Source organism: Pseudorca crassidens, chromosome 9 (genome assembly GCF_039906515.1).
Source record: "Pseudorca crassidens isolate mPseCra1 chromosome 9, mPseCra1.hap1, whole genome shotgun sequence".
NCBI lineage: Eukaryota > Metazoa > Chordata > Mammalia > Artiodactyla > Delphinidae > Pseudorca > Pseudorca crassidens.
Window position 1 is genome coordinate 1,276,149 of NC_090304.1, and position 136,027 is coordinate 1,412,175.

Sequence of the window (136,027 nt, forward strand, 5' to 3'; positions counted from 1 at the left end):
CTCGGCCACCCAGGACTTGGTGGCAGATCCGAGCCAGGGCAGGGCACCCAGCGGCTCAAATGGCGTGGGACCCTCACGTGCAGGGTTCGGGGCTCCCTGCTCCCGGCCCTCACATCTCTTCTCCCACCACCTCTGTGGCACTGGCTTAGGCAGCACGTGTTTTCCGCAAGGAACAGGGGCCCTCCAGGTCTGGCTCCACTGCAGACGCCTCTCCCGAGCCCTCGAGGCGTCGAGCCCTCGAGGCGTCGGTGCCGGTGCACCCTCGGCCCAACCGAGGAAGAAGGTGGGCTGGCACAAAGGCCTGCTGTGTGGCCTGGGTTGAGTTCCTGACCCCGCTGTGCTGGTCACAGTGGTGTACCCGGGAAAACAGAGCGGAGGAGGGCAGCAACCCGGGCACGGCCTTGGGACGCACAAGGTCACGTCTGGGCCAAGAGCCACGCAGCGCCGCCGCCCCCGGGATGGGGGTGGGGAGGGGCTCGTAACTCCTTTCCACCCCGGTGGTCGCGGCCAAGAGGGACGGCGCCGGGAGCCGGGGCAGCTGACTGCCCACCCCCACAGCCCGCCGCCTGCACCATCCCGGGAGACACTTTAAGAGAGGGCCGCCGCAGCTCGGCATCCGGGCGGGGTCGGGGGACTAAGGGCGGTGGGTGGCGGGCGAGGGGCTCGAGACGCCCAGGCCCCAACCCAGCCCGGGCCTCGCCCGGACCCCACCCCGGCCTCGCCTCCCGGAGACCAGCTCCCAGGAGCGCTCTCCGCGGCGGGGCGGAGCGAGGCGGGGAGCGGGGCCTGCAGAAGGCGCCGCTGATTGGCCAGTGTCGCTGATTGGCAGGCGCGAGAGCCACTCGCTGCCGCCGCTGCATCCGGCTGCGCTCGTACGGGTTCGGCTCGGCAGCTCGGCCGGGCTCGGCGGATCAGCTCGGCTCGGCTCGGCTCGGCTCGGCTCGGCAGCTCGGCTCAGCTCGGCGGCTCGGCTCAGCTCGGCTGCGCGACCGCTGACGGACTGACGGGCGTGCGCGGGGGGCGCGAGGCGCGGGGCGCGGGGCGCGGGGCGCGGGCCTCGGCGGCGGCGGCGGCGGCGGCGGCGACGGTGGCGGCGGAAGCCTTGTGTCCCCGCCCGCCCGGTCGTCTCGGAGAGGCGGAGGCAGCGCGGGCCGGCCGCAGCAGAGCGGGCGCAGGCGCGGGGGGCGGCGGCGCGGGGGAGGCGCGTGGGGCGCTGAGCGAGCGCGGCCCGCCGGGCGCCGCCGACCCGGCCCAGCGGACTGACGGACGCGCACGGACGCGGCCCCTCCCTGCCGCCGCCCGCCCGGGGCGCCCACCTCGCCGGCGCCGGGCCCGGGAGCGATGACATCGACGGGGAAGGACGGCAGCGGGGCGCAGCACGCGCAGTATGTGGGGCCCTACCGGCTGGAGAAGACGCTGGGCAAGGGGCAGACAGGTGCGTGCGGGCCGGCGGGGGCCGGGGCCGGGGAGACAGTGCACACGGAAGGCCCAGAGGGCCGGGAACACCGATGCGGGCCGGGGGCGCCGGGGGACCGGGAGGGCCGGGGGCGCACAGGCCCGCCGCCGGGGAGGCTGGCGCCGGCGCGCCGAGTGGGGGCCCGGGAAGGAGGCCGCCCGGAGCGGGGTGCTGCAGGCCCGGCCCACGTCTCCGGCCCGCGGCCGCGAACAATGGGAGGCCGGGCGCCCGGTCTCGCCGCGGAGCCCCGCAGGCCGCGCGGCTGCGGTCGGCCGGGCGCGGCCCAAGGACACTCGGCGCGGACGGCGGCGCACTGGCCCGGCCAGCGCCCCTCGGCCCGGCTGCAGGCTGCAGGTGCGCGGCCCCCGCCGCATTGTGCGCCCGAGCGACCGGGCCCATTGTGCCGCGGGAGGAGGGGGCCGAGCGGGCGCCCATCTGCCGTCTGCCGCGGCCGCGCTAATAGGCGTGCTGCCCGAGCAGCTGCGCCCCGGGCCGCGCGACCCCGGCCGCGACCCCCAACTCCCGCGGCCGGCGAGCAGCGAGGCCGCCATGCGCGTCCTGCAGGGACCGGGCCACTTTGGCCAGGCCGGGACCTCCCTCCACGGTGGGAGTGGGAGAGTGCCCGGGCCACTCAGAGGGCTGGACAGCGCCTTTCTTCTCCCAACCTGTCAGGATGTCTGCGACACTGCACTCCTCCAGGGGCGGGAGAGGGAGACCGGTACTGGGCCCGACCGCGGATCCTGGGCCACGGATCCCACACCGGCGGTGGAACAGACCCCAGCCTATGGGAGGAGGGGGCTGGTGCTGGGCAGCCGTCTTCTGGCGATTGGGTTAGATCGCAGCCCCAAGGCCAGTGCCCTCATCTGGCTGGCCGGGCGTTCGCAGAGTCGCTTTGTGGGACACTGGGCTCAGCCATTTTCTTTCTTCTCCCTGGATGGGCCTCTCCTGGCGGCCCAGAGGTCCGATTGGCACTGCCTCCTTCTCCCTGCCTCTCTGGGACGTTCCTTAGACCTAGGGCAGGCAGGCAAGCGGAGCAAGGGAGGAGGAGGGTGCGGCAGGGCTGGGCCCACCCCACTGGTGCAGGGCTGGGGCCCAGGAGGGAGCGCTCTAGCCAGGCTTGCTGCAGGCCCTCCCTGAGCCCCCCAGGGTGGCCCAGAGGCGGAGCCTGGAGGTGGAAGGAAAGTGGGCCAAGCCCCGGGCTGGGGTGGGGGGCAGGGGCTGTGATGTAACTAAGGCAGAACGCGTGAAGGCGTCTGGGCTAGAGGCAGTGGGAGCCCCCCCGCCCCCTGCTGGGCGGGCAGCCCTTGCACCGTGGGGCCCGGGGCAGTAGTGCAGTGCTGTTGGAAGTCGGGGTGGCAGGCCAGGTTCGAAGAGGAGGTGGCAGACAGCCCGTGATCAGCTGAGTTCAAAATGTGCATGTTTCCTGGGAGGAACAACTGTAGTTGGTGAAATTCTCAGTGGGGGAGGGGCTTGGGGCAGCAGAATGCAGGAGGCAGTGAAATAATCTAATTATCTTACCACTAGAATGTTATTATAAGGAAACATTGGCGCGCGAGCGATGACAGCCGTGAATTATACGCAGGTCTCCCAGGGTAGGGGCTGGTCTCCGTACTCTTCATTGAGCTATTCTGTCGTACAGTTAATTACAGGAGGGTTCCACTGTAATTAACAGTAACGAACACAAAAGGATGTACAGTGTGTGAACAGGCTGTGTGATGTTTAGAAGCAGCTCTGAGTGGCCCCTGCATCCAGCGGCCTCTCTCCTCAGGCCCTTCTCTCGTGAGTGGGATCAGGTCTCTAGCTGAGGCCCCCTCTCTGGGGGTCTGTCCGTCCTCTGTTCCTTCTAGCCTCCCTGAGTGCTTGGAGCTGCCACTCGGGGTCCTGACGGTTGGAGCACCTGCTTCCCAGGAAGGCTGGGGAGGAGGCTGTCCTGTTGGCGCCTGTCTCTCCGTCCTCTCTGGGGCAGGGTCGTCTGGAGTCTGGTGGACGTAGGGCCTCGCGGTGTGTGTGCCGGGCCCGGCTGCTCCGCTTGCTGGCTGCTCTTTGGCACCAAAAGCCAGGAAAGCTTGATTTCCCAGGCCTGTCCTTTCGCTCCCGAGATAAACCTGACCTTCTCTGGGGGCCAGGCTTCTTGCCAGGACAGCTCGGTGGAAGTGTGCCGCCTCCCTCGCCAGCCATCGGTGCTGCTGGGAGCTGCTTCCCGGAGCCGTGCAGCCCCCAGGCCCAGGGTGCGGTGGGGCCTGTGCTTTGTCCCTCGACTCCAGCCCAGCCCTTCTCGTCTCACGGACACCTCCGTTCTCCCTGCTCTTTGCCCGCCCTCTGCCCAAGTCCTGTAAAGGGGGAGCTGAGGAGGGTAGACGTCGGCGGCTGTGGGCCGCGTGGGGCAGCTGGGCCTCTCAACCCAGCTGATCCGGGCACTCTGGCTGCGTGTCCCGAGTGGGGGCCTGTTGGGAGGCGGGCCCGCTGCTCTCCCCCAAAACGCCTCCTCTGGGGAGTCAGATGCGGGATGGGGGTGCCGCCAGGTGCAGAGTGCAGGTGTGGGCAGAGCCGCCTCTTCCGCCCGGCTGGGGCTGGCAGGGTCCAGCTCACACTTTGTTGCACCTTTTTAGCCCCTGGTTGGTTCCGTCTTGCTTGTTTGGCGTTGGGCTCAGGGAGCGGGTCCGTCACTCCTGCTGGGTTGGGCCTCCCTGTCAGGGCTGGCGAGGCCGTGGTTGAGAAGTCATCTGCTCTGCCCAGCTCTCCTTGACGGCCTGGCGCCACCTCTGCAAGCAGCCCGGGAAGGGTGCCTCCGCCTCGGCCGCGACGTGGTTTCTGGTCGAGCGACGGGGCCTTCCGGGCCTGCTGGGGTGGGTGTCGCTGTGCCCTGTGGCGTTCACTGCGGAGGCTCCGCCTGGCCCCTCCCTCATCCAGGAGAGGCTTCTTCAGCTGCGGGGTGGGGAGGACACCCCCAGAGGGTCCAGCGGGGACCAAGTAGGCCCAGGAGGTGAGTGGTGTGGGCTGTGCCGTCTTCACCCCTCCAGCCCCATCAGGCTCCCCATCAGGAGCCCTGCCCAAGCCAGGGCTCAGCAAGCCCAAGTGGGGCTCGGCGCCCATAGGCCGGGAGGACCCCGGGCTCGATGGGGAGGACGGTGGGCTCTGGGAGCCTTTCCTGGAGCCAGGGTCCACGGTAAGATGTGGAGCCCGCCCTCGGAAACCCTTCTCCAGTGGGCAGGAGATGGGGGCGGGGGAAGGCACTGAGACAGGGCTTTCAGGCAAGGGGTTGGTCCAGCTAAAGAGAGAAAGGGGCGGTGAGGGGTCCCTGCTGTTCATCTGGCTGAGCTCGCAGGTTGGTGGGTGGGCAGGGGGAGAGCCCCCTCCAGGCTCTCGAGGGACCCTCAGGAGAATTAATGTGGGTGCTGGTGGCAGGCAGGCTGGAGAGGACTCCTTGGGTGGGATGGGGCAGGTGAGCGAGGGAGACACAGGTGAGCTGGGAGGAGAGACAGGTGAGCTGGAGGGAGACAGGTGAGCTGGGAGGAGAGACAGGTGTGAGCAGGAGAGACGGGTGAGCTGGGAGGAGAGACAGGTGTGAGAGGGAGACAGGTGAGCTGGCGGGAGAGTCTGGCAGACCCTGCGGTGACCCATGGCCCAGAGATGGAGGGAGCCCAGCTCGGAGCCGGAGGCCGAGGCGGGCGGGGCGGCACCTGGGGCGCGGGGGCCGCATCAGCTTTACAAGGTGGAGCATAAAGAGGCAGCTTTTTTTTTTTTTTTAATTTTTAAAAATATTTATTTATTTTTGGCCGCATTGGGTCCTCGTTGCTGCACGCGGGCTTTTCTCTAGTTGTGGCGAGCGGGGGCTACTCTTTGTTGCGGTGTGTGGGCTTCTCATTGTGGTGGCTTCTCTTGTGGTGGACTGTGGGCTCTAGGTACGTGGGCTTCAGTAGTTGTGGCACGCAGGCTCAGTAGTTGTGGCTCGTGGGCTCTAGAGCAAAGGCTTAGTAGTTGTGGCGCGCAGGCTTAGTTGCTCCGCGGCATGTGGGATCTTCCCGGACCAGGGCTCGAACCCGTGTCCCCTGCATTGGCAGGCGGATTCTTAACCACTGCACCACCAGGGAAGTCCGGAGGCAGCTTTGAGCCTGCAAGAGGCTGCAGTGCGTCGGCTCTGGGGATGGGGCAGGCAGGGGCTGGCCCAGGATCCGGCCTGGGGTGCCATGGAGGGCTGAGGCTTGGAGAAGGAGTGGGCCTCCCCATGTGGCTGGAGGCACTGGACTTGGGGTGCACAGTGAACGTGGGCAGAGCAGAGTGAGGGGGTGGCCTCCAGTGGTCGCGTGTGGACCGCCTTTTGTGCCTCATGGTCCGAATGGTCGCAGGCCACATTGCCCTTTGCTGAGTCCAGAGCCCCCCCGCTCTGTGCCTCAGGCTGGTCTCAGTCCATCTAACCTGTTTTATAAGTGAGGGAACGGGCTCAGAACCTGAACTGGGTCCAGGGCAGTGGCTCCCGGGGGACGGCAGGAAAGCCCACAGATGCTCACTGCACGAGCCTGGTTAAACGTTACGACCATATTCTCAAATAGTTGTGGGCAGACCTTGGGGGGCAGTGGGGATCCCCCACCTGTCTCCCTGCCCCACTGGAGTGGTTAGAAAGACTCAGCAGCCCATCAGTGACTTTGGTGGGACAGAGGCTGCTCAGCCATCCTCCCGAGGCACAGACCCGCCCCCAGGGAAACCCCTTCCCCAAGCCGAGAGCTGGCCCTGGGTGGGCTGTCCTTGTTGATGGAGGGCAGCTCTGCACCGGGCTTCCTGGGGCGATGGGGGTCTCGCCTCAAAGGATAGGCATTTTCCTGAAGGTAGGGATGGGAGGGTCCTGGGGTGGACAGAGCCCTAGGACCCTGGTCCCAGAGTGTCCCCTACCCACCGTGGTCCCCTGTGGCTCTGAGCACCTCTGAGTTTTCACGTGTCCCGCCTGCCTCACCACTGGCTGTGGCTCTGCAGGGATGGGGGGAGGGGTGTTTGTACCAGGAAGGGCGTGCGGGGCAGAGGGCACGGCCCGGGCGAGGGGGCAGAGGTGAGACATGCTCTTTGCAGAGCCGGCTGCTGCCCAGTGCAGCTCTGGCCGTGGGTTCCTCCGTGCTGGGGGTTTTCCACAGGGGGCATCAAGGCCTGCAGTCCCCTGCCCGCAGGGCCCCCAGCATGATGCAGAAAGAGTGCGTCACCTGTGGCCACAGCCTCTGTCCGCCACGTGCTGGCTGTTGTCCCCAGAGCCGTCTGTCCGGAGCGGGTTTGGGGGGCAAGGCCAGGCCTGGCTCTTTCTGGAAGAAGCCAGGCCGGTGCTGGCCACGGCTCCGAGGTCCAAGCAGAGCCTGTCTCCAGCAGGTCCTCATGCGGGACTCACGGGGGGACCCTGCTGGATATACAGCCATCTGCGCCGTGCTCAGGGCAGAGGAGCAGAGGGGTCTCAGACTCCGGGGTCTGCTGGAGGGTGGCCAGGGGTACCCGAGCCTTGCTGGTGACCGGCAGGCTTGGCTGTGCATGCTGGGGGCGCGTGTGGACTGGGGCCTCCAGGGCTTGCTCCCCCTGCCTCCTGGCCCGTCCCAACCAGCCTCGAGGGCGGTGTGGGGCCGCCGAGGGCTCTGCCACAGGAGGCAGGGTCCCCTGCTGCCCACGGCAGCGGCTGACCGGCACTGCCCTGGGCCTGCGCCTGGACGGGGGCCCAAGCGAGCGTGCGCTTCCTCTGCCCACACGCGCCTTTTTCTGGCTACTTCCTCCCCTGGTGTTCATCACTGGGGCTTATCTGTGGGGCAACCACTGGGCCTGAAAACGTCAGGGGAGGGAGAGGAGGCCGGCATCTGAGAGGCAGGTGGGCTTGGCAGCAGCACTGACTGCATCCTCTCTGCCTGCGCATGAGCCCTGCTCGGTGCCTGGCACCTTCCGTGTGCCCGGAGCAGACAGGTCCTGCCAGGTCAGAGGCCCGCGCTGAGGATGGCCCGCGTCAGCCGGGCTCCCGAGTCAGTGGTGCAGTGGGAGGGTGCGTGGCTGGTGCTACGAGGAGCGTTAGGGCGACTTCCTGGGCACCTAGCGCTCTGGTTTGGGGAGCACCTGTGCCTTTGAGGCCAGTGGACACAGAACCGGTGTCTGTGGGGGCCTGGCTGGGTGGCGGTGCCCACAGAGGAGGCTGTGTCCTCCGTCTGCCCGCGCCCACAGGCTATGCCTGGAGCTCCCCGGGCCCGGGGCGCTTCCTGCCTGTGTCCCCCCGCACAGTCTGGGCTCCTTGGAGCGGGGCACGCTGGTGCTCCCCAGGGCCTGCTGCCACGCAGAGAGGGAGCACGGTGGCGGCCGCACGCGTGGCAGGGCGTTTGAGGTGGTTGAGAGGCCTTGCCGCCTGCCTGTGGCCCTGTGTGCTGCCCACGTGGCCTGGCTTCCCCAGCGGTACAGCCAGGGCCCCCAGGCCCCCGAGGCCACCTTGGACCCTCATGGGGTGGTTCTGTGCCTCTGGTCCCGGAGGTACAGCCAGGAACGGCCCCCGAGGCTCTGGTGCTCCGTAGCTGAGGGGCTTTGAGCCTCAGGCCCCCCGACGGCAGGGGTGCTTCTGTGAGGCCATGATGGACGGGAGCAACGTCGGGGGCACGTCTGCTGTGCTTGGTGTCCAGCAGGAGGCCAGCATCTGTCAGGGCCCAGCTAGGGTCTCAGGGGAGGGGAAGGACCCCCTTCCCTGTGGGTGGTACCTTGCGTTGCCCTGGATTCTGCAGGAAGTCCTCTCAGACATGGGGCAAGCTGGTGCCTTCAGACAACTGCTCCAACGGAGCTCTCCCCGGTGCCAGGCCCGGCCAGCCCCACTGTCTCCTGTGGGCTGGCTGACGTGTCCACCACACACCACTGGGTGGTGGGCCCCGGGTGGGCCTCCATGAACCTGCCCAGAGCCCTGGGTCCTGGCCAGGGATGGCCGAGCTGCCCGCCCGCCTGCCCGAGGTTTCACCCCAGACAGGGGTGCCGGCTGCCAAGCGGGGCTGCCCCGAGCTAGCTGCCTCAGACTCCGGATGGGATGGAGGCTGGGTTGGGGCAGAGGCCGCAGGGACAAAGCAGGGATTGTGCGGGCTGGGCCCTGAGAGGCGGCCCAGGCCTTGTTCTGCAGCCTCTGAGGGCCCAGTGTTCTGGAGCTGGGCAGCTGGGAGCACCGCCCCCCAACCCCAGGATGAGAAAACGGCCCTTCTCTTCTGGTGGTTTTCTTCCTGTTCGTTCTGCTTTCGTCCCTCAGGGCCCAGGGAGGCTGCTGCTGGGCCTTGGTTTCTTCCCTGTGCCCTGGGGTGACAGCGCCTCCGGGTGGATTTCAGGGGTCACCGAGGTCGATGCCTGTTGAGCGCTGCCACGGCATCCCGGGAACACACACCCTGGCTGGGGGCGCTGACCTGTGAGGACAGAGGCACTTCTGCAGGCGCTGTCACATCCTTGTCCACACAGGGCCCCAGGGCTGGCCGCCCCGACTTGGGCCTCCCGCAGACCGTGCCCACAGGCCTGGCCGGGGGTGGATGGAAGATTCTGGGCCTTGTGGTTCTGGGCTGGGGGGTGGGGGAGCACCGCGGGGCATTTCGCCATTGCTGCCCACTCTGGGCTCAGGCTGGGTCCCAGGGCTGGCCTTCCTGGCCCCAGGGCGGAGGTGGGAGGGCAGCCTGCGTGGCCGCCTGCATGGCCCAAGTGGTGTAGCTGAGGCTGGGGGCGTGGCTGGGGACGTGGCGGGCTCCTGCTCCGTCTCAGGGCCGTGGGTGCTTTTCGGGGGCGGCAGGAGGCTGTCATGCCAGGAATGTGGCATCTGTGGGGGGCCTTGGCTGTGGTGCCCCGGGCGACTCTAGAGTTGCTGGTAGCCGCTGGCCTGGGTGGAGGAGCAGGGTAAGTGGGGGGCCTACGTGTTGGGGGATGGCCGCCTGGGAACCTGACGGGTCCCTACCCGTGGCCGACTTCGGCCTGGATCACAGGCCACGAGGCCAGAGCAGCCCCAGGGAAGGGCAGGGCGGGGGCCCTGAGGCCGGGTGCTTCCTGAGTCGGGTCCAGCGTGTATGAGGCGCGCGGGTCCAGCTTCCTCAGGTGTTGACGCTGGGCCCGAGCTGGAGTCCGGGGCTCGGGCCGGCAGGGCGGTGGGGAGCCCGGGGCTGCAGAGGCTCGGTCGTCTGGCAGGGGCCTGCAGTGGAGCCCAGGCAGCCTCGTGGGCCGGTTTCTTCTCTGAAGGGTGAGGGGCAGGTGCTCGGCGGGCAGCTGCGGGGACGCGGGGATCCCTGATGCCTGTGGAGAGGGGTGCGCCTGGAGTGTGTGTGAGGGGCTCAGGGTCCTCCGAGACCATTCAGAGAAAGTCCCTTGGCTGGCCCATGGAGCCAGGAAGGAGCTGGATGGGCCGCTCCGTCCCGGGCTCACTCTGGCCGCCCCCAGGAGTCAGCCAGGAGGCGCAGAGCATTTGGGGTCATCCAGGGTCTCGGGGGTCAGCCTGCGTGCAGAGCCCCCGGGGCAGGGCCTCCAGCCCAGACTGGGTGGGAAAGTCAGCGTCTGCAGGCCTCCGTGTCCCTGTTGTGACTCAGGTGTGAGGGTGAGCGACACAGCGAGGGAATGTGTTTGCTTGGGACCAGGCAGGGGGCTGGCAGCCTGTGTCACCCTCGGGCCGTGGGCCTGAGAGTGGGCTCAGCCTTCACGTCCGGCCCAGGCCCAGGGGCCGAGGAGGAAACAGGACGAGGGAGGACAGATGGGCATCGTGTTTGCTTATCCCCGCGGATGTGGTATCTTCGTGCATCGCTTGTTCACGGGGCAGTGAGTGGGGAGAGTGGATGCGGACTGTGGCAGAGCTGGGCCGCCAGCTCTGCGCGGCTGAGGGACCCGGGGGTGGGGGCACAGTCTGGGCTGGGGAGGGGCTTGCCTCGTCCCTTCCCTCTGCCACATGGTGCCCTGCGACGCGGCCTGCCCTGCCTGTGGCCCCCCCGCTGACCTCTTGCGCCCGACCTGCGGTGTTCTGGCTGGAAGATGCCTCTGTTCTGGGGGCCCACCTGGGGTGGAGGCCCCATGTTCCTGGGCCGCCGTGGGAGCCGGCTTCTCGTTTCCCTCTGCAAACGGGCATTTCCAGGGGCAGAGGTAGAGAAAAGAGCACCCTGGACCCCGCGAGCCCACCCCAGCCCAGCGACACAGACACGGGGTCAGTTTGCTTCACCCCCCACCCCCAGACTTCCCTGAAACGTAAAGATTTCGGGCTGGGTCTAAAAGACAGAGACTCTTTAAAAGAAGCACCATTAGTACCTTGAGAAGTTAACCCTGATTTCCCAGCCTGGCAGAAATACAGTCAGACGCTGCATTTTTAGCGGGTAAGGGCTGTTTCCTGGAACCCGAGTCCCCGTGGCCCCCCGCGTGCGGCGTCTGGAGGCCTTGGGGCCTCGGCGCCGGGGCTGCTCCCAGGGGTCCTCAACCTCAGGATCTGCGCGTTTCTGACTTCCCAGGGGTGCTGATGCTGGCGGGGTCCCACTTGGACAGGAAACCGTGTGTGCTTGTGGCCTGTCCCGCCCTCACTCCCGCCCCGACCCTGATGTGATGGTCATTGGTGCCGGCGTGCAGTGAGCAGCGAAATCCAGGCCTGGCCTTGCCTGGGAGCGGTGGGTCCACTGAGCCCAGAAGCTTCACTGCCGTCACGCACACAGAGGTTCAGGCCCAGTGGGGGTCACGGCATGTGAGGAGTGCCCCGTTTGGGTTCTGTCCTGCGGGGGTGGACGTAAGGCAGGTGAGGACGGACGGCCGGTCACTCTCTGGTCCCTCGGTCCCGAGCCGCTGCAGCCCTGGGCGGGGCGTGTAGGTGAGGGAACAGGCTCGGTGGGGGAGGCCCTCCTGGGGAGCTTGGACCAGCTTCCGCCAGGCGCCTGGTCTCCTTACATCCCGCTGGGCCCCTCTCCGTGTGCAGCCTCACCCTCTTGGCTGCAGTGGCCCTGTCACGGAGGCCCACTTGGAGCACCCACTGCCTAGGGTGGACAGTCAGCCTGCCCACGCCCGGCCCACGCCTCCAGCTTTTGCCCCAGGCCCTCTGCCACCACGCCTGGCCTGTGGCTCCACGTGACCTCACACAGGAGCCGCTGAGCTCGAACCCCTTGTGCTCTCTGGGGTTTGGGGTTTTCCGCTTGGTGTCAAGGCTGCTTGAGGCTGGGGCACACGCTCCTGCAGCGGGGCTCACGCTGGGGGCACCGCGCCTTCCCCAAACGCGCCTGCTTCTGTGCGAAGCCGTGGGCCCTGGTGACCTGGGAGAATTGCTCTTCTAGGCCAGCGTGTTCGTACACGGCGTGGGCTGCCAGGAGACCCTGCGTCCAGGGGCCAGCTACCCGTGAGCAGTGTGCAGGCAGCCTAGGACCCCTGCACTGTGCAGGGTGGCCCCTGCCCTCCCCTCCATAAGTCTCCAAGGAGAGCAGCGGCAAGCCCTCAGGTGGTGCCTCATCTCTGCTGCGCTCTGCCAGGGCGGCTTGTGGGGACGAGGCTGGGGCCACTCACTGGCTGCCCCCTGTTCCTGAGGGGGCGCCGAGGGGCCTGGGTTGGCCCTGCAGCCTGGGGCCAGGCCCTCTCCCTGGGCCGGCCTGTGGGAGCTGTCCAGCGCGGCAGTGCTGAAGTCTGCAGCTTCCGCGGCCCAGGAGGGAGGCTGCGGTTAGCAGTTTGTCCTCAACCCTCCTTTGCAGCTGGGCAGACCTGTGGGAGGGTCTGTAAGTCTTTGGTGAGCTCCTGCACCTGTCTCCCCGGTGTGGGACTTGGGCTCTGTGCTGAGGAGGTGGGAAGGGGGAAGCTGCCTGGTGTGCTCCCAGGGGAGACCCCGGCCTCCACTCCCCTCCTCAGTCAGGAGGAACTGGTGGCCAGTTCTCCTGGGGCTGCTGCTGACCTGCCAGGGCAGGGGGCAGGCCAGGACCCCACAGAGTGTGAACATGAGTACTGCTTGCCCTCCAAGGCTGCCGGCACCTTCTCTGGCCCTGGGGTTGATTCAAGGTGACTCTGCAGGGCAGTCCCTGGCGTCCCTGATGTCCGCTTGGTGTCTCCGAGGTGGCAGGAGCTGCTGCAGTGAACCCTCCCATCCAGAAGCCCTTGGAGACCCCCGTCGCCCGGATGTGGGTGCCGTTGGGGGCACAGAGCAGCCAGGGAGGCCTTGGCCACCCGGCCCCGTGCTCTGTAGGCTGTGGGTGCCCCGCGTCGCCTGGGCTCCCCAGGGAGGGGCAGGCACTCCGTGAGAGGCTCTGGTGCACACCAGCCAGTTGTATCTCTTGGCTCCCTCCTGCGTCCCCTTATTTCAAGGGTCTTGTGGCCCAACGGTGGATGAAACGCAGGAGTTTCTGCAGCACGCTGGGACATCAGTGGTGGCCTTGGGGTATCCGAGAGGGGAGACCTGCTGGGGCCCGGGCTGTGCACCGACCCTCTGAGTCAGGGGTCTGCCCACCTGAGCCCCTACCCATGGGGACAGAGGTGTGGTGGGTGTGAAGGCACGGGTGTTGCCCTCCCGCTGGTTCTGCCATGCGCTGATCTGTGGAGCTCCCCGTGCACACAAGGAGGGTCCTCTGACCTCAAAGTCCATGCCTGCAGCCCCCTCCCCAGGCCTGGGCACTGGGGGGAATTGAGCCTGGACTCAGGAAGGCAGGCCCCCAGCTCCAACCCCCACTAACCCCCCGCATCCAGACCAGCCTCCTGGGCTGGCTCGGCGGGGAGACCGGAGACAGGAGACGTTTGGGAAGGCCTGAGGCCTTGGAGGTGGAGGGACTGTTTCCTGTGGGGGGGGGGGTGGGGCTGGACTGGGCAGATGGGAAGGGTTAGATGCTGGCTTAGCTCTAGGGGCAAGAGCTCGTCTCTGATTGGAGGTTTGCTGACTCTAAACCCCAAATCCCAAGGGATTTATAACTAATCATAAAGTGGCACAGATAGGACACCCTCCAGCAGATGCTGCGGGGCGACTGAGGGCATCTGTGGGCGGTCGTGGGCTGCGTCGGCCTGGGCATCAGGGCAGCCGTGTCGGGGGCTTGGTGGGGGCTACAGGGGCCCCTCTGGGTGATGCCCAGTGGCCCAGGGTCTACGGGCCGGGTTCCCAGATTCACTTCCAGCTTCGCTGCCGGCCCTGGCAGGGCACACGGTGTCCTCGGCCTCCTCAGAGAGCTGGCTGCTGCCCTCAGTGCCACCCACGTCCGTACCTCCCCCTCCTGGGTCCCTCTGCCTGAGGGGTGCTCAGACCCCTGTCCCACAGCCCGTCTTTGGCGTCAGCTGGCCGTAGGGCCTCTGACCTCGGGGGCCCTGCTTCCCGCCACCCTGTGTGCAGTGCACACCCTCCTGTGGGCATCTGTGCGCGGCCCTGGTGTCTACAGAAGGGGACATGGGAACCGGCTCTCTGTCGGTGGTGCTGGTGATGCCCCCGTCGGGATCCAGGCTCGTGGGGCAGGAGAGTTGGATCTGAGGGGGCCAGGCTGGGCTGGTCAGTGCTGTGGGCCTCCAGAGGTGCTCAGGGCCTGGCAGGGGCTGGGGGGCCAGCCAGGGCCTCTGACCTCACAGGCTTACTCTGCCCCTTCTGTCCAGGGGGCTGTGGCATCCCGAGTCACCCTGGGTGGGTGGCCTCTGGGTGCCAGTCCCACCATGCCAGGTGGTGTGCGTGGGGTCCCGCGCTGACCAGAGCCTGGTTGGCAGCCCTCTTGGTGCTGCTGGGGAGGTGCTGGTCTCTGGCCAGTGGACACCTGGGGGCACCTCTGGGAAGCTGGCCGGGCTCTGTGCTGGGGACAGTCCTGTCCTGGGCAGAGCGACTGGGCAGCCAGGGTTCGGGGGAGGCCGGCTCCTGGGCCTGTCCATGCCAGTCCATGCTGGGTCTGGGGCCCAGGCTGCCTCCCCCCGCCTGCTGCAGTGGGCCTTGGGGAGAAAAGATGGCCCCTGGGGAGCCTCTCTGGCCCTGCGCAGGACCTCGGGCATGGTGGCCGTGGGCACGTGCCCCAGGCAGCGTCTTGGGGGCTCTGCGGTCCCTTGCTGGGCCTCAGGAGCTCACCACTTGGGTGAGTCCTGCCGAGCCTGGGGGGCTGCAGGCCAGCACCCATCCCCATGGGGGTGCCTCTTCTCTTGGACACCAAGTGGCCTGTACCCTGGGGGAGCGGCCCCCAGAAACAGCGTGGGCGTGCGGGGGGCCGTCAGCTCCGGGAGGCTCACAGTGGGTGTTGATGGAGTGGTTGGCGGGGGGCGCCCGTGCTCCTCCGCTTCCCGTTGCTCAAGGAGCTGGGGCAGGTGGGGACAGGTCAGTCAGCAGGGTCAGCAGAGTGAGAGCCTGGGGATCCCGTGCTGGCAGGACCATGTGGGGTTCTCTGGTGTGTGCAGCTCAGGACAGGCGGTCTCCTGGAGGTGTTGGGTTGGGGACTTCATAAACCACGCCTGCGCTCCGTGGCCAGCGCCGAGGCCAACCTCAAGTTTGCAGGTGCAAAGATGTACACGTAATGGAGCGCCTTGCCTGCCCGTCCCTGGGGGGATGTGCCGGGGGGAGGTGTGCGGGACAGTCTCTGCTGCCTGGGTCGGGGGGTCAGGGCAGAGGCCCAGGGGACCCTGAGCAGGGGCCTGTGGGTGGCGCACCAGGGCAGGGCTGCTCTGCACCCCCTCTGGGCTGGGCTCCTCTCCTGAGACCTCGTGCCCATTTGCGCCTTTGAGTGGCAGGTCCCACTGCCCGGCCCTTCCGGCCGCTCCGCAGGGGCCAGCCCCGGGGGCGGGGAGGAGGTGGCAGAGGTGGGCGTCCTGCCGGGGCTCCGTGACCGTGGACAGCTCCGGGCAGGTGGGCCTCCTGGAAACAGTCAGAGGCGCTCAGGGACCGGGCTGATGTTTGGGAGGACGAGGGGGCAGCTGCGGGCAGGCGGGTCTCTGCCTCTCTCCTCCTCTCTGTCCTTCGGAGAAGCTGCCCGCTGACCGCCAAGCAGCTTCTATTATTACCCGCGCTGGAGGTTACATCTGCCGGCGCCCTTCTGGGGATGGGCAGACTCTCCTGGCACCTGATCCCGCTGGGCGGGGGCGGAGCTCGGGCCACAGGCGTGTTTCCCACTTCCTGCTGGTACCGCAGGCAGGGTGTGCGTCTGTCTGACCATCCTTCCGTCCATCCGTCCGTCCGTCCCAGGGACCTGGGCAGGGAACTTGTCTGGCTCAGGTGGGAGCAGTCTGCACACGGCCTGCCTGGCCCAGCGCCTTGGTGTCCATCTGGTGCCCAGCACTGGCCGGGCCCCTGGGCAGCCAGCAGCTGCCTCAGCCCCCGGCTCCCCCAGGTCAGGCACCCGCCATGAGCGGTCTTGAAGCTCCACGGTCGGGGCAGGTGCCGCGGTGCCAGCGCCTTCCCCTCCCGCCCGGGTGCCCTGACCCAGGGGCATCGGACGGCTGGCTTCTGAGACGAGTCTAGGGTGGGGCCTGCAGCTCCCCGACCCGCGAGCAGGGTGGGGGACACAGGCTTCTTGGCCCGGGGGAGGGTGGGACACCAGACCTACCTCGTGGCTGGGGAAACCAACTAACTCAGCAGATAGTTTGTAAAACGTGGATTGGGGTTTTTTTTTTTAATGATAAATGCAGACTTGACACTGCAGAGTGGTCCTCTGGCCCCCAGCCCCTCCCAGGTGGGGACACGGGATCTCAGCCACAGACCGGAGAGGGCTTGTCTGCCCCGCCACCGGCCCCCGCCCCACCCTCCTGTTCCTTCTTCCCCTGCCCGCTGCACCGCGGGTGCCCGTGTGGCTTCCGAGGCCAACCCTGGCAGCCCTCCCAGGTGTGCCAGGCCAGGGGGCTGCCGGGGGTGCCTGGTGGCCACAGGCCGGCCCGCAGATGAGGGGCACCTTCCCTGCACAGGGCTTCGCTGGGGCCTGTGTCGGGGCCTGGAGGCGCGGCCAGGGGGCCGGTGGGAGCTGGGAAGCGGGCAGGGGCGGAGCGCGGCCAGCCTCTGGCGTCTGGTCACCTGCAGCTCCTGCCCCTCGGGGTGGGGGCTGAGGGGAGGCCCAGGGGCTTCTGGGAGGTATTTCCACACCTGGCTTAGCTGTGAGCGGCTCTGGGCCTGGCTCCACCCCGAGGGCCCCCCACGCCTGGCAGGTGTGAGTGGGGTTGTGTGGCGTTGCATCTGCTGCCAGAGAGGCTGTTGGTGTGTGTGCCTGGGCCTCCCGGGGCAGGCATCCCAGCCTCGTCACCAAGGCAACCCCATCACCATCCCTGGGGCCTGGAGGGGGTGGAGCAGGAAGGAGGGAAGGCCTGGTGCGGGGGTGGGGGGGGGCGGGGGCGGTCCGTGTCTGCTGCTGAAGCCCCCTGGGGCCTGGCCTGTAGGCAGCCTTCCTGTCCTGGCGACCCCTTCTCTTCCCCCCCACCAGGCGCTGGGTCACTGACCTTGAAGCACTCCTGCCGGTCACCGTGGCTCTGTCCCTCCACTGCCCCCCCATGTCCCTGGAGGGCTGGACAGCTGCTGGTGGTGCATGCTCACGTCGCAGCATGGCGTCCACGCTGCACGTGTGACCTTGGTCCCCTGGAGTCCAGCCCCCTCGTACAGCTGGCTGCTCGCGTGCGGGACCCGGCACCCTTGTCTTCACAGCAGCTGCGCCCCCTGCCACCTGCTCCCCACAAGCCTCCGACCCCTCCCCTTCCTGGGTCCCTTGGGCCAGTCACCCTCCTTCCTGCAGGCCCTTGGCAGGCGACCCCAGCATCAGTCCCCAGTCCTAAGGCTTCTGAAACTAGGGCACCAGCTTAAAACAACGACAACAATTTACCAGATTGAATGACTGAATAGTTACTGAATTCAATCAAAATGTTTCATTGGGCTAATTTTACAGCGTTGAACTGATAAAGCAGTTAACAAAAAGCTCACGTGGTCATCTGCCACCATGGGAAGCGGAGATGCGGGGCCCGCTCGCTGGCCTCTGGGAAGCCCTGCTCCTCCCAGAGGCTCTCAGAGCGAGAGCAGGCAGAAGTATGGGCAGGCAGGGCAGGAAGGGGGCCCGGCCGGCTGCTGGCTGGAGCTTCCCCCAGCGCACCCCAGAACTGATGGTTTCCCAGCACTCGTGCCCCCCAGACAAGGCCGCCGGGTCCCCCTGGCCATCCCGCCCCGAGGCTGCAGTCAGAGGGCCGAGGGGCCCAGGTGCTGGCCTCTCCCTCCACCTCTCCCCGCAGAGGGGGCTCGGGGCGCACAGGTCAGGCCTCCGAGTATCTGGGGCTCTCAGGACGTGCTGCTGAGTACACAGTAGGTGGACGCCCCTTGGGGACACTGGCTGCGTGGGTGGACTTTCCGTGGTGTGGCTGAGGGATGTCCTGGGGGGCCCTGCTGCATCTGGGGGAGACCCGGCCTGGAGGTAGGGGCGATGATTTCCATGCTCTGGGTGTTGGCCAGGGTACCTCGGCTGAAGGAGAAGCGTCCACCGTTGTGCCCCGGCTTCTGCGGGTGGGACTGTGGAGGGGGTCCTGGCGGGGGTGGGGAGTTGGCACTGGGGTTGGAGGGGGGGGAGGGGAGCCCTGTTGTGGTCACCATGGCAACCACCGGGCTGCTGAGGTTGGGGCAGTGACTCTGCGGAGAGGGTGCCCTGCTGGCTGGGCCCTTGGTCCAGGAAGGAAGCCATGGCCCCCCTGCCCTCTCCCACCAGCCCGGGGGTGTGGGGACCTGGGGTGGCCCTCAGCGCACGGCCGGGGCCTCCCTGGTTCTGTCCCTGCAGCCCTGTGTGCGGCCCACACCCCGCCCTCCTTGACCGCGTTCCTTCCACAGCCCCAAGCAAGTCCCCGCTGTGGTGGGAAGGAGCCCCGTCCTGGCCACACCACGGTGGGCGGGTGCCAGGGCAGCTGCCCTTGGAAGGAGCCGGGGTGTGCGTGGTATCACGGGGCAGGGGGGCTTCACACTGCAGCCTTGGGCTGTCCCCGCTCCCTCCCGCCCCCGCCTCCCAGGCCCACGGGGGCCGCTGGGCAGAAAGAGCCGGACGGACTGGGGAGGGCCGGGGCCCTCCTGCTCCTGTGGCCCCTGTGACTCTGCCTCGAGCCCGGCCTGGCTGCCCCGTTGCCGGGGCCTGTGCCTGAGCCTGGGGGGCTGTGACTGCACTGGGAGTGTCTCAGCCCGCCCCGCGCCTGTTCAAGGGTGCGTCCGGCTCAGGCCTGGCCAGCCTGGCTGAAGCCCCTGTTCTGGTGTGTTGGACGTTTGTGTTTCTCTTGGGAATCACCGGTCTCATCCTTGGCTCCTTTGAAGCAGCTGCGTTGGCGGGTTTCTGAAGGAGCTCTTCACATCCGAGGGCCGGGTTCACTGGGCCTTTCCCTCCGTCTGGGGGTGGGATGCTCTGAGTTACTTCTGGCTGTGGCCCTACCAGTGGTTCCGTTGACACGAAATCCCAGGGAAGGTGGGCTGTGGACAGTGACCAGGCTGCTGCGGAGGGCGGGGTGACGGGGCACTGGGACGCCCTTTCGCAGGGCCCAGGGAGAAACACTCCGGCACTTTAAGTGTGCCCGTCGCTGACACCTCCATGGAGCTGCTGAGAAGGGGAGACTGCTGGGGAAGCAGGTTTTAAGGAGCAAACCAGGGCTCAACAAACACAAGGAAAAGGAAAACCCTGAACTCCGCCTGGTCTCGGGCTGGGTGCTTCCGGGAAAGTCACTGAACCTCTCTGAGCCTGGGGCCCTTGTGAGAGGGGCAGTCATGGTGTCCGCCTGGCAGAGGTGTGGTGTGACATGGCTGCAGCCGTGTGCCTTCTTGTCACCGCGATGGCCGTGCCCTGGCCGCAGAACGAGTGCGGTGCTTTCCTTCTCGGTGGTCTCCTTGGTCTACCTGGAGTTTATCTGGGCAGCATGTGTAGGCGGGGCTGCCTGCTGTATTTCCCTGGCTTGGTCATCTGCTGGGCACCGCCCGCTGGGCAGCCAGGACTCCCGGAGCTCACGCCTGTCTCATGATGGGGTAGGGGGAAGGCTGGCCTCCTGGGGATGCTCCTTGGGTTGAGCCTGCAGCAGGCCAGGGCCCTGCTGGTGGGGGCACAGCATGGGAGATGGGTCAGGGACCAGACAGGGCACCAGCCATTCCCTAGTGCGAGACAGGTCCTGCCCTGGGCAGGGCTGGCACCATGGCGGGGCAGGGAGCGGGGGTGGGGGTGGGGGGAGCTGGAGTGGGGGCCCTTCGCCTGGCCTTTTGTGCAGGAGGCGGCTGAGGCCATGCCCGGTAGCTGGGGGCAAGGGTCTCTGAGGCCGGTGAGGGCTGCAGCCAGTGGCTTGCTCTGAGTCCAGGGCCCAGCTGAAGGGAGCAGGAAGGAAGGGGGTGGGGGAGAGCGCTCGGTGCCCCTGCCTTTCCTGCTCCCGTTGTCATGGCAACAGATGGTGGTTTGGCAGGAGAGAGGAGGGGGAGGGCTTTGTATGAGGAGGGCGCAGGATTTGGAGACCAGCTGGGATCCTTCAGGGACAGGGCGGGGCTCTGGCGACGCGGCTGAGCAAGCTCCTCCCCTGGGCCCCCAGCGCAGCCCCCGTTCACAGGGCAGGTTTTAGACAGAAACCCAAGTCTGAGCTTCCTTTCTCTGGAGTGCCGGCCCCGCCCCGGCTCCCAGTGGCCGCCTGGCCCCCCTTGCTCACCCCTCCCTCTCTCTCTCCCCTGGCTCCTGGACCAGGGCTGCAAATCAGAAAGAGACCAGTGCCCCCACCTGGACACCCCGCGAGCCTGGGGATGGGGAGAAGACCCGGCGGGAGCACAGGAGCCTCAACCCTGTACTGCCACCGGCTGCAGGGGCGACCGCCACGGGGCGCCATCCCAGGATGACCGAGTCCCAGCCAGCCCTGCGCTGCGACCCCTCCGCTTGGCCAGCCTCCCTCTGCCTGTGGAGAGGGGGGAGGGAAGGGGCCCAGGCTTTCCGGTGTGATCACCTGAGCAGGGCCCTTACCGCCACCCCTGCACCTGCCTCCCTCCCTCCCACTGCACCTGCCGCTTCTCCCCAAGGCCAGGCAGGCGCTTCCTGCAGACAGCCTCCCTGCAGACAGCCTCCCGACCTGCAGGCCCAGTCCGGGCTCGGCCCTGATTGTTCCCCAGGAGCGTGAGCGTGAGCCCGTGTGTGAGCGTGAGAGGGGGGAAGGGCCCTGTGCACGTCCATCAGGCCCAGCTGAGCCCCAGCTGTGGGTTCCCAGGGCAGAGTGCACGCCTGAGCTGAGTCTTTGGCCTGGTGCCGCCCACCCCGTGGGTGAGGAAGCTGCCGGTCACCTGCTGAGGTTTGGAGACCCCTGCCTGGGCCACTGCAGGGCGGGCTCCCCAACCCAGTCTGGCATCGGAGGCCCTGCATCGGCCCTGAGCCCCAGCACAGCACAGCTCGGGTGGAATGGGGGGCGGGGACAGGGCCCCTCCTCCTACCCCGCCCACCGGGCTCCGGCTGCTTTTGCAGGCTTGTGGCCCCGCCCAGGACCAGCCGCCGCACACAGCCTCCTCGCGAAGATTGGCCGGAGGGCTCTGGGGCCCCTTTCTCTGAGACCTCTCGTGGCTCCCGGGGCTCAGGCCTAGGCCAGGGTCTCCGGCCGAGCAGGTCGGCACGCCAGGTGTGCCCCAGCGCCCTGCGAGCACCCGTGGGGCCCCGACCCATCACCAGCATCCGGCCACGTCCCCCTGCAGTCTCAGCTCAGTGCCTCCACAGAGCTTGCCCTGGCTCTGCCCTGACCCCACCACCCACTCTCAACAGGCCGGGGGACCCCACCTCTGGAGCCCCAGGCCCCAGCGCTGATCCCCGGAGACCCTCCAGGGACCCTTTCTCAGGACTTGTCAAGGGCCTGGGTTGGCACTCGGGTGAGACTGACCACCACCACCCCCCACCCCGCCCCCCCCCCCCGCCTTGGGAGGCCTGGGGCTCCTTCAGGGCCTGGACAGCAGGAGGCCTGGGGCCTGGGTCGAGGTCCCCTCACTGCAGAGGGTCAGGGGGCCCAGGCTGCAGGCTGGCTCCTGACCTTTCTGGGGGAATGAGGTGTGTGGTGATGGGTGGGGATGTCAAAGCCACACGTGTGTGTGTGTGTCTTTCCATGACGGTGGGCTCTCGGGCAGCTCCCGACTCCTGCCTGGCACTAGCCAGAAGGGGGAGGGGTGGAGGGTGGGCTGGGCAGGGGGGGAGGGGCAGTGTAGCCCAGGCAGCTTCCAGGGCAGACACAGTGGCCTGTCCCCAGGGTGGGGAGTGGCTCAGAGAGCCGGCTGGTGGGGGCCCCTCTTCTCTCTGCCCTGTGCCCGCCCCCGCCCCCCGCCCCGGGGAGACTGTGCTGGAGTCCCAGGGCAGCAAGGCCTGGGGTGAGAGTGGTCGTGCTGCCCCTCTGTGCGGGGTAAGCTTGGCCCCTGGCACTGCCTCCTGCAGGCCCCTGGGGGGGAGGGGGGGAAGGACCCCTGGGCCAGCCCAGGCCCCGGTGTGGGCGCAGCTCACCAGCCCTTTCCCCGGGGCTGTTTCCAGAGTCAGGGCAGCACCCGCAACGCCCCCACCCTTGGGGAAGTGCCTGGAGACCAAGGGCAGCTGCCTGCCAGCAGGGAGGCCAGAGGCTTTTGTGGCTGGCTTGGAGAAATGCCCACCTTTTCGGGGGCTTAACTGGGCTGTTTCCAGTTTAAGGAAACTGTTCCTGGGAGGTGGGGGAGGGGCCGGCCAGAGCCAGCCCAAGGTTGGGGCGAGGCCGCTGAGTGACGCGACGTGGGGCAGCCAGGCTGGGCGGGGTGCCCAGGCAGATGCCGGGGGGCTGCGGTGCAGCTGCAGGAGGCGTGAGACACGGGGCCCTGTGGCCGTCCTGCCCCGCCAGCGGCGCCCTCAGCCCCGTCCCTCACTTCCAGGTGTGCTGCTGTCTGCCCCCGGCCCAGCCCCCAGCTCCCCGACAGAGCCCCCCGTCAGGAAGGGAGTGGGCGCAGGGCGTCTGGGGCCTGCGGTGCAGAAGCTGAGCCCTGTCTTGGGGGATCCCCACACTGTTCCCCTGTCTGCCACGAGTCCAGGTGGTGCCTTCCTGGGTGGAGCTGGTGGGAGCCAGGAGGAGGGGTCCCGACCTGAGCCCCGGGGTGAGCGGAACCTGCCTTACCCCTTCCTCCACCTCACGCTGTCTTTGGGGTGCTCGAGGGGCAGGGCAGCTGTGACTCCCGGGCAGGTGCCCTGGCCACTGGTCCCAGCTTTGGCTGCAGGCAGAGAGAAGGAGGTGACCCCCTGGGGTGGGCTTAGGGACACCAAGGCCAAGGGCAGCCCTAGCCAGTGGCCAGCACTGCAGGGCAGGGGACTAGGGCCGCCCTCGGGGGCCACAGGCTCATCCACGGGGCCTGGATGTGAGTGGGGCTGCCCGTGCCCGTGGCACCTCCTGGTGACCTGTGGGGACACGTGGCAGCCTGCCCCAGCCCTGCCGGACCCCCGTGGAGAGCGGCCCCTCCCTGGGGGCTCGGTGCCCCCTCGCATCCTGACATCCAGAACAGGCCGTAGCTGAACGGTTCTTAGGACAAGTGTGTTTGGTGATAATCGGTGACAGTCGGTGATAACCGCTTTCCTGATTCGTTCTTTGGATCTAAAACTACCCTCATTAACTAATTTGATTCATTTAAAAAGAAGACTTTACTTTCAGACTCAAAGATACTAAAGTATTTCGTGTATGAACCAAGGTTTGCACCTTCCAAAGACATCACAGCCCGAGGTTCACCCTGTGTCATTGCTTTGAGCTGTGAGCGCAGGGGAGGCTCTGGGGCGGGTGGGAGCCTCCGAGTGGCAGCCAGAACTTTCTTCCTGCAGAAGGTGGCGTGTGTCGGGATTCGAGGACGCCCTCCATGTAGATGCAGCATCTGTCGCCGCCTCCACACACGGGACAGAGACCCACCTGTGGGCAGCGACTGCCTGGAACTGGGAGGGTGACGGACTGCGTTTGGGGGAGATGGGTGTTTATTTTATCTCTGACGTTTGGCATCGGTGTGTGGTGGCAAAAAGTAGACCCGTGTCTTTCTTTTTTAAAAAGTTGAGATGAAATTCACGTGACATAAAAGGGACCATTTTAAAACGTACAGCTCTGCAGCGCTCAGCGTGTTCAGTGTGGTGCGGTCACCGCCTCCGCTTCCAGGACAGTCTCATCGCGCAGAGGAACCCGGAGCCCGTAAGGAGAGGCTCCTGATGCCCCTTCCCCAGCCCTGGCAGCCGCTAATCCGCTTCCTGTTTCTGTGGGTTTATGTATTATTGTAGATGTTTCACAGAAATGGAATCACGCATATGTGGCCTTTTGTGTCTCCCTGCTTTTCCGTAGCAGAAAATCCTCAAGGTTCGTCCAGGTTGTAGCTGTGTCAACCTGTGTCCCCCTTTAAGGCTGAACGATATTCCTTTGTGCGGATGGACCACATGGGCCAGGCCGCGCAGCTCGCGGGATCTTAGTTCCCTCACCAGGGATTGGACTCGGGCCCCGGCGGTGGAAGCGCCGAACCCTCACCCCCGGAGCACATTGTTTTATCCGTTCATCTGTCGATGGGCACTTGGGTTGTTTGCCCCTTTGGCTGCTGCGGGTGTTTGAGTCCCTGCTTTCGGTTCTTTTGGGGACACACCTGGGAATGGTGACCCTTAGGTTTAATTGTTTGAAGAACGGCCACGCTGCTTTCTGATGGACCCAATTTTAGTCAGTTTATTTTTGCCGTTAACGTCTCCACAGACAGGGCCCCCCCCATTGCCTACCCCCACCCGTTGGGTGGCCCCCACTGCCCACCCTACCACCGTCCGCTCTTCCTTTGCAGAATGTATTGGCTCAGAGGGAGGGTGTGACTCGCCGACATCTGTGTGATGCTCGCAGGTGGTCCTGGTCCTGGTGGGGGCTCCCTGGGCTGCTGCCTGCCTGTTGTCCTGGGCTCCGTGGTGGCCACGGCTCCCCTCGGCCACTGTCGCTTGGGAAGGCAGCTGTGGGAGCCCTGGGCTCCCAGCCTGGGGCTCTCAGCGCTTCTGTGTCTCAGTTTTTATAGATTTGGACAAGTCGAGAGTTTGAAGTCTGTTGCCAGCGGGGACCCAGAACAACACGGTGGACAGAGTTTACCACTGGTTCCCGTGGTAGCCCTGGGCTTCGTCCAGTGCATGGGGCACCTCCCAGTAGACAGGGCAGTGTGGCCTCCGAGGGGCTGGGGAGGGGCCGCGGCTGGGAAGCCAGGCTGCAGGGGAGGGAGAGAGGCCACACTGTCGAGGGCTGTGTTCTGGCTGGGGTGGGGCCCAGCGGTGCCTCGACGTGTCCGTGGGAGTGAAATGCAATAAAACAAAGTGAGGAAAAAACCCCAAACCTTGTGCAGCACAAGCCCGTATAATTTACCATTTACTAGGTTCACCAGACGTAAGATCATTTGGTCCAGTTGCTGCGACGTTGTGGCGGGAACGAGAGTGCACCCTGGTCCACTGGCCGCTCGGAGGGGCCGGGCGCAGATGGCTTGCTGAGCGCTGCCCCCAAGGCTACCTCTTTGAACCGTTTCCAGTTGCACTGCTTTGGGGGTGAACTCACACCTCAGGGTCTTGACGGGCCAAGTTAGGCAATCCCCAGTGACCCCTGCATCTCCCCCCAACCCCCCGAGGTGGATACCTGTGGCTCTTCCCAGGGCATCCTTGGGTTTCTCTGTACTTGCAGATACCGCAGTAAACGCCTGTCTTGTCCATTAGCTGCAGCAGATGAGCGTACTGCCGTCCTCACCTCTCTTTCCCTCCCATCCTCCTTTCTAGCAGCTACTTTTACCTGTTTTTTTAAGAACAGTATCTCTGTCCTTCAGCCCCACCCATGCCTTGTGGGATTGACTGTTGGTTGACTCTCAAAAGGGAAAAATCATAAAGAGGGTTTTCCTAGATGTCACTCGGGAATTGTTGGTCAGTGCTGGGCTAGGTAGTGTGCTGGGATCACCCGTCCTGGTCACGTGACCCGCTTGAAGGAAGCTGTGCCTGTGCGCCAGCCTGGTCTTTAAGGAGTTGGGAGAATCAGGGGTTTGGAGTCCATCAGCGGAATCTCTTTTCTGAGACCCCATGAATGTTTATGTTCTTGACACATTCCATTTGCATCACCATGACTTTCTTGAAGAGTCCTTTGATTTTCCTGGAGTTCCCAGTTGCCTTTCTTTTTCATTGCACTATTTGTTTTTTTTTTTTTTTGCGGTACTCGGGCCTCTCACTGTTGTGGCCTCTACCGTTGTGGAGCACAGACTCCGGACGTGCAGGTTCAGGGGCCATGGCTCACGGGCCCAGCTGCTCCGCGGCATGTGGGATCTTCCCGGACCGGGGCACGCACCCGTGTCCCCTGCTTCGGCAGGTGGACTCCCAACAACTGCGCCAACCAGGGAAGCCGCTTCATTGCACTATTATTATAAAACTCATTACACGTATTTATGGGCAGGCCATCCGATCTGTCAAGTTCCCTTTTTCTCGTGGTAACCTCTTTCCCGGAGCCTTCCGTCCTGCTCTAGTCTGCCATGTTTCTCTAAGAGGCCTCCTTTGGGGAGTTCCCAGGACTCCTCTCTGGATGGGATCTTAACTTCCTTCTGGTCTACCACCTCCTTTTGTCAGGTGACTTCCCAGGAAAAGCGACACGGGAGGCACCTTCTCTGCAGACTCATGCTCCTCCCATTAGCTCCCGACCTCAAGTGCTGATGGGAGATTAGATGCCAGTCTGACCCACCTGCCTTTTTCTTTGCCCCCATTTACATCAGAGCTCCTCGAAAGTGTTATTCCCGTTGAACCCACATCTTTTCCCTCTACCTCTTGACCCGGCCACCCTGCTGCATGCATGACCCTTACAGTGCCAAGTCAGTGGTCACTTGGCAGTCCCTGCCCCGTCAGCAGCATCAGACGCAGTTGGACATCCTCCTTCACTTAACTTATGAAGCCCCACGTTGGCCCTTTTCTTCCCCCTCCTCCCCACTCCGCTTCTCTGGATCGTCCTCATCTTGCCAGCTTGCGAGCTGGGGTGCCCCCGGTCAGCTTAGCCTTCCTCTGCTGATGGTCACCCGGGTGACCTTGTCCATTCCTGCATCTTAGGGTTTGCATGGCCCATTTTTATCATCCTCTTACTTTCAACCTGTGTGTGTCCTTACAGTTGAAGTGTCACTTGTAAACCACACGTACTTGGGTTTGAGTTTCCTTTTTCCCCTGTTTGAGTCTCTTTTAGTTGGAGTGTTTAGATCAATTACATTTTGTGTAATTACTGACACGCTTTGGTTTAAGCCTGCTGTCTTTCTATTTGTTTTCTATTTGTCCGTCTGTTCTTTGTACATTTTCCTCCCTTTCCTGGCTTTTTTGGTGTCAACCAGGTATTGTTTTAGTCATTCCACTTTCTTTCCTCTTTTAGTGTTTTCGCTGCACCTCTTTTATTATTTCTTTAGCGGTTACTGTAGAGTAGTTGTTCGCAAAGTCTTAGACCAGGGACCCCTTGGGGAGATCCTTGTGGGGGGTGGTCCATGAGGCCCAAACCGTTTTCATACGTTATAGGATATCATTATACGATGGTATTCGCCTCAACACAGGGAAATTTCCGGAGGTTCCCCACGTGTCTTCTTTGAAGCCAGATGTTAAAGAGATCTGCCAAGATGTTAGAACAGTGCCGCTCTTCCCACTAGCTCTTTAGAGCTTTGAAAAAAATGGCTATTTTTGATAAAAATTATTTATGTTTGTGTATACTGGATTTATTATATATACATATTAAAAATATTTATTTGTTTGTTTATGTATTTGCCCCGGGTCTTAGTTGCGACAGGCGGGCTCCTTACTTGTGGCATGCGAACTCTCAGTTGCAGCATGCGTGTGAGATCTAGTTCCCTGCGCAGGGATCGAACCCAGGCCCCCTGCACTGGGAGTGTGGAGTTGTAACCACTGCACCACCAGGGAAATCCTGGGTTTATTATATTTAACGAGTTAATAAATATTTGTAAAATTTCTCAGTTTTCATTTCTAATCCAATAAATATCAGTAGATATAACCACATACATAAAAGCTCTTTGGTGTCCTCGGTAACTTTTATGAGTATAAGGGGACCACGAGGCCACAGAGGCTGAGACCTTCTGACTTAGGGGCTGCAGCGTGCCTGCCTGCCACAGTCCCACAGTCCTCATGGAGTTGGCGCTGCCCCACGTTGCAGAGGGGAGGGGCCTCCTGACGCAGCCCTTCATTTCTGGGCCCCTGTTGTGTCTGGCTTCTGCCTGGTGGTAACCCCACAGTACTTTGCTGCTGCATCTGCAGAGTCGATTCTTTAAAGAGATGCTCTTTCCGGGGAGTGTGTTCCCGTTTCGTCCTGTGTCCCCTTCTTGGGGCGCCCTTTCCTGCCTGTGGGTTGGGGCTCCCTCAACCTGAAGAGTTTCCTTTAGTGCTGTTACAGTGCTCACAACACATCCTCTCAGCTTTTGCCTAGCTACAGATGTCTTTATTTTGCCTTATTTTTGAAGGATATTTTTGCTGGTTATAGAACTTTAGGTTTTCTTTCAGCACCAAGGATGTGTTAAGCCATTGCCTCCTGGTCACACTGTTTCTGGTGAGAAGTCAGGCACCACTGGTGCTCCCGTGATGTGATGTGCGTTTTTTGTCTTGGCTGCTTTTACGGTTTTCTCTTCCTCTCAGTTTTATCGGTTTGGCAGTGATACGCCTTGGTGTGGTTTTCTGTGTTTCTGTCATACTTTTGGTTCAGTGGCCTCATGGACCTGTGGGCTGAAATAGCTAATAATTTGGGGAAATGTGTGGCTGTTCTCTCTTAAGATATGTCCTCCACCCTGTCCCCCGACCCCCCTTCTCTCTTTCTGGGACTCCAATTACAGGTACGTTGGACTGTCGGGTGCTGCCCCCAGGTCTCTCGTGCTGTTTGGTTTTCTGTTTGCTCTTTTCCTCCATACTTCAGCTTGGATGCTGTATATTGGCCTGTCTTAGAGTTCACTAGTCCTTTCTTCTGTTGTGTCCAGTCTGCTGTTAAGTCCATTCATTGAATTCTTCTTGTGCATCTTTTCGTCTAATTAAAAAATACATAGATAGATAGATATATATACATATCACTGTGAAATCCTTTCCGGAAACTTCTGCTTTTTGGGTCAGCTGCAGCCTGCTCCTGCTGTGGCTCCTTTTCCTCTTGAGGGTAGGTCACTTTTCCTGCTTCTTTGCATATGTCGTCATCTTTATTGTGTGCCAGGCGTTCTTTATTGAAAAGAGCAGCGCAGTGGGTAAGGCTTCCCCAGAAAGGGCTTGCCTTTCCCTCTGCCAGGCCTGTAGGGTGGTAGGACTTTCTCTGGGTCAGGACTAAGTGGATACTTCAGCGAGTTTCTGTTCAGCTCTAGCCAGGTGTCTCGAGGGCGTAAGCGCCACAGTGTGGACCCGCTTTTTGTTGCTGTTGTTTTGAATGCCTGTCCCTGGAGAAGCCCAGTGAATACGTGTCAGCGAATGAAGGAATGAGGCAGGCTCCCGGGATCTCACCTTCGAGAGGCCGTGCCTGGGCGTGGGCCAGCTTGCAGCCAGGGCGTGGGCCGACCAAGGGCCTCTTGCTCTGGCACGCCCATCTGCTCCAGGGCATTGTTTCTGTTCACTCTTAGCTACTCCCTTTGGACAAACATCGGGCATCCTGGACTGATCATCTCTTATTGTTTCACCTTTTCTTTTTGCTCTTTGCTCCGCCTCATTGGGCATTTTCTCATGCTTTTAGCCCTTATCTCAGCAGTTCCTTTCTCTAGCCATTACTATTATATCTTAGAGCTCTTTCTTGCTTTCTCATCCTTTCTATAGATTTCTTGTTTTATAGGTGTAGCAGCTGATTAAATCCTGGCAAGTCAATGCAATAAACAGTAACATAATTTTAAAATGTCTGTTTCTACCGAGTCAGCGCTGTTTCTCTCTCGGGCTCCCTCTAGTGGCGTGGTTGGCTGTTTGCCTTCTGTGTGAGAAGCAGAAATATTTTCTTGCCTGGGTCTCTCCTCAGGGGGTCTCCGGCCTGGAGTTCAGAGCGTGGGGTGTCTGGTGGGGGCACGCTGATGGCAGGGGCTGAGCACTCAGCGTGTGACAACAGGGACGAGCAGGGCAGCCTCCTGGCCCCTGTGGTCCTGGGCTTTGTCCCTGGTTGTGTCTGAGTCTTGGCCTGGAGGGAGGGGATGCTGACCCGGGCTGTCCCCACATCTGTGCCCTTGATACGTGCCCATCTGTTTTTGCAGCCCCGTCCCAGGCCTGCCCTCTGCTCCTGGCTGACGCTGGCACCTGGAGTCTCTCTAGGGCACCCTGGAGGCCGGCAGGCCCGGCCCCTGCCCTGTCCCCCATCACCAGCCCCCTGTCTTCCTTCTTCAAGAGGTTTCTGGAATGTTTTGAGATCTCCTTTCCACCACCAGGCTCCCTCTTTTTTAATCCAGAGGGTGGGGTCAGAAGGAGGCAACTGCAAGGGACCTGGGTCTGTCTGGCCAGCAGGGCCCTGGCAGCTTCTCCAGGTACTGGCTCCCAGCCCAGACTCCTCCTAGGGTCTCCCCGCAAGCATCTCTCCTGGCCCCTCCTCCCCAGAACTCCACCCAACTCTGCCGTCTCCTCCATCACCTGGGCCAGCAGAGTCCTCTGGGCTCAGCCCTCCTCCATCCAGCTCCGTCTTCTGACTCCCAGTCTGTCTCCACTGGAGATGCTTCTGAGCACACGCCTCTGTGTGGCCTGCTTAGGAAGCGCCTCTGGGCACCTCCGGGCCACAGGGCATGTTCCCGTTCCTAGCTGCTTCCAGAGCCCCTTTACTGGGCCTAGAGGCCTCTATGTTTGGCATCCCCTTCACGACCAGCAGGTGCCCAGCATCTCGCCCCTTCTCAGCTTTGACCTTGGGAGCCTGGCCTGAGTGTCTCTTCGGGAAGGAGGGGCTGTGTCCCCAGGATCACTGCGGCACCCACCCGCAACCCTCCAACTGTGTCCTGGCCAATGAAGTTCTTCATCCCAGGGCTTCCATTGGTGGTTCCTATCAGCAGTTTCCCACCGGGCACAGAGCTGAGAGGGAGCTGCTTGTTGGTGGTGTTGGGGGGAGGGGGGTGTGGGCAGGCTTGGGTGATCATCTTTTTTCAGCGGTTCTGGGCCTGAAAGCATTCCAAGGCTCTGAGGGCTGCGTTGGGCTGTGGGGCGAGGGTGGCTGGCCCCACCCTGGAGACCCCCTGGCTGTGCTGAGGGTTAGAACCCTCAGCTGTACGTTTTCGTGGGTGCAATCCCAGATGCCTCTGGGAGGGGGAGGGAGGAAGTGTAGGATGCTTAGGACTGAGATGTGTGTGTGTGTGTGTGAGAGAGGGGGATGGGGTGTTTTCTCATTTAATCTTTACTGGCATCAGGAGAGGGTGTTAGTACACCCCTGTGGCTGGAGGGGCCACCCAAGTCCCCACCCCAGGCAGAGATGGGGAACCAGGCTTCAAAGCCTCGGCCCTGACCACGGCCATTGTGCCCACCGCTGTCCAAATATGGCTGGCTCAGCGGGGGAAGGGCCTTCAGGTACCAGAATAGCGCCCCGAGGCTTCGTCAGGGGCGCAGAATGGCCGTGCAGGTGGGAAGGGCTCTTGGGGATGGGTGGGGAGCGGCCCCCATGTCCCTTTCCTCCCGTGGGTCAAGGGCTGCCCTGGGGCTTCCGGCCTGTCCCACGGAGGGGGCAGCAGTCCCCTCGTGTTTGGGTGCTGTGGGCGGGGCAGGCAGGGAGCCCAGCGGAGGCGGCTGAGTGGCTTCGGTGCGTGTGAAATATGTCAGGGCTTAATTAATTTAATTTGAGAGGTTCCTTTTCGGAGCGTGAACAGTTGTCTCCCAAGAGACGCCACCACCGCCTCCCCCTCCCTCCTGCCTGGCGCTGGTGGGCGAAGGAAATAGCGGAATCTATATTGAGAGCGCGCCCCCCCGTCCCCCCGGGAGCGCGGTGAGGGCTGTCGGGGTGTCACCGGGAGCCCGGAAGCGTGGGCGCACCGGGGGCGGATGCAGCGCAAAGCTGGGGCGCACGATCGGGGCATCCCCGCCAACCGGAAGGGGGGAGGAGGAGGTTGGGGAGCTCCGACCCCAGGAGGAGAGCCTGAGAGAACCGGGGCGCCTTATCAGCCCACCGAGAGCTAGGGCTGAGTGCGCGCGGGCGGGCGGAGAAAGGAGGGAGGCGCGGGGTGGAGGGGCGCGGGATGAACCAGGCGGGACCACTAATGAGGGAACGCGCGCGCTTTGATGTCGGGCGGCAACTTCAAAGAGGCCGCCCCCTCCCGCGCGGGTCTGAGTCCGCGGAGGCCCGCGGCGCGCAGGCAGCGCGTGTTTGAAGTGGACCCCCTGGGCGTGGGCGCCCCCTGGGCAGGGACCCGGGGGACCGGGGCAGGTCGTGGTGCTGTGCTCCCTCCCCGCGCTGCGCCTGGAGGAGCAGACGTGAGGGAGGAAGAGGGGGCGGCTGCGGAGAGCGCCCCCAGACGTCCTCCAAGGCCCGCTCTCCCGTCCAGTAGGAGGGATTACTGGGGCGCGGCCGCGGACGCAGGTGGAGCCCCGCCGCGCTGCTGGCCTCTCTGTGGCCATTCTTCGTTTATTCATCAGGCCTACTGTAGGCCGAGCCTGCAGTCCCCGAACTTCCCCAGCCCAGCCATGGGGCCCCTGGTGGTCGGGTGTGAACGGAAGTCAGGCAGGATGGAGAGGGCGCTGGCAGCTGGGTGCCCGGGCCGCTGGGGGGGCGGGGGAGCTGCAGGTGTGGGGGGGCTTCGCCTCAGCGCGATCCCCCCACCTCCCACCCTCGCTGGCCCAGAGTAACGTGAACCCTCTCCCAGCACGGTCTCCCCCTCGGGCCTTGGAGGTGGCGAAGGCAGTCCCCCCAGCCCCTGCTGGGGGGGAGCGCTTTGGACCTCCCTGAGCACCGGCTTCAGAGACTTGGAGGGGGCGAGGGTCCCTCCCCGGGTGGAGCCGCCTGGGCCCTGCCTCCGACTCTCCCAGGGCTCCACCTGGGTCCTGGGCCACCAAGCTCCATCCTCTGCCCGGCCCAACTCCGGGCCCTGCCTTGGTGCACTCCCTCCGAGGGGTGGGAGCTCCTGTAGCACCTCCCACCCCACGGTTGGAGGGGGGTGTTCTCCTGCACTCCGAGGGCCCTTCTGTGGGCCCGAGCCGTGGGAGACCCTGTGGGGGGCCTGGGTGGGGCTGCGCGTCCAGGCGCTGGAACCTGGGGGGGCCGGCGGCATCTCCTGAGGTGGGGGCTGATGCACGAGGGGCCGTGCAGAAGGGTGTGCGTGCCCCTGGTGTCCTGAGTTTACAGGCCAGAACAGTGCCACGTCCCCAGGGTGTGGCGCAGGCAGGCCTCCTGCTCCGCACAGGGAAGAGCCAGGGCTGTGGCCGGGGGAGGTGCCCCAGGATCGCCAACTGTCTTCCAAGGGCATCCTGGCTCTGGCGTCCACCAGCTGCAGTGTGGTCCGGAGTAAGTCGCCTGCTGTCCCTGGGCCGCGCCGGCTCCTGTCCGTGGTGCTGAAAGGGACTTCACGTGCCACCGCCCACCGCCTGCCCCTCCTGCAGCCCCGGGCAGCTGCAGGCATTCTTTCCAGCATCTGTTTTTCCTCCACCTCTTTGCCCAGCACACCTTCGACTCCCCAAGCCTGTAATGAGGGGGTGATGGGGATGGAACTTGTGTCTACACCAGCTGGGGAAGCCCCGGCTCCGGGACTGTTTCACCTTGACTCCCTGGGCAGTGGCAGTGAATGGACCTTGGGGTCCTGCAGGCCTCACCCGGCCTTGTGTCCCCTTCGGAGAAAGGGAGGAGCCATTGCAAGGATCAGGGTTCAAGTGGAACATAGCCGGGAACCTTCGTCCTGACCAGACAGTGGCGTGGCTGGAGCAGGGGCCACATCCAGGCCTGACCACTGCCCAGAGCCCGCCCGCCCGAGGGTCTCAGCCATGGCGCCAGGCTGACCAGGTCTGCGGCCCCCAGGGCCTGTGCCCCAGATGTTGCCGGTGCAGGCAGGGCGAGGCGGGTGCCAGCCAGGCTTGCCGTGAGAGCTGCTCAGCGCTCACAGAGGCAGCGGAAGCCGACAGCCCACCCCCAGTCCCGTCCTTAACCTCTCCAGGGCCCCTGGGTGCTCCAGCACTGTAGGCAGCCGCCCGTTGCGGCGGGCACAGAGGCCTTTGCCGCGTGTATGTGGGCCTGGGGAGGGGCTCCCGTTACACTGAGTGACGTGAAGGTCTGTGCTTACATAGAGGCCTCTGGAGTGAACGGAAACCCTTCTGAAACGTACCGGGAGGTTTGGGGTGAGAGGAGACTCAGCTAAATACCATGTGAGCTGAAGGGACCCTGCACAGTTCCCTGGGGCCCCACACGACTGCCACAACCCTGGTCCCTAGAACAACAGAATCTTACCCTCAACTCCAGGAGCCGGAAGTCTGCGGTGGTTCTCCTGAGGCTCTGAGGGAGGCTGGTTCCAGGCCCCTCCCCCGGCTTCCGGTGGCTTGCTGGCTCTTCTAGAAGCGTCCCCACGGCTTCTTCCTCCGTCTTCACGTGCGCCTGTGTCTAATCTCCCTCTGTCTTTCTCTTACAAGAACTTTGTCATTGGACTTAGGGCCCACCCGCCCTCCATGCAGGGTGATCTCCTCTTGAGATCTGTAACGTAAGTACCTCTGGAAAAGCCCTTTTCCCAGACAGGCTCACGCTCACGGGTTCTGGGCGTTAGGACGTGGACACATCTTCCTGGGGCCACCATTCAGCCCCTGCACACTGGGCTTGGGGCCCCAAGCGGATCCCCGTTTTGCACTGTCGCTCTTGCCCGTGGGCTCAAGAGCTGCTCCGCTGCGGCTGGGAGCCCTTGGCCGTCGCCTGGCTGTCACCTAGCCGTCCCTGGTCCTGCAGGATGAGGGAGGGGGTGCTCTTCCTGGAAGCCTGGACCCGGGTGCCACCAGGGCTCCTCCCCCACAGCTGGGTACCCCGAGTGGGGGGTGATGGCAGGAGAGCCAGGTGGGGTTAACCGTCACCCTAGTGGGGTGGCCTCCTGCCCCCCGTCAGGATCCCCCACCCACGCAGGCAGACAGTGGAGGGGGCTGTGCTGGGGAAGAGACGGGGTCAGTGTAGGAGACAGAGGATGGGCTGAGGAGTCCCCTTTTCTCAGCGGCCTCCCGGTGGCAGAAGTTTCCCCAAGGTTTAAAAGACAAGGATACAGCCCCCTCCACCCACCCCCCCGGGAGTGGGGAGGGCCGTGCGTCATCCTCAACCCACCACCAGCATCCGTGCGCCTTGCTGTCCGTAGGGCTCCCAACCTGGCCGGGCCTGGGAGGGTTTAGTCCCGGGAGCCGGGCAGGCCCTTGCTCTCCCCCAGCGATGGCGGGAGCCGGCCAGCTGGCTGGGGGTCGAGACAGACCAGGGTTGAGGCTCTGGCCCTGGGACGCCCTCTGGGTGGGCTGCCTAGGGGGAGAGGCCGCCCCTCTTCCGGTCCCAGGGTTTCACAGGCACCTCCTGCCGTCCTATGGGGCTGGGCCGGGCCGGCCAGGGGCCTGTTGGGGGATTAGTTTTCCTGCTTCCTCAGGTGAGGAAACTCAGGCCTGGGGCGGTTCGGGGTCTCATCTGAGAGCACTGGCTGGGACCACCAGGCTCGACTGCCGCTGAGGCCACGTGTCCTGTCTGTGAGGCTGTCCCCCACGTGTGTTCAGCTCACACTGGACACCGTCCCAGGCGTTCCTCTGAGGCCTGGCGGTTGTAGGGCTGAGTGTATTTCTTTGATCTCTGTTGCTGTGTAACAAGCTGCCCCCAAAACCTAGCGTCTTGAGACAGCAAACGTTCTCTCACCACCCCTGAGGGGCAGGCGTCCAGGGCAACCGAGCTGGGTGCGTGGGGCTCAGGGGTCTCACGAGGTTCCAGCTGTGGGCTGGACTGGAGGCTCCCCCTGCCCCTGCTGTCACCTGGAGGCCATGTGGCCGTCTCCAAGGGGCACTGCCTAGAGACAAGGCAGCCGTCTCCACCCGAGCAAGACCCCAGGGACCCCAAAGGAAGCTGTGCTCTTGTTAGCACCTGACCTTGGAGACAGGAAGCCATCTGTTCTGCCACGTTCCATTGGCCACACAGACGAGCTCTGGTGCAGCGTGGGGGCGACCACACTGCCCGGGGGCCGGTTTCCAGGAGGCACGAGTCACCGGGGGTCCTCGTGGGGCTGCAGTCCACCGAGGCGGGCGGAGCAGCCAGTGCCTAGGTGGCAGGAAGGACCTGCACCGGGAGGCCAGGCGCCACTGCACTGATGCCAGAAGACGCGTCCCCTCCCAGGCTGGGGACTCAGCCCCATTCCTTCTCTTGCCCCGTCTCAGTGAGGGCAGCCGAGCCCGTCTCGCCCCGATCGCTCTCTAAGGCTCCCCTGGTGCCAGCCGCGGGCAGCAGGGCCGGGCAGCAGGGCTGGGCAGCAGGCCGGGCAGCAGGGTGACCAGGTTTGCTGACTCTTCCCAAGAGCCGGTGTGGAGCCGCCTCCCCCATCGTCCAACGAAAGCCTGGGCGGGAGGGTGACAGGGCTGCTCCATCCTCTCCACCCCAGGAAAACAGCATCCCCCGACGCCCCTACAGTGGGCGGGAAGTGGGTCGCCGTTAGCTGTGCTTGTGGCCCTGGCACCACGTTAGCTGGCCACGTGGTCCAGAGGCACAGTGGGGAGTGATGCGCGAGGAGGGCCGGTCACCGCCCCGGGCGTTAGTGGTGCTCGGTGGTCCTGTGCTAGCGGCTGGATGCTGCTGCCTCCCGGGGTGCTCAGAGGGGCTCTGGGGGGCCCAGGCAGGCTGCCCTGCCCTCCTCCGGGCTCAGCAGAAGCCTGACGGGGGACTGGAGCTGCCAGGTGACCCGAGCTGGGCTGTGGCGCATCCTGCCCTCCACCCCGTCTGGTCACCCGTGCCCGCGTCCCCAGCGCGAGGAGGCCGGTGTGGGCACACGGACGGGGGCTTCGCAGGAGCGAGTGTGTCCCGTCCCTTCCCCCCAGGGTCTGTTTCCTGTCCCCCGAAGGCCTGGGCTCGTCGGAGGCCGCGGCCCGGCTCTGTCAGCACCACGGACAGCAGCTGGCGCTGCGCTGCGGCAGAGCGGGCTCTGGTGTCCAGGCCGCCTCCCGCTGGCTCCCGCGGAAGTAACAGAGAAACGTGCCGACTCCCCTCCCCCTCCGCCAGAGCCTCGGGGCCCGCTTCCGGGGAGACAGGCTGACCCCCACCCTTTATCTGAACCTTCGCCCTCTTCTGGGGGGCGCGAGGCAGAAGCCACAGGAGGGGGTCTCGGGGTTGGCCCCTGAGGCAGGGGACTCCCCCGTGGGGTCGGGCGGGCAGGAGGGACCCCGGAACCCGTGAAGCTGCGGCTCGGTGTGTCAGGCAGTATGGAGACGGCGGGGCGGCGGGGAGAAGGGCCTTTTAGGCAAAAACTCCAGGGCCCTGCAGAGCTGACGCCACCGAGGGAGGGGCCCACGCAGGGGACAGCCCGGCCCGGGGGTGGAGGGGCCTTCTCTCTTCCTTCAGCTGGGTCCATGCCCCAGGGATGGTGCTCACGGTGGCAGCATGGTCTAGATCCGGTGATTTAAACGAGAAATGGCAAAACCAGCCTTTACTCTCTTTGCCTTCCCATCTGTGTGGGCACCGCATGCGCCCTGCACGTGTCACTTTGCAGGACTCTGCCAGCAGGGCCCGGGGCAGACCCGGCCGCTGTGCAGAGCCCGTGGGATTTGTGTCGCCGAGGTCACACGGCCAGTCGGCGGTGTGGAGGCGCGGGTGGGGGCAGCCACGCACGGGACCCACGTACGTGTGTGTGCGCTAGCTTGCGCGCACCCCTCTCGTGCCCTGGTTCCTGTGTGCAGAGGACTCCCAGGCTGGCACGTGGTGGATGTGCAGAGGACACGGCCGGTGAGCGCTGGCTGGCAGCGTGGAGCTCAAGCCAGGGTAGGCTCGAGGTCACACTCCTGTGTTGTCACGCGGTGTGTGAGACACAGGTCATCCGCGGGGGAGAAGGTCACGAAGCTCTCCTGCCACAGACCACGGCTGAGCGTGGCCCCCAGGCCCTGAGAACCTCCCTCCCGGCCTGTTAAAGAGGGTGCTGGGAAGGCCCTGGGTGATGGGAACCCACAGGCCATCTTCAGGGGCCATAAGTGTAGGAAAGGCACCCCAATCCTGGGAGGGAGGCTCCCACCCATGGGACGCCGCCCCTCCGGAAGGGTGGTCACAGTGCCGTGTGGTGGGGGCTGACAGACTGAGCCACGGTGCCCCCGTCGCCATCGGGCGTTCAGATGAGGTGGGCAGCGCGTGGGCTGGGTGGGTGGGGGGATGGTAATCAGAGGTGGAACCTGACAGAGGAATGTTGCTGACAGAAGTGGGACCTCCCTCTGGTCCTGACCCCCCTGCAGCTGCCACTTGGGGGTGGCCAGGAAAGCCATGGGTGCAGGACGCTCACTGGGCCCCCAAGGGGTGGGGTGGGGCCAGCTGGGGTCTCAGGACCTGGTGGCCACAGGCAGAGGAGCGAGGGGCCCTGGGGCGGGGAGAAGGGCCCTCCAGGAGGTGCTCCAAGCATGCCCTGAGGGAGGCCGTGCAGTGGCCTGGCACCTGGAGAGGAGACGGACAGGGACAGCCGAGGGCCTGGGGCGGCTCTGAGCTCAGGACGAAGGGCGGAGGGGCAGGCTCCTGGGAGCCGCACTGTCTGCCCACAGGGACTGCAGGGCTGGGGGCTGCAGGGCTGGGGCAGCAGGGCTGGGGCCTGCGGGGCTGGGGCAGTGGGGCTGGGGGCTGTCGGGCTGGGGCTGCAGGGCTGGGGGCTGCGGGGCTGGGGGCTGCGGGGCTGGGGGCAGTGGGGCTGCAGGGCTGGAGCTGCAGGGCTGGGGCCTGCAGGGCTGCGGGGCTGGGGGCTGCGGGCAGTGGGGCTGGGGCTGCGGGGCTGGGGGCTGCAGGGCTGGGGCTGCAGGGCTGGGGGCTGCAGGGTTGGGGCTGCTGGGCTGGGGGCTGCAGGGCTGGGGCTGCAGGGCTGGGGCTGCTGGGATGGGGGCTGCAGGGATGGGGCAGCAGGCCTTGGCCGGACCACCCTGAGAGGTCGAGAGGGGAGCCTGATGCCGCCCGCACCAGACCAGGGCCTTCCCCTCCCAGGTGGGCCTGGGCACCCACAGAGGCTCATCACTTGGGGGTGGAAACAGCGCTGGAGGCTGGCGTGCAGTTAGAGGGAGTGACCCCCCTGTGTCTGTAGGGAGGGGAGTCCTCCGGCGGCCCCCCTGACACCCCCAGTGTTGACTGCCCTGTTGGGCTACAGGGCTGAGCCTGGGGTGCAGAGGGTCCTCTTCCCTGCCACCCCACCCCCCACAGCTGCAGCAGTGTCACCTGGCCTGGACCCCTGTCCAGCCCCAATGGCAGTCTCTGGGCAGTGGAGTCTGGGCCCCCCTCTGGGGGCTCCCCACTGGGCGGTGGTCCCTCGTGCTCTGTTCACTCCTACGAGCTGGCAGCCCCCTGGGTGCAGGGCTCTCCGGCAGGGTTCTTCCCTGAAGGTACCTGACCAAGAAGAAAAGGGAGGCCAAGGATGACCAGAGAGCCGTAGGGTGAGGCGTCTGCTCAGGACCACCCCTGCCTGACCTCTGACCCCACAGGCTTGTCCAGCCACCTCCCATGCTGGACCCGTGCAGGTCTGAGAACCCCGCGGGCTGCACCTTCTGCTCCCCACCACTCCTGGGCCGCCCGGGGCCCTGGCCTCCTTCCTCCGACCAGACTGGTGCCCTGGGTTTGACGGCTAACCAGGGGCCAGCGGGGGCTGCAGAGGGCGCTGAGCCAGGCCTGGAGAGCTCCCTGCCCCCAGCACTGTGGCCGCCTCTTGGCCCTCGAGCCATAGTAGGTGAGTGGAGGGGCCGGGGTGCTCGAGAGGGCTGTCCTGCTGCCCCGTGCCCTTGGCCCAGGTGCGGGGAGGTCCCGCACACTTGGGTGCCCTGGGGCGGGGTCTGCTCTCAGTTGGCGGTTCCTGGATCCCCTTGACTCTCCCAGCCGTGCTCAGGAGCCCCGGGAGGTGGGGGCCCGTGTTCGTGCACACGCGTCCTTGTGCCTGAGCCTGGGGTGTGGTGGGGAGCTCGTGGGTGGGCCTGGGGTCCTCAGGACGCCCTTGAGGAGCCCCTTCCTGCAGACAGCGCAGCACCCTCAAGCACCCGCCGGGCGGGATTGCCTCTGTTCCTCCCGCAATTATCTGTGACGCCCTGTCCTTGCCTTCACTTGACATGCGCGGTATTTGCTGCAAAAGGCAATAATTAGAGGTGAAATCACAATTGGAAAATGAGCCAGAGCTGTTGGAGGGTGGGGTAATTAGGGCGGTCTTGGGCTTCCCTAGCACGCCCTCCCGAGGGTGCACTCTGCTTCCCGCCTCCAGGGAAGTGGCAGGACTGCTTGGAACCCACACATCCCACCCCAGAGGACCCCGGGGCTGCAGGAGACCAGCACAGCCAGGGCGGCCTGGAAGCTTCACCCAGGAGGGGCACCTCCATGCTGGGCTTTGAGGGGTGTGTAGGAGTCTGTGGGCAGAGGACTCTCGGGGAAAGAGGCAGCAAGCGGAGGAAGGTGAAGGCAGGGAGATAGCCACCAGAGTTCTAGGACGCGGCCCAGGGCAGCCCCCTGCCCCCCAGCCACGCGTCCTGGCCGGGGGCCCAGCCCACAGGCCCGCTAGCGGCTGTGAGGGGTTGGCAGGCTCGCGCCCTGGCATGGGGCTCGTCCAGGGCACCTTGTCCACTGGGTCCTTTGTCCTCCTGGCCTTTCTGTGCACCAGCTGGTGATGGAGTTTCTCATCTGTGAAGTGAGGTCCCCGATGTCACATGGCCCCAGCACTCTGTCAGCAGGCTGGCTGCTGTGGTGGTCAGTGATGGGGGTGGTGTTAGAGGCCACTTAGTTTTCCACTTCCGGAGGGTCGCCTGCGTCCCTGTCCAGCTCCCTTTTGAGTTGAAGCTGACTTCCCTTTATTCCCCACGTGCCCCTGACCCCTGAGGACACGCGTGTAGGGGTGTGTGTGCACGGGTGTGAGGCTCATCTGAGGGGCGTTTCTGGGCCATCTGTCCTGGGCATTAGGGACTTGTGCCCCCGGGGAGCGGCCTGGCCGCCGTTGCTGCAGCTCCTCGAGGCCTGTGCACCTTGTCTGGGGGCCTTGCCAGGCAGAAGCCTGCTTCTCACTCAGGCCGGCTCCCCCTCCGTTTCTGCGTCTGGGCCCAGACCTGCCTGGAGTCGGGGTGGAGGGGTCAGTGCCAGGCCCGGTTCCCATCCTGGAGGCTGTGGAGAGCAGTCCTGGGCCACGGCTCTGAATTACAGATGCCGGTGGCGCTCTTCCTGCTGCCCGGGGCCCGTTCTCTGTGCTCGGCTCCTGACCTGCAATCCCAGGGCTCGGGCTCTGGATCAAAGGCAGCTGGGGAGAGCCCCCAGGAGCCCGCAGCCCTTCCCGGGTGGGAGCCGGGGCTCAGCGGGCCCCCCTGCGGGACCTCTGTCCTTCCCTGAGCCGAGGAGCTCTGGGCCCCCAGGCTCAGGGCTCAGGGGTTCCACCGGGCCTGGTCCCCCGCCCCTCGTCCAGCCCTGCCTGCTGCTGCTCCCGTGTCTGGGGGGCACAGGTCATCTCCCGGCCGCCAACGGGCTCACTGCCCACGGGGAGCAGGAAGGAGGAGGACGCGACACTGCTGGGAGGGTGTGACTGCTCGTGGCCCCGAAGGCTTGATAAAGAGATGTGTCCCTCAGGGGAACGTGTTTTCGATGCACATGGCAAAGAATTCATTTCCCGTACAAAACAAAGGGCTTTGCAAATTGTTAGAGCCGCCCTTCAGCAGCGTAAAAAGGGGCAAGTGCAAACCCGAGTGGTTGGAACCGTGAGACTGTGTCAAGGTCGTAACTAAAGCAGCAGCAGCAGAGTCGGCAAAGTGTGAATGAAACCGAGGGGCGTCCAGCGCTCCACATCCCTCAAAACGCAGGCTGCAGTGCCGTGGGGAGCAGGTCGTCCTACGCTGCATCCAGGCGCCCGAATGCCAGGGGTGGCCCGAACTGTGGTGGTCACCTCCGTGCCCATCGGGGAACACAGGCCACCTGGGGGAACGTCCAGGTCGGGCCCGGGCTTGGGAGGGGAGAATGCAGGGCATCTCGGTCTGAGGCCACAGAAGGTCCAGCGGAGGCCAGGAGGCCAGGGGGCAGTGACCAGGACCGCGGCTCCCTGCAGCGTGGTGACGACAGCAGAGGTGAATCGGCAGTGTCCTGTCCAACGGGAGATGCAGGGAGGCGGGCTGCGGGGCCGCAGCTGCCGGGGGAGGGGCCTTGGGCCTGTGCTGGTGTCCTGGGGAGAGCAGGGAGCTGCTCGGGGGCACCTTGTCCAGGGGTCCGAAGGTCAAGAGGAGGGTGACAGGTGGGGGAGGGGCCTGTGGGACCTGAGGGCACCCTGGCTCCCCTGCCGAGGGGCTGAGCTCCGGCTAAGGTCCGGGGGAGGGACTCCAGGTGTCGCTGGAGGGGCAGACGGCCCGTATGTGGCGTGGGTCAGAGTGACCACACTGGGGACAGCCTCTGGCCAGCGACCAGGGAGCGCGGGAGGGCAGATGTTGGCCTGGGGTTGGCCCAAGACAGGCTGGGGGGCAGGGGCACAGGATCCCGGCGCTGAGTGAGGGGCCGGGCTTGGGTGCGGGAGGGGCCCTGCTGGTCGGGCCTGGGCGGTGGCCAGACGGGGTCTGAGGGCTCCCCTCGCCCCCAGGCCTCGTGAAGCTGGGGATTCACTGTGTCACGTGCCAGAAGGTGGCTGTCAAGATCGTCAACCGCGAGAAGCTCAGCGAGTCTGTACTGATGAAGGTGAGCTTGGGGGCGGCCAGGGGAGGTGGGGAGGCCCAGTGGGCGGGGTGGAGCCAGGCTGCAGGCGAGCTGCCTGGGAAGGGGGTTCCTGCTGGGTCCTGCTGCCCCATCTGTTGAGAGGGCTGGCTGGCCTCAGTTTCCCCCGTTAGAATCAGGAGGAGACCCCTGTCTCTGAGGGAGAAGAGGAAGTGTGGGGTCCCAGGAGGCCTCACAGCCCCTCCTCCTCCCCGCTCCCCCCACCTCAGCATCCCCTCAGCCCTGGTGGAGTCCGGTCCCCTTAGGGACTGAAGCAGACCTCACGTGACTGGAGGACTCCTGGGTGGGACCAGACACTCAGCGGGGAGGGGCTGCCCAGGCTCTGTTCCCCGTCTGTCTGCTCATCTGTCCGAACGGCTGTCCTCTCAGCGGGCAGGGGTGAGGGGCAGAGGGGGGGCAGGAAAGCAGGTGGGCCGTGGTGGGCGCCGGCCAGTGACACAGTGAGGACCCCTCTGGCCGGTGGGGGCGGGGGGGACCGGGTGGGCCCAGCTGGGGAAGCCTGGGGGATGCGCCACGGGCTGGTTTTAAGGGGAGGTGGCGGTCGTTTGGATGGGGTATGGGCGGTGCTGGTGGTGGCTTGACCGATTCCCATCCTGCCTTGGCCAGCGCCCGGCTTGGGGGCGGGTCTTACGTGTCAGTTTGGGGCGCTAAGGTCAAGATGCCACAAGATATCTGAGTGGGGAGACAGGAGCTATCTCAGTGGAAGTGGACCCGGGGGTGTAACCGGGCCCCCCCCGGAGGCCTGGCAGGGACCGAGCGCAGCTGGGGGAGGGCAGGGAGGCGGCCCACGGGGTAGAGATGCCAGTGCGAGGCTGGACCTGCCCCAGGAGCCCAGCATCCCGGGGGCTCTGTGACCCCACAGCCTGGACGGGTGGGTGGGCGGCGCACGGGTTGGGGGATGAGCCCGGCCTGCCGTGACGGCGCCCCCTTCCCCGCAGGTGGAGCGGGAGATTGCCATCCTGAAGCTGATCGAGCACCCCCATGTCCTCAAGCTGCACGACGTCTATGAAAACAAAAAATATTTGTAGGTATTGCTGGGTCCGGAGAGCTGGGGGGCAGAGGGGGGCCATCCCGGGAGGGGGTCTGCAGGACAGGCCATGGCGGTCACTGCTCCTTGACCAGGTCCAGGGCTGGCCAGCGGGGACTTGCAGAGCCACTGGCTTGAGGATGGGGCCTTGTGGGGAGCAGACTCGGGGGAGGGGGGCGTTGAGGGGCAGGAGCACCTCAGGCCCTTTCTCCCGGCCCCAGCGAGCCTCAGGACCCCGCCGCTCTGCTGGGGGCTCCCATGGACCCCGTGCCAAGCCCCTTGGAGCCCCCGTGTGCTCCCTCACGTGGGTGGGGACCCCAGGCCGGCGGACCGCACTGTCGCCACCCAGGCCCCTCCCCCAGCCTGCTGTTGGGATGCTGAGCGTGGCTGGCCTGTCACCAGCGAGGCCACTGAGGCTGGCAGACGTTTCCCCGCATGGGCTTCCCTGGGGATGTGGGTGGCCGCTCACAGGGTCCCCTCGGGGGAGTCAGCTTTGCCGCTGCCCCGTGTGTGGCCGTAGGAAAGGCCTGCCTGCTGGGCCGCGTCCCTCGGGGAGGGGACGGGCAGCTGGGCGGGGGGGTGCGGGCAGGGGGCTGGCCTGGCACGGTCCCCGCAGGCCCCCTGCCCCAGGGGCCCTCAAGGCCTCGAGCCCAGCCCTGACTGGGCCCCTGATGCAGGCTGGCCTTAGCCGCTGCAGCGCTGTCTCGGGCAGGGGAGGTGGGGGCAGGAAGTGGCCCTGGGGGAGCAGGGGGCCCGGGTTCAGCCCCAGCCCCTCCGACAAGCAGCGCCTGCTCTCGGGCCTCCCTCTCTTCCTGTGCCAGCCGGGGACCCAGCGCTGCATGAGTGCCCAACTCTGAGTGTTTAACTGCAGATGGGGTGACAAGAGCCACCCCCCATGGGGGCCCTGGGATGAGCAGGGCCCCGGTTACCACGGGATTGGGGGTGGGAAGCAGGTGGTGGTCCTGGGCCCCCGACACTGCTGAGCTGAAGCCGCCATCGGGACCCCGTGAGGGCCACAGGCCCACGTGGGGACCCACCTGGCAGTGTCTTGATGACATCCATGAGTTTGGGGTATGGGTGGGTGCTGGGCAGGCCTTGCCCACCTCTGCACACAGGAGACCGGTCACACTGCCTCCTTCTGTTCAGACACTTGTGGGGGTGCCAGGCAGGGGGAGAGGCCCCCAGGAGGGGCAGGAAGCAGGGAGGGGCCCAGACAGCAGGCCAGGCGGGGGCGCAGCTGAGCAGAGGCGGGGTGACAGGATGCCGGGAGCATGGTGGACAGCGGCCGGCCTTGGTGCTGGTGGGCCCAGCCCTCCCGGGGGTCCCAAGGCGGCCCAGGGAGCCTGGAGGCAGGGGAGCGGGCAGGGGACCTCTGGGGCACCTGAGGTTGGGGCACCGCTGGGCCTGTGCTGTGGCTTCCCGCTCAGGAGCAGGGCAGGTCCCCTGGGACTGGCCCCGCCTCTGCTCGAACCCCACCCAGTGTCCCCATCCTGTGTCTCCAGCCGTTTCCTCCCCCCAACCCCTCCTCTCTGCAGACAGGCTGCCCCCCCGCCCGCTCCAGCCCCTCCATTCCTGCAAGACCAGCTCCTGATACAGCCCCCCGAGGCCCACACCCTCATCCTCACCAGCCCTGGTCCCGCACGTCCCCTGTCACCCACCTCCCCTCCCCAAGCCACCGCAGCCCACCAGAACCACCCCTCCCTGGCTCCCACCAGGGGCTCCTCGGGGCCTGTGCTCAGCCCTCCAGGCCCAGCTCCCCTGAGGCCCGCAGGCATCCATGTCCACGTGTCTTGGACCACCCCCCCGCCCACCCCTAGAAACCAGCCCCTCAGATTCCACTCCAGGGAGGCTCAGCTTGGACACAGCCCACTGCTCACCGCAGAGGGGCGTGGGGTCCCCATGGAACCTGGGGCGCCATGGGAAGCCCACGCCTCCGGCAGCTCACCCCTACCCTCCGGCATCACCCCAGCCGTGAGCCAAGCTGGGGGCGTTCACCACCTGCCTCCCGGCCACACCCACCCAGTCCCTCGTCCCACACCCGCCCCCTATCTTCCGAGACCAGCTGTGCCCTGTCCCCCACCCATGCCTTTTTGTGGTCTGCCCTGCTGGCCAGGGCTCCCTGAGGGCCTGAGTGTCTGTGTGTCCCCCCGCTCCTCTGGGAGCCCAGCCCGGGGTGGCCAGGGAGGGCCTGGAAGGGCCAAGCCTCAGGCTCGCAAGAAGGTCAGCAACTGCAGTGCCCCTCTCGCCTTGGGGCCCAGTGTGGCCCTGCTCCTCTGGACCTGCTTCCCTGGAGGCGGGCGGGGACCCCACCCGCTGAGGGTGCCCAGTGCCGGGACGTGGTGGAGGATGGCGCCGGGATGGGGTGGTGGCCCACCGCCTCTGGGCCGCGGTGCCCTGGCTGGGTGCGCCCACCCGACGCCCACCCGTCCCCCGCAGATACCTGGTGCTAGAACACGTGTCTGGTGGGGAGCTCTTCGACTACCTTGTCAAGAAGGGGAGGCTGACCCCCAAAGAGGCTAGAAAGTTCTTCCGGCAGATCATCTCTGCGCTAGACTTCTGCCACAGTCACTCCATATGGTGCGTCCCCCGCCCCTCCAGGTGCCCTGTCCCCCACCAGCTAGCCCCCGTCCCTGCAGGTGTGCCTCCCCCCACTCTTGCACTCCCCCCGTTCCCCCTGGATCAGGCAGTGTATCCTCTACTGGCCCCCCAGCCCAGGGGCATCAGAAAGCTTTCTGCCAGGTGCCCACCCAAGTCTCCTTGGTTTTTTCAGGGGTCCTGGGGTCAGGGCACCCTCGGTCTGGGGGCTCCAGGTTGGCCTCGGCCCAGAGTAGGTGTGGTGGTGGGAGCAGCGAAGGGGAACGCGACCTCAGGGAGCAAAGCAGAACTTGCCCCTTGCTGGCAGAGTCCCTGTCCTTCTATCCTGCCACCTTGAAGCCGTCTGCCCCGTAGGAGACTTCCGATTGGCTGCTGGTGACATCACCAGGCAGCGCTGCCATTGGCCTCATGTTGTGAGGGCGGGGTTTCGGGAGGGGCGGCAGCTCCCACCCCTGTCAGCCTCAATCCCGCCTTCCTTCCCAGCCACAGGGATCTGAAACCAGAAAACCTTCTGCTGGACGAGAAGAATAACATCCGGATCGCGGACTTCGGGATGGCGTCGCTGCAGGTTGGCGACAGCCTGCTGGAGACGAGCTGCGGGTGAGCTGAGCCCCGGACCGGCTGCCGCTTCTCCATAGGCCAGGGGCTGCTGCCCCGCCCACAGCCTGGCCCCGCGGCTGCCCAGCCAGGTGGCCCCGCAGCCCCAGGGCCCCCCAGCACCCCACAGCCTGGGCTGGAGGCAGGGCCCCGGCTCTGCTCCTGGCACCGTCTCCCCGGTGCAGTGAGGGGCTGCAGGCGACCCGCCTGGCCCATTACATCCCTCGGCTCTGTGGCCAGGCTCGGAAAGGCCGGTCTTGCCCTGGGAGCTCCCTGCCGTGCTTGGGAGTGAGGCTGGCGTGCCAGCTTCCTGGCTGCAAGCACTCTCATGGGGGTGCCTCACGGTCCAGCCTCTGGTGACCGTCTCCTTGGGCAGGGCAGGTAGGCCCCTGGGTCCCAGGCCTGGGCCTCCCCCAGGAGCAGGCAGGGAGATTAGGTTGTGAGGGAATCAGCACCGAAGCCCTGGGGCCTCCTGGTGGGCCTGAGGGTCCCACAGTGGGGCATCCGTCCCAGGCAGAGTTTGCGGTGGGGGCGGAGCGGGGAGGGCCCCTCCCTCCGTCTCCACCTGCTGCGGTCCTGGGGCCGGTCCAGAAGCGCAGGGGGCGGGACGGCTGGGTGCGCGGTGGGTACTGAGTCTCCTGCCCTGACTGCTGCCTTTGCCTCCAGGTCCCCCCACTATGCCTGCCCGGAGGTGATCCGGGTAAGTAGCCAACCCACCACGCGCCCCCATCCTGGTCCCTGTCCCGCCTAGGGGGCCTCCCTGCCCCGGAGATCGTGGACCCCCAGGCCGGGGCCTGGCCTCCTGTCCTTGGCGCCGCCCACGGGGCCAGCTCCTCCCAGATGCTCCCCTTGGGCCTCTCGATCCCCGGAAAGACCCCGGCCCTGCGCCCGCACCAACCCCAGTGCCGTCCACAGGGGGAGAAGTACGATGGCCGCAAGGCAGACGTGTGGAGCTGCGGCGTGATTCTGTTCGCCCTGCTTGTGGTGAGGCTCTCCCCGCCCTCGCCCCCGCCCCCGCCCCGCCCCCATCCCGGCCCGCCGTCGGTCCGCCCCCGCGGTGACCCGGTCCCGCCGGCAGGGGGCGCTGCCCTTCGACGACGACAACCTGCGGCAGCTGCTGGAGAAGGTGAAGCGGGGCGTGTTCCACATGCCGCACTTCATCCCGCCCGACTGCCAGAGCCTGCTGCGCGGCATGATCGAGGTGGACGCCACGCGGCGCCTCACGGTGCGTCCCTCCTCCCCCAGAGCTCGCACCTGGGCGCACGGGCGCGGGGCGGGGGCCGCGGGCGTGCGCCCGGCGTGAACGTGCGCAGGGCCGTCCGCGCGCGAGCGCGGTCCAGGAGCGCGGAGCCACTCCGGCCGTCCGGGGCCTGCCCTGTACGCGCGAATAGTTCCTCATGACCGACGCCAGTGGCCAGGGGGTGGCCGGGGTCTGAGGGAAGCCCCAGCCAGCCGTCTCTGGCCTCCTCTGGGCTCGGTTCGTGCCAGGATGTCAGGTCCCTCGGGGAAGGGGCAGCAGGACTGCGCAAGAGGCCGCCCTCCCCAAGCAAGCCCCCCTAGTCAGGGTGGAGGGCGGGGTAGCCCCAGCCTCCTGCTGACACCTGCACCCAGCGCCTCCCGCACGGGTGGGCTGAGCCCTGGCTGCTTCCCCCTGCTGTCCTCCCTCAGGCCTCCCGCCCTGAGCCCCGGGGGCTCCTGCTTCCCACCCGCCACCCACTCCCTCCGCCGTGCCTGCAGCCTCCACTCTCCCCAGCTCTCTGCTTTCTCTAGGGTGGCGTTTTCTCTTCCACTTGACATAGGCAGGGTCAGGGGTGCTGGCCTGGAGCCCCGTGCTCCCCCCCCTCTCCATGGTCCCCCCACCCCTCCCCCGCCTCCAGGCTCTCCCTACCCCCGGGTCCTCCTCCGTCCCTCCTCCCCTCCCCCATGCTCCGGCGCTCCCCACTCTCAGGCCCCCACCTCCTTGCTCCTTCACGGCCTGCTAACGTGGCCTCTGCGCCGTCCTCGTACTGACTCCCTGTTTCTCTTTCCTTGTAGCTAGAGCACATTCAGAAACACATTTGGTATATGTAAGTAGCTTTTCCTCCCCTCCTCGCCTGCTTTGCCTGCGCTGTGGCCTAGAGGGCCTGCTAGGGAAGGCGGGGGGCGGAGGGGGCGGGGGGCCCGGCGCAGGCTTGCCTCCAGCCTCGGGCCACCCGGCCTGCGCTGGGCACGTGCAGGATGCAGGAGTGTGCAGGGGCTGGGCACAGGGAAGGCAGCAGGATTCGGGGCCCCAGGAAGGGGGGGGGGCGGAGGAGCCTCGGGCTGGGCCAGAGGTGAGTGACTGGTGGTGGCGGTGCCCTGTCACCCACAGAGGAGGCAAGAACGAGCCCGAGCCGGAGCAGCCCATCCCCCGCAAGGTGCAGATCCGCTCGCTGCCCAGCCTGGAGGACATCGACCCCGACGTGCTAGACAGCATGCACTCGCTGGGCTGCTTCCGGGACCGGAACAAGCTGCTGCAGGACCTGCTGTCCGAGGAGTGCGTCTGGGAGCCGCGCCGGGGCGGGGCCTGGTGGAGTCTGTGGGTGGGAACACCGCCCCCCAGGAACCCCCATCCACCCTTCCTGGCGCCTCTCGCCCGCTGCAGGGAGAACCAGGAGAAGATGATTTACTTCCTCCTCCTGGACCGGAAAGAAAGGTATCCGAGCCACGAGGACGAGGACCTGCCGCCCAGGAACGAGATAGGTATGAGGTCCCCGGGTGGCCCGGCCCACGCTGCCCCCTCCAGGCTGCCCGGCCCTGACCCCCATCTGCACGCAGACCCTCCCCGGAAGCGCGTGGACTCCCCAATGCTGAACCGGCACGGCAAGCGGCGGCCTGAGCGCAAGTCCATGGAGGTGCTGAGCGTGACGGATGGCGGCTCCCCGGTGCCTGCGCGGCGGGCCATCGAGATGGCCCAGCACGGCCAGAGGTGCGTGCCTTCTGGGAGGGCCCAGCGCTCTGCCTCCTGGTGCCCCGGCCCAGTCAGCGACGGGGCCCCTCACGGGCTGTGCTGGGCCTGGCCTGGCTCTTCTCTGCGCCCCCGGCCCCGGGGCTGGGCTGCATGGGCTGCACTGGCTGCACTGAGCTGAGCTGGGCTAGACTGCCCTGGGCAGGGCAGATCTGGGCTGGGCCGGACTGAGCTGAAGTAGGTTGATCTGGGCTGAACTCTGGGCTGGGCTGGGCTGGACTGAGCTGGGCTGGACTGGCTGAGCTGAGCTGGACTGGAGTACACTGGGCTGGGCTGGGCTGAGCTGGGCAGGGCTTTGCTTTGTTGGCCTGGGTTAAACTGGGCTGGGTCAGGCCATCCTGGACCGGACCGGGCTGGGCTGGGCTGGAGTGGATTAAACTGAGATCTAAGCTGAGCTTAGCGGAGCTGGACTTCAGGGGGCTGAGCCGGCTGCTCAGAGATGAAGCTGTGCTCAGAGCTGCAGCCCAGCAGGCATATCCCCGATGGACGCTGAGCCCACGTCTGGGTCACCTGTGGCAGTGCAGGGCCCAGGGACGTGGAATTCGGGGGCAGGGCGGTGGGTGAGGAGCAGGTCTGGGCTGTGCAAACAGAGTGCCCCCTGGAGGAAGGAAGGGCACCCAGGTCCTGCAGAGCCTCTGCCGACTCGGGGCTGGCTGGGCGAGACCAAGCTTTCCTGCCCAGGCAGGGGCTTCAGCCATCTGGGGACGGCCCCTTGGGCCAGGCCTCCGAGGACCCGCAGGGCTACTGGGCCCCACCGTCAGGATTCAACTGGCTGCCCAGCTCACAGGCCACAGCCCCGTGGTGGTGCCAGGCCCTCCCCGGGGAAGCAGGCTGGCTCGGCCTCTGACCTGGGCTCCTGGCCTCCGGGGCTTCCTTCCAGGCCTCCAGGCCGCGTGGCCCACCCGCCGCGGGCTCGTGCACTGGGTGGGGGGACGAGCAGCGGGAAGGTCTCTGCTGGCCGTGGTCCTGCCCTGATCGTGCCTTGTGTCCCGCTCGCTGGGGGTGCACCTCTCCCTCCAGCGGCCCGGGCGAGAGGTCACCTCTCCCCAGCCCACCTTTCCCGAGCCTTGTCCTGGCTTCCGGTCCAACACCTGCAGGGCAGCTTGAAGGCTCGCCAGCGCTCCCGGCACCAGCCACCCACGCCCCGCACACCGCAGCCGCCTGGGCAGGCGCAGGCACAGGGGCAGGGGCTGGGCGTGGGAGGCCCCCCGTCGCGGCTTCTGCTTTGCCTTCCCGGCCTGGGCGCCTCGGGGGCCGGGGGTGCCCGGGGAGGGGTGGGGTGGGCTCAGCTGCGAGCCGTCCTTGCCCTGGCGCTTTCCCCACCCGCTGCTGCTTCTCAGGCTCTGCCTCCTCTCTGGCTTGGCCACTTGTTACCACAACAGGCCACACCCGCTGGGGCTGGAGGGGTCCTGGGGCTGGCGGCAGTGCTAGGCATCCTCCAAGGCCCGGCCAGGCCACCCTGCCAGGCACGTCACCCGGGCCGGGTGTGCTGTGGCCCTGGTGCTCTCCTGCCTGACCCCGCCCCTCACGTCTGTGCGCCCTGGCCTGGGGCCAGGTGGGTGGTGCCCAGCTCGGAGCCGTGTGGAGGTCTGGCCTCCTGGACCGCCTGCTGGGGCTGCGTCAGTAACTCTCTTTTCTCGCTTTGTTCCCGCTGTAGTAAAGCAATGTTCAGTAAAAGCCTGGATATCGCTGAAGCCCACCCCCAATTCAGCAAAGAAGACAGGTATACACCCTGCCCACCCATCCCCCGCCCCCCAGTCCCAAAGACAGCGGCGGGCCTGGTGGCAGGGCTGGGCCTGAGGTGCATCTGGCCCTCTCCTCTTTGGCAAGGGAACCTTCCAGCGAGCCGGGGAAGGGCCCGGGTCAGGCTAGACTGAGGCCCAGAACGAGGAGCGGGGCTGCTGGGACGAGGCCCATGGCCGGCCCCAAGAGGGGCCGGGAGACCCAGAGACTCTGCCTGCCCTGGGCCCCTGGGCTGCAGGCTGTGAGGTCCCTTCCGGCCGGCCCTTGCCCTGTGGTCAGTGGGCCTCCGTGGCCCTCGTTAAGCTCCCCTCCCCCAGCCCACGCTGGCCCATATCCCGCAAGGGCCAGAGTAGACGTGGCAGCCCCAGGCGGCTGCAGGCTCCTTAGGAAGGGGCAGGAGGTGTGCCGGTCCCAGGGGTCTCAGCACAGGGTCTGGCCTTCCAGAGCCCCAGCCCCGCCCCTGCAGGGCCTCCTGCCCGGCGGTGACAGTGGCGGGACCTCGCTCGCCCCCGGGCCCCCTCTGCCTCCCCCCGCACCTGCCTGCGCCTCGCCCGCTCTGCTCCGCGCCCTGGCTGCTCTCGTGCTGGCGCCGTCCTTCCTCAGTTCAGTTTCCAGGGACCGCCTGGTTAGACAGGAGGGCGTGCACGCGGCTCCCTTCTCTCTCCCGCTGCTGCTGCTCCGCTCTCCTTGTGCCGAGCGGCAAGCTCACGGCTGGCTTGTGGCCGCTGGGGTGGGTGCCAGCTGCCACCGACCAGCCCCCCGGCCCTGTTCTCAGCATCGGGAAGCTTCGGGCCCGGCTCTGAGTGCAGTCCTGGACTCGGGCAGGCTGGGTCGGGGGTGCTGAGAGGAGGGTCAGCGCTGCCCCCCGGCTCCGGGCTGTGTCAGCTAGCGGGGTGGGAGTCGGAGGGTCATCGCCATGGGGCCCCGGCCCACAGGTGCTGGGGGACCGGCCAGCGTGGGCTCAGCTCCGGCCCGAGGCCCAGGGGCCAGCTGCGGTGTGGGCAGTGTGGCCGGGCTGGTGGGTGGGCGGTGTGGACGCCCTTCACTCTTTTCTGTCCTCTTCTTTCCCGTGGCTGCCTCGACCCCTCCGGTTTCCTTGCTCTAAGGATGGCAGGTGCCGGCGCCCAGGGGTGAGCGGGCGTTTCCTTTCCCCCGAGGCCACGCGGGGTGGTGAAGCGAGGCCCCGCAGGCCTGGCCCTGCCCCGAGAGGTGTCCAGTTCCTGCCCTGAGGGGGCGGCGGCTACATGCGTGTCTCCGCTGGGCACGCTGGGCCGGTGGCCTCTCTCTGGCCAGGCCCAGGCCAGGTCTGCAGGCCAGATGGGGCCGGGGTGGACCGAGTCCGCGTCCCTGCTGACGCCCGTCCCAGGTGTTTGTGGTGTGAGCAAGGGGAGGGCCGTGGGCCTGGAGGGGCTGGGCTGGTGCCAGCTGGTGGCCCAAACGGCAGGGTGTGAGACGCCGGGCGGAGTGCAGGACTCGGGGCCTGTGACAGCTCAGCCTCGGGGTTCAGCTGGGCTGCCTCAGGGCACCGGGGCTGGCATCGGCTCACGGGAAGCCCTGTGTCCTCTCACCCTGGGCCCCGAGAGATCCTTGCCGAGGGCTCCTCCGTGCCATCCTGGACCTGGGGCCTCGGGCCTTGGACACAGGACACCTTCTGCGTGGGGGAAAAGGAGTCCCACGGTCTCCAGCTGCACCACTGGGGCTCTGATGGGGCCCCCAAGGGGCGGTGGGCTCTCCTGGGCCTGGTGAGAGGCGGGGTGGGGACAGCAGGACAGCCCCAGGCACGACCAGGTGTGCCGCAGACTGGGGCAGCCTCGGGGCTCTCAACCAGGGCTCCAGGCCTCCTGGAGGGTCCACCTGAGGGGAGAGAGGAGCCGAGAGCCGGAGGCCCCTTCCTGGTCTGAGCCGCCCTCTGCACCTGTGTCCCCAGGTCTAGGTCCATCAGCGGCGCTTCCTCAGGCCTCTCCACCAGCCCACTCAGCAGCCCCCGGGTAAGTGAACCCGCCCCAGCTCCGCCGCCAGCGTGCCCCCGGGTGGGGGGCGGCTCGGTGGGCCCCCAACCCCGCCTGCTGCTGGGGCCGCCCGCGTGGTGGCAGCTGCTGCTCTGTGGGCTCCGGCTGCCTTCGCTAACTGCACGTTTTTTGTTTTGTTTTGTTTGTTTTCTCGTGTGTTCTTTTCTTTTGTGGCGAACGCTCCCCCCCCCCGCCTGCCTGCCCCCGCTGGTCCTGCCTTGGGGTCCCCGGGTGCTGTGTGTGCATGCGGGGCGGGCGGGGCACGCGCTGGGGCCGCTTGGCTCTTGGGGGCCCGTGCGCTCTCCCTCCCGCCCTCGGCGCTGCCCTGTAGCCTGTTAGAAAGTTTGTCTTGCCGCCCCCGCCCCCCGAGCTCCCCTTTGTGGCCTGCCCCCCGGCCACCTCCGTGGAGCCCGAAGCTGGCCGGAGCGCCGCGCGGCCCGGACACGTCCTCCCTCCACAGGCCGCCCCGCGGCCCAACCCCAAGACCCAGACCTTGCCGAGCAAGGCCAAGCTGACCGACAAGCCGCTGCAGGGCACCAAGTCCAACCCGCTCCCGGCGGGCACCCAGGCCCGGCCCCTTGTTGCGGGAGGCCTCAGCCCCCAGCTGGCCCTGACCCCGGGCTCACCCACCCTGCCGGCCCCTGCCCGGCTCCCACCCGCCGGGACTGAAGCCAACCCCAAATCTGTCCCCACCATACAGGTGACCCCTCACCCCTCTCCGAGGGGCAGTCCCCTCCCTACCCCCAAGGGGACGCCTGTGCACACGCCCAAGGAGAGCCCGGCCGGCACGCCCAACCCCACGCCACCGTCCAGCCCCAGCGTGGGAGGGGTGCCCTGGAGGACACGGCTCAACTCCATCAAGAACAGCTTCCTGGGGTCACCCCGCTTCCACCGCCGGAAACTGCAAGGTGAGTGTGGCGGGACACGCGGGGTGGGCGGGGCTTGGGGGGGCTGGTGGCGGGGGCCCCGAGGAGCACTGCCCGTCCTGGCGAGCGGGGCAGGCAGGGGCCGGCTTCAGAGGGTCTTCCCCTCCCCCTCCTGAAGGCGCTGGCGAGAGGTACCCCCAGTGTCCACGTGTCCCCAGGCCTGCCCACTGTGTCAAGGACCCCGCAGTGCAGGGATGCCTGCCCGGCGGGTGCAGCCTTGGGACTCCTCTTGCCTCCATTGTTACCCCTTGGCCCAGGGGCCTGTTCAGGCCGGGCTGCCTGAGCCCCACAGAGGAGAGCGGGCCAGTGGGCGGGCACGGGTGGGTGTGGTGAGGAAGCCCACGGGGCTGGGGCAGTGGTAGGCAGCCTGCCCCTGTGTGCTGGGTTTCGAGGGTCAACTGGTACCTCCAGGCCACCAGGCCCCACCAGCCAGCCAGCGCGGTCGACGGGCGGTACCATCTATCCCGGGAGAGCAGGGCTGGTTGGAGGCCAGAGGCGGTGAGGCCCGGTTTCAGCACCAGAAGGCAGGACAGCTCCCTGTGACCCGAGGCTCCTGCGGCCGCGGCAGGCAGGAGCCGGGAGCTGACCTGTGCCTGTGGGCCCTGGAGACAGTGCCGTGGCTCCCGAGACCCCACCCGCGGCGCAGGCGCCCTGGCGGGGGAAGGGTGGAGTGGTCACCACACTCTCCCTGTCCTTCCCGTGTGCAGTTCCGACGCCCGAGGAGATGTCCAACCTGACCCCGGAGTCGTCCCCAGAGTAAGTGGCCCTGCCCGAGGTCAAGTGTGACCTGTCGCCGCCTTCTTAGTGCATGGGGGTCTGTGACGGACCCTCCCATGTGTCAGGCCGGGGGATCCACTGAGGGCTTTGGGGCCCCTCAGCGCTGGGGTCTCTGTGTCTCCACCTCGAATGCCAGGCCAGGAGTCAGGGCCTGGGCGGTGAGGGAGCTGCTCTTCCCAGATGTGCTCAGAAGCCACAGCCTGGGGGTGCCTGGGACTGGGGGTGGCAGGGGAGAGCACAGCCATGCCTCAGGGTGACTGTCCACACCTGCTGAGAGCCCCGGCCTCCACATGGGGGAGCGTGTCGGCCCCCAGCCCTTGGTGACCAAGGGTGCGGTGCCTGCGGGGGGGCCTCCACCAGGGAGGGGCGCTGGGCAGTGCTGACTGGGGCTTCCCAGGGTGAGCCCAGCCCGGAGTGTGGCCGGACACCTGGCAGCTCGTAGGGATGGAGGGTCTCAGGGAGGAGGTGAGGAGGGGCGGCCGGCGGGAACCGTGTCCAGGGCAGGGTGGCCTTGGCCAAGGTCAGGACACATCGAGCCCCCGGCTCACCGTCCTGCGAGGGCAGGAAGCAGGGCCTTGAGGCGACAGCGGGGCAGTGCTGCAGCCCAGCCAGATGTCTGGACGGGAGTCCCGTGTGTCTGGGGTGAAGACCCCAGAGAGGCGCCAGCCTTTGCTCCCCACCACCTCATGTGAACGTGAAGTGCGGAGTGGACACAGGGCAGCGCCCTGTCGTGACCTCACCGGCAGCCTTCGGCCCGGCAGGAGAAGCTGCCGTTACCCTGTCGCCGTGACCCCGCATGGGGCCTGTGGACACAGCAGGAGCGGGCGGGGGTGCAGCTGAAGGGCAGCCAGCCTGAAGTGTGGGGTTTCGAGATCTCCGTGATCCCACCGTTTGTCTCCCTTCGGTCACGGTTTCCTGTTGTCATCAGAAGCTCTTGCAACCACGTTTGTAACAGAATTGTAAGGTTTATCAGAAAACTCAAAAAACAAAGCCACCCAGAGCAGCTGACACCACCGTGCAGGTGGCCTGCAGCCTCCCCTGCCCATTCTACGAGTCCTGGAGGCCTCGTCCCCCTCCTGAGGGCCCCGGCCAGCGTCGCCACCCGGTGCACGTGGCTGACGGGAAGGAGCAGATGGGTGGCCCTGGGGGGCCGCTGCACCCCCAGCACCCACTCCTCCCAAGGACGTGTTTGCCCGCCCTGAGACGTCCCCTCCACCAGCGGCCAGCAGCCTCGTGTCAGTGGAGCGTGTGCGTCCGCGTGTTCCAGAACCGGCCCGTGGGGCTGGCGAGCCTGGGGACTGTAGGCTTCGCAGGCGGGAATCAGGGCGGCTTCTCCGTCTCAGTGCTGAGAATCCCTTCCCCTCCAGGAGCCTCAGCCTTTGCTCTCGGGACCTTCCAAGGCCCGCCACGTCCAGAGTCTGCTCGTCACCACGTCTCAAAGTTGCTCTCAAGAAGCACACCCAACCTTTACCAAATGGGCCCAGTTGACGCCCAGACTTATTAACTGTCACAGGCCTTCCCGGCTCATCCAGGCTGCTTGCGAACCAGACACCAAAGTACAACACGGAGACTTTCTGTTGCTCTGTCTCTTCATCGAGGGAGGAGGGGCAGAAGCGCTCGCCGCGGGCTTCAGAGCCGCCTCCTGGCCCACGTCCTGGGCTCAGGCCCCAGTGCGGTGCTGGGGTGAGCAGCGTGGGTGGCCTGCACCCCAGAGCTCTGAGCACGCCAGCAGCCACAGAGACGGCAGGATGTGGGGAAGGAGGCGAAGGTGGCCACCAAGTACGGCGTGGCGTCGGGAAGGATGTGTGTCCCCGCGGCTCTGCCTCCGTCAGGTCTCTGGGGCCGGCTCCAGCCGCAGGAGCGGACGGCCTCTGTCGGCAAGCTGCCTGCTGCCGCCACATCGCCACGGGCTGGAGAGCCGGCTCTGGAAACGGGCAGGAAAAGGGAAGGTGCACGGCAGGAAACAGCAGCCGCGCCTTAGACCCCGCGGCTCACGCTGCCAGCGCCGCCGGGGCAAGACACCGGGCCGGCCCTGGCCCCGGCCCAGCCTAAGCTGGGCGCATCTGCCAGCGGGGCCCTCGCCGTCTCCGCACTACAGCTGCCTGGGTGAGAGCAACAGTCAGCAGTCGCTCCCAAAGGCACGTGGCTTGGGGTCAGGCCCTGTGCACGGCCCGGCCGGGCCCTGCTTCAGGGTGTTGGCCAGCGGTGCTCGTCTCAAGGCCCAGCTGGGGCAGAATCCTCCACCGAGCTCGTGGGGTCACGGGCAGAATTCAGGCTCCTGGCCACGTGGGCCTCGCTGTCACATCCGTCCGTCCCCGCCGCGTCCGTCGTCAAAAAGAGGTGGAGACCCGCTCGCCAGATGGAAGTCCAGCCTTTTAGAGACTGAGGTCGCACGCGACCCCAGTCACCTTCCCCCACTCCCCGTTCTCCTGGTCAGGAGCAAGTCCCGGGCCTCGTCCACACGAGGGAGGGGCCCGCACAGGCTGAACCCCGGAGGCAGGATGGTGGGGCCGGCAAGGGGTCTCCCCCACACTGGTGTGCGCCGTAGGGCAGGGCCCCGCCGCAGAGAAGGGGGGCCCCAGAAGCAGGGCAGAGTGACGAGACCGGAGGATGATGGCGTAGAGGGCAGGGAGGCGTACACGTGATGCCCGTGAGATGAGGAGTCTCGTGCGGGAGGGCCCTGCCAGCCTCGGGACCCCTGGGCTGGCCCCTGCCCTGCCCCGTACAGCGGCTGGGCCCCCAGGGGTCGAAGTGACCACTGGGTTCCAGAGTGACCTGGGCTGGGGCAGCGGGGCTGCAGATGGCCAGGGGGCTACCAGTCCCCAAGGACAGAGGGTGGTCCGCCACGGGGAGGGGCAGGTAGCACCCGGGGCCCCCAGCCCCGGCCCTCTGCGCCATGTCACCCCTGTCTCTCCTGTACATACCTGTGCAGGGGTCCCTGGCCTGCCCCCCACCTAGCCCCAGGCGGGGCACTTTTCTCCAGGAAGCTGCAGGATTGCGGCTTAGCGAGTTACCCTGAAACATGGTGGCTTCAACAGAGAGGAGCAAGGGTGGGGGTCAGGTGGGCTCAAGGACAGGACACCCTACCCCCACCCTCCTTTCTTTCCTGGTGGGGTTCCGGTGGGCGCAGCCCAGGCCCGAGCAGGCAGGGGTGGTTGGGGTGAGGTGCGAGGCTGAGGGCTCTGCGATTAGCATCAGGGCTGTCGGGTGAGGGTCAGGGCAGGGCAGAGGGTGGTCAGGGTCAGGAGGGCGGGTCAGGGCGGGGAGTCGGGGCCAGGGCAGGGTCTGGCTGGGACAGCAAGCTGGCCCGCAGCCCAGAGGGGGGGCTCGGGGCTCGGCCGGCGTACCCTGACCTGCCCAGCCCTCCGCCCCGCCCCCAGGCTCGCCAAAAGGTCCTGGTTTGGGAACTTCATCAGCCTGGAGAAGGAGGAACAGGTCTTCGCGGTCATCAAGGACAAGCCGCTGAGCTCCATCAAAGCCGACATCGTCCACGCCTTCCTGTCGGTGAGCCTTGCGCCGCGCGGCCGCTGCCCCTGGGGCCCCGCCTGGGCAGGGCCAGGGCAGCAGGCACACTGTGGCCGGGAGGCGGGCTGTGCACAGGCCCGGGGTGGGGCGGGCCTCGGGGGGGCACCTCGCTGAGACGGGGGTGAAGCATGGGCGGCTGCGAGGCAGCTCTGAGGAGGGAACTTGAGGCCTCGACACGGGGTGGGGGGCCTCTGCTGGGTCTGGTGGATGCGCCTACGGCCTCAAGAACAGTCCTGGAGGGCTGGCTCCGTGTCCTGTGTGCCCCTGCCCACTCCCACGTGCTGCCGGCCTCCTGCAGCCCCTCGCCTCCCACTGGAGGCTTTTGAGGTGGGCTGTGCTTGGGCCTTGGGTGGGTTTCCATCCGTCTTTGCTGGGATCTTTGGGCGCGTGGGGCAGAAAGCCCTGAAGAGTGTCTTCCACAGTCACTCGTGTCAGGAGGCCTCACCCGCCCTGCCCTGCGTGGGGCCTGCCTTGTGCCGGGCCCCCCGGGATCACAGGTTAGGGGTCCCTCGGCATCCCCACGGCCTAAGCCCGGGACCCTGCCTTGGTATGGGCGGGGCCTGCTGGGGTGGCCGCCTCAGCCCCTCCCACACACTTGGCCACCCTGCCTCCCTGGGCGCAGCGAAGTTTCCCTTAGGGCTTGGGGGCCAGCTTGGCACTCCTCCCAGAGGTCTCCAGGAACGGGAGAGCTCAGCACCAGGTGGGGACTTCGGCCTTGTGCCGGGTGTGGGCACCCTGGCCCTGCTGAATCCCCCCAACCCCGCCACTGCAGCCTCTTCTCCTCCGGGCCCCGGGTCTGGGCCTTCCCTGGAGCCCCCCAGGCCTCTCCTGGGACACCAAGATTTCCCCCGTGATGTGAACTCAGCCCCTTCTAACCGGCGAGCCAGCACCGTGCTCTCCCAAGCAACAGAGCCCTGTCCTGGGGGCGATCCCTCTGAGGCGAGACCGCCTCCTGGGTTTGTTTCGCCGGACATTTCCCTGGCCGCTGCGCAGCCCAGTCACGCAGAGGCCCCTCGCCTGCGCCCAGGGCCGCGGACCCCGGAGCCAGCAGAGCGGCGGGCGCTGTTGTCAGCGGTGCCAGGGGCCTTAACCCCGGGGGCTCTGTCTCAATTCGGGGCATGGGCTCTAGCCCCAGGCTTCGCTGCCGCTTGCGGGGCCTCCCCGCCCGCCCCTCAGAGCCCTGCTCTCTGCTGCCGTGTCGCGATCCATCTGCGACCCGTGCGCAGCTCCGTCTCGCTGAGGCTCCTGGGGAGCCAGTGCTGCTGGGGCCTCGGGCGGCGGCCGGCTCCCTGCCCTCTGGGGGTTCCTCGCTCACGCCACCCCCTGCCCGCAGATCCCCAGCCTCAGCCACAGCGTCATCTCCCAGACGAGCTTCCGGGCCGAGCACAAGGCGACGGGGGGCCCGGCGGTGTTCCAGAAGCCCGTCAAGTTCCAGGTGGACATCACCTACACCGAGGGCGGGGCGGCGCAGAAGGAGAACGGCGTCTACTCCGTCACGTTCACGCTCCTGTCAGGTGAGCTGCTGGCGGAGGCCGAGGGCGGGGCTCCCGGGGGCGGGGCTCCGGGCCAGCCCTGCCCCCGCCTCACCCACCCCCCCCCACCCCCCCCCCAGGCCCGAGCCGCCGCTTCAAGAGGGTCGTGGAGACCATTCAGACCCAGCTGCTGAGCACACATGAGCAGCCTTCTGCCCAGCACTTGTCAGGTGAGGGGGGGGCTCAGCTCGGGCCGCCCTGAGGGCTGGCGATGGGGTGTGGCCCCTCCGCGTGCACCCCCGGGAGCAGGGCCCTCCCGGCACAGTGGCCGGCCGTCTCTGCACACCAGGGGGGTAGGCCCAGCACGCCACACTGAAAGGCGCCTCTTGTCCACTGTAGACCCCCCCCCGCCAGCTCCGGGACTAAGCTGGGGTGCTGGGCTTAAGGGCCAGAAGGTGGCCACCAGCTACGAGAGTAGCCTCTGACGCTGGCAGGTAAGGTGTCCAGCCCCGCCGCTGGGGCAGGGAGGGGCTGCGGGCAGGTCCTCTGCGAGAGCCAGACTGGCCCCGAGGAGGCACCCTGTGCCCACCCATGTGTCCAGCGGCCACCTCCCGGCCCTGGACAGGCCCCGCAGGCCCAGCACCCAGCCGAACGGCTGGACACAGGGGCAGCCCGGCCCCAGGCCAGCGAGAGCAGGCTCCGGCAGAGCAGTGACCAAGGTGCTGCCGGGAGCCCTGCCGCCCTCAAGGGGTCCCCCACGTAGCACTCTCCAGGGCTGTGGGCCTGGTGCCCACACTGGCTGGCATGTGAGGGGCTGTCCGCCACCCACCCTCCCCGTGGCGGGCAGGACACAGGGGCCCTGAGGTCCAGTCAAAGCAGGGGCTCCCCAGCTGGGCCTAGAGGGGGCCACACAGGAATGGGGCTGCCCAGGCCTGCAGGTGCCAGGGGCCCGGGAGCCTGAGGGTCTGTGCCGCTCGGCACCTGGCGGGGAGTGGCTGCAGCCCTGTGGGTGCGGGTGAGCCCCGGGGGCATGTGCATGAGCTGTTAGGGAGGGCGAGCGGCGCGCGTGCGCTCAGCGGGAGCTGGCAGCTCACCACGAGGCCTGTGTCGGGGTGTGGGGTCTGGGGAGCACAGGGTCCAGCCCAGCCCCACCTCTCAGAGCCCCCTGTGGCCAGCCGTCTGTGCTTCTGTGTAGGGTCCTAGAGGCCAGACCTGCCCCACTGTCCACCCGCCCCTGCCATCCTCATTCCATCGTCTGTGTTTCACCTGCCCCCCTTTTCTCCCCCCAGCGTGTGCCTCACTGCCCTATTGGTGGGTTGGGGCTGGAGGAGCCCCGACACCCTGGCCCTGGGAGCCAGGCTGGCCCGGGGGCCGGTGCCTTTAAGGCCTCCACGTCGGAGCAGAGCAGTGCTCAGAGGGGGAAACCGAGGCTGGGGAAGGACAGAGCTTGTTCAGGGAGGCAAGCAAGGGGCCTGGTGTGCCGCCCAGGGGACAGCCGTGCCTGCACCCACCCCGCCCAGCGCCACGGTCCCTCTTTGCTCCTGGCCAGGCAGAGTCCCACCCTAAGGGATACCATTCTGTCTGTCGGCGAACGTGCCCTGCTCTAGGTCCCAGGCCCAGCAGTAAGCAGGGCGGACACGGTCCTTCTGCAGGGCCCCATCCCCGTTTTAGCCCTGGGCCCAAACCCACGTCCCTGGAGACTGTTGGGTGCCTGCCCTGGGCCAAGCCCATCTCCCCTGCCTTCCTTCAGGGAGCCCTGGGCCTGGGGAGCCCACTCCGGGACCCCAGCCCATCCCTTGGCCCCGTCCCCAGGCCTCCCCGAGGGGTCAGCCCTTCCCAACACCCTCCCCCCATACTGGACACTCTGGCCCAGCAAGCTCAGTCCTAGAGCCACTGGAGGAGGGGGCAGAAGCGGGGGCCCCTCGGGCACCAGGCCAAGAGATCTGGTGGCCACTCCAATAGGGCCCCCACCCAGCCCAGGGAGGGGAGGCCCCAGTGAGGGCCGGGAGGCAGCCGCCCTCCACCCCAGGCTCTGCTGCCTTCCCTACCCCCAGCCCTAACACGGCCAAGCCCCGCAGAGAGCGGGAGAGGGTGTGCCACCGTGAGTCGAGGGGCGAATGGGAGCCTTGCGGCCACGTGAGCCACAGAGAGCCAGGGTGAGGACACGGAGGTGGCAGCGTAGACCGCAGCCGGGGACCTGGCCCTCTCGGCTCCGAGGCGTGTGTCCTGGGCCCAGAGGGCAGAAGGGAGGGCGGGCCAGGCAGGACGCTCCACTGCCCAGGAGAGGGGCCCCACTCCAGGCTGGCCCTCTGCTGAGCCCCTCCTCTCTGAGCCGCCCACTCCAGGCTCTACCCACCTGAGCCCCACCCCTTGGCCACAGCCCCTCCACCCCACTCCAGGCTCCGCCCCCTCCCCCAGGGCCTGGCCGAGGCTGCAGGCAGCACCGGCTTGAGGTCTGAGCCGGAAGCCTTTTTCACACGTCTCCCTCCCCCTCTCTCCGTTCTGTGCTCCAGACACCACTAACTGTATGGAAATGATGACGGGGAGGCTTTCCAAATGTGGTAAGAACCCCTCACGCTCACCTGGGCCCCCCCAGCCTGTCACCCCCACCGCTCACCCTGCACCCCCTGCAGCCTGCTCCTGGCTGGGTGCTGCCCCGCCACCCCCCGGGGCTGTCCTGGGATCCCTGTGTACACGAGGGGCCCGGACATGCGCACGTGGCCTCGCTGGCCCCCACGGCGCCCAGCCGTGCCCAGCCCCCCAGCCCCTGCCACAGGCAGCCTCGGTCACCCTCCAGGGCGGGCACAGGCCCGGCCCTAGGATCAGGGCAGGCCACGGAGGGACCCCAAGGCTCAGCAGGAAAGGGTGCCCAAGCCCCAAGGCCAGCAAGGCTCCCACGTCTGGGCCCTGGCCGGGGGTCAGGGTGGCCCCTAGGCCTTGGGCCGGAGACTGGCGTCACGCCCTCTCTGCCCACTGGAGGGGGGGCGGGGAGCGGCTCCTGCCCAGGCCCTGAGCTGCCTGGCCGCAGGTGCGCCGGCCGCTCGCCCTGCCGCAGCTGGCGGGGAGAGGGCCCTGCCCGTTCCTGCTCAGGTGGGGGCCAGGTTTAGGAGATAGAACTGAGGTGACCCCAGTCGCGCATCTGGACCGTGAGCACAGGCCCCCGGGTGGGGCGGGGCCCCGCTTCTGCCCCGCCCTTCTTGCCCTCCAGACATGCCCTCTGGGACCAGGGCCCCCACTGTGGCTGCCTGCCCAGCCCCCCTACACCCCAGCTCCATGCCTGTCCACCCACCCATCCGTCCGTCTGTCCACTGCTGACCTCTGTGTCCACGCTGTGCCACCCGGGCTGGCTGGGGGCCGGGCTCCAGGCCTCCTGGGAGGAGTGTGGCAGGCCTGCTGGCTCCAGCCTCCCCGGCCGCCAGCCCCAGGGTCCTGCTCGGCCCCGGCCTTTACGCGTCTGTCTCCAGAGCTGGGCCGGCCCGCTGGCCAGGCTGCGGGGCTGACGGAGGCCGAGGCTCAGGTGGAGGGAGGGCCGGTCCTTTGGGAGGCCTGGCGAGGGAGGAAGGTGCCCACTGGCCCCAGCTTCCGCCCCGCAGCCCAGAGGCCTCGAGCCCCCACCGGCCGCCTGCCCTGCTTGCTGCCGCGGCCCCGCTCACCCGCTCGGACCCCCTCACGGGCCTTTCGTTCATTGTTCATTCGTCTGTTGTTCTCTCTCTTCCCTCCCTCCCTCCCTCCCTCCTTTTCTCTCTTTTCTTTTTTTCTTTTGTCTTCTGTTCTGTGCACCCAGGCAGCCCATTGAGTAACTTCTTTGACGTAATTAAACAACTTTTTTCAGACGAGAAGAACGGGCAGGCGGCCCAGGCCCCCAGCACGCCCGCCAAGCGGAGTGCCCACGGCCCACTCGGGGACTCCGCGGCCGCTGGCCCCGGCCCTGGAGGGGACGCCGAGTACCCAGCGGGCAAGGACACGGCCAGGACGGGGCCGCCCGCCGCCCGCCGAGAGCAGCCTTAGACACATAGCCCCCTCCCCCTGCACGGCCCCGACAGTGGCCCCCAGGCCGCCTCGCCGCCCGCTCGCCTGCCCGCCGCCCGCCCGGTGTGGACCCGGGGCTGCGCCCGTCTGTCCGTCTAGACTGTTGTGAAGCCGGGGAGGAAAGGAAAGGGGGCACCGGGGGCCACAGCCGCGGCTGGGCCACCCGCGCCCGCTCTCTCTTTCTCTCGCTGTCTCTCTCCCTGCCTGTCTCTGACAACGCCACTGTTTCCGCTCTGATACCAGGAATTATCCCGAAAAGTTAACATGTCATCTCCACGAGGCCGTCCTCCGTGCTCTGCACCGGATACCGGCTGACCGAAGGCAGCTGCCGTGGACCTGCCCTCTCTCCTCTCCTGCTGCTGCCGCCCACTGGGCAGTGAGGCCCTGCCCGCCCGCCAGCTCTGCCCAGTTTCAGCTCCGCATGGCCACGGGGAGGAGGACCCGGCCCCGACGGGAGGCCGCCTCGGGCCCACCCGACTGGACGCGCGGTGACCAGTGCCCCCGGCGGGTCCGGCCAGCCTCCGGGGCAGGCCCAAGGGGGTGAAGCAGCCGTCTGGCCCGGCCGGCACGGCCTCTCCTCAGCACGTCCCCTCCCTGCTGCTCCCTCCTCGTCCACGTCCATGCACCTCAGCGCCGCCCACCTGCCTCGCCGCATCCCACCCCCCCAGCTCCCCGGGGGCTGCAGGTGGAAAGAAACCCCGGGGGCCCCGCAGCACCTGCCCACCTGCCCACCCGCCCGCCCGAGGGCAGGCCGAGATCAGTATTATTTACTTGCTGTTTTAACTTATTGAGTTTCTTTACTTCTCCGTTCAGGGAAGGGGCAGCAGCAGCGCCGTCCTGCCGTCTGTCTGTGTGTGTGTCTTGGGCAGGGTGGGGTCTGGGCCAAGGTGCCCCGTGGACAGAGCGGTCGGGGTGCCGGGGCCGCGGGGGCAGCCGGCCGATGCAGCGCCGGCAAGCTACTGTAAACTTTAAAGAATTCCTGCAAGATATTTTTATAAACTTTTTTTCTTGGTTGTTTTTGGAGAAGGGTGTTGGCGGGGGGGACCACGGGGCAGGGCTAGGCTTTGAGTCCGGTTCTTACTATACACATGCATATAAATATATTTAGAGAACGGCACGGTTCGCTCCGTCCCCGGTTCTGTGCCGTTATCGTGGAGAAGCGACTCCAGTCCTATGGGGGCCGGGCACGGCCAGGGCCCCTCCGCCAGGCCCGGGCTGGGGGCCATCTTGGTTTTGTGTCCGAGTGCGGGGCGGGAGGAAGGCCCGAGCCGGCCGCCTATACACCACATGCAAGATGGCAGGGCCACTGCAGGGTTTTTTTTTTTACTAAAATGACAAAAAAAGTTCAAAACAAAACAAAACAAAAAGCAACAAAGGACAGAGAACGGCAGCGGCGCCCTCGGCAGCGCGCCCTCTGTCCCCGGAGGGGCCGTGAGGCACGTGTGGCTGCGCCCTCGCTGGGGCAAGCCCACTTCGCATCTGGCGCCCCGCCCGCCCGCCCGCCCGCCCCGCCCGTCGTGCATAGATTTTAATGCTTCTGCCCCACTGGCCCCTGCCGCAGGCTGGGATTTCAATACCCAACACAAAATGAAACGCCTCTAACAGCAAAAGCCGCGGCACAAGCGGAGGCCCAGAAAGCAATACCTCTCGCTAGCCTTCCTCTTTCGTACTCGGGACACACACAGACGCCACGGGAACGGACAAGCCCCACCCCGTGTATCCCCTGTCAAGTAACTGTGAGCAGCGTTAGTTCCGAACAATAAATTCCTTCAGCAAAGACACCCACGCCGGTCTCCATGCGGGCGGGCGGGCGGGGATGTGGGACCACCTGGGACCGCCCCTGCCAGGTGTGCGCGTGCTACTTCCGCCCCAGCCAGAGGACGGGCCCTGTGCCGCGGGTCTGCGCGGGCATCACACGGGCTGGGCCAGGTGGGAAGCAGCACAGGGAAGCACCACCAGAGGCTGACACGGAGCTCTGCTGGGGATGGGGTGCCTGGCGAGTACGGCCCCCTGCCCGGCCACTGCAGCTCTGCTGCCACCCCGAGACCTCAGCCCGAGACCAGCACCTGGGCTTCTTCCTGGAGGATGAACCTTCTCTCCACTCCTTCCATGGGAAGAGGCAGATGGGGAGCGTGGCCCAGCCCTGCAAGTGATGAGCCAAGGCTGGCGGGCAGGCCCTGGAGACGGCGGCTGGCAGGGCAGTGTGGTCCCAGCCGTGCCCACCATGCCCGCCAGCCAGGGACGGAGGCACCATGACCACGCACCAGGGAGCCACCCCCTCTGCCGCTGCGGCGTGAAGGACAGGTGCAGCCTCCCGAGTGCCACGGACCACCCAGCCGCACGTCTCGAGGGCAGCACCTGGCAGTCACCACGCAGCCCTGAGGAGGGACGAGCAGCAGCCCGACGGGGGGTCCCGGTAGAGACCACAACGCTCTCGGAAGCCTCCCCCAGCCTCTCACGTGTGGAGGGGGTCAGGTGTGGCCTGGCCACTCTGCACCCAGCCGTCTACACCACCGCAGCACTACCGACCTTGGGGCTGCGTGGTTCTCTGTGGTGGGGACCGTCCTGCCCGTGGCAGAATGTCAGCGTCATCCATGGCCTCTACCTACTAGATGCCGGTAGCAGCCTCCCAGCCCCACGTGACAAACTGTTTCCAACCTTGCCATCCATCCCTGAGGGTGGACAGATCAGCCCTAAAGAGTTCGCGCTCTTGCCTCCTACACCCCCTTGCTGGAGGGCGCCAGGAGCGTGCCACGCTTCACTGGCTTAGTTGTGAGCTCGGGAGCTCTGCTGGAAGGACACGAATGAGGGTCTGCTGACATGGAGCTGCGGCCCTCTTTTGCCCAGCCCCTTTGAGGGAGGCCTCAGAAGGTACTCTGGGGCCAGGTCCTGTTGCTGTCTCTGGGCTGCATGGTGTCCCATTAACTTTAGCTTAAAAGCCAAGTTGGAGGAGGGGGTTCGGTTGCTACGTCTCGCCAGGGAACGTGGTTATGTGGCTCCTGGCCAAGCCACCAGGGTTCCCTGACCTGTGCTTCTGCATGTGCCTTACTGAGAGAGCAGCTGACACACACGGGCCTCCTCTTCTCCCACTTGGCCCTCTCAACGTTTGCAGTCTGATGTGTCAGCCTTAGCGGGCACACGATGGAGTACCCAGAAGGAAATACCACAGAACACCCAGCAGACGGCCAGCTTTCCGTATGCCCACCACCGCACTCCTTTAGCGGGAAGGGGCCGCTTCCCTGCGATCCCACTTCTGAACCAAAGCAGGCTCAAAAACTGTTAGTGTCACATATTTACTAAAATAGAAAATAAAACCCAACACACGAGGACTCGCTACGTGCCAGATACCTCTGAGCACTTCACGCTGAGCATTAAGCCGAATGGTCCTCACGCCATTTTCTATGAAGTAGAAACGTAAATGGGTGCTTGTGAAAAACAAAAAGGGATATGTGGTGGGTCCAGCAGCTGGTGAGAGGATGACTTCTCAGGCCCCACTCTCAGGTAGCCAGCCCGACTGGCCTGGGAGCTGGGTTCCTGGTGAACAAACAACGTGGTGTGCTCGCCAAAGCAATCATGGATGGGGGTGGGGGAGACAGTCTGACCCGTGTCCCCACAGGGGCTCTGAGTGCTCCCGGGCAGCAGAGGCAGAGTGGGCAGGGGCACACACGAGGGAGGGGATGTGTGAGCAGCGGCCCAGCCTCATTCTGCTCTGCCAGGAGCCCGCCCTAGACTCTGTCCATGCTCTCAGTGGACAGGTGGGGCAGGGGCCCCAGGCTCCTCGGCCGTGAGATGGAGCGATTCCTGGCGTCACGAGGCTGCTCCAGGGAGCGCGCTGCTGGAGGTGGGCTGGCCTCATCCTGCCCTCCCCTCTCCCCGGGCTTCAGTGCCCACTCCTCCTGCCCTCACCCCCGGCCACCAAGTCCACTCCACTCCCCCGTCACACTTCGCCTTTCCTGGGCCCCCGCCGCTCCCCACCACCAGCCCAGGTCCTCGGTGTGACTCAGAGAGGGGTGGGGCTTCTGGCACGGAGCAGACAGTGGCCGGGACCAGGAGGAGAGAAAACCTGTGTGAGCTCCAGGCAGGGACGGACGTCTGCGGAGGAGGAGGGCAGCAGAGACGGACACACACGAGGGAGGGGAGCCAAGTGCCGGCCTCGGGGCCTCAGGTGGGATTGCGGGGTCTATGCTGTTAGTCACAAGCCCAAGCACTGCCGTCTGTCACACTCATCCTTGGAGTCAGGCCCTGGGTGGAGTGGATCATCTCTGTGGGCCCTCAGAATGACCCTGTGAGAGTTCCATGGCCCGGCTCACAGATGTATGAGTCTCCTACTGCTGCTGTAACAAGTTAACCAAAAACCAAGTGGCTTAAAACCACACAAATGTGCCATCTTAAGATCTGGACGCCGAGAACTGGGTCTCACTGGCTACAATCAAGGTGCTGGCAGGGCTGCGTTCCTTCTGGAGGCCCTGGGGAAATCCATTTCCTTGTCTTTTCCAGCTTCTTGAGGCCGCCTGCACCCCTGGCTCGCAGCCCCTTCCTCGGTCTTCAAAGCCAGCAACATCAGATGAGCCCTTCTCACCCTGCCATCTCTCTGCTTCTCCCTCTTCTGCCCCCTCCCAGTTTTGAGGAATCTTGTGATTACACTGGGCCCAGATAATCTCTCCATCTCAAGTTCAGCTCATTAGCAACCTTACTTCCACCTGCAGCTTTACTCCCCCTTCGCTATGGAAGGTAACATGTTGAGTTTCCAGGCATTAGGCTGTGGACTCTCTTTCTTTTGGCGGGGGGAGGTGCGCATTAGTCTGCTTACCGCAGACTGCCCTCTAGCAAGTCCCACATCTACCTCACGTGTAAAACACCCCCCGTTCCTGAGGTCTCCAGAAGTCTCAACCCATTATGGTTTCAAGTCAAACCCCAAATCTCATCTAAATCATCTGAATCAGGTAAAAGTGAAACTTCGAGTATGATCCACCCTAGCACAAAATTCCTTTCCATGTTGAGCCTGTGGACCTAGGAAAGTTATCTACTTCCAAACTACGATGGTAGAACAGGCAGAAGATGCCAGGTGCAGGGTCGGGGGACAGGGCCCCCACAGAAGCCCCTCACCTCTGCCCACAGGGGGCTGGACAAGCTCCAGGGTTGTTCGTGCCACGGCCACCCTGCCCAGCCTGCGCTGCAGCACACACCCCTCTCTCGAGCTCTCCCTATGCCCACCCCTCAGGCAGTGCTGCCCTGTCCAGAGGTGGTCCCTGCAGCAGAGCCCCTGGGACGGGCGGGCTGCCTGGGAAGCACCCCCAGCCGACTCCAGCCCACCCTCTAGGGTCCCTGCCGCCTGCGTGGAGAGGGCACAGCACAGGGAGTGAGTGGTCAAGGGCCCCTGGAGACTCGAGACACAAAGCACAGCCCCCGTCCCCCGCAGACACGTTCAGCAGGGGGGCCTGTGGTCGGCCCCTGCAAGAAGGGTGGCACCTGCCCCTGGCCAGCACAGCCTTGGTCAGCGAGAGGGCTCCACCGCCCGGGCTGCAGGGGAGGGCGCTGCCCCAGGGGCGCAGAGGGGCGGGGAAGGGCAGAGGAGAGGGGTGTGTGGCCAGACCAGAGGGCACCGAGACGCTGAGGACACACGCAGGCGCTGACCTGAGAGAAGTCTTTTTATTACACCCGCACAGGGAAGCCAGGCTCTCCCCCTGCCCCCGACCGCGTCTCCGCACAAGCCGCCCGCCAGGGCACCGGGATCCGAGCCGGGCAGCCCAGGGGGCCCCTCCTGGGCAGCGGGGGCAGCGCAGGGAGACAGGGCCGCAGCTCGGTGCGCTGCAGCCTCCCCCTCCCCACCCGCCCTGAGCCACCAACAGCCGAGGTCCAGACCAAGCGGGAGAGAGGAGGAGAAGGCCACCCCCAGCCCTAACCAAGACGAAACACGGTGGAAGCGAAGCCTGCGGTCCCCACCTCGGGGGAAGGAGCCCCGCCTGTCGCGTGTCTCCCCGGAGGCCGAGCCAGGTGGCGGGGCAGGCGCAGAAGACCGGGAGAGACGGACCCACAGAAGGGGACTTGGACGGGGGCGGTCCCTAAGTGTCTGCTGAGCAGACGAGCGGAGTCCCAAAGTTCTCGGTGCCGGCGGCACAGAGCGCCCGCGCCCACACTCCGCGCGCCGCCTCTCCGCACGCGGGCGGCCGGGCTCACCTCTCCTTCACGTGGTTCTGTGCGCCCGCCGCCCCGCCCGCCCCGTCCCCGCCCCCGCGGCCCCCGCCGCCGCCGCCGCCGCCGCCGCACAGCACCTCCGTCAGGTCGTCCATGACCGCCGTCTCTTTGGGGTCGAGCAGGTTGAACTCGCGGGCAAAGAGGATGAAATGCACGTAGAGCGTGTTCAAGTGTCCGTGCAGCTCGAGCGCCAGGGTCTCCTTGAAGTGCGACGAGTAGATGTGCGCCAGCACGTGGAACAGGTACTTGCAGATCTTCTTCACCAGGGACTCGAAGGAGCTGGGGAACTCGCGGCCTGCGGGGAGGGGGCCGTCAGCCCGCCCTGGCCCCACGGCGCCGCCCCCCGACCCCGCAGCCCTCACGGAGCCGCCCACCGCAACACCTGAGTGACCCAGCACCCGGGGCGGGGCCGCGAGGGTGGCTGCTCACCGAGCTGTACTGGGTGCCTCTGTGACGAGGGGCCCGCGACCCCGCCGCGCATGGCCTAAAGCCGGGACAGGCGCCCGGGGCGCCCTCTGTGGCCTGGGCCGCAGAGGAGGGGGGACCCGGGAGACGGGCACCTCCTGTCGGCCAGGTGCTGCCCTGGGCAGCTCAGGATGGGTCTGGGACCCCGCCGGGCCTGCTCAGGGCTGTACACAGCTGGGGGTGCTGCTCGACAGCTGCAAGCCCCCCCTCCCCGGCAAGGGGACCTCGAGGGCCTGGCCATGGGGGGAGGCGGGGTAGTGGAGGCCGCAGGTCCCAGAGCCTGGGGTGGGAGGGGCCACGCACCGTATTTTGTGGGGAACACGTCCTCGTCGGTCACCAGCTTCTGCACGGAGCTCATGACAAAGTCGACGTACTGGGGGGCCGTGCACTTCACCTTCTTGCCCCGCTCATCATACCAGTAGTACTGTCTGTGGGGACAGAGGGGGGCGGTGACGCCCGCGGCCAGGAGAGCTGGCTGTGCACAGCATCAGGAAACCAACGCGCACCTTCTGCTCTACACGTGGCCTCAGGCTTCGTTCTCTCAAAGAAACGCGTGTTGTTTTACGCATTATGTTAGATGTGTCCACGCTCTGTGCCTACCCCTTCCCGGAGGCCCTGCTGTGACTTGTCAGCTGGGCCTCGAGCCTCAGTAGCATCCCGGCTGCCACCAATAGAGGTCAAACCTTTGCCCTGGGCCGGGTGCTGAGGAGGCCTCTGTACATGGGAATCTGGCCCCTGGACGCCCCCCAAAGACCTCAGCCTGCCCCGTACACGGGGGTGGGTGTCGGGCAGACAGTCCTCAGGCTGCCCTGGGCCAGGGTGTTCGGGGTGTGGACACCTGGGTGTTCTTCTTACTGCGTAAGCCCAGCCGTGAAACCAAGCGCGTCTCCTAGCTCATGTAAACATGACCTATCCTCCAGCAGAACAAACACAAACCCCTGGTGGGCTCCCCCTGCAGCCACCAGCATCCCTCCCACCAAGGGCTCCAGTCTTCCCAACAGCAGGCCCTGTACCTTAAGGCTGGCTCGCCAAGAGCTGCACCAGAGCCCACAGCGGGGGCTGGGGGGACACAGGCTGCATCTGTCAGTGAGCGAGCGAGTGACCAGAGCACCCCCTTCCGTGGCCTAGCCGCCAACCCTGCCACAACCCTGCCCCAGCCAGCAGGTCTTCATGGAGACCTCCGCCCAGCATCCCCGCCCCCATTTAGATGACGTTACTTGGCTTCAGAACTGGCTTAGACCAGGTTCCCCCAACACCTCACCATCCCACCTTATCCCAGGCCAGCACCCCAGGCTGGCTCTGAGCACCCTGCCCTGATTTCCTGAGCTCACTAAGCACCCCTGGGTGACAGCCACGTGGGCTCACCCACCTCCACCACCTTGCCAGGCCTGTCGTCAGGACAGCAGGTCCCCATCTCTCGTGGCCAGCCTGACTCCAGCCAAAATAAAAAGGCACAGCCTGCCCACGTGACCTCAAGGCAGCCCTGCTGCCCGCCGCGCCCCTGCCCCCCACTGCCTCTAGCAGGAACCAAGGCTCTTCCCCGCCCCCAGGACCGGTTAGCTTATTTGTGCCCCTGGCAGGGCTGGGTGGGGGTCAGGCTGCAAGACAGGGAAAACAGCCCACACACAAATGGACAGGCCACCAGGAAAAAGGCCAACCTTCAGTGGACAAGGGGACACAGCCCTGACTGCCACTGGGTATCAGGCCCCGCCCACTGCCACCCCTGCTCCTCCCACCCACTAGCAGGCAGACTACACTTCAGTGCCACCTCAGCAGAGCCCTCCCTGCCACGCCTGCTCCCAGGCTGCCCCTAGGCACTGCTGGCCCCGCAGGGAGACGAGGCTGCCCCACCAGGCCCCCGAGTTGGTCAGACAAAGCCCCAAGAAGCTTGCCAAGCTCCCTGCCGGTCCCCAGCAGGGATCCAGAGCCCTCCCCACCACAGGGTGGCCCTGCTGCCCGTCCTTCCCCGGCCCGGACATCGGCACCATCTGAGGACATGCTCAGTGAAAGGACAAATGAATCGTCCCTCTCCTCACAACAGCCCCTGGGGTCCCCGGATCAGCTCGGGAGGGGCCCCAGCCAGAGGTCAGACACCGGCCCCAGCGATTCCCCACCCTGCTTGGTGCTGGATGCGACTGGCCCCGGGTGCCACACTCAGAAAAAACCACCGGAGCTAGAAAACGGGAAACATTTTCATGATGTCAGGCCCAGAGAGACCAGCCCCTTCGGGGCACTGTGGTCGCCCCGCCTGCGTGACAGCTGGAACACTCTGCTTTCAACGTTCCTCTTCTTCGTTTTCATTTTATTTTTGAACTGTCACACAGTAAAGCTGACTGGTTTGGGCATGCAGTCTTATGCATTTTAACCCAAATAGAGGACCCACAACGGGGCACAGCTCCCACCCCGGCCCCCGGCCTGCTGGTCAGTCCCCAGCACACTAGTGACGTGTCCTCAGGAACGCCACGCGATGTCCTGGGCCGGGCTCTGCGATCCATGCCACTGAGATGGACACCTTGTGGACGCGCCAGTCTGTCCAGACATTCACCTGCCGAAGGACATGTGTGTGGCCTCCTGTTTGGGGCAATTACGGGTCAGGCTGTTAAAACCCTCCCGGGCAGGTGTTTGTATGAGCACTAGTTCTCGTTTCTCCAGGGTGGACGCCCAGGAGTGGGACAGCTGGGCCCACGGTAGGTGAACGCCTTGTTTCCTGAGAAACCATCAACACGTTCTCGGAGCGGCTATCCTGCCAGGACCCCCTCCATCCTCACCGGCACCCGGCGCGTTTTATCAGGCGCTCCTGCAGCGCGGTCTGAATTCATACTTCTCCACCTGCTCGTGAGGCAGAGCCTCGCAGGTGCTCATCTGCCCTGCTTGGGTCCTCTTCCATGATCTGTCCAAGTCCTTTGTCCACTTGTGACCAGATTTTCTTACTGATGGGCTGTGAGGGCTCTTTGTCCATTCCGTGCACTGGTCCTTTCTCGGATATGGGACTATTCTGCAGTCTGTCCTCCCGTTCTCCTCACAGTGTCCTTCTCAGAGCAAAAGTTCTAAATTTTGATGAAGCCCAGTTTACGGATTCTTTCTCGCCTATGGACTGCAGCTCGTGTCAACGACCAAGAACGCTTCGCCTAACGCTATCACGAAGGTTTCCTCCTGTGTTTTCTTCTAGAAGTTTCATGTTTTATGTCTAGAATTCACTTCAAGTTAATTCTGGCAGAAGAGGACATGCAGCTGACTGGGTTTTCCAACAGCTCTGGTTGAAAAGTCTGTCCTTTCTCCATTGAATTCCTTTTGTATCTGTCAAACATCAAAGGGGCCATGTTTGTGGGGGTCCATTTCTGGACTCTATTCTGTTGCACTGATCTCTGTGTCTCTTCCTTCACCACCACCATGCTGTCCTGATTACCACAGTTTTATAGTAAATCTTCAAAATAGGCTGTGGGACTCTTCCAACTTGACTGTTCTTTTTTCAAAATCACTGTAGCTATTCCAGTGACTTTGCTATTCCATATAAATTTTAGAATCAGCTTGTTTCTATCAATAAAAACTCTGCTAGGATCTTAACTGAGATTGCAATAAATGAATTTACACTTCTGGTGTGTTGAGTCTTCCCATCCATGAACACAGTGCGCCTCTCATTCACGCCAGTCTTTGATTCCACTCATCAGCATTTTGTAGTTTCCAGCATAAAGGTCCTGTGCATGTTTCCTTAAGTCTGTACCTAAGTATTTCACTGTGCTTGGAGCTACTGTAAATGATATAATCTTATCCATTTCGTGTTCCAATTGTACACTGCCAGTATACAAACTATGATTGATTTTTGTGTGCTGACCTTGCTAATGTATTCATTAGACTTTTTGCTAGAATCCTTGGGGGTTTTTTTTCCTACATAGACAATCATGTTGTATGCGAATACAGTTTTATTTTCTTCTTCTCCAATTTGAAGGACTGCTATTTCTTTTCTTGCCTCACTGCATGACCCATCTTGGGTAAATTGCGGTATTTTGTGCCTTCCAAGGAATTGGTCCATTTAGTCTAAACTGTCAAATTTAATGTACGCGGAGACTTTGGTGATGTCTCTCCATTATCTCCTGGGTTTATCTTCAGGTCCCCTTTCCATTCCTTATTCGGATCATCGGAGCCTTTTCTCTCTTTACCTTTGTTAGCGTTACTAAAGGTTCCCAACCTCACCAACCCTTTCAGGCGTCAGCTTACGGTCTCGTGAACTTTTCCCACTGTTTGCAGAAATCAACGTCAGTGATTTCTGTTCTTATTTTACCATTTCTTTCCTTCTGCTCAATTTAGGGTTTTTTTTTTTTTTTTTTTGCTCTTCTTTTTTCTAGGTTCTTAATATGGAAGCTTAGATTGAATTGAGATCTTCTTCTAAAACAAGGGTTTAATCCTATAAACTTTCCTCTAACCCTTGCTTTAGCTGCGCCCCACAAGTTCAGATATGTTGCATTCTCATTTGCATTCCGTTTAAAACATTTCCTAATTTCCCTTGAGACTTCCCCTCTGACCCATGGACTATTGAAAAGCATGTTAATTTCTAAACGTTTGGAGATTTGTCCTCTTATTGATTTCTAATGTAATTACGGTCAGAAAACTTGCTCTGTGTCACTCCGATCCTTTAAAGTTTGCTAAGGTCTGTTTTGTGAGCCAGGATACGATCTACACTATTCTGATGAATAATCCCAGTGCACTTGAAAGGGATGTGCATTCTACTGCCGAGGGCGGAGTGTTGTGTAAATGTCAATTCAGTCCAGTTGGCTGATGGTGTTATTTAGTTCCAGATTCTTGCTGACTTTCTGCCTACTAGCTCCGTCTACTACCAAGAGAGGAATGTTGAAATCTCCAACCATAATGTGATTTTGTGTGTTTCTCCCTTTGGTTCTGTCCATCTGCTTTGTGTAGAGCCCGGTTGTTTGGTACATACACATTCAAGGGCAGTACTTCTTGATGAATTGACTCTTTTGTAAATAACGCAATCTTCTTCTTTATCCCTAGTTATTTTTTGCTCTGAAGTTTACTTTGGTATTAACATAGCCACTTTAGTTTTCTTCTGATTTGGTATATCTTTGTTGGTATATATTTTCGCATTCTTTCACTTTTAACCTACCAATGTAGGTTAGTGAATTTCTTGGGACTTCCCTGGCGGTCCAGTGGTTAAGACTCCACGCTTCCACTGTAGAGGGCGCAGGTTCGAACCCCTGGTCGGGGAACTAAGATCCCACATGCCACGTGGCACGGCAAAAAAAAAAAAAAAAAAGTGAATTTCTTGTGTACACTGAAATCCATTCTTATGATCTGTCTTGTCACTGGCACGTTCACACCATTGACATTCACTGTAATTACTGATCGGTCTGAATTTAAGTTTACCATCATTTACTATTTGTTCCCTTTGTTTTCACTCCTTGTATTTCCTGCTTTCTTTTGCGTTATTTTTAGTATTTCCTTTTAATTTATCTATTATGATTTTGACTATGTCACTTATGTAACTTTTTTAAGAGATTGCTCAAAGGATTATAAAATGCATATGACCTTTCCATGCTGTACCTGGAGCCAAGAATCACCTCCACAAGTGGAATCACAGAGCCGACCAGCACACAGGGCTCTCTGCTGCCCCAGGACACTACTACTGTCTCAGTGTTCCGTCCACACATGCTGAAGACCCATCAGACAGGGTGATGGGTTTTGCTCACCCACCAGACACGCTTTAAAGAGCTGAAGGAGAGTGGAGCGGCCCATCACATCTCCCGTCTCTTGCTCTCCCCGAAGCCTGCTGTCCCGCCTTCCCTTCTAGCGCCACTTCCTTGCTGTGTGAAGAGCTCCCTGCGCAGCTCTGCTGCTGCGAGTTAACCCTCTTGGGTCCCCCTTCCTCTGAGAAGCGTCTCTATTTTGCCTTCATTCTTGAGGAGCATTACGTGGACCCCCGGGGGGCCGCTCTTTCCCTTCAGTGCCTGAACGGTGTTCTGGAGCCTCCTCCCGCCCCAGCGGGGGAAGGAGAGCCGCAGCCGCCGGCACCGCATCCGCACAGGGGCGGCGCTGCTGGCTCTGATGCTCTGAAGGTGTAGAGCCTCTTCGGCAGTCTGATTATGTGCTTGCGGTGGATGCGCTGGGCTTATGCTGCTTGGAGCTCACTAAGCTTCCTTTGTGTCTTGACCAACCCTGGTAAGTTTTCAGCCATATTTCTTCAAATATGTTTTGGGCATGGCCCTTTCTCCTCTTCTTTTGGGACTCCAACATTAGCCTTTGGTTTCTGTCCTTCAGGCACCAGCAGGGTGGAGAAGGGCCTCTGGCCTGGGCTCAGCCCCACGCCAGGCGCCGGGTGGACCGGATGGTCCTGGGAGAGCAAGTGGCTCTGTGGACCCTGACGGGCCTCCCTTTTCCTATTAAACTAATTCATGTGTTTCCATTCCTTGATCTCAAATGATTCCTAGGAAAGCATTTATATGCATATCAATTCATATAAATCTACAAAAACCCTACAAAGTAGGTTACAGATGAGAAGAATGAACAGTAGAATTCTCCAAATCCCCAGGTTTCCAAGTTTCACATGGCAGAGCCAGCATCTAGACACACATCTGCCTGACACCAAATCCTATGCTCTTTCAAGGAGCCTCTTCTCAAACACATCAATACTGGAAGGGCAGTGGTGCCACGGAGGGGCCCCGGCTTCCCCACTCGCCAGCCCACAGGCCAGCTGTGATGCCGCCTGGTCAGGCACACAGCTGGCAAACGTCCTCCCAGGACGCCACACACATGGCTCTGCAGCGCTGCCCTTGCCCACTTCCAGCTGCTGTGGCCACGTCTGCTCTACAGAGGCCACTCTGTCCCATGCTCTTCTCCTGCCCAAGCTCACCTCAAGCCTGCTCCCAGCACTGCCCACCCAGCACTGCCCCCCCAGCACTGCCCCATCCTCCCTGGGCCATGCCTGGCTGTGGCTATCTGGGGACACACGTGACACCTGAGCATACCATCAATGGGTCTCGCTGGGTGAGTAAGGAGTGAAGAGCAGCTGTCTTCTGCACTTGTGCCCTCTGAAGGGCGGGGGAACTCTACCCTCTGCCTGTGCTGAGGCTTTGGGTGGGCTCTCAGCAAGAGGAGGGCCCACATGTCTGGGCCTGAGCTGGGTCTGCCCGCAGCCTACAGGCAGGGTGAACTCAGGACGGCAGCACTGACGTGTCCACTAGTGGAGGCCCACTGCTCACATGTGCTCCTATCAGCCCCTGGCCTGCAGAGGAGACGTCAGAAAGGAGCTTCTGTGCCCCCGAGCCACACCCCGCCCGGGATGAGCCCCTGCAGACCTGGCCTCTTGCCTGTGGCCTCTTCTGTGGCTTCTGCTACTTGGGCCGGTGGCAAGCTCAGGGCCATGTGGTGGCTCTCCTATCCATGTGGCCTCCAAGAGCTGCCACAGAGGCAGTGGGGTACCCTGGAGCCCCTCAGGGATGCCTGCTTACTGAGGAAACGAATGGCACGTGCTTCCAGAAGAGAACAGCCTGCACCAGGCCTGCAGGACGTCACCTCACGGGAAGGTGCCAAGGCGGCCCAGCCCCACGGACCAGCTCCACGGACCAGCAGCGGGTGGGGTGTGGTAGGGCCGCCTCCACACAGAGCAGGAGCTCTGGGTTAGAGCCATCAGCCGGTAGGGCCAGGAGCCACAGCAGAGAAGCACGCCCTGCTGTCTCAGGAAGCCCAGCGGGCACGTCCTGGGGAAATGTCCTTGCCCCCAGGAACGCGTCCTGTCAGCCCCTGGCTGGCTCCCAGCACCCGTGCCCCGGAGGGACCCACACCACTGGGGTCCCAACCTCTGCAGGGCTCTGCTTCCCGTCGCCCTGCCAGGCCCCGGGCCCGTGAGGACAGGAGGTGCAGCCTGGCGAGGACCCTGCTGAGGAAGGCACTGAGCCACTGGGAGACCTCGAGCGGAGGCCGCGAGCGTGGCGTCTGAGAAGACGGAGTGCAGCGGCCGGGGGCACGGCCACAGCCTGCCCGAGCCCCCAGGACAGGGCCGCACCAGGCAGTGACTCACGTGTTGCACACGGCCATCGTCTGGCACGCCTCCCCCGTGCAGAACTCTGAGATGGTGCTGTACTGGAGGTTGACGTGGTGGAAGAACGTCGTGGCTGGAAGGGAAGAGAAAGGCCGGGCGTGAAAACGACACCGGGGCGCCACTCTGCGTCTGCAGCGTCCTGCAGGCCCGGGGGGACCAGAGCCCCTCTCCTCGGGCCCCTGCTGTGGGGGCTGTGCTTATCTCAGACCAGAGACCGAGGCCCCAGCGCAGCATCATCCTCGGGAGCGGGCGGCACGGACCAGACGGTGCTGAGTGGGGCAGGGTGCCCGAGGACTGAGACAGAGTCCCCTCCACGAGGGGTGGGGCAGCAAACCTCCCACCCCAGCCCCTTGACCACACCCTGCTCTATGGTCACCAGCTGATCGGGGACACCGCTAAGGCAGGCGGCAGCACCAGCTCACGGCCACAAAGCCTACCGCTCTCAGGAGGAGAGCTGGCGCCTTGCCCTGCATGGGGCATCCCACGAACCCTGAGCCTGTCCGGCAGGCGGGGGTGAGTCCGCCACCCTTCCCATAGGCCATGGCCTTCCCGCCACCACAGCACTGCCGGCCTTGCAGCCATGCTCCTGTCCCACGGTGCCCCCCTGGCCCTGGTGTCCTGTCCCCCGGTGCGACCAGGACCTGCACTGAGTCCCCGCATCTGAGGGGACCCTGAGTGCCTGGCAGGGCTGGTCACCCCAGGCCTCGGCTTCCAGCTGACACGGGTGGTTGGGGGGGCGGTGCTGAGCACCAGCTCCGGGGGGTCCTGCGGGAAACGGGGGGCTGCCCTCCTGGCCCTGCCAGCCCGCCCCCACGCACTGTTGCTGGCCAGCCACTCATTGAGGTCGATCTCCCGGGGCAGCACCACCAGCTCCTTGAACCCGAAGTCGGTGATCCTGGACTTGGTGTACTCCGGCTCCAGGTACACCTTCTTCTCCTCGGCGACGGGCTTCTTCCCGTTGGGCTTGGCTTTGGACTTCCTGCAGAGACAAGGGAGCGCGGGGTCACGGCAGATGCAGGCGTGGAGGCTGCGGGCCGGCCCGGGAGACGAGCAATGCCGGGGGACGCCTCGGGTGCTTCTGCTCCTGTGGGCCCAGGCGTGGGAGGAAGCTGCCCTGTGCCCGTGCCCTCCCTTGCCACCGTCAGGGGCCCAGGGCCCAAACCTGGAACCCAGGGCGGGCAGGGAGCTCCGGGACCATCGAAGGGCGTGGGGTGGTGGCCACACCAGCCGGCTCACCTGCCACACGTGACACCGCGGCCCTGCAGCCCCTTTTGGCCCCCACCTGGGCCTGGGGTCCCGCTGCAGGGACACAGGGATGCGCACCACTCGGCCAGGCCGTGAGCCTCTGTGCAGTCCCACCATGCGTCCTGCTGCGCAGATGATCCAGCAGCCCGCCCTTACTGAGCACCCACTGTATGCCGACGCCCCAGGCCACCCCACTGAGGCCTTCTGTCATCACGAGCTCATGGCTCACCCGCCTGACACCTGCCCGCTGGCCTGTGCTCTCTCCCAAGTAGTGCACGGTGCAGGTTCCAGGCAGAGACAGAAGTAGGCGTGAGCAGATGTTACAGAGATTTGATGAAATGGCCACTTTTCACTAAATCTTTCTTGGTCAGGAAAACAGTTCTTTTCCATTAAAAACATGCTGTCACAGAGCACAGGATGGGCCTGTTACGGCTATTTTTACATGCACGAATACGTATTTTTGCAACGACTTTGTTCTCCTACAGCGAGTGTCAGTACCTAACCCGTGAAGCAAAGCTCTTTGGGGCTGAGGGAGCCTCAGCCCCACCTCGGCGGAGAAGGCGGCGGCCCCAGAACCAGCCTCCCGCCAGCTGCCCCCGAGGCCGGAGCCGGGGCCACGGTGTGTGCGGCCCAGGCAGGCCAAGGAGATGGCGCATCCCCTAAGGAGGAAAACTGCCCAACAGAGTGGCCCAGAGCCTGCGGCCGGGACGCCAGCCCGAGTCACCGTGTCTGCCACAGGCTGGAGCCCGAGCTGGGCGAAGTGAGTGGTGTGCCGAGGGGCTGCCTTCCAGGCGCCGCCGCCCCACGTCAGCCAGTGTGGAGCAAGGCTGCTCTCTCCCGCACCTGTAGGCCCACGACGTTTCAAGGTTAAGACTGGGTTCTTGGGCCGGCGTGGGTTGAAAAACTGAAGGAAAAAACCCCTAAGAGCGCGGATTAGTCTCTTGCTTCTTTTACTTGAATGACTGAAATCTTTAGTGGCAGACATCACAATTTCCAGAAAACAAACTGCAAATTAGTCAAACCGTCCTGAGTCTCACTGACCAGAAGAGGCCACTTCCGGCTGTAGACTCTCAAGGAGGGACCACCTGGGACAGAGGATGATCGAGGGAGACTGAGGGCCGGCACAAAGCCCAGTGCGGCCTCCCACCCCAAGGGGCGGCCACAGGCCGGAGGGACGCTGCCTTGCAGGGGAGGGTGGGCGGGCCGAGGACCTGGGCCCGGGGCCCGGGGCTCGCGGCTGAGTCCTACCAGCTCATACCCCCGTGGTCTCCAGTGCCCGCAGAAGGAGAGGCGCTCCCGTCGCTGCCTCCGGCGCCTGGGTGAAAACACTGCGGCCCCGCACAGGGCGCAAACTAGACACCGCCGTCCTCTGTCCCAAGGGCTCTGTGTCCCTCCCACCCCTGCCAGCCCCGCTGAGGCCCACATTTGGCGGCACGGGGGGTGTCACACGGGATGAAAGGTCTGCAGCTCCTGACCTTGCCGTTTTTCCCTTCTGTTTTGAAAAGTTGCTAGTGGTTTATTTAAGAGAAACAGGAAGGAAAAATGCTCCCTGAATGCCAGGGAGATGTTTTCCCTTCAGCTTCTCACAGCAGATCTTTGCCTTAAAAGGCAATGTGTGCCTGGCCTCTGGGTGCAGCGCCGGCAGTGGCCAGTGCTGGGCAGGGGCCACAGTGTCCTGGGGACGGGCCCGGGGGGGCTGGAGCTGGAGCGCGGGTGTGAACACCGCACAAACACAACCACAAGCAGGGGGCACTCTGGGGGTCCCCACGGCGGGCAGGTGGGGCTGTTCACTGGGGACAAGTGTGGGCACGGGCTGTGGGGGCCCTGCAGCCGCTCCCAGTGTACACAGAGGGGGACAGGGCCCCAGAAGGGCTGAGGGCGCCCTGGGCTCCCCGGAGATGGGTGGGTGGGGTGCTTTCCTGACCCTGGGTCTGTGCTGAGCCACGTGCCACCCGTCAGAAAGCCTGCACTCGCTTGGAAGGCCCCCATGTCCACAGCCCCAAGCACACAGGATGCACCTCCAACCTCAAGCCAACTTCTGCTCTGGTCACCCCTGAGTGTCCATCCGCTGGGCAGATTCCCAGCTACAAGCCCGGCCAGGCTTAACCGACCCCCTCGCCTGTGCTCCAAGCGTGTACCTGCCCGTCCCCCACCACAGTGCACACCTGGCCTGGGCCAGCCACCCACTCGGAGCCTCAGTGTCTGGGTGTAGAGGCTGCCGCCACCACACGTGAGGGTGGGATGAGCGGGGGCCTGGGCTGTGAAGCCACTGCCAGACCCGCCTCCTCGCCCCGCGCTCAGGGAACACACGGCAGCAACAGCGGCCGGGTGGCCTTTACATGAGCGACCACGGGCAGAGCGGCAGCAGGAAGCGGCCGTCACGGAGGGGCGTCACGGGGCCTCGGGCACAGGCCTGCTCCAGGGTGCCATTGTGCTGAGGGTGTGGTGTCCTCGTGCCCACACGTCCCTTCCAGGGAGACCGAGAGCCCCTCCGGCTGAGGGCACCCTCCATGTTTGGTTCTCAGAGGGGCGGGGGGGGGGCAGCCCCAGGAGGACCTGGGTTTCTGCTCCGTGCGACAGGCGTAGGGGGCTCTGGGCCATGATCTGTGTGGTCAGAGGCCTCCACCTCCTCGCCCCGCCTCACTCCTCCGTCCGCACCTGCCCTCCTACAACCGACAGGCAGGAGCGCCCCGGGGTCCCCAGGCCCCGCCTCATCACCCAGCACTGGCCTAGGGCCCCCAGACCCAGCACGGCTGGGAACGGCTCTCCTGCCAGGTCGGCCAGCCCGGACCTCTCTGCCCTGTCCTCGAGTCTTCCTTCACACCCTCCCCCAGGAGACGACGGCCATTGACCAGGTGGTGGCAGGACTGAGTGACAAGCCGGCCTGGGGCGAGTCTGGGGACGTGGAAGGGCCTGCCACACCTGAGTGCCACCACCCCAAGTTCTGTCCTTTCTAGAGAGGTGAAGGCTCCTGGCCAAGAAGCTCGGCCCCTTAGAGCACAGAGTTTCAGACGACACATGGTGACCTTGGAAGTGGGACAGGCTGCTGTGTGACATAGCGGCGGCACCCATCCTCGGTCCCTGAGGCCGTGTCGGCAGAGAGGACGGGACTCTCCGCCCAGAGGCACCAGGCTCCTAAACGGGCCCTGTCCAGCCTAGGGCCAGGCACCCTCTTACCAGCTGGGGCTCCCACAAATCCGCAAAAGGGAAGGCTGGGCATGGCCCCGGTGTGGAGGGACAACTGTGGAACCCCTGGGCCGCGGGCAGGAGGGTGGATGCCAGGCCTCAGCCCACCCAGGGTCCACCGCGCCCTCCTGGGAGAAAGAATACGGCTGTGGGCACACGCGGAGAACCCCCCACCCCCGTCTTACTGTGGGCTCCGAGGCCGAGTCCCACCCGGCCGACGCCAAACACCTGGGAGGGGGCGCGGCTCCGCAGGAGACACCTTCTGACCATCTCCCCAGTGGACGCCCACACAGCCTCACCCCTCAGCCTCCCCTGCTCCTGAGGCCTTTACTGCGGCGAGGGGGCAGGGTCCCCACACCCGAGGCGTGGACCCAGCTGGGTCCCTCCGCCAGTGTGCCTGGCCTGGCACATTCCTGTCTACATGACCCCGCCTAAGGTCACTCCGCCCAGTCCCCTGGGATGGCCCCTCGGCTCAGTGTGGCTTGGGCCAGACACAGATGGCCATGCAGCCCAGCCCACCGGGTGAGATGGCTGGAGCGTGTGGGAGGGGTCCAGCCCAAGGAACGTGGATGCACCGCGGGCCCCGCCTGCACACAGCCCCGAGTGCTGGGGTGGGCGGCGGCCGAGGGAACCCACCGAACGCCGAAGGCCCACGCCTCGAGCTCAGTTCACTGTCTCCATCCAAAGGCAACTCGGCTGGCCCAGACTCCAGACCCCAGGCACGGCCACCCCTGGGGGCCACCACAAGGACGCCTTGGTCGGCACGGTCCTGCCCTCCAGGGGGTAGCAAGCAGCTTCCGGGTTTTACAAACAAATGAATCCTCCAGGCATCGTTAGTGCTGGGCAAGGGGCCGGTGGTCTCCAGGCAGAGCCGGCTTGGCTGCAGCCAGTGAGGTGGCGCTGGATCAGGGGACGAGACGGGCAGGTGGGGGAGGCTCCCCTCTCTCCTCAGGGCCCCGCCCACACTGCTGTCCTCCCCCCCAGCCCCCCCAGCCAGTGCCTGGCTCGCAGTGCTCCCCAGATGCTGGCACAGATGCCAGAGCGGCCAAGGTTCTCACCAGGAGGGGGATGCAGGGCAGATTCAGCAGGGGGCACCTGCAGGAAGTCAAGGGAGCCTGGAGGCCTGAAGGAGGGTGGGCAAGTCTGGAGGTGGGGCGGCCTGGAGTCAGCCTTGTGGGACAGAGGGGGTCGAAGGTCTGGGGTGGGGAGTGGGGTTATGAGGCTCCTGCAGATGTGTGAATGTGGACTCAGAGTAAAACACAGATGCCGGGAAGGTCCCACAGGAAGGCCCCATGGAACACTGGGCGGTGCCACAGGTGGTCTTAGAAAGGAGGAGCCCACAAACAGGGATGCCCACCCTCCCAAGCCCCCAAGTTCTATGCAGTGGGACTGGGAAAACCGCACTCTGACACTTAGAGACACCCCCCCACCCCACCCCGCCGCCTGGACCATGTTCTCACCGGTCCTAACTGGCCCTGGTGACCAGCCCCTTCCCAGAGCAGAAACTCAAGAGGCTGAGGGCTGGGAAGACCCCCACAGAACCCCTGTCAGATCCCCACGGGCTGCACGAGGCAGACGCTGTGGAGAGAGACACGCAGGTCACCTCTCGTTTAACAGCCTGGCAGTCAGCACCCAAACAAAGCGCACTTTCACAGTCGCGCGTCCCCTACAAAATAAGAGGCCAGTTGAGAGGGAAGCCACGTCCCCTACAAAATAAGAGGCCCGTTGAGAGGGAAGCCACCGGGGCAGACGAGCGAGGGCTGCAGACACCCGAGACCCACCGTCCATGCACACCAGGTGCTCGGGGCACTGCTCCGTCCAGAACCGCAGCCACGAGGCGGCCACGCTGCTCAGAGCCCGCATCCTCCCCTACCCATGAGCTAATAAGCTGCTCTTCTTCTAACACCTGGCTGGACCGCCACCTTCACTGGGAAGTCTTCTCGGATCCCCCAGGGGGACGGTCTTGGCCTCCTTCTCGCAGACAGCTCAGAGGGCTGGCCCTGCCTTCCTGTCCTCCGTGGAGCCTGTTTCGGCATCCGGGCCCCTCCCACCACGCCATGTGCACACAGGCACGCACCGGCCCCCACTCGCTGTGGGGACGTCACCGTTCCTGATCTGAACCAACGACCTGGAGGGGGCACTGCCAGCTTGCCCCACACCTTTACATCGCAGGGCAGACTCCCCGTGAGTCCTCCCTGGGTGGCAGAGGGCGGCCCCTGTGGGAGAGGAGGGTGCAAACCATAGGAAGCCGGAGACACAGGTCATAGAGCTCACTGCTGGTCCCACCACCAGCCACACTTGGCCCTCACCCCAGACCCTGACCAAGAGGCCTGCTTAGCTTGGTTGCAATTAAAGACAGGATTAGAAAAGCAAAAGATACTTTCACTTAAAAGTTAGGACCCACCCAAATTACAGGCAAATACAAGATTATTACATTGAAGGAAACCTGATTTCAGTCTAAACTGTGACACATCCTGGGTGAGGAGGGACAGCGCTCCTGACCCCGCCAGGAGTCTACCCTGGGCCCCCTCCCCTCCCAGCTGGGCTGAGCAGGGCCCCCCAGTGCTCTCCCGAATGCCTGAAACAGACGCTTCCACCCTGAGACAGAAGAGGCGCTGGAGTTTCTCCAAACCCCTCGCGTGGGACACCGGAGGCTCTGCTGCAGCAGGTCAGAAAAAGAGGTGAGAAAAGAGGTCAGAACCTGCTTTTCTGGTAACGCCCCTACAGCAGACAAGGCCCAGGGCAGTTCTCTAGATAAGGCCGCTGGTGGACAGACTGGTCATCCTGCCCGGGGACCAGAGGCCAGACGCCGGGGGCAGCGAAGGCTCTGTCCAGCAGGCTCGGGAGGGCACGAGGCAGGTCTGCTGCGGTCTGAGACGTGGTTCATCAGAAAGACGGACACCGGTCATGGGCGCCCCCTGTTCTTACCCAGACCCTCTGGGCCAAACACTTCCCTTTCAGGCCCCCCCCACCAAACAGCAGGAAGCACAGGACTCTAGGGAGAACCTCACTCCAAACATAGTTCTGACCATGTCCAGCTGGTTCCCAGGCATCCACAGGTGGGGCCGTGCCTGCCCGGGGCCCACCAGCCCCCCAGTCCCACCGGAGGGGTCTGCACACCACGGCAACTTGACCCAGAGGACAACTACGGCCACTCCTCCCGAGATTGAACCCTGGGGCAGGGACTAGGGACAGTCACACAGCCCTGCCGTCCCTGCCACGTTCACCTGAGCACTTTGCCGACTGCTTGAAGCACCATCTTGCAGCTGAGCCCGGTCTTCGGGGGCTGGCTGAGCAGAGCCCGGTCTGTGGGGACACTGCTGTGGTCTCCCAGCATGATGGGCAGCGCGGAAGCAGGCTGGGAAAGTGGGAGCCCCGGCACCGGCGCTGCTCCCCGCCGCCCTGCCCTCCGAGCAGCCCTGACTCGCCCTGACTCGGAGCCAGCCACGCCAGCCAATGAGGACAGCGGGGGAGGAAGACGGGCTCTGGCCGGGCAGGGACAAACAGCTGCTCCTTTTACAGGCGGAGGCCGGCCAAGTCTGGTTACACGAGGGAGTGTCTCAATCGCCTTTTCAAAGTGGCGCCGTGCGGGCGCAGCGTGGGGCGAGGCCACTGCCGAGGGGACAGGCATAGCCCAGAGAGGACCCGTCAGTGAGGCCCCGCCGTGGCACGAGGGCCCTTCCGATGTGGCCGGGAAAGCTCTCTGAGCAGGCGGGGCTGGGCGGGCGCCCCAGCTGGGCTGCAGGGAACGGCTGACCATGCACCTGCAGAGTGCAGACGCGGGCGTGTGGTGTCTGCATCCACAGCCTTGGGAAGACAAGGCCGGGGCGCCCCAAGCAGGAGCCGAGCTGCCGTAGGCAGTGGGCGGTGGAGATCCCAATGGACACGGCCAGAGGCCTCCCGAGGGGGCACAAGAAGCTGTGTGGCCGAGGCCTCCTTTACAGCTGGGCCACACACAGGAGACCACCAGGGACTGCAGAAGCAAACGTGTGAAAGAGGACGACGCTCTCCGCAGCCCTCATCTCTGGCTGACCATGGGGACAGCTGCCAATGGGGGCAGCACGGCCACGCTTGTCCAGAAGCCCCGTCCAGCGGCAGCACAGCACCCCGGCCTCAGCCCAGGCTTCTGTCCCCGACGCTGTGTCCCACAGAGGGCCCGGCCAACCATCCATCCAGGCTCAGGCCAGCTCTGTGCGGCGGCAACTCCAAAGCCACCGAGAGGACTACCTGACGTGTAGTGGGGCAGGCTGACTGCCCGGGCAAAGCTGGGGACGCCGACAGAGTCCCGGCTGCACGTGAGGACCAGGGCAGGAACCCAGGCACCGCGCTCACCCAGTGAGCGAGTGAGACTTGGAGGCCCTGGGTTGGGAGGACACAGCCTCCGGGCAGTTGGAATAACTGAGCAGAAGGTGCCTCTAGGCTCATCTTGTTATGTTCCCTGCCCTGGTCCCACAACCAGCCACTTCTTCGAGAAGCCCTAGGTCCCTCTATTGGAGAAAATTAAAGAGCGAGACCTGGGACTTCCCTGGTGGTGCAGTGGTTAAGAGTCCACCTGCCAATGCAGGGGACCACGGGTTCGAGCCCTGGTCTGGGAAGATTCCACATGCCGCGGAGCAACTAAGCCCGTGCGCCACAACTACTGACCCTGCGCTCTAGAGCCCGCAAGCCACAACTACTGAGCCCATGTGCCACAACTATGGAAGCCTGCGTACCTAGAGCCCGTGCTCTGCAACAAAGAGAAGCCACTGCAACGAGAAGCCGGTACACCGCAACAAGGAGTAGCCCCCACTCACCCCAACTACAGAAAGCCCATGCACAGCAATGAAGACCCAACACAGCCAAAAATAAATAAATTTTAAAAAATGAATAGATAAAAATAAAGACCGAGAACTGACCTGGTCATCCCACTGCTGCTGGGATGTCGTTTTCCTAGACCCTCTCAGCTGACAGAGCAAGGAGACGGGTGTGCATGCCAATCTATATGTTTACATCCCCACTCACGTGTACACTGCAACCACATTAGGCTAGACGTGAGTTCATCCTGACGCCTCCATCTCTGATCCAACCCCCGGGGATCATTCCGACCTCCCCCACTGATGGTGATAAACCTGGAGGTTCTGAGTGGCTTTGTGAAACCACAGAAGAAGAGGCTCCCGTGCTGTGAAGGCAGCAAAGCCATCGGGCCCAGAACCCTAGTTGAAGGTGCAGGAAAATGTGGTGCACTTAAGAGCAAGTGGGAAAAGCTACAAGGTTGAGTCCAATGAAAATAGAAAAGAATAAGGAAGAGTAATAACTAAAACACTCCAAAAAGACACACACAAAACAGATGAAAACTGTACCTCGATAAACTGGAATTTGAAAACCTCAGAAATAAAGTGATTTAAAGAAAGATTTGAGGGCTTCCCTGGTGGCGCAGTGGTTGAGAGTCCGCCTGCCGATGCAGGGGACACGGGTTCGTGCCCCGGTCCGGGAAGATCCCACATGCAGCAGAGCAGCTAGGCCCGTGAGCCATGGCCGCTGAGCCTGCGTGTCCGGAGCCTGTGCTCCGCAACGGGAGAGGCCACAACGGTGAGAGGCCCGCGTACCGCAAAAAAAAAAAAAAAAAGAAAGATTTGAAAAGAGAGACAAAAGAACTCAAAGTAAGAACCACAAATGAAAGTTCCTGAAATGAAGTCTAGACTAGAAGAAACAGCAAGGCAGTGCCATGGGAAACAGAAGATGGAAGGGGATTTGGCCAACCACTGAGCTGAGGGCCACAGGATGGAGAAGAGCAGCTACAGGAGCTGTGAGCCCAAACAGCTTGTATCCCGTATCCTGAGATGTTGCTAAATTCACCTTTTTTCTTTAGCTCTAGCAGACTTTTTGCAGTTTCCTATAATTTTATAAGTATATATGACCCTGTTATTTCCCAAACAAACTACCTCTTCCTTTCCAATACTTATACCTTTTATTTCTTTTTCTTCTTCTTCTCTCTCTCTCTCTCTCTCTTTTTTTTGCCTCATGGCACAGCTAAGACCATCAGCACAGTGCTGAACAGAAGTCGTGAGAGACAGCATCCTTGCCTGGTTCCTGATCGTAGGGCAAGATGTTCAGTCTAGTCTTTCAATTGAACATTTGATATGAGCTCTAGATTTTTTCCGGGTGCCCTTTACCACTTGAGAACATTCCCTTCTATTCCTGGTTTGCTGATTGCTTACGTGAATATTTTGTCACGCACTGTTTCTACATCTAATTGAGATTTTTTTCTCCTTTATTCTGTTAATGTGGTGAATTATACTGACTGATTTTCAAAGGTCAGCTAAGCTTAGACTTCTGGGAAAACATCCTCTCTGGGTTATGACCTGTTATTCTTTTTATGTATTTTTGCCGGATTCGCTTTGCTAATGCTTTCTTAGGGAGTTTTACACCTGTGTTCACGGAGGACAGTGCTCTGCAATTGTCCTTTTCTTGTTAGGTTCTTGTCTTATTTTAGCCTCACTGAATTAGTTAGGTAGTATTTCCTCCTCTATGTTCTGAAAAAGCATGTGTAAGAATGTCTGCAGTTTCCCAGTGAGGGGTGCTCTTGGTGTCTTGTGGGTGGAGGCCCCACACAAAGACCCGTCCTGCCCCAGCATCGACAGTGCTGTGCAGGCGGCAGACACTCCGCGAGGGGCGTGCAGCTCACGTGCTCCCGCGCCCACGAGGCCTCCACACAGTTACACGGCTGCTTCTCCACCTGCTCCTGGGCCAGCATCACCAGCATCACCTGGGAGCCTGTCGGAAATGCCAGTTCTCAGGCTCACCAGCCCGGTTGACCGGAAACTCTGCAGAAAAGCCGGGATGTGGGTGAAGAAGCTCTCCAGGCGAACCTGACACGCGCGACGCTCTAAGGACACCTGCTGAGGGCGGTGTGAGCACCAAGCACATCCCACCTGGAGAGCCAACCCTGCATGACAGGAGCACCAGACACGACGTAACTCAGAAGATGCAAGAGGAAGGGGAGCGGCAGGGGTTTCCAGCTAATTTCAACACTGCTCCTGTGAGGGAACCAAGAGACAACAGCCAAAAGACGGCGGGACTGAGGGCTTCACAAAGGCAGCTGCTTGAAAAAACAAACATTTCTAAATACTCTTCATTGTAGCAAAACACACGACATAAAATTTACTACTGCAACCGTTTCTAGGCGCACGGCTCAGGGGCATAAAGTATATTATTCACTGCTGTGCAGCCACCCCCCATCCGCCTCCAGAACTTCTCCACCCTCCCAAATGGACACTGTCCCCGTTAAATACTCACTCCCCTCCCCTCCCCCAGCCCCGGGTCCCACCGTCTACTTCCCGTCTCTATGGATGGGACTCCTCTAGGGACCTCACGTGAGTGGAGTCACACAGGATTTGTCCTTCTGTTTCTGGCTTATTTCACTGAGCATAATGTCCCCAAGGCTCATCCATGTTGTAGCCTGTGCACCTTTTAAACCAGAAAGCCCTAAAACTGCCAGTTGGGACGTCTACTCCCAGTAGAGAGGGAGTAATGAGGACTGGTTTTTACCTCCTGCTTCAAACAACAGGACACTGGACAAATGTATGACAGTTTTCAAGACACTGGACGTCAGGCAACAGAGCGCGGTGATCCCTGCAAGACGGGAACCGGCGAGGGGACGCTGCAGTGGCCTGCTCCCGCCTGGATGGATCAGCATGGTAGGAAGGGGACCCAGGAGGGCCCCGAGGGATCCCAGCTGAGGCGTCTCAGCGGGGAGTCTGAGAGGCCAAACAGCCAGAGGTCAGGGGGCAGCGCCCCAGGGGGACAGGACACTGAGCGGAAAGCGCTGCAGGGAGAGCTCGGCAGACGTGCTGAGGGGCCCCGTGGGGTCCCTGGCTGAGCTCGGGACAGGGCACATGTACAAGGAACTGCTGCGGGAGGGACAAGCCACCCAGAAGGATCTGCAGGACCCTCCTCAAGGTTCGCATGGGCCCAAAAAGAGCTCCTTCCCCACCAGCCAGAGTGGCACCAGGTGGAGACCTCCAGAGGTCCTGTGTCAGTGGTGAGAAAAACCAGCCTGAAATGAAACATCGCCATAATCCCACCAACACAGAACAAACACAAGAACTGAAAAGACTCAATCGTTTCCAACTGAGTCCAAGGAACACAGACACACAAAAACAACCAGCACCGAACAAGGCAAAGACCCCAAGGCCTTGCATCCAACCTCAGGAAAGGAGGAGAACAATCCATTACTAGGAATCAAAGCAGTCGATCAAAAAGGACCCCAAAATGGCTCAATGACACAGTCAGAAGACAGTGGTGTTAAAACGTCACCATGACTGTATCCCATCTGTTCCAGAGACAAGAGAAACACTGGACACGTGATAAGGAGATTTAAAAAAAAAAACGTGGTTTTTTTTTTTGAAGATCTAAATTGAACTTGTAGATATGGAAACTAAAATATCTGAGACAAAAGGTACCCTGGGGACGTCCCTGGGGGCGCAGTGGTTAAGAATCTGCCTGCCAACGCAGGGGACACGGGTTCGAGCCCTGGTCCAGGAAATCCCACATGCCGTGGAGCAGCTAAGCCTGTGTGCCACAACTGCTGAAGCCTACGCACCTAGAGCCCGTGCTCCGCAACGAGAAGCCACCGCAATGAGAAGCCCGTGCACCACAACCAAGAGTAGCCTATGCTCGCCGCAACTAGAGGAAGCCCGCGCACAGCAACGAAGACCCAACTCAGCCAAAAATAGAATAAATAAATAAATTTATTAAAAAAAAACTGGGGGAAAAACTAGCGTTTTTAAAAACAAAATAAAGTGGTGTGTGTGTGTATCTGTATGTGTGTGAGTCATGTATACATGTGTGTACATGCGAATGGGTATGAATGCGTGAGTTGTGTGTGTGTCTATGCGAGCGTGTGTTGTGTGTGCTGTGAGTGGATGTGTGTACTTACAAGCATGTGTGTGAGGTATGTGCATCTATGTGGGTAAGTCTGTGTTGTGAGTGTATGTGCGTGTTTATGAGCACACGTGTGAGTTGCGAGTACAGCTGCCGGGCAATGGTGCCCTTTCTTCCCACCCTTCCTCCCCTGGCCACCCCCAGTGCCCCTGCCCCCCACCCCAGGCTTGCCCCGCCGGCCCCTGACGGTACCGTGAACAAGCTCATGCAGCCGGGGGCCACGGCCCTCCCACTCCTTCACAGGTACGTGGCTGGTGTCAGAATGCGTCTCTCCTCGCCCTCCCAGTTGCACCTCTTTTACACGCGTGAGCTCCAGTAAAGGAGGCAGACACAGACTCAGGTGCTCACGTCCACCCAGGCACCCTGCCTGCCTGCCCCTGACCCCTCCAGGAGGCCAGCCCCAGACACGCAGAAAGGGCCATGTGCCAAACTGGGAATTCTGTTCGGAAGCAGCGGGAACGAACGCTCAGTCCTTGCACGTAACAGAGCAAGTCGCCAAGGGCACAGTCCACGGAAGGTGACGGGGAGCTGGACAGCATCAACAGTAACAATGTTTGTACCCCAAGAGACACTAGTAAGAAAACGGAAAGACAAGCCACAGCCTGGGAGAGGAGGTCTGCAAATCACACACTGATACAGGACTTCTGTCCCCAACAGACAAAGCGCTCTCAAAATGCAACAACTGAAAAATGGACAAGAGACTGTAATAGACATTTCCCCAGAGAAGCTACACCCCACACCCACCAGGATGGCCGAAGTCCGACCACGGAGGCTAACAAGGGCTGAGCGGGACGTGCAGAAACCAGAGCCGCTGGAGGGGGTGGAGAGGACAGGGCGAAAGTCTTCCAGAGCCTCACATGCCCTTCCCCAGCCACCCAGCAACTCTTCTCCTTTCTGCAGCAAGGACGAAGGCGTCGGGCACACGAAGACACCGTCAGTGCCCACAGCAGCGCGATTCATGATCTGCGAACACGTGGGGAACAGCGGAAATGGCCTCCGGCTGAGCCAACTGTCTTATTTGTGAAAGAGCCCACTTCTCAGCCACAAAAGGAAGAAAGTGCAGCTACGCACAGCACCTGGGTGAGCCTCAAAGCAGCAGGCTCAGAAGGGGCAGACCCCACACGCCAGACGCTCGGGGAGCCCTCTAGACGGATTTTAGCCAGAACAGAAGGCAGGAGGCAGGTCAGTGGTTGCCAAGGCCCAAGGGGGTGTTGAGGGGACATCCAGTGTTCTATACTGTCCCTGTGGGTGGTCAGAGGCTACGCACCTCTGTTGAAATTCAACAAAGCTTACATTTTAGATTCAGTGGAATGTAAATTACACCTCGTAAAAGCTGACCAGAGGCAAACACACCAACAAGAGAGCAGGACTCCTGCTGGCGCACCAGCAGCTGAGTCCCGCAGGCCTGCGGAGAGCGAAAGAAGCCACCGCCCCAGGGCCACTGGCACGGGATTCCATTCACAGAACACCCAAGGGCAACCAGGTGCCAGATGTCAGGCGAGGACAGGAGGGTCGCAGGGCCTCTGCGTGCTGCCTCCTTGCCGGTTCTGTGACATGGGCAGGGCGTGGTGCGCTAACCTGAAACCCGCGCACACACGTGCACTCGGAGTTGTGCTTTCTCTGCATGTGTTATGTTGCAATGAATGATTCACTTTAGAAACACAGGAAAGAAAAAGAAGACAACCGTGTTGGGATGTCTTATTTCTACACTGGACGGCACTTACCGGGCTGACTACCACTTTCTCAACTCCTTTTTGTAGGACTGATCCATTTCATGGTAACAAATAGCTTCGTCTATGTTTTCAAAAATGAAAAAGTAGGCAAAGGTTTTAGGGGACTGGAACGGCCACACAGAGGCTATCTTCTCACGGGCCTGCCCTGTCTCTCTCCTCAGCACCTGGAGCGCACCGGCCTACAGACAGTGTCCGCCCCTCCCCCCGCAGGCTCCTGAGCCCATCCCCCACTGCCACCCACCCACGCTGGGGCCACATCCAGATGCCCCAAAGAGCCTAGCCAGCTCGTGCCCTGGAGTATGGGAAAACTGCTGGGGTAAAGTCACTGTTCTCATGAGTGGAAAGGTCCCGGGGAGTGACTGAAAAAGGTGCTTCTGTGACTTCAGTCAGAAGTGCTGGGACGTCTTGCCAATGTTGCAGCCAATGCTACCCCATGGCGTCGCCACTCCGCGGGGTCACCACTCCATGGGGTAACCACGCTGGATCTCAGAGGGGAAAACTAGAGTTCCACTCCAAGAAACCAGCTTGGGACCAACGGAAGAGCACTCAGGACACACGCGGCAGTGGTGGGAGAGGCAGGAGTGGAAGGGTTTCTGCAGCGACACTCTCTGGTGCAGGGACAGAGGTCTTCATCCCACACCACCCAGGGGACAGAGGAGGAAGGAGAAGCCCCTCCCACAGAGGGCTGAGGCCATCTCCTCACCTCCCCCTGCTTGCGAGTGGACCTGCTACATCCCGAGGCGGGTGGCAAGAGCCTCGCTCTGCTTCCCGAGACCGCGCTGGCCCGGGAGCCCCGTGCACATGCACCAGCAACGACAGACAGGAAATGACCTCCCGGAATCCCAACTCCTGGGCCTCGGTGCCCCAACTCCATTCCTGTGGCCTCCCCGAGGGCTCCGATGACTTCCCCAGCTCCGATGACTTCTCACTTGAACCCTGACGTCCCCATCCTGCAGTGGAGGAAACGGAGGCACAGCCGAGGCAAAGTCCAGATCTGACGCAGGCCACCTGCTCCAGACCCTCTGCTCTTAACACCAACCCCCTCCCCCGAGGGGACAGGCACCTCTGGAAGGGAAGGAAGCTTATTTCTATGCCTGGCTAAAGCTCAGCTGCCCCGGCAGAGCGCAGGGCCCTCAGCGGCTCGTCACAAACAGCCCAGGCAGCTGCTCAGGAGGCAGGTGGGTGAGTCCGACTTGCAAGGGCCGGATCCGCGCCTCCCTCTCAGCCCTGCTCGGCAGAGGAAGCGGCTGCAGTTAGAAGCCCCGAAACCACCACCGCTCCCAGGAAACTGCCACCACGCCTCATACCAGAGAGGAGAAAGGGCTGCTGTACCTTCTCCCCTCCGGTGTGAGAAAGCCCCTGCTGGGCTCGCCCCTTCCCAGCCTGAGTGCGGCTAGGTCTGCTGGCGCTGGGGGAGAACGGGGCCGGGCTCCGGCCCATCGCCCTCCAGGGCTAACCCTACATCCCTCACACACCTGTCCAACACCCCTGCACAGCACCCTGTGGGGTCAGGGTGGAGGTCAAGCGCCGACCTGGAGCCCGGCTGCCAGGGTAAGCGTGGAAACGCCCAGATGCTGGAGCAGGGCGGAGGCCAGGCAGGAAGAGCGCCTGGAAAGGGAAGAGGGGAGGCAGGCTGCACCCCTGCAGGGCTCAGGGCCAGGAGAGCAGCACAAAGTTACAAGGCAGAGAAATGCCCCACACGTCATGGTGGCATTTCAGGTTCAAGTCCAGCCAAATGCCACCCAGTGGGAGTGGCTGGTGGAGCCTAGTCGGTCTGCTGGGCCCCTGGCCACCACCGACCACAGGGGCGCCCAGACTGCACAGTAGCCACGTCTGACCCCTGCAGCGCTGGCTGCCAGACGAGCAGACGCAGAGCCAGGTGGTGACCAGCGAGGGCCTGGGGGCACCAGGAGCAACGCTCCCCAGTGCGCTCCACGCCCACAGAGAGGCCAGCTCATGGCCAGGGACTGGGACACTGTTGCCCCCCCCGCCCAGTCTTCACAAGCCAAGCTGGCACGGAGCCCAGGCCGCCTAAGTAAAGGGTGATAAAGGGTGATGTGGGTCCTGCCAAGTCGCCCCGCCCTCCCCGCTGGTATAAAAGGCTCGGAGGCAAGATTTAGCCCAGGCTCAGTCCACAGGAAGGAGGCTCAGAGTGCACGCAGAAGGGAGACGCCTGCGCCTGTCCCCGCACAGGCCTGTCCCGGCAGGCACTCCGGCACCAACACTGGGAATCTCCCCCAACCAAAACACTAAAATCCAATCAAGAAACAGTCTTTCCTGAGAAAAACGTCAGAGAGAGATGGAAGAGGTCCACTGCACATGGAAGGGCTGTAGGAAGTTTCCAGAGAGGGAAGGACCCCAAGAGAGGTCAGGCTAGGAGCCCAGTGGAGGCGGAGAATGAGTTCCTGCCCACAGCCCCCCACCCGCGGGCCCCAGGCTGTCCCCTCACCACCGCCAGGAACGCCACCCGTCAGGGGTCCGGGGAGAACTCGCGGCGACTGTCAGAGCTGCAGACCTGAAGACGTCCACACGCCCCACATGAGCATAAGATGCGCTGAGCCAGCTGAGCAGCTTCACGGCATGCTTACAAACCTGGCCGCGCCTGGGTCACGGCACTCAGAAGGCCGTGAGGGTCAACGATCATCAAAGAGCTCCAGCCACCCTGCCGGGCTGGTGTCCTGCGTTGTCCACTTCCCACTGCGGCCATCAGGCCTGGTGAGGGCCTGGACCTGGGGGTTTTATATGGGAGAAACAAGGGGACGCAGTCGGTCACACAGGAGAAGGAGGAGACTCTTCCTCTGGACACCCGGCTCACCAAGGTCAAAGGGCGGCCGGCAGTCAAGCAGTCCCCATGGCATATTCGCCTCCGACTGGAGATCTGTTTTCTTCTCTAAATTAGAGGGAAGGCATCCGACGTGGGAGTGTCAGAAAGTCAGAGGAAAGCCAGAGCGAGATATGCTGCAGCCCAGACCTCAGATTCCTCCAGGGGAGGCCCGGCTGGCAGGAGGGCAGCGCTCAGGCCAGAGGAGCCGCAGGGGAGAGGCGCTCGCGGGACAGGGGTGCAGACGGCAGCGCCCACCACTGCAAGTTGGCGCCGCCACACAACAGAGTCTGCCCTGCAATCGAGAGAAGGAGCTGCCGCATGGCTGCCGGTGACCACAGAGCAGAGGCAGAACCGGTCCAGAAAGCAGAGGAGCGGCAGGAGGGCACGGGGAGGCAGTGCCTCGAAGGGAACGCCATTGCCAACGAGAATCCATCCTCATCGAGGGGCGCACTTCAACTCGGAGGACGCCGTGGAACGTAAATTACACCTCAACACCACTCATATTACTCGCGCACACACGTGCGCACACACACACGCTTTTCCAACGCAATCCCGTAACTTCGGAGACAAGAGCGGGGCTGATCGCTACCAAGACAGGCCTAGAGGATGTCCAGCCTGTGACCTGCGCCTGCCAGGTGAACACAAAGGTGTTCACAAAGGTGGTTGCCTGCGCCCAGGGTCCAGGTGACCGACGTCATCAGAACTCACTTCATGATGAAATACAGGATTATGGGTGAGCTTCCCTCCACTGGTCATGCCTTTTCCCAAAAAATGTCTTTAAAAAGTAAGCACTGCACGTAGGATGAGGAAGGACGGAAAGATGCTGGGGGAGCAACGTGGCCACGCGTGTCTGCGAGCTGACAGCCACCCCAGGCACGGCACGCCGACCACACGGAGTTAGGTTTAATGTGGCGTGTCTAAAAACTGAAGCCAGGGATTATTAATGGGGAAAATTAAGAATACAGACATCCCTGACTTAAGGTTCGAGTTGTGATTTTTTTGACTTGACGACAGTGCAAAGGGAAATCACGTTCAGTAGAAACTGTACTTGGAATTTGGCATTTTGGCCTTTTCCCAGCAGTGAGGCCGGGCAGCAGTGCAGCCCCCAGTCAGCCCGCGATCACAAGGGTGAACCTGGCCCACAACCATTCTGGACCTACACAACCATCTGGTTTTCACTTTCAGTACAATATTCAATCAATTACACGAGACATTCAACACTTTATTACACGACAGGCTTTGTGTGAGATGATCTGGCCCAACTGTAAGCTAATTTGTGTGTTCTGAGCACGTTTAAGGTAGGCGAGGAGGTCAGGTGTATTGAATGCATTTTCAACTTTCAATATTTTCAACTTAGGATGGGTTTGTCAGGATGTAGTTCCCATGGTAAGTTGAGGGAGAGCTGTATAAGGACAGGCCCCAAACAAGAATAGGATTGGATCCAACGCCTCGGAAGTAACCTGAACCACCCTCAGTATTTTCTGAGTGGGTTCCTGACAGGGAGCCCGGAATGAAAGTCTCAGCCGGGGCTCTTCAGCTGCAGCCCCTCCCTGCACCCCCGGAGGTGACCAGCTCTGACCAGGTAGCTCCCCAGCCCTCTGCAGGGCTGCTGTCCCTCCCAAGGCCGAAGACCCCCTTCCTCTCCCTTCGGCACTGGGTCTCCTCAGAAGTTTCCTGAAAGGGGGCTGATGAGATGCACTGTTTTTTTCAGAATTTACATGCAAGTTTTATTCTATCCTCACGCAGGATTAACCGTTTGGCTGATGTGAAATTAAGTCCATGTTGCAAGTCCTTTTCTGACAGTCTCTTGAAGATTATTTTTTAGTTTCCGGGTTGGAATTTTGTTCGGATTCCTGGTTTGTTTTGTTTTGTTCCTCTCTGTTCCTCTCTTCTGAAATCCTTTCTTTATCCCTTGTGCTCTGAAATGTCACAACCGTGTCCCCTGCTGTGGGAACAGGGAGCATTCACTGTGTGGGGCATGGGGTGAACTCACTTCCTGTGATTCTGGAAAATTTTTGAGTTGCTTAAAATTCCCTCTTTCTGTTTCCTGCTCTTTCTGGAATTCCCTTGTGGCCGCAGAGCCCCCTGCACTGATGCTCTAATGTCTTTACTCTTGCACTCCCGGTGTCCATACCTGACTTTTTGTTCTACTTGCTGGGAAATACACCCAAATTTTATCTCCTATCCCTTTACCAGGTTTTTAATTTGCTATCGCACCTCTAACCTGCAAGCGTTCTTTTTAATTCTCTGGATGTTCCTTCTTTGTACCAGTCAGTTCTTACCTGCCGGGGTTCTCCATGGTCTGTAAGTCTCTGAGGAAACTAACGACAGCCCCATTTTACTTGGTTGTTCAGAGTCTGCTCCCTCTTTTTCTTTAGGTTTTGGTCTCTGCCGTTCCTGTTCACACGTTCCACAAAACACCTGGTGGCCCTGGCCACCCACTCATACTTAAAGGTGGCACTGAAGTGCACGGGCGGCACTCAGGGCATGTCACTGGGGGACCGTGTGCCTCCCTATAGCAGGTAGCACGGGTGCTGTCCGTCGGCTCCCCACTGTCAGCGTCTGCAGGTCTTTTCTCTTGGGCGGGTCAGACTCCAGGCACTCTTCTACCTGGAGAGTGGACTGCGGTTGCCAGGTCTTGGGGTCCAAGACTGGGCTGGGGAAGCTCATCACTGTGGTTGCGGGATGTCCTCAAGGCTTCACCTGCACGCTGGCGGCCCTGGTGCAGTGCTGGACTCGTGCTCTCCGGACAGTAACCCTCAGATTCAAGGTAGGTGGGAGGGAGCACGGTGTCTAGCTGCTTCTCCTGCGCACCTCCAGACCTGCAACCGGCTCCTTCGGAGGCTCCGAGGTCCCACAGATCCGGAAGCCATCCTGAGGCTCCTCAGGAGAAACTTCCCAGCTCGCTCAGGTTCCAGCTTCCTCAAGCCTGCGTCCACTTGCTCACCAGCTTTCCAACTTCCTCCTCTGTCTGCTGTTTTCTCCCACCTCTGTTCCCGTGGGTCTCTGCCTTTCCAGAACCCTCAGCTCTCATTCCAGTGGGCCTGGGCAGGGGGTAGGTTCCACACACAAGTCCAGCCCAGCCTACTCAGGCATCAGGGCCAAGCGCCACACAGGATACTGGCAGGTGGCCCCCGGCTCCCCTTCCGTCAAGGGCCCCCTGGGCTCTCCCCTTCCTGACGGCCCCCACACTCAGCTACCAATTGATGCCCACACCTCCTGTGCCCGTCTGTGGGCAGGGCTTCCCACCCAGCTAAGGCAGATTCGCAGAGGCAGGCCCTGCCCTGCCTGCGAGGCTGGCTGGCCTCATCTAGACAGTCTCCCGGCACAGCTCAGCCCCTGCCCAACCCCCCACCCCAGGCAGCACCTCAGGATAACCCCTCCCTTCATCCCCCACCTTCCGATGCCAGGGAGTCAGAAAACCCCTTGGGGGCTTCCCTGGTGGCGCAGTGGTTGAGAGTCTGCCTGCCAATGCAGGGGACACGGGTTCGAGCCTTGGTCTGGGAGGATCCCACATGCCGCGGAGCAACTGGGCCTGTGAGCCACAACTACTGAGCCTGTGCGTCTGGAGCTTGTGTTCCACAACAGGAGAGACCACGACAGTGAGAGGCCCACGTACCGCAGTGAGGAGTGGTCCCCGCTCACCGCAACTAGAGAAAGCCCACGCACAAAAACGAAGACCCAACACAGCCAAAAATAAATAAATAAATAAATAAAATTTTAAAAAATTGAATCATATACTCACCTTTCTCTTTTAAAAAAATAAAATAAAATAAAGAAAACCCCTTGACCCAACACTGAGGGTGAGTTGCACCCTGTCCAAGGCCATGGGATATAACCCAAGTCCCAGCCCAAGGCTTCCAAACGGACACCACTGTCTCTGTGGAGATGTGCCAGAGATCAAGGTCAAAGGACATGTCTGTCGCCCACCGGACCCTCCACCCGGAGCCCGGCCAAGGCTGCTAACCCAGGCTCCTGCCTGCACAGGGAGGGCGCGGCACACGGGAGGCCTGCTCAAAAAGGGGGGCCCCCGGCGAGCCCCGGTGCACACGGCACCTCGCGTTTGTGGGACCGCACTGCCACCAGCCACACCCTATCCTCTCTCGAGATTCTGACACCCCTTGGAGAAGGCCTGTGTGTCTCAGAGAGGTCCCCACCCCCTCTGCTGGGGCCACAGGCAGAGTCCCTGGTCCTGGCAGTGCCCCTGGCCCAGGCCTCAGGCCATCATGGCAGAATGGCCAAGTAGAAAGTAAGCTCCGTGTGCGGCTGCTGTTTTCCTGAGGACCCTGAGAAGTAAACACTTCACTCAAGGTCAGCGAGCAGCAAAATGCAGACCCCCCTCTTGGCGGCCCCTTAGAAAGGTGCTCAAACACAGCCAGGCAGTGGCGGTGGGCCCAGAGCTGGGCCTCCCCAGAGCTCAGAGCTAAGCAAGGAACCAAACACGGGCACAAAATGGACACATTCCCCTGAGGTCCGTCACCCTGACGGGTGCCACCAGACCGAGTGGGCACAGGCTGTCTAGGATCCCTCAAACAAAATCCCAGCATGGGGCGGGGGAGCGGGAAGCAGGGTAAAATGAACAGGCCAGGGGCGGACCGCCTGAGACAACAAAACACCTGTTTCACCTTCCAGACACTCAGAGATTGAAACACTGAGGTCGCCCAGCATCGGAGGGGATGAGGCGGGGCGCCCCCCGCCCCCGCGCAGGTGGGAGTGGGAATCACGTGCAGGCCCGGCGTCGGCCCGCAGCTCCCACCTTCCCAGGCGATCGGGCGGTTCCAGCCAAGCCCACCGGCCGCTGCCGGTCCGCCGTATGATACGGGCCACCCAGCGGACCGGCAGCAGCCAGCAGCCCGCGCGGACGTGAGGGGCGGCCGGCAGTAGGAGGGACCACTCAGTGCCCGTGCGCTCCAGCTCGCGCCTCTCCTCTCTCCCGGTGGCCAGTGGCCGCAAGCCCCGCCCCGGGCCCCAGGCCCCGCTGGCGGCCTCCGGCGCGCCCGGCGCGCCCTCTGGTGGACGCAGGAGCCACACGCGGGGAGAAAAAGCGGCGCTTTCAACCTGCGGAGCCCCCCTCTCTCCTCCAGCAAGTCCGGCAAGGTGCTCCACGTGCCCCCCACCGCCCCCCACCCCCGGCCCAGAGCCTGTGTTGGAGAGAGAGCCCAGGGCCGAGAGGTGGGTCGGTCCTCCTCCTGGGGGCCCCTAGACACAGCCCAGAGGCCTCGAGAGCAGGCTCGGTGGGCTCCGAGTAGAGAGGGGGGCCGTCACTTCCCGGCCTCGGGACGGGGCAGCTGCCCGACTCTGTGCCTCCTTCCGTCTGTGAAATGGCAGCTGCCCACCAGTCCAGCGTGTCCCCACTCGCAGAGCGTGGGGCTTGGGCCGGAGGCCGACTGGCTCCTGGGCACCCTGGGCCTGGCCAGGAGAGCACGGGAGCCTCGGGCACACGATGGGAGGGAGCATTTTCCAAATGAACGGAACTGACGCGGTGAGAGAAAGAAGAGCCCCGGCAAGCGTGTCTGCGGGTAGAAAAGTGAAATCTCCCTGCTGTGCCAAGAGAAGACGCCAAGCCCAGCTGCTTCCAAGGTCTTACTACATCTGAGTGTGGCACCAGCTCCTGGCACCGGAGGGAAGTCCCTCTGCGCGGGAAGCACGGGAAGAAAAAGTCCCTTTCCCGGCAGTGAGCACAGCACGCGCACCTGAACAGCATCCCGAGACTGTGCCGAGCAGTTCACAGAGGAAAGCTCATAAAAGGTAATAAAAGACATCAAAACAGGCTCAGCCCCACTAAGAAGAAACACGGTGAGAGTGGACTGACACGTCACCCATCAAATGGAGGACCATAAAGGACAGACAGCGCCAGCCAGGGCAGGGCCTGGGCCACCCAGCAGGCAGCCGGTAACAGAAAGCGTGTGACAAGATGTAGCATCAAGGGAGGGCCCCCAACGGGCTTCCTACAAAACAAGTAGCGGGCTTCCCTGGTGGCGCAGTGGTTGAGAGTCCGCCTGCCGATGCAGGGGACACGGGTTCGTGCCCTGGTGCGGGAAGATCCCACATGCCGCGGAGCGGCTGGGCCCGTGAGCCATGGCCGCTGAGCCTGCGCATCTGGAGCCTGTGCTCCGCAACGGGAGAGGCCACAACAGTGAGAGGCCCGCGTACCGCAAAAAAAAAAAAAAAACAAGTAGCAAAGAGAGATGGACCCACAACGGTGTTTATGACCACCTCACAGGAAACAACAACCTCAGGTAAACTATGATACACTCACACGGGTTACACTGGCACGCAGCCTTCATCAGTGTGTCTACACCTCAGAAGGGTGAAGGCTCACACCTATTCTCTCCCTCTCACCCAATGAAGAGAAAATGAGACACAAAGTAAAGTAAGTGCCCAGCTCTGACCTTGGAGGCGAGTGGGGACCACGCAAAGGCTGTGAGCTCTGAGAAGGGACGTTTCCTGGCTAGCACACAGAGAGGTCTGTGTCAGATGTCTCCTAGACCAAGCTCCCGGCCTGCCTATGGCCACTGTGAGAGCCTGGCATCACCTCTCTCCCATCACCTCTGTGGGCAGAGAATGGGCCATATGCGAGGATGGGCCCTCTGCGGGCCCAGAGGATGCTTGGAGCGCAAGAGGAAGTGGTCAGCTGTCCCACGGGGCCTTGCTCATCTGTCCGTCAGCTCTGATGGGGCTAAGGGTTTACTTCCCTCTCCCCAGAATCCCCAGTTACCCAGTGTGGGTAAGCGAGCGAGAGGGGGCAGGGTCGCAGTGTCCTGAGCTGCCATGGTGCCCACTACATGCCACGGTCCCCTTTACAAAGTGGCTGCTTTCATGCCCTCAGACCCCACTGGCTCACAAGAAGCTCTGCAGTGCTGGGTCCTTACAGCCACACGGGATACACAAGAAGGCAGCCTGGGGATCCCCTCTAACACCTGACCCAGGAACCTTGCGCTGGGTGTCCAGCTACTCGCCTCACAAGGTGCCTCGCAGGGGCTCCTCCAAGGCAGATGGCCAGGCAGACCTGTCTTGCCGGGCACTCTGGCCACGGGCAGGCTGGTGTGCAGGAAGGGCCCCGCCGCCTCTCTGGGATGCTAGCAAGAGGCCAGGAGACGCCAGCAGAGGGGGCTGAGAGGCACGTGGCACCGGGCACTGCCCCCCACAGACCGGCCACAGGAGACCCTGGTTCACAGACCCAAGACCTCGCTGCCCTGCCTCCAAAGGGGTGGCCAGCAAGGGGAGCCGACAGAAGGAACAGAGGCTGGAGGGAGGCCAGAACATTGCGGTAGCACAGGAGACTGGGGACGGGGGGCCTTCCTGGGCGGCCTCCAGCCACCCCAGTGGAGGAGTGGATGAAGACAGACTGTGGCACGAAGAAGACACTGGACATGGAACAGAGGGAGAAGCTACAAGTGGGCCCAGCACATTCTGGAAACCTGGGAGGGGCACGCCACGGGCACTAGTGTGGGCCCCACCATGACACAGAGCAGATTTCTATCGGGAGGGCCACCAGAGCCCAGGTGTTCACGCGAGGTCTGATGGAAAAGGACACTGACTGGAGCAAAGCCTGTCCAGAAATCCCAGCGGATGCTGGCATCCCCGACATCACAACCAGGCAGAGGGGCTCTGGCATGACCGGCCAGCGACATGGAGCAAGGGCAAAGCCTGCAGACAGCAGTGGGGAGAGTGGGCCTTCTTTTTAGGCAACTTCAACTAAATACTCCAGAATCAGCAGAGATGAAAAGGAAGGGTCTTGCTGATTTTCATTAACAAAGGCTGCTTTCAAAATCCTTCAGTAAGAAACGTGGGCCATGCCAGTCACTCAGCCGACGCTTATCTGGGGCCCCTCTTGTTTTGCAGCTTCTCTGCCTCTGGCCCCAGAGGCAGCGGCCGGGCTTCTCCTGGCACCGTGTTCTCCCCCTTCTGTCCACACCACCTCGCGCCTCAGGAGCTGAAGGTGCACGTGTGCCTCAACGTGAGTGGGGCTTCGGCCCACAGCTCGGGAAGGGTGGAACCTAAACGTGTGCACACTAAGTGTGAAAGGGTTAAAAGGAAAGACTATCTACGTAGGTCTGGTTGTCCAGTTACGTGAAGTCAGCAGAGATAGGCGACCCTGAGCCCTGGGCTGCCCCTCGCCCATGGCGATGAGCAGCGTGGCGGGGCCCCTTCCTCTGACCAGGGCGAGACCTGGGAGCTGTACGTTCGCGGAGCCTCTTGCCCATTTCTCTGTGATCTGACAGGGTCTGCATGTGCCTTCTGTCAGTGACGTGTGCACCATGTGTCCCTGGGTGGCCGGCCTTTTCCCTCTTGAAGGATCCATATATACGTACACACGTGCCATGTCGTCTTTATCCACTCATCCATCGATGGACACTTAGGTTATCTCCGTGCCTTGGCAATCGTGAATAGTGCTGCAACGCATGTAGAAGTACAGAAATCGCTTCAAGGTGATGATCTCCTTCAGATACACTCCCAGAAGTGAGGCTGCTCATCATACAGTAATTCCATTTGCAGTCTCTTGAGGCGCCTCCATGCTGTTTTCCGCAGTGGCTGCACCAATTTACACTCCCACCAGCAGTGCACGAGGCTTCCCCTCTCTCTACAAGCACGCCAACTCTTGATGCCTCTTCTCTTTCTGACGATGGCCATTCTGACGGCTGTGAGGTAGTATCACTTTGTGGTTTTGATTTGCGTTTTCCTGATGACTGGCGATGTTGAGCATCTTTTCATATACCTCTTGGCCATCTGTGTATCTTCTTTGGAGAAATGTCTATTTAGGTCTTTTGTACATTTTAGCTCCTTGGATATTTTGGATATTAACTTCTTATCACGTGTGGTTTGCCAATATTTTCTCCCATTCCCTAGGCTGTCTTTTCATTTGTTGATGGTCTCCTTTGCCATGCAGATGGTTTTAGTTTAATGTAGTCCCACTAGTTTATTTTTGCTTTTGTTGCCTTTACTTTTGGTGTCAGATGCAAAAAAAATCATCACAAAGACCAACGTCAACATACTGCCTATGTTTTCTTCTATAAGTATTACGGTTTCAGGTCTTATGTTCAAATCTTTAATCCATTTTGAGTTCATTTTTGTGTGTGGCATAAGAAAGTGGTCCAGTTTAATTCTTTTCAATGTGGATGTCAAGTTTTCCCAGTACCGTTTATTAAAGAGACTGTCCTCTCCCCACTGTATATTCTTGGCTCCTTTGTTGTAAATTAGTTGACCATATACACATGGGTTCATTTCTGGGCTCTGTCTTCTGTTCCATTGATCTTTATGTCTGTTCTTATGCTAATACCATACTGTTTTGATTACTGTAGCTTTATAATATAGTTTGAAATAACTGACGGTGATCCCTCCAATTTTGTTCTTCTCTCTCAAGATTGCTTTGGGGTCTTTTGTGGCTCCATACAAATTTTAGAATTATTTTTTATATTTCTGTGAAAAATGCCATTGGAATTTTGATAGTGATTACAGTGAATCTGTAGCTTGTGCTTTGAGTAGTATGGACATTTTAACAATATTAATTCTTCCAATCCATGAACATAAAATATCTTTTATGTCTTCTTCAATTTCTTTCATCAATGTCTTACAGTTTTCAGCATACAGATCTCTCACCTGCTTAGTTTATTCATAAATATTTTACTCTTTTTGATGTTACTGCAAATGGGATCATTTTCTTAATTTCTCTTTCTAACAGACAGGCAAGCATCTTTAAGAAGATAGCTGGGAAGCTCCATCCTTGCCCCCATTTGTGACTGGGCCCTGAAGGTGGAGGTCAAATGTTCTAGGAGCCCATGGCCAGAAAGCCACACAGGAGTCAGGCAGGCAGACGGGAGGCTCTCCAGGCCGAGGAGGCAGCGTGAGCACAGGCCAGGGGTCTTGGCTGAAGAGGATACATCAGAGGCCTGAGCAGGCTGCAGTGCAACGGGCACCCATGGGTTGGGGGTCAGGGATGGAAGGAAATGGGGACTTCATCCCTTAGGCAAGGAGGTCCAGAGGGTCTTTTAAGCAGGAGTACAACACGGTCAGTACTCTGGTGGTTTGCAGAAGATCTGAGCCAAAGACAAAGACACGCTCCCCAACTCCACCCACGGGTGCCCGGGTCTAGAAGAGCCTGTGGCCCTGGAGCTGGGTCAGCCCAGGGAACCATGGGCCTGCCTGGAGGGAGCCCAGTGAAGTTGTGACCCTCATGTGGTCACACCACCCACAACTGGCTTCTGAATCAGGCCCTGCAGCCAGGACCGTGGGGTGTGTGAGCAGTCAGGCTCTAGGACCAGGCGCACAGGCCAAACAGTGCAGTCTCCACCGCAGACCCTCCAAACGTCATTTTAGGGGACATTTTATTGTTTTTGTTAGAAACCAAGTGACCCGGACTTCTGGGAAAGAGATGAGAGATGGAAAAGCGCAGTGCAGTGGCGCCTGTGAACTGCTCCTGGCAGGTACACCCAGCTCCCGGAGGCCAGCAGGGGCCCGTGATTACCACTGCTCTCCCATCTGCTGTGTGACCAGGAGGATCCTGTGACCCCCAACTACAGCGAATCAGCAGAAAGCTGGGGACATCTGCAGGTGCAGTGTCCTGATCCTACACCTGAACTATCAGAGCCGACTCAAAGACCAGTGACCTGTGGTCCCATAGTTCCCCGGGCTCTGGGAAGAGTCACAGGGTGGGGCAGCTCCCTCACTACACCCCCACCCCACCGTCCAGTCCCGTGGCCTCCCTCCCCTGGGGACAGCCAGCCCAAGCCCAGCACCGTCATCGTCCCCCTGTAGCACCACAGGTGCTGATTCCTGAAGGTCCACGTATGCTGTGGAAGCACAGCTGTGTGCCCAGCCCTGACATCCCCCCACCGTGGGTAAACGCAGGGCGAGGGCACCATGGAGACGCAGCCACCATGTCCCTCACAGCAGTGCCTGTTCCCACCACACAGTCACCGCGGCAGGCACGACAGGAACAGACACCAGGACACCGCCACCCGCCAGCGAGGTGCCAAGGCCCCCACACACGGGGATCGCCTGAGGCTTGGAGACCTGACACAGCAGCCAAGGTCACACAGCTGGTGGTGGACGGGGGACCGGAGGCCAGTCTGTGAGATGGCAGAGGCAGTGTCTCTGACCACCACATGCACTGCCACCAACACCGGCCCTCGGCCAGCCCTGTCCCCACGGGTCCTGCCTGTGCTGATGGGAGCAGGGAGGACCCGCACACAGGAGGAGGTGGACCCAAGGCAGGGCGGATACCGACAGCAGACCCCTCGGGCCCCTGCCACTCCAACCCCACGCCCCCGGCACACAGCAGAGCTGCTCCACCCAGAAAACGACCACGCAGGTCGCACGGAGCACACGTGCAGCCCAGGGAGGTCTCCAACTGGGAGGTAAACTGGAATCGCCCCAGTCCCCGAGCGGAGCAGAGAAGGGAGGGCTTCCGGGGGGCACAGACCTGCTTCCAGGTCGGCGCCGTGCACGTCCCCCCAACCCCGTGCTGTGTGGACGGCCACGGGGGGCCCCGGTGGGGCGAGGCAGGGAGGGACTCCAGCTTGGTGTCTGGGCAGGCCCTGGATCTTGCGTGAATGGGACATGAGCTCCACTGACGCCCCCAGGGGCACAGGCTCCACCATCAGGGTGGCGGCGCTGCGCCCTGGCGTGGAGCCATCTCAGGAGAGAGGGGACATCTGCCATGAACACCAGGCCCCACTGCTGTCCTGGTGACAGTTCAGACTTAGGGGCCGGCAAACCACCAACGCTCCCACCTACAACCACAGGTCCCATGAGGAGGTGACACACAAGAAAAAAACAAAGCACCCCAAGAGGAAGCACAGCTCCCCCCCAACCCCGCCACGGCTTCACACGAGCAAGGATGTACGGATCGTTCCTGCCTCGTGGGGCTGACAATCACGCATCCTTAAAACCCAGCTGGCGCTTCCCTGGTGGCGCAGTGGTTAAAAGTCCGCCTGCCGATGCAGGGGACGCGGGTTCGTGCCCCAGTCCGGGAAGATCCCACATGCCGCGGAGCGGCTGGGCCCGTGAGCCATGGTCGCTGAGCCTGCGCGTCCGGAGCCTGTGCTCCGCAACGGGAGGGGCCACGGCGGTGAGAGGCCCGCGTACCGCAAAAAAAAAAAAAAAAAAAAAAAACCCCAGATGCACTAGGCTGGCCTGGGAGGAAGTGCATGAAAGCCAGCAAGGTCATGACAAGAGGACACATTTATTTTCACATGAATTATAAATGCCGGGAGCTCCTGACAGAACTCAGCTGAGCCCTGCACTTCTTCGGCCAAAAAGGTAGGAGGCCTTCCAGCAGGAACACGAGAATGTACTAGAAAACAAGGGTTTTTATCACAAGGCATTTCTCAGTCTCTGCTGCAGTGCCCACGTCCAGAGAAGCGCCGGGGTCTCACTCGGACAGCGCAGAGCAGATGTGGGGCGGTGCAGCGCTCTGCAAACAGCACCCCGAGACCCAGGGCCCGCTGCAGGTGGCAACCCAGACCCAATCCGACGCCCTGCTTCGGAGGCAGGGAGCAGGCCGGGCAGGGAGGCAGCAAGGACAGCCTGCGTGATGACGGGCGCGACCCGCGAGACCACCAACGCATGCCCTCGGTGCTTTTAACGCTCTGTGGGGCATGAGCACGTCTGCGTCCCTGAAGCTAGTAAACCTGACCGCGGTCACAAGAACACCTGCCACACAGCAGGCATCTCCCAGAAAACACATCCCAGCCAAAACCAGTCTGCAGGGCAGGGGCTGGGAGCCCCCTCCCCTGATCCGGGTGCCCGGGCTCAGAAAGCAATCGTGACCCCAAGATCACCTGACCTGCAGACGGCACACAGAGTGGGTGCTCAGCCCTCCTCGCCGGCACCCCCTCCTGGGACCGGACCCTGCAGGGCTGATGCCCCGCGGCCAGCTGCCCACAGCCTGGCTCAGGGTGCCCTGGTGCCTGCCTGCCTGCTCCCGTGCCGAGGGAGCGAAGCTACCTGTGGGTCTGGGAGGGAAGACGAACACCCCAAAAGGGAAGCACCTGCCACATGTTTCATCGAGCGAGCAGGGCACAGGACCCTCGGCCAACAGAAAACACTCCTCTCGTGGCAGGGAGTGAGCCCTGTCCTGTGAAAAAGCCGCGGCCCCAGCGGTCCCCAGTGCACACCCCGTGTCGGTGATGCTCAGGAAGATGGGTAGGCTCAGCCCTGCACGCCCGCTGAAGCCCCTCCGGCCCCTGGATGCCACGCAGCTCATCCAGGACACAGAAGGAAAGTCACCAAGCATGACCCGCCCCACACTCTCAGCAAGAAGTTCCTCTGAGAGGACGCCGGCCCTGCGGGGAGGAGTGAAAGGCAGGGCAGCCCAGGGGGTGATCCAAGGCCTGGATTTTCTTCTTGTGACTCCTTTTCTGTTCATTCATCACCTTCAACAGCTAAGAGAGAACAAGGGCAGTGGGACTGGGAAGAGGGTGGTGCGGGTGGGTGTTCCGCAGGGTCGGCGGACGCCAGGCTGCAGCTGCTCGCTCGCTCGGGACGGCTCAGCCCTGAACTCCTGCCGTGCAGAGCTCCCGAGAGGGGCCTGGGGGCATCCCAAGCTCAGCTGGGCTCCTTGGAGGACGACACTGCTCCAAGCTCTCCGTGTCACCCCTGCGCCCACTGCCTGCCATCTTCTCCACGGCCTCGGGAACCACACACGGCCCCGACCAGCAAGGGCCTCCTGAACACGTCGTGATGGCAGCACGGATGGAATGTCTTTCCCGACAGAATCAACTAAATGGCGCGCACAGTCCCCATGCTTGTGTGTGTGTGTGCACGTGTGTGGGCTCACATGCGGCCAGGAAGGAAAAGGGCAGGGCGCACAAGCTCTGGTCTGTCCCTACGGCCCTGCCCAGGCCGCAGCCCAGAGGCGCACACACAGGTCCCGGGGCTCTCCTGGCCCAGACACACGCACCTGCAACTCGCTGTCCCACTGCTCACTCGGGCCTCCTGCTGCACAGACAGCGCCGACCCGTCTGGGTTCCCTGGTCAGGTTCCCAGCACAGCTGCACCTACCGTCCCCTCATCTGCCAGCAGAACGCATGCCCAAGGGAAGCACAGCTAGCCGGGAGGGGCCAGTGAGACAGCCCCTGCTGACTGGGTTCTAGCAACTCCCAGTTCCTCTCTCTGCTCTTAGCTGTCTCTTTAAGAACAAGTTCTATCATCTTAATACTTGGGATTTAATACCGTTAAAGCAGAAAGAACTCACCCCAGTCATAAGAAGCTAGACCACTGAGCACTACGGAAGCACGCACGGCCCGCGCACACGAGCAGCTCCCGCCCCAGCCCTCCCGCGAGGAGACGCAGACTGACCGGCAGCCTTCCTCAACTGCACTGCAGGATGCCAGGCAGCACCCCTGGCCCCCACCCACTAGGGGCAGAAGCAATGCCCCACCACACCTCCAGGTCCTGCCCGGCGTCCCTGGAAGGTGAGACCACTCCAGGTGGAGACCCACTGGCAGGCAGCCCGCTCGTGGGGAGGGCAACGGGAGGGTCCCTCACCTGACGTAGGGACCAGGTCCCGAGCTGCCAACGCACCAGGCCCTGGATCCAAAAGTGGGCACGAGTCAGCACTGGCCCTTCACGGGCACAGCCTGGTAGGCGAGGAAAGCAACTCAGTGCCGCCAGGCTCAGTGTCTCTGGGTCCCTTCGCGGCATCAATGCGGGGCCACAGGAAACAGTCTGAGAAGAGAACTCAACGCCTCAGGTCCCCCCTCTCTGAGCAGCCAGAGACTCAGTTTCCAGCTGACGACACCCCGAAAGCGCCGTCTTCCCCCGCCCGCCGAGGCCTGCAGAGTGCAGGGGCCGAGTGCCCGCTACGCCCACCTCTCCTCCGGTCCCGACCAGCACTAATGCACACGGGGACATATGAAGAACGCCAACCTCGCCTGTCCTCACTGGCGGCCCCCCAGCCTGTGTCAGGGGCCTCTGGATCATGTGGGGCCGTGCCCTCCACCCGCCGCGGCAAGGAAACTGGCTGCCTCCCACTCCTACGGGGCATGGGTGGCAGGGTGAGGGACCTTGTGAAGGCCACGAGCTGGGTCCTCCTGTCCACCCCACTCAACACGCCTCCGCTCGCAGCCCCCCGCAGCTGTTAGGAAGGCCCCGCCGAGATAAAGCTGCGGCAGTGGGGGCGCCCCGCTGTCTCCCGTCCGCCTGCTGGGCTGGGGGGACCCCACTCAGTAAACATCACCTCCCGGCACCTCCGTCCCCCTCCCTGCCCGGGGGCCACTGGGCCGGCGTCTCCGTCCGTTGAATCAGAAGAGTCCTTGTAAACCAGTCACGGGGCTGTTTTGATGAGCAGCCAAGGAAGCCAAGCCGGGTTAAGCGGCCACAGGGGTGCAGGGAAAGGGCCCGGCAGGGAGCGCTGCCCCGACGCCAGGACTGACCCAAACCACCGAAGAGCACGGAGGGCTCTGAGCGGGCGGTGAAGCCCCTGTCGTAAGGGTTCCACGTTTTCCTTCCCCTCAGAAGCCTTGGCTGAGGCCATGAGGGCCAGAGTGGGGGCAGCCCCACGCCTCCGGACACTCTTCCTCCCCGAGGGTGTCCCCCGGGCCACGCTGAGGACCTGCTCGGGCCGTGACACCTGCCGAGCCAGCCTGGAAGTAGGGAAGGAGGAGTCCACACTCAGCTGGAGAACCCAGCGTGGAGGCCTCCTCTGCAGCCCCCGGCGCGCCCCGAGAACGCCCTCCCCGTGGGAGACAGGGCCCAGCAACACTTCTGAGAAGCCTGCAGGAAGAGTCTCTGCCCGGGGGTCTGCGGCTCCCATCAGCCTGCAGGCTGGCAGGAAGAGGCAGGCAGCCCCACCCCGTGGAATAAAAACGCCACCGCCCAGAGGCCTATTTGTTTTGGAAGCGTCTCACTAAGGAGCAGCTGGGACAGGTGATAACCGCTTCCTCTATGCCCCTCTGCAACTCTCAGTCCTGAGGAACCCGGGGAACAGGCCAGAGGGGCCTGTCACGACCAGAGCTGCACCGCACCAACAAGGGGATATGAGTGCGGGATCTGAGGAGGACAGAGCTGCTGGAGAGCCAGCCTGGCAGGCCAGGCCTGCGCCCTCTGCACATGGCCCTCTAGCAGCCCGGGACAGACTCTCAGTGCAGAAGGCGTGGACCGACAGCAGGCCGCCACAGCACCTTCCACCTTCCATACCGAGCTTCGCCATCTCGGCGGGAGGGGCGACGCGAGGGGTGGCCCGGGAGCTCCCGCAGCACCCGGGGGGCGGGAGAGCGGACCGGGTGAGCCAGTTCAGGCCGCGCCCTTCCCGCCACCCCGGGATCAGCCCCAGAGCGACACTCAGCACTGGCACCTGGCGGGGGAAGGGGGGTGTGGCACGACCAGGGGACCGGGAGCGGGCAGGTTACAGATGGAAGGCGCCATCGGCAGGGAACGGGGTCAAGCGGCCTCCAGAGCGCCAAGCCCCTGACCCCTCGACCCCTCGCCTTCCACACAAGTCACCCCGAGAGCCAGACCTACTGCATAAGCCTGGGCTGCAGGGCTAAGGGCAGCCGTGCATCGGGACACAGGGCTGGGTCCTTGCCACAGCAGCACTCCAAGGGCAGGGCAGAGGTGACAGTGACAAGGCGGCCTGGGGGCCGCAGGGTGCGGAGCCCTTGCACTCACTTTTCATGCAGGCGCCGCCTTGCCAGGTAAGCCCCACCTCACTCTGAGGGGACAGAGGGCCTTCTCCACGGTGGACACCTCATAAAATCCCACCACCACCCGCTGGGAAGGTTACTGCTACGCCCATTTCACAGACAATGAAACTGAGGCTTGGGGAGGTAAAACAGGATGACTCGTGAAGCTGTAGTCGGGGTTCAAACCCAAACCATCCAGCCCCCGAGCCCTGTTCCCATCTCTCACCTCCCCAGGTCTCAGCTCAAACGGCACCTTTTCCAAGACGCTCCAGAAGCCCTACTAAAATGGCTCTCGAGCACCCACCCACCGGCTTCCACCCTGCTTCCCGGCATGGCCAGGATCCCTCCGTGGGAGCGCTGCGCCCCCGTGCGGCATCATCCCAGGACACACATGCCAACCACTGCAGGGAGGACGCATGCATATTCCACCGCAGGTGACCGTGCAAAGAAAACTTCTTCAAAGAGAAGAAAACCAGGTGACGAGGAGAACGTGGCCACGGCCCAAAGCCACACGGCTCCGTTCAAACAGGACCACGGGTCACACGTGGCCCAGTCACCCACCAACGACCTCCTTGTCTTCTCCTTAAGTATCCGCATTCTATCCTCCGGTTCCAACTGTTCCTAGTCCCATGTCCCCAGGCTCCGTCCCATAGAACAGCCCTGCACACCACCGGGGGTACCCGGGCCGGAAGAAATCCTGTGCAGAAAGAAAAACAAACACGAGGAAGACAAAGAACGGCAGGCCCTCCAGCCAAGTCAGCTGGGAACAGCCTGCGCCACCGCCTCTTCCGGACACGGCCACTGCTGGCGGGGGACACGCACAGAAGTCACCGTTGGGCACTGAGACCAGCTCCCAGACCAGCCTGCGGGGCCGACGCGCCCAACACAGGCACGGAGGGTGCCCCGCCGAGCACACCTGTGCCTGGGCTCGGCCTCCCTCCCAGGCCACGTAGGCCCGTCCCTGACAAAATCAAGAACGTGTGCTTGGGTGCGTCTAAGTTTCCAGGACCACAGCAAGGACAATGTGGGACAGGCTGGGACAGTGAGAACATTGACACAGAGGCAGCCTCCAGCGCCCACTCGAGCGAACCCCTCCCAGGCCACCATGAGCTCTGGACAACAAGTCCAGCAGCCAGCGCCCCAGTGCCGCCCGGCTTTCCCAGCATCCTGAGAAGAGGCCTCGGTGAGCCCAGCAGACAGTGACGCCTGGGGGTGAGAAGCCAGGACGGAGGCTGGAACAGGGCACTGCGGCTGCCCCGGGCCCTGCCCACCCCGCAGAGCCTCCCTGCGGTGCTCAGGTGGGTCCCCGGGGACACTTGTGCAGGGTTCCCTGCAGACACCCCAAGCGGGAGGACAAATGAGAAATGACACGTTGCCAAGAGTGTCCAGGCACGTGGGGCTCATTCTGCAAGGGCTCCGTGTGACCGTGGCCCTCTTTAGAGGAATCTGAACGCACCCTAGCCCCAGGCGAGCACTGCCACACACCCAGGCCACAGTGACTGCCTGCCTGGAAAGCAGCTGCTCCTGCGTGTGCCCTGCAACCACAGGTTCCGGGGCCCACTGGCCGCAGTTTTTCTCCTCGTGCCTCTATGCCTTTGCACGTGCCGTTCCTCCTTCCTGGGCCGCGACCTTTCCTCCTTTCTGCTTGGAAAACTCCTGTGCACCCTCCCGAGCCGCCCTCCCGGCCCGCCCTCCGCCGCCACATCATTTGCTCCCGCTGCCCAGCCTGACAGAGCGTGGACTGTCTTCTCCGTCGGCGACACTGATCCTGAGCTCGGGGTCTGGCCCAGGACAGACGGTGAACGCAGTCGGGACTGGAGGTCTCGCGGCAGGAAGTGGTCCGGCTCACGGTGGAAGAGGCTGGGTCACAGCAGCATCTTTCAGGATCAGCAAAACGCAGGAGCAACCCAGGTGTCCGCGGAGAGGCAACACACGCGTATCTCCACACCATGGAGTATCATCTGGCCACAGAAAGGACAGCTGGCGCCAGCAACACCACCGACGAGCTTTCACAACATTAAGCTAAGTGAGCTGGCCACAGAAGACGTGCGTTGTGATTCCGTTCCATTTCCACACGAAGTGCCCAGAGTAGGCACATCTGTAGAGATGGAAAGTGAACCAGTGATTGCCTAGGGTCAGGGAGGGAACGGGGCACCCTGAGCGTGAGATTTCTTTTGGGGGTGAGGTGAACATTCTCAAACTAAACTGTGGTGATGGTCAACTCTGTAATTTTACTAAAAATTACTTAATTGTACGCTTAAAGCAAGTAAACTTTATGGTAGGTAAATTATACCTCAAGGAGACTGTTAAAAAAAAACCCAAACCCTAGAGAATCGAGCGAGCTCAGCCTGGGTGCCCTCATACGGGATTTGACTGCCAGCCACCGCGACACCCTCCCCAGAGGCCAAGTGCCAAGGGGAAGTCATCAACACCCGGTTCAAATGCCCGCAGAGGTGGCATCCACGGGGTTGGATCCCCTTCACCTGAGTGCAAGATTCCTGCCGGCAGACCCATCAGGCCCGAAAGCCCCCGACCGCATAGCACACCCTGGGCGCTGCCCGAGAGCGCCAACTCCACCGCCCTGTGGAGTGAATCGCCAGGCCGGGAGGCCTGTCTCCTCTGGCCAGAGCCAGGAAGCCCTACCCTGCGCCTCACCCCACCTCAATCTGCCACCGGGGAGGAAAGGAGGTGCTGATGTCAAGGCCCGAGTGGCCCCAGCAAGGGGCTCGCAGGGTGCGGGCTGGGCTAGAGGGCGCGGGCGGGCAGGCCCCTGCAAACTTCACCCCGTAGGCCCCCACCAGTCAGGAGCAGAGGAAGTGTGTTTCCTCTTCTATATTCCCAGATGCTGGCTGGGAAGCTTCTGGACCCAGCTTTGTCGGGTAAAATGTAAACCACACGCCTATCGTCCACTCACAGATGGCTGCCGCTGCCAGCTGAGGGCAGGACAAAAGTTCTCTCCACACTCCCACACTCTGCGCTGCTCCAGCTCACGCAGCTTCTGCTCTGGGCAAGGGTGCCACCCTGTCAGCTGCTGTCCAGAATGGGTAGAGCCAAGGACCCCAGAGGTGACCTACACAAGAAGTGCAACCCTTTTCAAGTTGGAAATTACTTTTGTAAAAAAAGAGGAAAAAAATTACCACACACGTTGGCGCTCAATGCCAAGCAGAGGAAACATACAGTAAGACGACGGATGCGAGCTGCTCGTCGCAAAACTCTCCTGCAAGTGAGCGCCAGCAAAGTCCAGCAGCAAGTCGTAACATGCTGGCTTTCTTTCTAGCTTCCCTGAGCAGGTTTCCTGCAGGCCTCCCTTTCCTCACACACGGTAGGGAGAGCTGAAGATAAGGCTGCCAGCATTACTCAGCAAGGCCCTTTCAGTGACAGGGAAGGTGTGGTCTCACTCGAACATCTGTAACCCACTCTTCTGGTCATAACAGTGATCAGAAGGCGAGGAGGAGGACGCACCGTTTGCCTACAGCTGAGTCCATACTTTGTCCCCGTGATGGACAAATGCAGAGAAACTGCTTCTCAAAAGAACAAAAAACATTAAAAACATGAGAACTCTATTCCAAACAAACCGGTTGACACGAAATGATGTGAATTAATAAAAATATCAAGAAACAGTAAAAAAAAAAAAATCACACATCTCCTCAATTCTTCCAGGCTGAAACCTGGCTAAAGGATTAACTGAAGTCCTAGCATTAAGCATGTAAAGGGCGTCGGGCAGGAGCCAGGCCCTTAACGCGCCGCCGGCTGGCTCTCCTCACAAGAGGGGCCAGGTGGAGTGGCAGGTGGACCAGAGTGGGAGAGCTGGGGTCTCTGCCGCTCACTCCCTCTGCAGCTGTGAAGTCCAGGCCTCTGCATCCTCATACTTCACAGCAGATGCTCAGTAAACTTGTGGGAGGGACAGAGGGCCACCCGGGTCCTCCCAGCTCTAGCATACTCAGACACCACCCTGGAAACATGCTCTCGAGAAGATCAGAACTTGACTACTGAGATTGTTCCACTTTTTTTTTTTTTAAGGGGGGTGGTTCATAGTTAAGGAAATGTTAAAGAATTCATGATTCACCAAGTCTGATATGCAATCCACCAAGTTTAAAAACACATGCACGAAGATAAGCAAACTCCATCCTAACCCCTTTCTGGAGATCTCTAGTTCCCTTTCAGAACTGCCTACTGCCTACTTTACATCCAGTCGGCTCCTTCCCTCCCCAGAGACCACAGAAGCAGCAGCTCCAAGCCTGTCCCTTTCAAAGCTGTCTTCCTCCAACACTGGGTCCGGCCTCCCCCCCACAGGGAGGTAAGTGCTCCGCTGATCTTACCCAGACAGTCCTGACAAGCGCCTGGAGAACCAGACCCTTCTAAGCCTAGCTGTGGTAAACTTCTGGTTGTTCACAATGATGACAATACAGTCCCTAAAGCACAGACCTCAGGCAGTTAGAAAAACGGACTGCTGGTCAGTTTCCAGGCACAGAGTTCCTGCTTCTTATGGACATGAGCACATAATAACCACACACAGACAAAATACAATCAGCTGCCCCCTCGGCAGCCCAGCTGATCGGGCTGGTCCCTCCGACCCTAAGCCCTGTTAACTCAACTCAGCCAATCAACAGCCTACTCCCCTGAAACCGGCTCATGGGAGGCCAGGCAGCCTCCAAAGCAGTCGCTCCTGATAAACACAGAAAGCGAGCATCTATGATTCAAAATAAAGCAAACACAGCTGCCTGCCCTCGACTCTTGGTGCCCGTGGGTTACGAAGGCCTCCTACAAGCATCTCTCCTTACTAACAGCAACCAGCATCCACCAATGCCAGGCACTGTGGTAAACGCTTTAGTGGACCCTTCCACAACACCATGCTGCAAGGACCATGACTTCCACCTTACAGATGACTTTTTAAAAGCAGGCCTGGAGAATTAGTAAGCACCTAGAGTCACACAGCTAACAAGCAGTGGGGCTGGGACGGCAGTGCTGCCTCTGCAAGAAGCCAGGTGAGCGGCCCCGCCCCGCGGCTAGCCGCCTGCATCACCCACATGCCACCCTCAGCCCTGCACTCTGGCTCCAGGTCTACCCCGCCACACTCAGCAACTCTTTGGCCTCTTTATTCACCCTTCACGCTGTCTGGTCTCCCCCTGCACTAAACTCCACCCAACCTGCCAGGAAGGGTGGGTCTCATTCATGTCCCTGACTACGCCGACAGCACCCTCCACTCTGCCTACACCCCGAGAGGGCCTGACAGACACTGACACGAAACGTACATCGGACCTTTCACCTCCCCTCCCGGACTTCAGTGTCTAGACAAGCCTTTCCACCGGTCGAGGCCAAGCACACAGCAACCGCTCCCTCACTCCCACCCCAAGCTCCCGGAGTAACTAACCTAACTCCAGAGGGGTGCTATACAAACCAGAGCTGGGCACAGATCGGATGGAGGACCACGTTACTGGGTGAAAAGTGCCAGCCCTTCTCGATCCTCAAAAAGTAAAAAAAAAAGAGAAAGAACAGGGAAAAAAATGATGTTTTTAGGGAGAATAACTTATTGAAGACGACGTGACGTTCTGTACGTTTATCTAACTTCCAGCAAGCCCAACACACACGCCGACGAGAGGGAGAGCCCAGCCCAGGCTCCGGTGCTGATGCTTCCTTCCTACCCCGCCCTGCGGCAGCCGCCCGCGGAGACGCCGATCGCACCCCGGCCCCGCCGACCTCGCCCCGGCGGACGCTGGCAGAGTTGGGTTGTTTTGCTTCTTTTCCCTCGTTTTTCAAGGGGCTGTTCTCTGCCGGCGTCAAAGTTATCTCTTCCCGAAGCAAGTTCGCCACGGCGACCGGCGAGAGCAGCCTCCGTCCGACCTCCCCCGCCGCCCGACACCCAGAGGCGAGGTGTGGCCGCCTGCCCGGGGTCGGCTCCCGGGACGCGACGCGCCGCGCGGGCGCCGACTGCAGGCCGGACGCGGCCCCGCTCCCGGCCCGGCCCCGACCCCGCTCCGGGGAGCCCCGGCCCCGCGCCCAACCCGGGGACGCCCCTCGCCGGCCCGGCCCGCGCCGCCCGGCCCGCCGCCCTTGACCGGTGCCGCCCGCGGCGCGCCCCGCGGCCCCTCCCGCGGCCCGGCCCGCCAGCCTCGCCACCCGGCCGCCCGCCGCCCGACTCACCCCATGAGCCAGTCCATGGCTGCGCGGGGACCGCCGCGCCCGCCGCCCGACTCTCTCGGCCCTCAGCTCGCGGCGGCGGCGGCCGGAAGTAAACACTCGCTCGCTCACTCCCACACGCGCGCCGCGGGCGCCGCCGGAAGTGACGTGAGCGCGCTGCCTGCTGGGAAACGTAGTCCGGGCTGTCCCTGCCGCCCCTACAGCCCTGTCCCCCACCCACCTACTGGAGCCTGCGCGGGGATGTCCCCTGACACCCCGGTATGTCCCCTCACACCCCAGGATGTCCCCACACAAGCCGCTGTCCCCTCACACCCCAGGATGTCCCCTCACACCCCACTGTCCCCTCACACCCTGGATGTCTCCCCACGTCCGGGATGTCCCCTCCCATCTCGCTGTCTCCCTGCTCCCCATACTGCCCCCTACGCCCTGGCCGCCCCATGTCGCCAGAACGCCGCAGCCCCTCCCCCCTCCTCGGGTCCCCTCGGCCACTGGCTTCTCTCCAGGCTCAGTAAGCTTCGCATGTCAGGCTGAGCCGTCAGCTGGCAGCAGGGGAAGTTTTCGGGGACAGGACCGGCACGGTGTTGGGCGCTCCCGGCTCGGCCAAGGGAGCGAGACCCTCTGAGCCCCGCGCCCTCGCAACCCGGCGGCCTTTCCCGTGACCCGAGCCCCACTCTCTGCCCGTCCCGGCGGCGGAGACCAGCCCGTGACACCCCTCCATCCAGCCTCCTGGCAGCCATGGGGCCCTGGACGCGGGGACAGTCAACGAGACAAACAGAGGTCTGTGGGGCGGCTCCTTCCCCAAGGAAGGAGAGAGCCTGGGGCAGACTCTGGGCTTTGGCTGCCCTACAGGGCAGATGCCTGGAGGGACGGGTGCCTGTCCAGGGACCACATCGGTGGTGGAAGCCGCTGGCTGAGATCAAGAATGGAGGAGACGGTGCTTGGGACACATGGGACGCTTGGGACGGATGACACGCTGCGTCCCCACCCCACCCCACCCCCGCCCCCCGCCCAGTGCCGCTGCCCTTGGCCCTGGTCCCGCCCCACCCTACGGCCCCACCTGAGTCTCATCAGCTGCTGCCCCCTGTGTGGAGGTTGCCTCTCTCCCTCTGGTGCCTTGCTGATCATGAAACTTGTGGGGGAAAATTGCGCACTTGACCACCAGCCACCTGAGAAGAAATAATGAGGAATGACAGAGGGACGAGGGGAAGTCCTGTCGCATGTCCCATCTCAGGGAGGAAAAGCACGCAGATATGGGCCAGGGCCTTCGTCTCCACAGCTGGACAAGTGGCCAGGGTAGTTAGGACTTTGCCTGTGGCCGGCCATCTGCAGGTTGCATCTCTACCTAGGACAGCGACCCAGACCATTCTTCCCCGAGGAGTATGAGCCCCTGGGGACCCTGCCTGCATCCGGCTGCTGTAATCTTCCCTAAACTGTTACCCGAGCTTCGGGCCACCCCCCAGGTTGCATCCATCTTCCTGCCCCGCGACCCGCCCCCCCCCAGCCCCCCATCCCACATCCCCGCGGTAGCCTGGGCCTCGGGTCCCTGCTCTTCCACTTACTGGCTGGGTGACTTGGAGAAATTGTTTAATGTCCCTGTGACTCAAGTTCTTTATTAGTGGAATGGGAATAATAGTGCCCTAAGAAACTTCATAAGGTCACAGGTGTAGGCTGAAGATGGGGAAGCAGGGAGTTATGACTCAGCGTATTGGGAGTGTGATCCCCGTGCGCAGGCTGCTTACCTGTGCTGAAGGTCCATCCCCCTACCCCCGATGGTGGTTTACCGCTGGGTACACCCCACTTTATGGCTTTGTGTCACCCAGTCCATAATGGGCCATTCAGATCACACAGTCATGAGACGTCCCGTGGTCTTATGTACGGTCTGAAGTGGAGCCCAGTGGCAAGTCAAAACTCACATCTCAAAGAATCATGGTTTATTTTGTAAGAGGATGTGGCTTTGCTCCAAGACCCTGGGGCCCTCCTATCTCGTTCACCCGCTAGAGCTCCACGATCTCCACCGAGCACCGCTGGATCCATTGAGTCATAAGTGCCAACTGGTAGAACTGCATGTGCTGCAGCCTCAGCTAAATCTTCTCCTCAGTCTGGAGCACATTCAAAGCTGGCAAACCCTCAGGTCTCTTGCGAACTAGATGAGACTAGCACCCTCAGTGAGCACTGGTCAGAGATGATACGTTACCTGCCCAATGTTCATAGCTTTTCTTCTCCCTTCCTTCTCCCCCTCCTCCTTCTTTATCCCAGCTTCCCGTGTAGACAGGGTGGCCAATGAGATGGAAGTGGAAGTTGTTGAGTGGCTTCCAGGAAATTCTTTTTGTCTTTCCTCCCCACCCCAACCTGGCCCAGTCTCCTAGCTCCTGCCAAGAATAGGAAAATGACGGCTAGAGCTTCTGCAGCCATCTGGGACCATGAGGCACGCTAATGACGGCAGAGCAGAAAGATGGAAAGAATTTGAGTTCTTGCTGAAACTCTGGAACCTCCACAGCAATCCTGAACTTCTTACCTCTGGACTTCTTTATTTGAAAAAATCTCAAGTCGCTGTTCTTTCCAGTTTCTGTTACTTGAAGTTAAAGACAATTGCCTGATTGATATATCCATCAAAATGTGTGTGTTCTTCCCAGTGTTGAGGTGCTCAAGGTGTCCTTCACTTTGGAGGGGATGTCCAGATTACTGAACCTCTAGAATTTCACTTAGGTGTGGCAAGTTCCCAAATTTTCATGGGGTCTATCCCTTTGGCAACCACGTATGTTATTTTAGTGTCTAGAATATCACTAAGTCCTGGGTTCTGCAGTCTATCAACGGGACATCGTCCATGTGATGGAACGGTGTGGCATCCTGACATAATCAGACTCTGCGTGGACTAAACCATGGTGGAGGGAGTAAGTGCTGATGTGACCCTGCAGTGAGATGGTGGAGGTGCACCCCTAACCCTGGCAAAGGACAGCTCACCGTTCCTGGTGCTCTTGGTGTGGGGGTAGGGTGGGGACTGTTGTACTGCCTGGCTCCAGGAAGGATACCACATCTGGAAGGCCAGCTGTAGCTGTCCACATAATCAGGGCCTTAAACTTGCAATAACCCACTGTCAGTCACCGACAGCCTCCATCTCCTGCACAGACAACACGTATGAGTGAAACTGGAACGTGACAGGCCCTCTGCGCCTTGCAGTTCTCTGGTGGCGGCACCAACCTCTGTGACTTCCCTGGAGGTTCAGTTCTGCTTGTGGTCTTACTACTTTGACAGGAAGGTAGAACTGCAGGGTTTTCCACTCAGCCCTCTTTCCATTCATCCATCTACTTGGCAAATAAGTATTGTGTGCCAACCATGTGCCAGGCCCTCCATAGGTGCTCGGAATGCAACGGCAGACAAGACGGACAAGAAGTAACCCCCACAGAGCTTACAGACTAATGGGAGTACACAGTCAACGAAAAAATCAAGGCATATAATACTTTAGGCAGTGCTAAGCGCTCTGGAGAATGAGGACGCCAACGACGGGGACAAGGCGTTCTGGCTGTTACAGGTTGAATTGTGCCCCCCCCAACCCCTCAAAAGAGGTATGTTGAAGTCATAACCCCTCAGTACCTCAGAATGGGACCTTACTTGGAAACGGAGAAATTGCAGATTGAATTAGTTAAGATAAGGTCGTAATGCAAATAGCATGGGCACCTAGTCCAACGGTGTCCTTATAAAAAGGGGCAATTTGATCACAGAGGGAAGATGGTGTGAAGAGACACAGGCCAAGGAGAGGCGTGGGCCAGAGCCTTCCCTCAAAGCCCTCAGAAGGAACCAGCCCCGCTGACACCAAAGATTTTGGTTTCCGGCCTCCAGAACGGTGAGACAACAAATTTCTGTTGCCGTAGGCCACTCAGTTGTGGTCCTTTGTTACAGCAGCCACAGGACACTGATGCAGACGCCAACCCTCAACCTTGTCCTTTCCACCAGCCACCCGCCTTCTGCCCAGATTCTGCCCAGAAGGGCGCCTGGAGCTGTGTGCCAGCCGGGAGTTCCTGGGCAGGGAAACGAGGGGCTTGGTTTTCCCAATTATGCTTTGCTGTAGACTGGGGACCTGCAGGAATCCTCCAGAAGGAGTTGTCTTCCATTGTGGGGCAGAGGATGAGGCTTCCAGGATAACAGTGACCACGTGGCAAGTCTTCGCGGAGAAAGCTGACTCTCAACGGTGACCCCGGGTTCAAGCCGCGCCCTGCTGGGTCCTCCTTCGCTTTCACTGTCTCCGGCCTGACCCTGTCTGTCCGTCCCATGGGCCCACTCACTGCCCATGCTGTGGGCAGAGGGCCCGCCTCTGGCTGCCTTCCCTTGTGTCCAACAGCCGATGGGGGACGTGGCCAGTCGGAGGTCCAGAGCATCCTTCCCAGTGCCGGGCTGCCTGGCCGGAAGGATACACTTTCTCCTACACCTCGGAGGCTGGAGAACAGTGGCTCCCTCTTGCCTCCTGAGCTGGTTCTCGTGTGGGACAGTCCCCAGTGAGGCTGAGGGTGAGTGACAGCAGCGCGAGGGCAGCAGAGAGGGCTGGCCTCACGGGGCAGAGGGTCAGCATTGCTTGTCTCAGACGAGCCTGGGGGTCTGCTTTGGGGAAGGCACCTCAGAAAGCCAAGCCCCTGGGAGCTGCAAGGTCCTCCCAAGGCATCGGTCCTTCCAAGCCTCCAGCCAATGCTGCAGAGAACGCCCTCCTGCAGACCCGCGCTGCCGGGCTGGCTGCCCTACACACACGCCTTCACTTCAGCCTCACGCCCTTCTGGGCAGTGACTGCAGGGAGGAGACCAGGGCTTCTAGCGGGACAGGAGCTTGTCCAAGGTCCCCCCGTGAGCAAGTGGAGAGCTGGGATTCCAGAACCCTCTGTTCCTAAGCCCGCCGTCTTCCCACTACCTTCTGCCTCACAGAGGGGCTCTCCTCCCTGGGACTTGGGAACGGTGGAGGACGTCACCCGTGGGAGCAGCCCGCTCAGCGGCCCTTCTGTCTGGCGGTGGCAGGAGGGCTGAGCTGCCTTCAGGCTCCAGCGCCCCTCCCCCTGCCCCCTCTGGGGGGCATTTGGCTCAGGCCCTGAGGGGGTGGGCACTGCGGCTCAGGGCCAGGTATCCATAGAGACAACAGGAATCACTGTCACCTGGGATTACTTCTGGGGCACTTACCACTGGCCAGGGGCCATGCTAATGCTTAATGCCGGTGGCCCCTGGCCTCTCCCCTCCCCCCCAGTCTCTGCCCTGTTCCATCCAGCCTTCCCCAGCTCAAGTCCCTGGATTGGCTGGGGCAGGACAGGCTAAGCACCCCTAACCCATGGCCAGGCCCATGGCCCCTGGCTGGTAGCCGTGAAACAAGCAGGCCCAGGAAAGAGCCAGGAGACTGGGCCGTCCTCCCAGCCCTGCCGCGAGCCTGCTTTGGCTCACCCTTCTCCATCCAATGGGAGGGGGCTACGAGATCGGGGGTCTCCAGATGCTAGATCTCCTAGTCTGCAGGCGCCTAGTGGCTTTTTTTTTTTTTTTGCGGCACGCGGGCCTCTCACTCTGTGGCCTCTCCCATTGCGGAGCACAGGCTCCGCACGCGCAGGCTCTGGACGCGCAGGCTCCGGACGCGCAGGCTCAGTGGCCATGGCTCACGGGCCCAGCCGCTCCGCGGCATGTGGGATCTTCCCGGACCGGGGCATGAACACGTGTCCCCTGCATCAGCAGGCAGACTCTCAACCACTGCGCCACCAGGGAAGCCCCACCTAGTGGCTTTTACTGATCAACCTGGTGCCTGCTCTGATCTGCGAAGACCCCATTTAGTCAGCGGGGGAGGCCGGCTCTGCAGCCATAAAGCCTTGTTCCCAGAGCAGGTTGCTGAGCAGTGCCGTGAGCAAGGTCTGAGGGGCTTCCTGGTCATCCTGAAGTGTGCACGTCTACCTGCTGACACCCGCCATGGGCTGCACTGTGTCCCGCCCAAAATGATATGCCAAAGTCCTGACCCCCAGTGCCCCAGAAGGTGACCTTACTTGGCAATAGGGTCTTTCCAAATGAAATTAGTTAAGATAAGGTCATGAGGGTGGGCCCTAGTCCAAAATGACCGGTGTCCTTACAAGCGGGATATTTGGACACAGACACACACACAGGAGAATGTCACGCGAACATGAAGGCCGAGATCAGGGACTCTCAGTGCCACGCCCTGCTGGGCAGTGGGGGCAGAGGCAGACCCCCAACGGAGGGGGACAAGTGTCTATATCTGCTCAGCAATGGGGGGGATTTGAGTGAGGCCATGCACCTAAGACTGGGGGAGCCATGGACACACTTGCAGACCAGGGCAGGGGCACCTTCCAGGGAGAGAGAAGGACTTGCAGAAGGAGGGTGCTCCGCTCAGTGGAGGTGAGTGCGGTGGGGGCCGCTGGAGGAGACCAGAGGCTGGAGGCCTGGACGTGGGCGTCACCATCCCGATGAGGGGTGCAGGGAGTGGAACTGAAGCAACAGGCAGGAGCCACAGCCTGTGCTGCTCACTGGAGGGCCGTGGGGTGGGGGGGGGAAGGGAGGGGAGGGCGTGTGGGCAAGGGGCAGGGGAGGGAGACGAGATGCCAGCTAGACTGGAGGTGGCACCCAGCACCTGGGCCTTTCCGGGTCTGAAGGCCAAGGGTGAGATCTGGCTGGAGACACAGCTGTGGCTGTTGACGGCAGAGGTGTCTCTGAGGGTGTGGCGGTGGGGCTGGGAGGCCCGGAGCAGGTAAGGCTGCAGATGGGCCAAGGGCGAGGCCTCAGAAGGAGGGTGGGGGCAAGGAGCCGTGGCGCTGGAGACCGCTGAAGACCCGAACTCCCAAGCCACGCTTTCCTCCCAGCCAGCAGGGCCCCCGGGATGCGTGGAGGCTGGGGGTCCCGGCCCGCGAACCGGCCGCCCCTCCCCGAGCGCGGGCAGCAGGTGGCGCTGCCGGGCTGCTCGCCCGGCTCCGGGAGCGCGGGGTGGGAGCCCGAGGCCAGAGAGGAGCTCACCGTGCGCCCCCTGAGGGGGCAGGCCTACTCTCGTGTGGCTCGGCCCGGGACGCAGGGAAGGGCGCTCGCCTCGTCCCCGCCCGGCAGGTGTTTGCCCACCTGGGGCCGGACCGGGGGCTGGGGCGCGATGCCCTCGGGCTTGGCGCGAAGCAGGTGCTCACCGCGCCCCCCTCCACTCGCGGCCCGGGGCGCGCGGAGGGGCGGGAGCCCAGGGGCAGCGGCGCTTTGAGGATGAAGGACGTCGCGGCGGGCCCGGCTAGCGGCGTCCGGGGGTGGGCGCGGCCTTCCGGCGTGAGCTCAGTGCGAGCGCGCGGAGCACCCACCACACCCAGCCTCCCGGTCCCGGGAGCCCGGGGCTGGCCCGGCTGTGCGCGCCGGTAGGGTGGGGTCTGGGCTCCCAGGAGGGGGACCTCAAGGGCCGGAGTGTGATGGGGGCGCTTCCGGAGGGCCCAGAGGCCGGCTGCTCCCGCCCCAGCCAAGAGGCTCTGGGCGCCCCTACACCTGGGCTGACGTCGCCGCCCAGCGGGACAGCCCCGCACTGGCCGGTGGGGCCGCGCCCACGGTCCCCCCACTGGCGGTGCAGCCGCATCCTTCCCCTCGGGGAGGAGCAGGGCAGCCAGCCACCGGCTGGGTGAGGTGAGGCCCCCGACCGTACCCTCCCCCAGCCCGTCCTTCGACCCCAAATCCTGCCCTTCCTGGAGTTTCCTGTTAGGGTTGCCTCACGGGGAAGGGCCTTATCAGCAGCTCCCGCGCCACCCTCTGTTCCTGATCTGCCCTAACGCCTGCCACCCAGCTCCCCATGGCAGACCCCCAGCAGAGGCCAGGAGCGGAGGGACTGGCGCCTGGGTGGGGGAACCTCAGAGAGAGTGCGATCTGAAACTAGGTGTGAAATCACTTGCAGGGGCGGGGGTGGGGGGGAGATACTCGGGGAGGGAGCCTGGGGTTCTCTCTTCCACCTCTGGGCCCACGTGGGGTCTTAGTCCTGCAGGCCTGTGGTTGCCCAGTATCGGCCTAGATGTCCAGAGCCCGAGATACGTGGGACCCCCATAAGCTGCAGCGTGTCCTGGGGCAGGTGGGCAATGCCGCTGAGCCAGGGAGGTTCTGGTAGACGGTTCAGATAAAGGTGCAGGGGGCGGAGCCTCCTTCCTGCCAGGCCTAGTTTCCCTTGATGCCGGGTCCCTGCGGAGTGTGTGTGCGTGGGGGGGGGGGTGTTGGAGGGGTCTCCAGCGCCAGGGGCTTGACTGGGGAAGGGGCAGAGGAACGAAATCTCATTTCTGCCGGTCCTGGGAGGCATCGGGAGGAGGGGCCGCTCTGCCCTCAGGTCACCTGGGAGCCGAAGGCTGAGAGCCAGGCCGTGAGCTGCGGCCGGCACTGGTCACCATCCTGTCCCAGACCCCCGCCCTCCCCCGCCAATGTGGGCATTGGGCTGGCTGGACTTCACCCTGCTTCCGCAAATGTTTCCGGGTGTGAACACCCACCGGACGGGCGCGCTCTAAAGTGGGGCTTTGTTTCCTCCCTTGGTGTCTGGCGCTCAGACCCTTTCTCCTCCCGCCGCTCTCCAGGACTCCGGCCCCTCACCACCCACCCTCTCCCTTCCCCCCACGTCTATTTCAAGCTCTCCTTCGCTATTTATAGCTACGTCCGCCAATTGCGTCAGGCTGAGTCTGGCTTCCGCCCGCCCGGATGCCCATGGTGCCAACACAGCCATCCCGGCCAGTCACCTGCCCTGCTGGGCCCCCGCGGAGGCCCCAGGTGTGCAAGCGGGGAGAGCGCCCTGGTTGGGGTTGAGGCGCCGGCGAGGAGTCCCGGGAGCGCACGTGCTGCGGCGGGTGGGCGGGGTACCCCGCTTAATTGACGGCGAAAGGGGCAGCTTCCCCTCTGTTCCCAGAGTTGCCCGGCTGGGCTGCCCTGAGGAAAGGCCTTCGCAGCTCTGGTCTCACATGTGGTGTTTGCACAGAGACTGAGAAACCGAGGTCCGCCTGCCGCAGCCTCCCGGAGGCCTCCCCCTTCCCAGCCCCTCCCCCCCGCAGTTCCCCAGGCCGGGAAGTTTGAAAGCCTGGAGGGAGCTCCCCCAGGGACCTGCCTAGAATTGGCCAAGCCTGGCCCTGGCATTACCCTGACCCGCAGCTTTTCTGTCTTTGGCGGGGTGGGGGGGGGGAGCGGGGTTTCACTTGTCGTCCCCGCCCCCCTCCCCAGCTCTTGCTCTGGGAACTGGTTGCCTACGGCAGCATCTTTCCCTCCCTTCTGCCCAAGGCCAACTTCGGTCCCGTCCTCAGGGGGTGCCGCTTCTTTCTTGCCCCCAACCCCTTCTCCCTTCTAAAACCATCACCACATTATCAGGGCCCCACCACTCTTTCAAAAAGACCCCATGTCTGGAGACCCCCAACCCCTGGGCCAGAAGCAGGTCCTGGGACTGCCTTTTACTAGTCTCGACACCCCTGCCCCCTGCCAAAAACGATGAGGTTTCTCTGGGGGCTCAGCCTCATGAGCCCCCACTGACTGGGTGGGCTAGGCACCCACAAGAAGCCCTGCTGGGAGTCAGCCCCACCCCCAATTGTCTGCCCAGCACCCAGCCCCCTCCCTTTCTGGGAGAATGGGACACCAACTCCCCATTTCCATTCTTCAGACCTCGAAGTCTCCATGGCTTCTCTTGGATGGCAGAGGGCCTCTCCCCTGCTCAGGATGGACCACTTTTCTGCAGAAGAGATGAACCCCACCCCCAGCCTACCTGCCGTCCAGAGCCACGCAGAGCCGTGCGTCCCTTCCCATCCCTTGGCCAGAGGTGGTCAGCTTCCCAGCAGGGCACAGTCCCACCTCTGCCCTCTCCCTACACATGCCCCAGCCTCTCCACATGCAGCTTGGCCTCCGGAGGCCAAGCCACCACCCACAGCCTTACTGAGAACTGACCCTCTTCGCTCTCGCCCTGCTCTGAGCCCCAGCAGTTCTGTCTTGCCCTGCTCTGAGCCCCAGCAGTTCTGTCTTGCCCTGCTCTGAGCCCCAGCAGTTCTGAGCCTCAGGAGTGCCTCGACAGATCCATCCACAGAAGCAGGGTCTGAGCTAGACGGGGCCTCAGGGGCCACTGAGGCTGACCCTGACCCTCTGGGGGACATTGGAGAAGTTGGGCCTTGAAGAGGGTTGACTGGGTCTCTACAGTGGTGTGCAGCTCCGACACTGGTAGTTTATGGTTTATTCATTGAACGTTCACTGGACACCTTCTTTTTTTTTTTTTTTTTCAGTACGCGGGCCTCTCACTGCTGTGGCCTCTCCCGTTGCGGAGCACAGACTCCGGACGCGCAGGCTCAGCGGCCATGGCTCACGGGCCCAGCCGCTCCGTGGCATGTGGGATCTTCCCGGACCAGGGCACGAACCCCTGTCCCCTGCATTGGCAGGCAGACTCTCAACCACTGCGCCACCAGAGAAGCCCCACTGGGCACCTTCTTTAGCAAGGACAGGATGCCTATGGTCCAGTGGGAGGATGGAGGTAAGCACACAGCTTTAATATACGGCCGACTAATAGAGGTGCACTAGGTGTGATGGAAGGTTACTACTCACCCACCTTCTTCCCCTCCCTCCCTGCCTCCCTCCCATTTACCCATCCCTCTACCCCCTACCCAGCCATCCATATACCCCTATTCACCCATCCACTTCTTAATCACCCATCCATGCAACCAGTCACCCATCCATCCATCCATCCATCCACTCCCCACTCATTTACCCACTCACCCATCCACCCACCCCTGTAATGTAAATGCCTGATAATTCGCTTTTTTGATTGTAAAGTTAGTGCCTGACACTAAGCTTTTGATTGCTGAGGCATTCATTTCAACGACATCTATCTGGGGCTTCCCTGGTGGCTCAGTGGCTGGGAGTCCGCCTGCCGATGCAGGGGACGCGGGTTCGTGCCCCGGTCCGGGAAGATCCCACATGCCGCGGAGCGGCCGGGCCCGTGAGCCATGGCCGCTGAGCCTGCGCGTCCGGAGCCTGTGCTCCGCAGCGGGAGAGGCCACAACAGTGAGAGGCCCGCGTACCGCAAAAAAAAAAAAAAAAAAAGGCATCTATCTGGAATAAACACAATGCCAACTACACGGCTAAAGAGCCAGGCCGCCCCACCCATGAGGGTCCCCATGAAGAAAGCCCTGGGTGACCTAGATAACTGACCCCTTGTGTGACCCCGTGTTTCCCTTCCCTTATTCCCACTCCTATGTCTTAATTTACCAATAAAGAGTGAACCCGCGAAACCCTAGGCACCCCCCACTCGAACCCAATACAAGCAGAAGCCCAGGCCCACACTCTGTCTCTCTCTACCGGTGACCTCTCTGTGTGACCCCAGGCGTACTGTGTACCTTCAGGCCCGGTAGTTAACCTTGTTTTTTCAAAGTTCCCTGATGGTCGTTGCCGAGATGTGTGTCCTACTTATGGGGGCGTCCACAAGTAAGACAGGCCCAGGCAGGGGCCGTGGGCATCCCTAGCCCATGGCATCGCTGTCTATAGGCTGAGACCAGCCGCAGACAATCCCATGCCACCCATCTACCCCCACCCCCGCATCCCAAAGCCATCAAGTGCCTAAAGCCCTTGGCCTAGGGGGGAGACACAGAGGCAGAAGCAGGGGTGCCTAGCATCTAGGAGACCTGGTGTGGTGGGGACCAGACTGTGGTGGTCGAGAGCAGGGGGGAGGCCAGCCCCCAGGGTTCAGATCTAGCCTCACTACCTGGCTTGTTCAGCGCTTGGGCAAGTTGACCCCTGGGAGCCTGGGGGATTCGGAGTCTTCCACTGGCCCCAGGGCCCCTGCTGGGTACCCCACCTCCCTCAGGGTTAGGTGCTGCTCCAAACGGCCGTCAGCTTTTTCCAGTCCTCCTTTCATTGACTCCAGGGGGCTGCCAGAGTTATAAATAGATGTTCTCGAGCTAAAAATAGCCTTGCCAGAGAGGCAGTCAGTGTTTCTAGCTTTCTGCCTCTTTGAGGACTCCTGCGGGTGCAGGCTTCAAGGACCCTACCTCCTCCGCAGCCCCGGCCCTCCCGGCCTGGCCCTTGCACGTTCTCTTGCTTCTTGAGACCACACGTTTACTACACACGCGTGTGTGTGCTCATATAACACGTGTGTGTGGCCACACACACATGCACAGACACAGGTCTGGCCGGTGTCCCTGGTTTGGGCTACCTGCCTGCTTGCAGAGGGGGAGGGTCCCCAGGATAAGCAGGCCAAACCTCCGGAAGGGTCAGACCCCCTGCGGGGAGGTTGCACTGCATTAGCCAGAGGACGCTGGGGCTGAGGGCACAGACCTGCTGGGGAGGCTGCCCAGAGACTTGGGAGGTGAGGGTCCCCGGAAATGCTGAGAGTGGCACCTGGCACAGAGCTAGCGCTCAGCGTGTCAGAGCCGTCGTTACAGTAACGGCCGGGCACACTTTGGAATGGCCCAGAGGAGTCAGGTCTACAATGTGTCCCATGAGAGCACGGCACGGACGCTCAGAGCTGCAGCTGTAAACACACGTGGGCCGGGGAGCCTCAGCCCCGCCGCACTGACACTGCAGTCTCTGCAGCCCTGGCAGTGAGGGAGGGAGGCCTGCAGGGGGGCGCTGGTGCCAGGGAGAGGAAGCCGGTGGCTGGGGACACACACCAGTACTTCCCACCAGGTACCCTTGTGTGCCTTTGGGCCTTGAACCTTCAACGAGTAATTTAAACAACAGCGTAAAAGCCAGTTGTAGACACTCTGTATAGCTAGACCCCCATTTCTGTTGGGAAGGCAAGCTGTGGTGTGGTACGTACGTGCGTGTACCCACACGCTGCTCACGCGTGCACACGCACGGAGGTGTGCAGGGAGCTGTGGTTATTTCTGGAGAGTGGGGTGGGGGCAGCTGAGGGGAAAACTGAGCCTCCATTTTATACGGTTCTAAGTTACTTAAATTGTCAGTAGCCTGAAACAGCAAAAAAGGCTGCGCTACATCGTACACCTGCCCCTCTGCCACAGCAGGCCCACTGGGTTCTGGGTTCGGGGCTCTGAGCAGTGAGTCGGGGGCAGTCTGACTCTCCAGGCCCCACACCCCAGCCTCCTGGCCCCAGGAAGCCCCTCTACACCACCGCCCACCAGCCCAAAGAAGGAGGCAGCCGGAGGCGTGGAGAAAACATCCATCTCAGGATTTATTACAACACGTCGTTTCCAAATACAAAAGAAGGGGACAGGACAGGGATGAGAGAGCGGCCGCGCTGGGAAGGGGTTCTGAGGTGGGGCAGCCCCGTCCAGAGGGACCGGGAGCCATGCGGGGGGACCTGCCACCTCTCCTCCGCTGGACTTTCCAGCAAATAATAGGAGGGGGCCGGGTCCATTCTGGGGGACCCCTGATGCCGGGGCACTGGGCCGGCAGGAGGGGTGGGAGGGCCAAGAGAGACTTGGAGAGAGCTGGGGCCCTGCCCCCTCCCCTCCCTGCCTGGGACAGTGGGTGGAAGTGACCAGGGAGGGGCTCTTGCCCAGTGCCCAGTGCCGCCAGCATGGGGGGCAGGGGGCGGCCGAGACGGGACCTTCTCTCATCACAGCTGCTCACTTCGACCAGCGTCTCATGAGCAACAGCCCCCACGCGCCCCAGGACAGAAGCCACAGCGGCTCCAGCCCTGGACAAGGACAGAGGGCGGGGAGAACGGGCCGTGGGACCCGCCCCCAGGGTGGTGGGGCCCAACCAGCGGCCCTGAGCACTGTCTCCTGGACAGCTTAGGGGTAGGGCGCGGAGTGGGGACCAGTGCATCCTCCACACCCGGGGTCACCTCAGGAACACAACGCGATAGACAGACAGGAGGCAAATTTACATAATCAATAATAATAATAATAATTAACCAATAGTAATAAATAGTTAAACCTCTAGTCCATAGATTGCAAATACAACAATGATAGCTTATGCTCTTGGGGGACGGGGTGGGGACACAGGGAACAGGAACAGAAATTTTGTTCAAAGGGGGGATGACGGGACATAAGGCGGGGGTCAAAAGAAGAACAAGTAGAAGAAACAGCTAGAGGGCAGCTGGGGGCAGGCACGCCCCCGCCCCGCAAGGCCTGCCTGAGGACTCAGTCCTGCCCAGGCCACCCCTTCTGCCAAGCCCCTGGCCTCTCCCCAAGGTGACCAGCCCCCACTCCTGGACACTCTAGGACATCTGAAGGTTGGGGGACACCCACTCCTGCCTCCCAAAGCCTTGGGTCCCACTGACCGAGGAGGGGTAGCTGGGGCTTTGCTCCTGCCCTCACCCCCAGGCTGGCCCACCTGGGCCAAAAAGCCACCTGGGAGTAGGGACTGGCATGTCACCTTGAAGATACCGGGGAGGCTTCAGAGGAGAGGAGAGGGGTGTACAGGGGTCTCTCTCCTCCGAGGCCCCTATGGAGGTTGGGCAGACGTGGGGGACACCTCCTGCATCTGCTCACATCAGGGATATTTACGTGGAGGCGGCCCTCCCAAGCTAAGGCCCCCACCCCCGGAGGCATAAGGGTCTGCCAGGCGCTGACTGCCCCCTCCCTCTGCAAGGCAGCCACTCCTCCTGGAGGGACCTCCACCTGCAGAACAAGCCCCTAAATCTATCTGCCCCCTCTGACCAGCCGAGCCAGCACTGGTGGCCCAGCTCCTCCAGCCTGCCACCCCCCAGGGGCCAAGCTCCCCCTCCTGCTGGCTCTCCCACTGGCAGCTGGCGCTAGGGGGCACCCCCAAAGCGGAGGAGAGGGCAGCAGCCTCCCCTCGGGCAGGGGTGGGGGCATTCCACCTGCATCCCTGCCCTGTGGACCCATGTCATCTGACACTCGGGAGCCCCCTTCACCGCGCTCTTCCCCTCTTCCAGACCCCAGTCCTCTGAACACCCTGGGCCCCCAACACCTGCCAGGCAACGGGCCCGGGGGCATGGGCGGTGGGGGTGCCCTCTAGGGCACCGAGACCTGGCGCCTGGAGGTGGCCGGGGGGCTGGCGGTGCCTCCTCCGCTCCCGGGACACCTCCTCCCACCTATGGCTTTGGTGAAGTGCCCAGAAAGGAGCAGAGAAGGAAGAGGGAGGAGAGGAGGTCGTGGGGCGGGGGAGGGGCAGGGAGGTTCTGCGGCTCAGTTTGTGGCAAAGGTTTTTTCATCTTTTTTTCCCCTTATGTAAAAAGTGCACGAAAGCTCAGCAGCCTCTTTGCAACGGTCAGCAGTGTTTCCTGGGGGAGGGGGGAGGGGGGAACCCCAGGCCTGGCACCCCAGCTTGCAACTGAAGGTGGCCTCATATTGCTTAGAAACGTGGGCTTCAGTTTAAATACCAGACAGTAAAAATAGAGCTCCGAGGACCGCCCGCACTGTTGCCAAGTCATTGCCAGAATGAACAGCTTAAATAAATAAAAAATGGAAATATTTACTTCTCGATAAAAATCGCAGTAAAACCATTTACCTTTCATTGCATTATATATAATACGTATTTATAGCGGGCCCAGCCGAGGGAGGGCAGCGGAAGGGCTGGGGGCGCCGGGTCCCCGCGGAGGGGCCGCTCCCGGCCGCGGTCAGGACACCTCGATGACCTCCGCACTGCCCGAGAAGCTGGCCTGCTTGCCCAGGGCGGCCCGTTCCTCGCCGCGCGCGCGCCCCTCCACCATGCCCTCCTCAAACTCCATCTGGCAGCTGCGGCGCTTGAACTGTGTCTCCGGGGCCGGCTCGTCGGGCCAGCCGGTCCTCGCGTCCCGGGCCTCGGGCCTCGCCGTCTCCCGCCGCCGCAGGTCGCCGCCTCCCGCGCCCGGCCCGCTGGCCCGGCCGAAGGGTGCGAACCGCGCACCGCCCGCGCCCTGCGCGCCCTCGGGGCTGCAGCACCAGGGCCCGTCGGGGGACGGTGTGCCCGGGGAGTCGAGCGGTGGCGCCCAGCCGCCAGGGCCGGCCGGCTGGCTAGGGCCGGGCAGCCCGGGCGCCGACAGGGCCGAGAGGCCGAGCCGCGGAGTCTGCCGGGCGGCGTCACCGAAGTTCAGGCCGAGGCCGGGCGCCGGGGAGCCGGCCAGGGGCCGGGGCCGCCGGCGGAGCCTGGGGCGTGGCTCAGGCGGCGCGTCCGGGCTGTCGGGGCTGGGGGAGGGCAGGCTCAGCACGCCCCCCGATGGGCTGTCCAGTTTGCAGAGTTTGGAGGCCTCCCCGGGGTCGGGGGGCCCGGGGTCTTCGGGCTGCCGGCTCGGCGCGTAGGCCGACTTGATGTCCAGCGAGAAGGAGCGCTTGAGGCGGTTGGTGTCCTGGAGGCGGTCAGAGGAGAGGTGCAGGCCACGCAGGCCCTGCTGTAGCGCGCTGGTGGCCGGGGCCGGGGCGGGGGTGGGGGTCTCCCCACCCCCCACCTGTGCGCCCTCCCTGGTGGTGATGGCCGCTGCGCTCCCGGTGGCAGCACTCTCTGAGGTAGGTGGTGGCAGCGGCGGCAGTGGGGCGGCAGGGCCCGGGAGGGGCTCTGGGGTCCCAGGGTGGGATGCCCCGTCGCCCTGCAGGGCGGCCAGCAGCTTCAGGCTGCGTTCGTACTCCAGCAGCTGGCCCAGGAAATTGAAGTTGGGCGAAATGGACGGGCGACGGTCCTTCACGAACCTGGGGTGAGAGCCGCTCAGTGGGGGCGGGGCTCCCGCCAGGCCAGGCTGCCCACCTGACTCTCCCCTGCCCCCACTGCCCACTCCGGGGCACAGAGCTGACGTGCAGACCCAAGTGTGCCGGGGCTAGGCTCAGGCCCCCATCTGCAGCTGGGGCAGCCAAAGGGGGGTGCCCTTCACTGCTGGGCCCATCCAGTGGCTAGTGGTCGAGAGGGGAGGGGCCAGGCCCAGGCGGGAAGGAGGGGCTACCTGTAGGCGTCGTCGGAGGACATGCCCATGGTCTTCATGATGTAAGCGATGGCGATGGTAGCGGAGCGGGAGATGCCGGCCAGACAGTGGACGATGACCTGGCAGCTGGACAGCTTGGCTTTAT

The 136,027-nt window shown here is 63.0% G+C and overlaps 4 protein-coding genes and 1 long non-coding RNA gene across 25 annotated transcripts in view; 1 reads left to right on the plus strand and 4 right to left on the minus strand.

Moving 5' to 3' along the window:
* The first annotated feature begins 1,240 nt into the window (after positions 1-1,240).
* BRSK2 (BR serine/threonine kinase 2) lies at positions 1,241-65,540 on the plus strand. 18 transcript variants are annotated; one of them, XR_010945867.1, is made up of 23 exons: positions 1,244-1,435; positions 41,943-42,037; positions 43,012-43,097; positions 45,537-45,677; positions 46,179-46,295; positions 46,959-46,992; positions 47,208-47,276; positions 47,371-47,517; positions 48,327-48,358; positions 48,643-48,807; positions 48,916-49,013; positions 49,089-49,239; positions 50,936-51,001; positions 52,128-52,151; positions 52,949-53,009; positions 53,731-53,938; positions 54,664-54,712; positions 58,114-58,237; positions 59,592-59,772; positions 59,871-59,960; positions 60,130-60,224; positions 62,244-62,291; positions 64,003-65,540. XR_010945867.1 is itself a non-coding variant. In XM_067747863.1 (22 exons), the coding sequence occupies exons 1-22, from the start codon at positions 1,342-1,344 to the stop codon at positions 63,736-63,738; spliced, it is 2,304 nt and encodes a 767-aa protein (XP_067603964.1). In that variant the 5' UTR covers positions 1,241-1,341; the 3' UTR covers positions 63,739-65,540. The 18 variants fall into 18 exon arrangements, 13 of the variants coding, with proteins under 13 accessions (XP_067603964.1, XP_067603966.1, XP_067603965.1 ...); XR_010945868.1 differs by lacking the exon at positions 64,003-65,540 and adding an exon at positions 63,563-63,653; XR_010945869.1 differs by lacking the exon at positions 64,003-65,540 and adding an exon at positions 63,515-63,537.
* A 3,854-nt stretch (positions 65,541-69,394) lies between these two features.
* MOB2 (MOB kinase activator 2) lies at positions 69,395-119,292 on the minus strand. 3 transcript variants are annotated; one of them, XM_067747880.1, is made up of 5 exons: positions 119,146-119,292; positions 79,288-79,448; positions 78,449-78,542; positions 70,723-70,847; positions 69,395-70,249 (listed from the first exon to the last, which is right to left on the minus strand). In XM_067747880.1, exons 1-5 carry the CDS (start codon positions 119,160-119,162, stop codon positions 69,933-69,935), a joined length of 714 nt encoding a protein of 237 aa, XP_067603981.1. In that variant the 5' UTR covers positions 119,163-119,292; the 3' UTR covers positions 69,395-69,932. The 3 variants fall into 3 exon arrangements, with proteins under 3 accessions (XP_067603981.1, XP_067603980.1, XP_067603982.1); XM_067747879.1 differs by lacking the exon at positions 119,146-119,292 and adding an exon at positions 86,128-86,303; XM_067747881.1 differs by lacking the exon at positions 119,146-119,292 and adding an exon at positions 80,963-80,985.
* On the minus strand, positions 111,813-118,347 carry LOC137229818 (uncharacterized). Its single transcript, XR_010945866.1, has 2 exons — positions 115,919-118,347; positions 111,813-115,102 (listed from the first exon to the last, which is right to left on the minus strand). It is a non-coding gene; the product is annotated as an uncharacterized lncRNA (long non-coding RNA).
* Positions 119,293-132,232: 12,940 nt separating the features above from the next.
* LOC137230404 (uncharacterized) lies at positions 132,233-133,987 on the minus strand. The gene is given in 4 exon segments (XM_067749731.1): positions 132,233-133,075; positions 133,077-133,113; positions 133,174-133,403; positions 133,962-133,987. Coding segments are annotated over 4 exon segments (702 nt in total). The 3' UTR covers positions 132,233-132,666.
* A 458-nt stretch (positions 133,988-134,445) lies between these two features.
* Positions 134,446-136,027, minus strand: part of DUSP8 (dual specificity phosphatase 8) — a 14,660-nt gene continuing 13,078 nt past the window's right edge. For both annotated transcript variants that reach the window (XM_067747882.1, XM_067747883.1), the window contains 2 exons: positions 135,904-136,027; positions 134,446-135,655 (listed from right to left, as the gene is read on the minus strand). In XM_067747882.1, coding sequence (XP_067603983.1) covers positions 134,611-135,655; positions 135,904-136,027 — 1,169 coding nt within the window. In that variant the 3' untranslated portion in view covers positions 134,446-134,610. The remainder of the gene's footprint in view (positions 135,656-135,903) is intronic.

Coding starts and splice junctions, on each gene's coding strand:
- BRSK2 (XM_067747863.1), top strand. CDS start 1,342: ATGACATCGACGGGGAAGGACGGCAGCGGGGCGCAGCACGCGCAGTAT. Junction 52,152..52,948: donor GCAGGTGCCGGCGCCCAGGG/GTGAGCGGGCGT, acceptor CTGTGTCCCCAG/GTCTAGGTCCATCAGCGGCG. Junction 58,238..59,591: donor TCGTCCACGCCTTCCTGTCG/GTGAGCCTTGCG, acceptor CCCTGCCCGCAG/ATCCCCAGCCTCAGCCACAG.
- MOB2 (XM_067747879.1), bottom strand. CDS start 86,237: ATGCTGGGAGACCACAGCAGTGTCCCCACAGACCGGGCTCTGCTCAGC. Junction 79,449..86,127: donor GCAGTCGGCAAAGTGCTCAG/GTGAACGTGGCA, acceptor TTGTCTCTGCAG/GAAGTCCAAAGCCAAGCCCA. Junction 70,848..78,448: donor ACGATGGCCGTGTGCAACAC/GTGAGTCACTGC, acceptor CTGTCCCCACAG/ACAGTACTACTGGTATGATG.